Genomic DNA, 144,179 nt, shown 5'->3' with positions numbered 1-144,179 from the left:
GACTGAAGAGAATTGTTCAGAGTGACAGAAATGCAACCCTTCCGCAAATTGCTGCAGATTTCAATGCTGGACCATCAAAAGTGTTAGCATGTGAATCATTCAGTGAAATATGATTCGTGGTCGTGCGGTAGCGTTCTCGCTTCCCACGCCCGGGTTCCCGGGTTCGATTCCTGGCGGGGTCAGGGATTTTCTCTACCTCGTGATGACTGGCTGCTGTGTGCTGTCCTTAGGTTAGTTAGGTTTAAGTAGTTCTAAGTTCTAGGGGACTGATGACCATAGATGTTAAGTCCCATAGTGCTCAGAGCCATTTGAAATATGATCGATATGGGCTCTTGGAGCTGAAGTCCCGCTTGTGTAGCCTTGATGACTGCGTGACACAAAGGTTTATGCCTTGCCTAGGCCCGTCAACACTGACATTGGACTGTTGATGACTGAAAACGTGTTGCCTGGTCAGTGAAGTCGTGTTTCAAATAGTATCTAGCAGATGGACTTACGCAATCTCATGAATCCATGGACCCTGCATATCAGCAGGGAAATGTTCAAGCTGGTGAAGGCGTAACAGGGTGGAGGAGGAGATGTGTGGTGTAGAAAAGTGAAGGAAGGATGGTCACTAGCTTGTGTCCATACAGCTCCGTCTTTCATAGGTGTGCAAGATGAAGGTCGAGTAGGTGACCATCCACTCTGTCTATCCAACTACATCACAAGAAGCAACTACAGGGTGTTTCACAAAGTTATATGGGCCCTCCACAGTGAATAGTGCACAGACATGTCTGGGGAGTGTTTATTTTGCACAAAATGAGTTAACACTACGTGGAATGCAGATTTGAGTTACTAATAACACTAATGCAGTAATGCATATTTACAGAATCTACATAAATCTCTGCATAATCTGTGCAAGAGGAGAAATAGATTGTCATCCTGCACAGCTGCTGAAGCATTGTTCCAGGAAAGGCAACCTTCCTCGCCATGAATGCTGCTCAATTTTCAGTTTAACACACAGGCTGTAAATCACCAGCATTTTCTATTCAAATGGTTCAGATGGCTCTAAGCACTATGGGACTTAGCATCTAAGGTCATCAGTGCCTTAAACCCAACCAAAGTACATCACACGCATCCATGTCCGAGGTAGGATTCGAACCTGAGACCATAGCAGCAGCACGGTATTGGACTGAAACACCTAGAACCACTCGGCCACAGTGGATGGCAGCATTCTCTGTCCGGTTCTGTAATGTGAGAAGCAAAATACCTTCACTGATACTGTGTTTACAAAGTGGAGTCATATATCTGTTTATAGAGTACTTATATGTGGTTATTAAGTGAGCCATTATGATAAAAGAAAGCTCAGCAGCTGATGCTGTCATTTCTCTACCACACTGAAGAGTTTTTTTCGAGTCTAACATGCTGTCAGTTTCTATTTGACAATGTTGTTTTCATTGTCTCCACCATTTCCGCCAAAATATCAAGAAGTCCAGCGGCTTAAATTATCTCAATCTGCAACATGAGTAGTAGTAGTAGTAGGAGTTTATTCGTGCAACAATGTACATACGTTGGTGCTATAGAACTTCAGGTATTTCAACATAAGCCAAGAAATACTTGGCAGCGGATTTCTGTTCTAGACCTGAATATGATCAGGCCAACTCCACCAGATATATTCTCACCTATCTTTGAAGGTACACTGTACATGTGTGGTAAGTGGCTTGACTCAGTGCAGCCCCTTCTACAATTGCCAGTGATTCCTGAATAGAAAAGATTTATGCAGTCTACCAGCAACACAATTAATGGTAAGAGAAGTGCATCAACTTCTTGTTCATTCAGTAATTCAATACCAAATGACGTAAACACAGTTCCTTGGATTTACAATAAGCTGTCAACAACAGACAGCAGCAATGTGTCATATTTACCAATTCAATCCTGTTGCCACCAACGCTACATAAGTTACTGACAAAAATCACACTACTCATTAAACACTTAGAAAATAAGTATAAACACAAGCTCAGTGGAGTTATTTTGTCCACTCGCATAAGAGTAGTGCTCAGGAAATGCTGGTGAGATATAATTAGTTTGTAGACTGCAAAGTGAGCAGAACTTATGGTATGGGAAGCTCCCGTTCCAGCAAGAACACTACAGCTGCCATACAGTATAACTAAAAATCAATTTGTCCTCTAGCAGTATAGAACAGCGTGCAGAGATTTACATAGTTTTTGCCCATGTATGTTACTTGCATTAGTATTATTAATAACGCAAATCTGCATTCCGTGTAGTGTAAAAGCCTTTTGTGCAAAATAAACATTCCCTGGTCATGTTTATGCAATGCATCACCAGTGATTTGTAAGGCATGTTGTATAGTGTCTGTATAACATTATGAAATATCCTGTAGTTGCTTCTTGTGGCATAGTGGGGGAGTTAGAGTGGGGAATCACATGCTCGACCTTCAGTTTGCAAAGCTGTGAAGGAGGGCTGTGCATGAACACAATCTGGTGACCTACCTTACCTTGCTCTTTCATCCCACATAACTTCCCCCTCCACCCTGTTACACCCCTGGAACAAAATTTATCCCTTAATATGGCTCTTCTGCATTCAGATGTCTTGCATACATTCAGTATTTGATATTTGTGTATAGGGAAATATTTTTGCTAGAAGCTGTAGTTTTAGAGTTGTTTGAGAAAAACATAAAAAAGTGACCTAGAAACCCACTCCCATCCCAATGCTCACACCTCACCAGTCAGGATTTTTAGTATGTTGTTCAGGACCCTTGTTCCTAGTACTGTGCAAAAATTTGCGACTACTCAATTTTTCCCCAATTGACGCACCCCATCACTAAGCAATTGTGTATTTGAATCCTTGTACTGACTAAGTTTTCCATGCATCCATGTTATGAAGGCTCGATGTGCTGAAAGACTATTGGTTGTGGATCCAGATATGCACCAAATGCCAGAAGTCCAATATGACACACCATGTGCTCATGTGTTATCACCACTTTGAAACTTCCTTACTCCCGACACACAGTTTGCACACCAGCATGTGGATCTCATCTGCTCTCTTACCTTGCACCACAACAAATGAGCCATTTTTGTTTTAAAAGATCTGACAACAATGAAATTCCCCCCCCTGGGGTCCATTATACAAGACTTTGCATCTCCTTTACCTAGGCCACATAGATGATAGTCAACAGGTGGCTTAACACAATTTTCCCTCCTATTTGCGTTAAGATAACAGTGTTGCAACAGAGCAGTAGCAGGAAGATTATCTATTGACATAAATAAACTAAATGTAAAATTCACATAAGAAAAATAAATAAATGGACTAGTTTTCACTGTGAGGCTAAGGTTAGGAAAGTAGAATTGTGTGAAACGAAAGTTGTGTAACTAGATATAGAAAAAAAGACCTGAACTTGCTGAACTTAAATGTGGCAGTGAACTGAGAACCTTGATTGAGCTCTTTCTTCTTCTCCAATTATTTCTACTTGAGCTTACAAAAGGTTAATTATCTTTGATGACAGTACACTTATTTGAATAGTAGTGGTGGTATGAGTGATGTGATCTTTCAGCACAGCGGCTCATTTGTTTCTGTCGTCAAATTTTATGTGATTTTTTTTTTTTCAAAAAATAGGAATGCCCCCCACAGTGTTGAGGCTGTGAGGAAAATGAAAGAGAGCCAGCTTCTGAGAGAGAAGATGAAAGGAAATGTAAATGAAAAACATAAAGTGAGATCAAGGAAAGACACAAGAATGCCACAACCAAATTTGGAAACTGTTGTTTGCTCAAGGTAAGCTGTAATTAGCTTATATTTTTTCCTTCTTTCCTCTAGGTAATGATAAATTCAGTATTTATGCATATCCTCCTGACATTTCAATATAGGTCACGAGAGCCCACTGTAATTTTCTTTTGATGTTATACTGATACTTCAAGCTGATTCCAAAAGTTTTTGTGGATTATGTTTATCACTTTACATTTTGTCAAAATAGTTCACAGGTGAACTGCTGACTCATCAGCACACCTGTTGATGCCAACTTGGTCGTTCACCAAAATACTGTCTGCGCTGGACACCGACATCCAGCAGCTCAGTCATGAACTATTCGGACATTAAGTATGCTGGGAGAAGCTGATAAATCACACTTTACATTTTAATGATGTTTACCTTCTTTCTTTGAGACAAGTGTGTGGCAGTGGCAGTGCCCCACATTTCCACACTGGGAAACCTGCAATATTGAGACAGGAATTTACCACATACTACAGAAAACTACCTGTGCTAAGAATGGGAGTCCGCAACTTGTGGGTGACTCAATCAGACAGTAATTGGAAGTGCTATTCAGTATGCAGTGACACAAATGAAACTGTATTTGAAAGTGTTTTTGTACCTCATGAAATGGTGATTCCGATACAAGAATGAAAACTTTGCAAATATACAACATGAGTATCAACAAACCAGGAGATGTGAACATTGGTGGCGCTCCATCATGAATTGCAAATTTAGGGCAGCTGAGAGCATAGTTGTAAGATATGCAATGGCAGTACCAGCTACATAATCATGAGCAACAAGAGCAGAAACAACTGCTGTATTTGCAGCCAGAATCCCTCCTGGGCCAAGTATGTCAAGAGGAGGTCACCACCATTTTCTTACATCTACATCTACATGCATATGCTGCAAAGCACCTTGAAGTGCATGGCAGAGGGTATGTCACATTATAGCCATTATTAAGGCTTCTTCCTGTTCTATTCACATATGGAGTATAGGAAGTTAGGTTGTCTGAATGTCTCTGTGTGCGCTGTAATTTTTCTGATCTTATCCTCACGACCCCTATGTAAGCAATATGTAGGGGTTTGTTGTATATTCCTAGAGTCATCATTTAAAGCCTATTCTTGAAATTTTGCTAACAGACTTTCCCAGGATCGTTTATGTCAGTTTCTTCAGTATCTCTGTAACACTCTCCCATGAATCAAAGAAACCTTAGACCATTTGTGCTGCCCTTTGCTGCATATGTTCCATATCACCTGTTAGTCCTATTTGGTACAGGTCCCACAAACGTCAGCAATATTCTACAAGGTGCGGCAGAACTGACTAAGCAGTTTTAAGGAGCAATAAAAAGTAAATCTAGATGTATAGAGAAAAAATGTTTTTATTTTCTAAATTAGTATAATATACCATTTTACATTCATTTAGTTTTGAAAATAAAGTCCTCAAGATGGCGGCCGTTAGCATCAATAAATTGTTGTAGACGATCCCTAAAGGTTTGAGCAGCTTTTGCACACATATTGCTGGGTATGCCATTCACTTCATAGATAATCCACTCTTTTAACACTGGTAGGGTGCGAGGACAGCTTTTGAAAACCTTTTTCTTCAGATACCCCACAGAAATTAGTCACAAATGCTCATATCTGGTGACTGCGCATGCCACCCGACATCACCCCTCAAAGAGATGAGGTGTCCCGGAAACATTTCTCTGAGAACATCAAGTGAAATTCGAGCTGTCTGAGCAGTAGCTCCATTCTGTTGGAACCACAAGTTCCCCAGTAGATGTTCTTTGACAATCTCGTCCATTCTGGGTTGCAGAAAATTTTGCAACATTGAAACGTAACATGTGGAATTCACTGTCACTCCTTCCTCAACAAAGTAAGTGCCTACCACGCCAAGTTGTGATATGGCACATCACACTGTCACTTTAGGAGAATGTTGTGGTCTTTCATGAATAATTCGTGAGTTATTTTCAGCCCAGGAGTGAAAGTTTTGCTTATTCACACACCCACTAAGATGAAAATGTGCCTTGTCACTACTCAAGAAAGCTGAACTCAGAGGGATCTGAGTCTGAGCAAGCATTTGCTCACACAGATTTTGATGGTTGGCATAGTCTGCTGGGTGTAATTATTGAGCAATCATTATTTTGTAAGGATAGAACTTCAAATCACATTGCAGAATCCTTCTCAAACTGCGGTCTGAAATCTCCAATGCAACAGCATGTCTTCTAGCAGAAAGTTATGGCGATTGTTGAACTGCTGTTCTCACCCACTGCACATTTTCTGATGTTCTGATGGATCTGTGTTAGCCATGTATGCTACCAGTTTTGGCCAATTGCCTTACCCTTCAGATATCCCCAAAGAAAGTAGTCACAAATGCTCAAATCTGGTGACCGTGCAGTCCACCTGACACCACGCCTCAAAGAGATGAGGTGTCTCGGAAACATTCTCATCTGCTACATATTTTCTGGCATTCTGATGAATCTGTGTTGGCCATGTGTATCTATTCTTATTGTGCTACCAGTTTCGTTCAACTGCCATATCCAGGACTGATTTGTGTTTGCATTAGGAATGGCATTGTTGCGTGGAATGTTGAACTATTGCCGTAAAGCTCATTGTGTAGCTATCACAGATGTGTTGTTTTCATAATAAGCATGAATGCCAAAACCATGATGTGCACTGATCCAGACCATGTTGGTTACTGAAATACAGTCAATGAAAGAACAAAGTCAGACCTTGTGCAACTGCCTACACTCACCACAGTCCCACCAGTAATAGATAGAAACTGCTTTGTCTGTTCTGCCACACTTTGTAGAACTGGTTGCACGAGTGGTTTGTTAGCAGTCTACTTTGTAGACTGATTGCACAAACCTAGTATTCTAACTTTAAACAAGAAGACTACCACCTGCTTTACTCACAAATGAGCCTTTATGATCATCCTATTTCGTATTCCCACAAGGTGTTACACCATGGTATTTGGATAAGTTGGTTGATTATAACAGGGATGGACTGATATTATAGTCATAGGATGCTACCTTTTTTTTTGCATAGTTTACATTTCTGAACATTTAAAGCAAGTCGCCACTCTTTGCACCACTTTGAAATCCTATCAAGATATCATAAGAAACACCACAAGCGGTAGCAGACATCACCAAAACAGTATGGTGATAAACTTTCTTTGGGCTAGCAAACCTGGTTGCAGCTAACCCAACAACAAAGCGGGACACTAGATGTGAGACCAGTCACAGTAACAACAGACTGCCTGCAGTGATAATGCCAGTCAGCTACAGCTGCATTGTTTAAGGCATCCAGGTGCAGAAGTGCATTGTATAACTTTCAAAGTAGATATGCTCTGGACTGACTGAGGAGCCCTACGGTTCAGTTATGCCAAGAATCATTTTGCTGGTGACAGCATAACCCAGGATACAATGAAATATAATCGCAATGTGGCATCATCTTTGAAGTGAACAAAATGATCATGAAATACCAAGCAACAGACTGATATAAGTGACGGAAGAAAGAGATTGTGTGGCAGCTATCAGCCGCACGCATGTAATGGTTGCAGCAGCTGCTGAACTAGTAGTGGCTAAGAGACAGAAAACAATCTTAGTTCCTGTCTCATCTTTGCCTGTTGGTGAGTTTAGAAGTGCCCAGCATCCCTGTACTCCACACAGATGTGCTGCACCTTATTGTGAATATGATATGAAATAGAGCAAACAAGCTCTAGGAGAATGTGAAGGATGGATAAGCCTACTGTTAGCCCACAGGGAAAGGGAGTGTCTTGCTTCTCATTGACCATCAATGTACAATCCTCACTTTCACCAGACTGGGAAAAATGTTACTGCCATAGCCAGAACATTCAATGTAGCTCACCATACTCCAGGTCCAGAAATGTGAGTAGCAGAGTCCTGTATCTTTGATCTCTTTGCAGCAAAAGATTTCTCCAGCGAAAAATGTGAATCTAAGCTTGTGGAGAGCTTTCAAATGATGGTCTATCATTGCTGATGCACTCACATAATTACATTTCAGGTTTTCTTTTCTTCTATGATCTCAAACTAGACATGCTGAATTGTTGTGTCCCAGACTGAACAACTTCAACAGGAATGACCGGCCAGCTAATTCAGTGCAGTGATGTGACCATGCTTTCACTTACAAGACTGCCTCTTAATGGGGTGTTAGTCTATTATGCATCCACTGTGTGTGTGTGTGTGTGTGTGTGTGTGTGTGTGTGTGTGTGGGCGTGTGCACGTGCATGTGTGCATGCGTGCATGCGTGCATCTGTGTGTCAGACCTCCCACATCATCCAACAGTGTACTGTCTTCTGTGTACCATGATATGTTGATCCTGACAAATTTTTGAATGACCTTGTTGGAATTTGACACGGTGGTTCAAATAAGAAAAACACAGTCATTGGAAAGCACATGAGCTTTGCTGCTTCACTTGGTTGTTGGCTATGCCATGAATATAGAGCACTGAGTGACCAGACAATTTTGAGACTTCGGTCCATTGTGACACACAGGAGGTTTCATATGGTATCTTTCCAGTTTTACTGAATGTTTCAGTGCCTACAATCAGATTTCAGTGGCCCCAAAGGATAAACACAAAATGGTTATGACAATACCATTTGGAGTGTTTGCGTTACCCTACATGTTGTACGTGTTGCACAACACTGCTCAGACATTTCAAAGATTTCATGAAATAGAGCTAAGTGGCGTAGACTACACTGATAATATGCTGGTGGTGTCATCTTTGACAGAAGAATATGAACACCACCTCTGAGAAGTTTTCTTCTGCATCATTGATTACAGAATACTACTGAATCCCACGAAGAGCATTATGGAAGTGAACTGCATTGAATTCAAAATACCTGCTGCCTGCTCATGTCAGGGACATCACCCTGGGCCCAAAGATAGTGTGAGAAGTGTGATACCTAGGCATCAGAAACTTCTATTGCTGCCTTATACTTCATGCTGTGAAGTCCAGGTTCCACTCCACATGGTCCTGAGGCAAATCTGGCATGGGTTGCATTGCTTGGCCATCCTGATTCAGAATCCCCCTTGGTGATCATTTCAAAAGGTTCATCTGATCCTGTGTGTGCAGTTGTGCAGCAGAGAAGTCTTCCGAAGTAAGAGTGATTTCAGGTGTGCCACAGGGGAGTGTTGTAGGACCATTGCTATTCACATTGTATATAAATGACCTTGTGGTTAACATCGGAAGTTCACTGAGGCTTTTTTTGGATGATGCTGTAGTATATCGAGAGGTTGTAACAATGGAAAATTGTACTGAAATACAAGAGGATCTGCAACAAATTGGCACATGGTGCAGGGAATGGCAATTGAATCTCACTGTAGACAAGTGTAATGTGCTGCGAATACACAGAAAGAAATATCCTTTACCATTTAGCTACAATATAGCAGATCAGCAACTGGAAGCTGTTAATTCCATAAATTATCTGGGAGTAGGCATTAGGGGTGAGTTAAAATGGAATGACCATATAAAATTCATTATCGGTAAAGCAGATGCCAGACTGAGATTCATTGGAAGAATCCTACAGAAATGCAGTCCGAAAACAAAGGAAGTAGATTACAGTACACTTGTTCGCCCACTGCTTGAATACTGCTCACCGGTGTGGGATCCATACCAGATACGGTTGATAGAAGAGATAGAGAAGATCCAACGGAGAGCAGCGTGTTTCATTACAGGATCATTTAGTAATCGCGAAAGCGTTACAGAGATGATAGATAAACTCCAGTGGAAGACTCTACAAGAGAGACGCTCAGTAGCTTGGTACAGGCTTTTGTTGAAGTTTCGACAACATGCCTTCACTGAGGTGTCAAGCAGTATATTGCTCCATCCTGTGTATATCCATGACAATAAAATCAGAGAGATTAGAGACCACACAGAGGCATACCAACAACCTTCCTCTCCAAGAACAGTACGAGACTGGAATACAAGGGAAAACCGATAGAGGTACTCAAGGTACCGTCCGCAACACACCCTCAGGTGCCTTGTGGAGTATGGATGTAGATATAGATGTAGAATGTCAATGAACGCAGTGGAAACTATAGATTTTCTCAAAAAATTTGCAGAATAACAATGCTCTTGGCTACCACCCTATTTTCAGAGCTCCTGGCTATCCATGAGGCTAGAACTTATTTCTGTTTTATCGTCAAACGCTACGTTTTGCACATATATGCACAACTGATATTCTTATTTTAGAAGCTCTGGAACAACTATCTGCCTATCCAGCTAAAACCATCTGAACTACATTTTGTTACTCAGTTCACAACTGATATTTTGCCTTTCATTGGTGCTGAAAATATGGTGGTGATCTGTTCAGGGATGGCACAGTATTCCAGGGAATAAATTCCAATGAACTGGCAATGATAACACATAACAGAAGTACCTAGGTTGAGGACTCTCAGCTGTACAATTGGAGCATGTGACACCGCCATACACCAATGTAGCAGTGTACTGTGACAAAACCATTAGTCCAGTCAGTGAAGGAAAATTAGGGGAAAAAAATCATGTAATCACAGTGCTAGGAGTGTTATGTACAACATATTAAAAATCCAGACTGGTGGGGTGTGAGTGTTCAAGTGGGGGTTGGTTTAAAGGTTATTTTTTTTATAATTATCTTGAGTAATCAAAAACCATAGCTAAAATGATTTCCAGCACAAGTTTAACTTACTTTAAATTTTCTACAGCAAAGGTCCTATACATTTTTTCTCTCATAGGTTCTGCATCCAGAGGAAGGAGAAATCACATATTATTAAAAATATTGCTCTAACAGTGACTAGGTTAAAAACAAATGTTAATGTCTGTACCACATCTAAATGCAGTAGAGCCCTATTAAGGGATAAATTGTGTTCTGGAGGTGTAACAGGGTGGAGGAGGAGATGTGTGGTGTAGAAAAGTGAAGGAAGGATGGTCACTAGCTTGTGTCCATACAGCTCCGTCTTTCATAGGTGTGCAAGATGAAGGTCGAGTAGGTGACCATCCACTCTGTCTATCCAACTACATCACAAGAAGCAACTACAGGGTGTTTCACAAAGTTATATGGGCCCTCCACAGGGAATAGTGCACAGACATGTCTGGGGAGTGTTTATTTTGCACAAAATGAGTTAACACTACGTGGAACGCAGATTTGAGTTACTAATAACACTAATGCAGTAATGCATATTTACAGAATCTACATAAATCTCTGCATAATCTGTGCAAGAGGAGAAATAGATTGTCATCCTGCACAGCTGCTGAAGCATTGTTCCAGGAAAGGCAACCTTCCTCGCCATGAATGCTGCTCAATTTTCAGTTTAACAAACAGGCTGTAAATCACCAGCATTTTCTGTTCAAATGGTTCAGATGGCTCTAAGCACTATGGGACTTAGCATCTGAGGTCATCAGTCCCTTAAACCCAACCAAAGTACATCACACGCATCCATGCTCGAGGTAGGATTCGAACCTGAGACCATAGCAGCAGCACGGTATTGGACTGAAACACCTAGAACCACTCGGCCACAGTGGATGGCAGCATCCTCTGTCCGGTTCTGTAATGTGAGTAGCAAAATACCTTCACTGATACTGTGTTTACAAAGTGGAGTCATTTATCTGTTTATAGAGTACTTATATGTGGTTATTAAGTGAACCATTATGTTAAAAAAAAGCTCAGCAGCTGATGCTGTCATTTCTCTACCGCACTAAAGAGTTTTTTTCGAGTCTAACATGCTGTCAGTTTCTATTTGACAATGTTGTTTTCATTGTCTCCACCATTTCTGCCAAAATATCAAGAAGTCCAGCGGCTTAAATTATCTCAATCTGCAACATGAGTAGTAGTAGTAGTAGGAGTTTATTCGTGCAACAATGTACATACGTTGGTGCTATAGAACTTCAGGTATTTCAACATAAGCCAAGAAATACTTGGCAGCGGATTTCTGTTCTAGACCTGAATATGATCAGGCCAACTCCACCAGATATATTCTCACCTATCTTTGAAGGTACACTGTACGTGTGTGGTAAGTGGCTTGACTCAGTGCAGCCCCTTCTACAATTGCCAGTGATTCCTGAATAGAAAAGATTTATGCAGTCTACCAGCAACACAATTAATGATAAGAGAAGTGCATCAACTTCTTGTTCATTCAGTAATTCAATACCAAATGACGTAAACACAGTTCCTTGGATTTACAATAAGCTGTCAACAACAGACAGCAGCAATGTGTCATATTTACCAATTCAATCCTGTTGCCACCAACGCTACATAAGTTACTGACAAAAATCACACTACTCATTAAACACTTAGAAAATAAGTATAAACACAAGCTCAGTGGAGTTATTTTGTCCACTCGCATAAGAGTAGTGCTCAGGAAATGCTGGTGAGATATAATTAGTTTGTAGACTGCAAAGTGAGCAGAACTTATGGTATGGGAAGCTCCCGTTCCAGCAAGAACACTACAGCTGCCATACAGTATAACTAAAAATCAATTTGTCCTCTAGCAGTATAGAACAGCGTGCAGAGATTTACATAGTTTTTGCCCATGTATGTTACTTGCATTAGTATTATTAATAACGCAAATCTGCATTCCGTGTAGTGTAAAAGCCTTTTGTGCAAAATAAACATTCCCTGGTCATGTTTATGCAATGCATCACCAGTGATTTGTAAGGCATGTTGTATAGTGTCTGTATAACATTATGAAATATCCTGTAGTTGCTTCTTGTGGCATAGTGGGGGAGTTAGAGTGGGGAATCACATGCTCGACCTTCAGTTTGCAAAGCTGTGAAGGAGGGCTGTGCATGAACACAATCTGGTGACCTACCTTACCTTGCTCTTTCATCCCACATAACTTCCCCCTCCACCCTGTTACACCCCTGGAACAAAATTTATCCCTTAATATGGCTCTTCTGCATTCAGATGTCTTGCATACATTCAGTATTTGATATTTGTGTATAGGGAAATATTTTTGCTAGAAGCTGTAGTTTTAGAGTTGTTTGAGAAAAACATAAAAAAGTGACCTAGAAACCCACTCCCATCCCAATGCTCACACCTCACCAGTCAGGATTTTTAGTATGTTGTTCAGGACCCTTGTTCCTAGTACTGTGCAAAAATTTGCGACTACTCAATTTTTCCCCAATTGACGCACCCCATCACTAAGCAATTGTGTATTTGAATCCTTGTACTGACTAAGTTTTCCATGCATCCATGTTATGAAGGCTCGATGTGCTGAAAGACTATTGGTTGTGGATCCAGATATGCACCAAATGCCAGAAGTCCAATATGACACACCATGTGCTCATGTGTTATCACCACTTTGAAACTTCCTTACTCCCGACACACAGTTTGCACACCAGCATGTGGATCTCATCTGCTCTCTTACCTTGCACCACAACAAATGAGCCATTTTTGTTTTAAAAGATCTGACAACAATGAAATTCCCCCCCCTGGGGTCCATTATACAAGACTTTGCATCTCCTTTACCTAGGCCACATAGATGATAGTCAACAGGTGGCTTAACACAATTTTCCCTCCTATTTGCGTTAAGATAACAGTGTTGCAACAGAGCAGTAGCAGGAAGATTATCTATTGACATAAATAAACTAAATGTAAAATTCACATAAGAAAAATAAATAAATGGACTAGTTTTCACTGTGAGGCTAAGGTTAGGAAAGTAGAATTGTGTGAAACGAAAGTTGTGTAACTAGATATAGAAAAAAAGACCTGAACTTGCTGAACTTAAATGTGGCAGTGAACTGAGAACCTTGATTGAGCTCTTTCTTCTTCTCCAATTATTTCTACTTGAGCTTACAAAAGGTTAATTATCTTTGATGACAGTACACTTATTTGAATAGTAGTGGTGGTATGAGTGATGTGATCTTTCAGCACAGCGGCTCATTTGTTTCTGTCGTCAAATTTTATGTGATTTTTTTTTTTTCAAAAAATAGGAATGCCCCCCACAGTGTTGAGGCTGTGAGGAAAATGAAAGAGAGCCAGCTTCTGAGAGAGAAGATGAAAGGAAATGTAAATGAAAAACATAAAGTGAGATCAAGGAAAGACACAAGAATGCCACAACCAAATTTGGAAACTGTTGTTTGCTCAAGGTAAGCTGTAATTAGCTTATATTTTTTCCTTCTTTCCTCTAGGTAATGATAAATTCAGTATTTATGCATATCCTCCTGACATTTCAATATAGGTCACGAGAGCCCACTGTAATTTTCTTTTGATGTTATACTGATACTTCAAGCTGATTCCAAAAGTTTTTGTGGATTATGTTTATCACTTTACATTTTGTCAAAATAGTTCACAGGTGAACTGCTGACTCATCAGCACACCTGTTGATGCCAACTTGGTCGTTCACCAAAATACTGTCTGCGCTGGACACCGACATCCAGCAGCTCAGTCATGAACTATTCGGACATTAAGTATGCTGGGAGAAGCTGATAAATCACACTTTACATTTTAATGATGTTTACCTTCTTTCTTTGAGACAAGTGTGTGGCAGTGGCAGTGCCCCACATTTCCACACTGGGAAACCTGCAATATTGAGACAGGAATTTACCACATACTACAGAAAACTACCTGTGCTAAGAATGGGAGTCCGCAACTTGTGGGTGACTCAATCAGACAGTAATTGGAAGTGCTATTCAGTATGCAGTGACACAAATGAAACTGTATTTGAAAGTGTTTTTGTACCTCATGAAATGGTGATTCCGATACAAGAATGAAAACTTTGCAAATATACAACATGAGTATCAACAAACCAGGAGATGTGAACATTGGTGGCGCTCCATCATGAATTGCAAATTTAGGGCAGCTGAGAGCATAGTTGTAAGATATGCAATGGCAGTACCAGCTACATAATCATGAGCAACAAGAGCAGAAACAACTGCTGTATTTGCAGCCAGAATCCCTCCTGGGCCAAGTATGTCAAGAGGAGGTCACCACCATTTTCTTACATCTACATCTACATGCATATGCTGCAAAGCACCTTGAAGTGCATGGCAGAGGGTATGTCACATTATAGCCATTATTAAGGCTTCTTCCTGTTCTATTCACATATGGAGTATAGGAAGTTAGGTTGTCTGAATGTCTCTGTGTGCGCTGTAATTTTTCTGATCTTATCCTCACGACCCCTATGTAAGCAATATGTAGGGGTTTGTTGTATATTCCTAGAGTCATCATTTAAAGCCTATTCTTGAAATTTTGCTAACAGACTTTCCCAGGATCGTTTATGTCAGTTTCTTCAGTATCTCTGTAACACTCTCCCATGAATCAAAGAAACCTTAGACCATTTGTGCTGCCCTTTGCTGCATATGTTCCATATCACCTGTTAGTCCTATTTGGTACAGGTCCCACAAACGTCAGCAATATTCTACAAGGTGCGGCAGAACTGACTAAGCAGTTTTAAGGAGCAATAAAAAGTAAATCTAGATGTATAGAGAAAAAATGTTTTTATTTTCTAAATTAGTATAATATACCATTTTACATTCATTTAGTTTTGAAAATAAAGTCCTCAAGATGGCGGCCGTTAGCATCAATAAATTGTTGTAGACGATCCCTAAAGGTTTGAGCAGCTTTTGCACACATATTGCTGGGTATGCCATTCACTTCATAGATAATCCACTCTTTTAACACTGGTAGGGTGCGAGGACAGCTTTTGAAAACCTTTTTCTTCAGATACCCCACAGAAATTAGTCACAAATGCTCATATCTGGTGACTGCGCATGCCACCCGACATCACCCCTCAAAGAGATGAGGTGTCCCGGAAACATTTCTCTGAGAACATCAAGTGAAATTCGAGCTGTCTGAGCAGTAGCTCCATTCTGTTGGAACCACAAGTTCCCCAGTAGATGTTCTTTGACAATCTCGTCCATTCTGGGTTGCAGAAAATTTTGCAACATTGAAACGTAACATGTGGAATTCACTGTCACTCCTTCCTCAACAAAGTAAGTGCCTACCACGCCAAGTTGTGATATGGCACATCACACTGTCACTTTAGGAGAATGTTGTGGTCTTTCATGAATAATTCGTGAGTTATTTTCAGCCCAGGAGTGAAAGTTTTGCTTATTCACACACCCACTAAGATGAAAATGTGCCTTGTCACTACTCAAGAAAGCTGAACTCAGAGGGATCTGAGTCTGAGCAAGCATTTGCTCACACAGATTTTGATGGTTGGCATAGTCTGCTGGGTGTAATTATTGAGCAATCATTATTTTGTAAGGATAGAACTTCAAATCACATTGCAGAATCCTTCTCAAACTGCGGTCTGAAATCTCCAATGCAACAGCATGTCTTCTAGCAGAAAGTTATGGCGATTGTTGAACTGCTGTTCTCACCCACTGCACATTTTCTGATGTTCTGATGGATCTGTGTTAGCCATGTATGCTACCAGTTTTGGCCAATTGCCTTACCCTTCAGATATCCCCAAAGAAAGTAGTCACAAATGCTCAAATCTGGTGACCGTGCAGTCCACCTGACACCACGCCTCAAAGAGATGAGGTGTCTCGGAAACATTCTCATCTGCTACATATTTTCTGGCATTCTGATGAATCTGTGTTGGCCATGTGTATCTATTCTTATTGTGCTACCAGTTTCGTTCAACTGCCATATCCAGGACTGATTTGTGTTTGCATTAGGAATGGCATTGTTGCGTGGAATGTTGAACTATTGCCGTAAAGCTCATTGTGTAGCTATCACAGATGTGTTGTTTTCATAATAAGCATGAATGCCAAAACCATGATGTGCACTGATCCAGACCATGTTGGTTACTGAAATACAGTCAATGAAAGAACAAAGTCAGACCTTGTGCAACTGCCTACACTCACCACAGTCCCACCAGTAATAGATAGAAACTGCTTTGTCTGTTCTGCCACACTTTGTAGAACTGGTTGCACGAGTGGTTTGTTAGCAGTCTACTTTGTAGACTGATTGCACAAACCTAGTATTCTAACTTTAAACAAGAAGACTACCACCTGCTTTACTCACAAATGAGCCTTTATGATCATCCTATTTCGTATTCCCACAAGGTGTTACACCATGGTATTTGGATAAGTTGGTTGATTATAACAGGGATGGACTGATATTATAGTCATAGGATGCTACCTTTTTTTTTGCATAGTTTACATTTCTGAACATTTAAAGCAAGTCGCCACTCTTTGCACCACTTTGAAATCCTATCAAGATATCATAAGAAACACCACAAGCGGTAGCAGACATCACCAAAACAGTATGGTGATAAACTTTCTTTGGGCTAGCAAACCTGGTTGCAGCTAACCCAACAACAAAGCGGGACACTAGATGTGAGACCAGTCACAGTAACAACAGACTGCCTGCAGTGATAATGCCAGTCAGCTACAGCTGCATTGTTTAAGGCATCCAGGTGCAGAAGTGCATTGTATAACTTTCAAAGTAGATATGCTCTGGACTGACTGAGGAGCCCTACGGTTCAGTTATGCCAAGAATCATTTTGCTGGTGACAGCATAACCCAGGATACAATGAAATATAATCGCAATGTGGCATCATCTTTGAAGTGAACAAAATGATCATGAAATACCAAGCAACAGACTGATATAAGTGACGGAAGAAAGAGATTGTGTGGCAGCTATCAGCCGCACGCATGTAATGGTTGCAGCAGCTGCTGAACTAGTAGTGGCTAAGAGACAGAAAACAATCTTAGTTCCTGTCTCATCTTTGCCTGTTGGTGAGTTTAGAAGTGCCCAGCATCCCTGTACTCCACACAGATGTGCTGCACCTTATTGTGAATATGATATGAAATAGAGCTAACAAGCTCTAGGAGAATGTGAAGGATGGATAAGCCTACTGTTAGCCCACAGGGAAAGGGAGTGTCTTGCTTCTCATTGACCATCAATGTACAATCCTCACTTTCACCAGACTGGGAAAAATGTTACTGCCATAGCCAGAACATTCAATGTAGCTCACCATACTCCAGGTCCAGAAATGTGAGTAGCAGAGTCCTGTATCTTTGATCTCTTTGCAGCAAAAGATTTCTCCAGCGAAAAATGTGAATCTAAGCTTGTGGAGAGCTTTCAAATGATGGTCTATCATTGCTGATGCACTCACATAATTACATTTCAGGTTTTCTTTTCTTCTATGATCTCAAACTAGACATGCTGAATTGTTGTGTCCCAGACTGAACAACTTCAACAGGAATGACCGGCCAGCTAATTCAGTGCAGTGATGTGACCATGCTTTCACTTACAAGACTGCCTCTTAATGGGGTGTTAGTCTATTATGCATCCACTGTGTGTGTGTGTGTGTGTGTGTGTGTGTGTGTGTGTGTGTGGGCGTGTGCACGTGCATGTGTGCATGCGTGCATGCGTGCATCTGTGTGTCAGACCTCCCACATCATCCAACAGTGTACTGTCTTCTGTGTACCATGATATGTTGATCCTGACAAATTTTTGAATGACCTTGTTGGAATTTGACACGGTGGTTCAAATAAGAAAAACACAGTCATTGGAAAGCACATGAGCTTTGCTGCTTCACTTGGTTGTTGGCTATGCCATGAATATAGAGCACTGAGTGACCAGACAATTTTGAGACTTCGGTCCATTGTGACACACAGGAGGTTTCATATGGTATCTTTCCAGTTTTACTGAATGTTTCAGTGCCTACAATCAGATTTCAGTGGCCCCAAAGGATAAACACAAAATGGTTATGACAATACCATTTGGAGTGTTTGCGTTACCCTACATGTTGTACGTGTTGCACAACACTGCTCAGACATTTCAAAGATTTCATGAAATAGAGCTAAGTGGCGTAGACTACACTGATAATATGCTGGTGGTGTCATCTTTGACAGAAGAATATGAACACCACCTCTGAGAAGTTTTCTTCTGCATCATTGATTACAGAATACTACTGAATCCCACGAAGAGCATTATGGAAGTGAACTGCATTGAATTCAAAATACCTGCTGCCTGCTCATGTCAGGGACATCACCCTGGGCCCAAAGATAGTGTGAGAAGTGTGATACCTAGGCATCAGAAACTTCTATTGCTGCCTTATACTTCATGCTGTGAAGTCCAGGTTCCACTCCACATGGTCCTGAGGCAAATCTGGCATGGGTTGCATTGCTTGGCCATCCTGATTCAGAATCCCCCTTGGTGATCATTTCAAAAGGTTCATCTGATCCTGTGTGTGCAGTTGTGCAGCAGAGAAGTCTTCCGAAGTAAGAGTGATTTCAGGTGTGCCACAGGGGAGTGTTGTAGGACCATTGCTATTCACATTGTATATAAATGACCTTGTGGTTAACATCGGAAGTTCACTGAGGCTTTTTTTGGATGATGCTGTAGTATATCGAGAGGTTGTAACAATGGAAAATTGTACTGAAATACAAGAGGATCTGCAACAAATTGGCACATGGTGCAGGGAATGGCAATTGAATCTCACTGTAGACAAGTGTAATGTGCTGCGAATACACAGAAAGAAATATCCTTTACCATTTAGCTACAATATAGCAGATCAGCAACTGGAAGCTGTTAATTCCATAAATTATCTGGGAGTAGGCATTAGGGGTGAGTTAAAATGGAATGACCATATAAAATTCATTATCGGTAAAGCAGATGCCAGACTGAGATTCATTGGAAGAATCCTACAGAAATGCAGTCCGAAAACAAAGGAAGTAGATTACAGTACACTTGTTCGCCCACTGCTTGAATACTGCTCACCGGTGTGGGATCCATACCAGATACGGTTGATAGAAGAGATAGAGAAGATCCAACGGAGAGCAGCGTGTTTCATTACAGGATCATTTAGTAATCGCGAAAGCGTTACAGAGATGATAGATAAACTCCAGTGGAAGACTCTACAAGAGAGACGCTCAGTAGCTTGGTACAGGCTTTTGTTGAAGTTTCGACAACATGCCTTCACTGAGGTGTCAAGCAGTATATTGCTCCATCCTGTGTATATCCATGACAATAAAATCAGAGAGATTAGAGACCACACAGAGGCATACCAACAACCTTCCTCTCCAAGAACAGTACGAGACTGGAATACAAGGGAAAACCGATAGAGGTACTCAAGGTACCGTCCGCAACACACCCTCAGGTGCCTTGTGGAGTATGGATGTAGATATAGATGTAGAATGTCAATGAACGCAGTGGAAACTATAGATTTTCTCAAAAAATTTGCAGAATAACAATGCTCTTGGCTACCACCCTATTTTCAGAGCTCCTGGCTATCCATGAGGCTAGAACTTATTTCTGTTTTATCGTCAAACGCTACGTTTTGCACATATATGCACAACTGATATTCTTATTTTAGAAGCTCTGGAACAACTATCTGCCTATCCAGCTAAAACCATCTGAACTACATTTTGTTACTCAGTTCACAACTGATATTTTGCCTTTCATTGGTGCTGAAAATATGGTGGTGATCTGTTCAGGGATGGCACAGTATTCCAGGGAATAAATTCCAATGAACTGGCAATGATAACACATAACAGAAGTACCTAGGTTGAGGACTCTCAGCTGTACAATTGGAGCATGTGACACCGCCATACACCAATGTAGCAGTGTACTGTGACAAAACCATTAGTCCAGTCAGTGAAGGAAAATTAGGGGAAAAAAATCATGTAATCACAGTGCTAGGAGTGTTATGTACAACATATTAAAAATCCAGACTGGTGGGGTGTGAGTGTTCAAGTGGGGGTTGGTTTAAAGGTTATTTTTTTTATAATTATCTTGAGTAATCAAAAACCATAGCTAAAATGATTTCCAGCACAAGTTTAACTTACTTTAAATTTTCTACAGCAAAGGTCCTATACATTTTTTCTCTCATAGGTTCTGCATCCAGAGGAAGGAGAAATCACATATTATTAAAAATATTGCTCTAACAGTGACTAGGTTAAAAACAAATGTTAATGTCTGTACCACATCTAAATGCAGTAGAGCCCTATTAAGGGATAAATTGTGTTCTGGAGGTGTAACAGGGTGGAGGAGGAGATGTGTGGTGTAGAAAAGTGAAGGAAGGATGGTCACTAGCTTGTGTCCATACAGCTCCGTCTTTCATAGGTGTGCAAGATGAAGGTCGAGTAGGTGACCATCCACTCTGTCTATCCAACTACATCACAAGAAGCAACTACAGGGTGTTTCACAAAGTTATATGGGCCCTCCACAGGGAATAGTGCACAGACATGTCTGGGGAGTGTTTATTTTGCACAAAATGAGTTAACACTACGTGGAACGCAGATTTGAGTTACTAATAACACTAATGCAGTAATGCATATTTACAGAATCTACATAAATCTCTGCATAATCTGTGCAAGAGGAGAAATAGATTGTCATCCTGCACAGCTGCTGAAGCATTGTTCCAGGAAAGGCAACCTTCCTCGCCATGAATGCTGCTCAATTTTCAGTTTAACAAACAGGCTGTAAATCACCAGCATTTTCTGTTCAAATGGTTCAGATGGCTCTAAGCACTATGGGACTTAGCATCTGAGGTCATCAGTCCCTTAAACCCAACCAAAGTACATCACACGCATCCATGCTCGAGGTAGGATTCGAACCTGAGACCATAGCAGCAGCACGGTATTGGACTGAAACACCTAGAACCACTCGGCCACAGTGGATGGCAGCATCCTCTGTCCGGTTCTGTAATGTGAGTAGCAAAATACCTTCACTGATACTGTGTTTACAAAGTGGAGTCATTTATCTGTTTATAGAGTACTTATATGTGGTTATTAAGTGAACCATTATGTTAAAAAAAAGCTCAGCAGCTGATGCTGTCATTTCTCTACCGCACTAAAGAGTTTTTTTCGAGTCTAACATGCTGTCAGTTTCTATTTGACAATGTTGTTTTCATTGTCTCCACCATTTCTGCCAAAATATCAAGAAGTCCAGCGGCTTAAATTATCTCAATCTGCAACATGAGTAGTAGTAGTAGTAGGAGTTTATTCGTGCAACAATGTACATACGTTGGTGCTATAGAACTTCAGGTATTTCAACATAAGCCAAGAAATACTTGGCAGCGGATTTCTGTTCTAGACCTGAATATGATCAGGCCAACTCCACCAGATATATTCTCACCTATCTTTGAAGGTACACTGTACGTGTGTGGTAAGTGGCTTGACTCAGTGCAGCCCCTTCTACAATTGCCAGTGATTCCTGAATAGAAAAGATTTATGCAGTCTACCAGCAACACAATTAATGATAAGAGAAGTGCATCAACTTCTTGTTCATTCAGTAATTCAATACCAAATGACGTAAACACAGTTCCTTGGATTTACAATAAGCTGTCAACAACAGACAGCAGCAATGTGTCATATTTACCAATTCAATCCTGTTGCCACCAACGCTACATAAGTTACTGACAAAAATCACACTACTCATTAAACACTTAGAAAATAAGTATAAACACAAGCTCAGTGGAGTTATTTTGTCCACTCGCATAAGAGTAGTGCTCAGGAAATGCTGGTGAGATATAATTAGTTTGTAGACTGCAAAGTGAGCAGAACTTATGGTATGGGAAGCTCCCGTTCCAGCAAGAACACTACAGCTGCCATACAGTATAACTAAAAATCAATTTGTCCTCTAGCAGTATAGAACAGCGTGCAGAGATTTACATAGTTTTTGCCCATGTATGTTACTTGCATTAGTATTATTAATAACGCAAATCTGCATTCCGTGTAGTGTAAAAGCCTTTTGTGCAAAATAAACATTCCCTGGTCATGTTTATGCAATGCATCACCAGTGATTTGTAAGGCATGTTGTATAGTGTCTGTATAACATTATGAAATATCCTGTAGTTGCTTCTTGTGGCATAGTGGGGGAGTTAGAGTGGGGAATCACATGCTCGACCTTCAGTTTGCAAAGCTGTGAAGGAGGGCTGTGCATGAACACAATCTGGTGACCTACCTTACCTTGCTCTTTCATCCCACATAACTTCCCCCTCCACCCTGTTACACCCCTGGAACAAAATTTATCCCTTAATATGGCTCTTCTGCATTCAGATGTCTTGCATACATTCAGTATTTGATATTTGTGTATAGGGAAATATTTTTGCTAGAAGCTGTAGTTTTAGAGTTGTTTGAGAAAAACATAAAAAAGTGACCTAGAAACCCACTCCCATCCCAATGCTCACACCTCACCAGTCAGGATTTTTAGTATGTTGTTCAGGACCCTTGTTCCTAGTACTGTGCAAAAATTTGCGACTACTCAATTTTTCCCCAATTGACGCACCCCATCACTAAGCAATTGTGTATTTGAATCCTTGTACTGACTAAGTTTTCCATGCATCCATGTTATGAAGGCTCGATGTGCTGAAAGACTATTGGTTGTGGATCCAGATATGCACCAAATGCCAGAAGTCCAATATGACACACCATGTGCTCATGTGTTATCACCACTTTGAAACTTCCTTACTCCCAACACACAGTTTGCACACCAGCATGTGGATCTCATCTGCTCTCTTACCTTGCACCACAACAAATGAGCCATTTTTGTTTTAAAAGATCTGACAACAATGAAATTCCCCCCCCTGGGGTCCATTATACAAGACTTTGCATCTCCTTTACCTAGGCCACATAGATGATAGTCAACAGGTGGCTTAACACAATTTTCCCTCCTATTTGCGTTAAGATAACAGTGTTGCAACAGAGCAGTAGCAGGAAGATTATCTATTGACATAAATAAACTAAATGTAAAATTCACATAAGAAAAATAAATAAATGGACTAGTTTTCACTGTGAGGCTAAGGTTAGGAAAGTAGAATTGTGTGAAACGAAAGTTGTGTAACTAGATATAGAAAAAAAGACCTGAACTTGCTGAACTTAAATGTGGCAGTGAACTGAGAACCTTGATTGAGCTCTTTCTTCTTCTCCAATTATTTCTACTTGAGCTTACAAAAGGTTAATTATCTTTGATGACAGTACACTTATTTGAATAGTAGTGGTGGTATGAGTGATGTGATCTTTCAGCACAGCGGCTCATTTGTTTCTGTCGTCAAATTTTATGTGATTTTTTTTTTTTCAAAAAATAGGAATGCCCCCCACAGTGTTGAGGCTGTGAGGAAAATGAAAGAGAGCCAGCTTCTGAGAGAGAAGATGAAAGGAAATGTAAATGAAAAACATAAAGTGAGATCAAGGAAAGACACAAGAATGCCACAACCAAATTTGGAAACTGTTGTTTGCTCAAGGTAAGCTGTAATTAGCTTATATTTTTTCCTTCTTTCCTCTAGGTAATGATAAATTCAGTATTTATGCATATCCTCCTGACATTTCAATATAGGTCACGAGAGCCCACTGTAATTTTCTTTTGATGTTATACTGATACTTCAAGCTGATTCCAAAAGTTTTTGTGGATTATGTTTATCACTTTACATTTTGTCAAAATAGTTCACAGGTGAACTGCTGACTCATCAGCACACCTGTTGATGCCAACTTGGTCGTTCACCAAAATACTGTCTGCGCTGGACACCGACATCCAGCAGCTCAGTCATGAACTATTCGGACATTAAGTATGCTGGGAGAAGCTGATAAATCACACTTTACATTTTAATGATGTTTACCTTCTTTCTTTGAGACAAGTGTGTGGCAGTGGCAGTGCCCCACATTTCCACACTGGGAAACCTGCAATATTGAGACAGGAATTTACCACATACTACAGAAAACTACCTGTGCTAAGAATGGGAGTCCGCAACTTGTGGGTGACTCAATCAGACAGTAATTGGAAGTGCTATTCAGTATGCAGTGACACAAATGAAACTGTATTTGAAAGTGTTTTTGTACCTCATGAAATGGTGATTCCGATACAAGAATGAAAACTTTGCAAATATACAACATGAGTATCAACAAACCAGGAGATGTGAACATTGGTGGCGCTCCATCATGAATTGCAAATTTAGGGCAGCTGAGAGCATAGTTGTAAGATACGCAATGGCAGTACCAGCTACATAATCATGAGCAACAAGAGCAGAAACAACTGCTGTATTTGCAGCCAGAATCCCTCCTGGGCCAAGTATGTCAAGAGGAGGTCACCACATTCTTACATCTACATCTACATGCATATGCTGCAAAGCACCTTGAAGTGCATGGCAGAGGGTATGTCACATTATAGCCATTATTAAGGCTTCTTCCTGTTCTATTCACATATGGAGTATAGGAAGTTAGGTTGTCTGAATGTCTCTGTGTGCGCTGTAATTTTTCTGATCTTATCCTCACGACCCCTATGTAAGCAATATGTAGGGGTTTGTTGTATATTCCTAGAGTCATCATTTAAAGCCTATTCTTGAAATTTTGCTAACAGACTTTCCCAGGATCGTTTATGTCAGTTTCTTCAGTATCTCTGTAACACTCTCCCATGAATCAAAGAAACCTTAGACCATTTGTGCTGCCCTTTGCTGCATATGTTCCATATCACCTGTTAGTCCTATTTGGTACAGGTCCCACAAACGTCAGCAATATTCTACAAGGTGCGGCAGAACTGACTAAGCAGTTTTAAGGAGCAATAAAAAGTAAATCTAGATGTATAGAGAAAAAATGTTTTTATTTTCTAAATTAGTATAATATACCATTTTACATTCATTTAGTTTTGAAAATAAAGTCCTCAAGATGGCGGCCGTTAGCATCAATAAATTGTTGTAGACGATCCCTAAAGGTTTGAGCAGCTTTTGCACACATATTGCTGGGTATGCCATTCACTTCATAGATAATCCACTCTTTTAACACTGGTAGGGTGCGAGGACAGCTTTTGAAAACCTTTTTCTTCAGATACCCCACAGAAATTAGTCACAAATGCTCATATCTGGTGACTGCGCATGCCACCCGACATCACCCCTCAAAGAGATGAGGTGTCCCGGAAACATTTCTCTGAGAACATCAAGTGAAATTCGAGCTGTCTGAGCAGTAGCTCCATTCTGTTGGAACCACAAGTTCCCCAGTAGATGTTCTTTGACAATCTCGTCCATTCTGGGTTGCAGAAAATTTTGCAACATTGAAACGTAACATGTGGAATTCACTGTCACTCCTTCCTCAACAAAGTAAGTGCCTACCACGCCAAGTTGTGATATGGCACATCACACTGTCACTTTAGGAGAATGTTGTGGTCTTTCATGAATAATTCGTGAGTTATTTTCAGCCCAGGAGTGAAAGTTTTGCTTATTCACACACCCACTAAGATGAAAATGTGCCTTGTCACTACTCAAGAAAGCTGAACTCAGAGGGATCTGAGTCTGAGCAAGCATTTGCTCACACAGATTTTGATGGTTGGCATAGTCTGCTGGGTGTAATTATTGAGCAATCATTATTTTGTAAGGATAGAACTTCAAATCACATTGCAGAATCCTTCTCAAACTGCGGTCTGAAATCTCCAATGCAACAGCATGTCTTCTAGCAGAAAGTTATGGCGATTGTTGAACTGCTGTTCTCACCCACTGCACATTTTCTGATGTTCTGATGGATCTGTGTTAGCCATGTATGCTACCAGTTTTGGCCAATTGCCTTACCCTTCAGATATCCCCAAAGAAAGTAGTCACAAATGCTCAAATCTGGTGACCGTGCAGTCCACCTGACACCACGCCTCAAAGAGATGAGGTGTCTCGGAAACATTCTCATCTGCTACATATTTTCTGGCATTCTGATGAATCTGTGTTGGCCATGTGTATCTATTCTTATTGTGCTACCAGTTTCGTTCAACTGCCATATCCAGGACTGATTTGTGTTTGCATTAGGAATGGCATTGTTGCGTGGAATGTTGAACTATTGCCGTAAAGCTCATTGTGTAGCTATCGCAGATGTGTTGTTTTCATAATAAGCATGAATGCCAAAACCATGATGTGCACTGATCCAGACCATGTTGGTTACTGAAATACAGTCAATGAATGAACAAAGTCAGACCTTGTGCAACTGCCTACACTCACCACAGTCCCACCAGTAATAGATAGAAACTGCTTTGTCTGTTCTGCCACACTTTGTAGAACTGGTTGCACGAGTGGTTTGTTAGCAGTCTACTTTGTAGACTGATTGCACAAACCTAGTATTCTAACTTTAAACAAGAAGACTACCACCTGCTTTACTCACAAATGAGCCTTTGTGATCATCCCATTTCGTATTCCCACAAGGTGTTACACCATGGTATTTGGATAAGTTGGTTGATTATAACAGGGATGGACTGATATTATAGTCATAGGATGCTACCTTTTTTTTTTGCATAGTTTACATTTCTGAACATTTAAAGCAAGTCGCCACTCTTTGCACCACTTTGAAATCTTATTAAGATATCATAAGGAACACCACAAGCGGTAGCAGACATCACCAAAACAGTGTGGTGATAAACTTTCTTTGGGCTAGCAAACCTGGTTGCAGCTAACCCAACAACAAAGCGGGACACTAGATGTGAGACCAGTCACAGTAACAACAGACTGCCTGCAGTGATAATGCCAGTCAGCTACAGCTGCATTGTTTAAGGCATCCAGGTGCAGAAGTGCATTGTGTAACTTTCAAAGTAGAGATGCTCTGGACTGACTGAGGAGCCCTACGGTTCAGTTATGCCAAGAATCATTTTGCTGGTGACAGCATAACCCAGGATACAATGAAATATAATCGCAATGTGGCATCATCTTTGAAGTGAACAAAATGATCATGAAATACCAAGCAACAGACTGATATAAGTGACGGAAGAAAGAGATTGTGTGGCAGCTATCAGCCGCACGCATGTAATGGTTGCAGCAGCTGCTGAACTAGTAGTGGCTAAGAGACAGAAAACAATCTTAGTTCCTGTCTCATCTTTGCCTGTTGGTGAGTTTAGAAGTGCCCAGCATCCCTGTACTCCACACAGATGTGCTGCACCTTATTGTGAATATGATATGAAATAGAGCTAACAAGCTCTAGGAGAATGTGAAGGATGGATAAGCCTACTGTTAGCCCACAGGGAAAGGGAGTGTCTTGCTTCTCATTGACCATCAATGTACAATCCTCACTTTCACCAGACTGGGAAAAATGTTACTGCCATAGCCAGAACATTCAATGTAGCTCACCATACTCCAGGTCCAGAAATGTGAGTAGCAGAGTCCTGTATCTTTGATCTCTTTGCAGCAAAAGATTTCTCCAGTGAAAAATCTGAATCTAAGCTTGTGGAGAGCTTTCAAATGATGGTCTATCATTGCTGATGCACTCACATAATTACATTTCAGGTTTTCTTTTCTTCTATGATCTCAAACTAGACATGCTGAATTGTTGTGTCCCAGACTGAACAACTTCAACAGGAATGACCGGCCAGCCAATTCAGTGCAGTGATCTGACCATGCATTCACTTACAAGACTGCCTCTTAATGGGGTGTTAGTCTATTATGCATCCACTGTGTGTGTGTGTGTGTGTGTGTGTGTGTGTGTGTGTGTGTGGGCGTGTGCACGTGCATGTGTGCATGCGTGCATCTGTGTGTCAGACCTCCCACATCATCCAACAGTGTACTGTCTTCTGTGTACCATGATATGTTGATCCTGACAAATTTTGAATGACCTTGTTGGAATTTGACACGGTGGTTCAAATAAGAAAAACACAGTCATTGGAAAGCACATGAGCTTTGCTGCTTCACTTGGTTGTTGGCTATGCCATGAATATAGAGCACTGAGTGACCAGACAATTTTGAGACTTCGGTCCATTGTGACACACAGGAGGTTTCATATGGTATCTTTCCAGTTTTACTGAATGTTTAAGTGCCTACAATCAGATTTCAGTGGCCCCAAAGGATAAACACAAAATGGTTATGACAATACCATTTGGAGTGTTTGCGTTACCCTACATGTTGTACGTGTTGCACAACACTGCTCAGACATTTCAAAGATTTCATGAAATAGAGCTAAGTGGCATAGACTACACTGATAATATGCTGGTGGTGTCATCTTTGACAGAAGAATATGAACACCACCTCTGAGAAGTTTTCTTCTGCATCATTGATTACAGAATACTACTGAATCCCACGAAGAGCATTATGGAAGTGAACTGCATTGAATTCAAAATACCTGCTGCCTGCTCATGTCAGGGACATCACCCTGGGCCCAAAGATAGTGTGAGAAGTGTGATACCTAGGCATCAGAAACTTCTATTGCTGCCTTATACTTTATGCTGTGAAGTCCAGGTTCCACTCCACATGGTCCTGAGGCAAATCTGGCGTGGGTTGCATTGCTTGGCCATCCTGATTCAGAATCCCCCTTGGTGATCATTTCAAAAGGTTCATCTGATCCTGTGTGTGCAGTTGTGCAGCAGAGAAGTCTTCCGAAGTAAGAGTGATTTCAGGTGTGCCACAGGGGAGTGTTGTAGGACCATTGCTATTCACATTGTATATAAATGACCTTGTGGTTAACATCGGAAGTTCACTGAGGCTTTTTTTGGATGATGCTGTAGTATATCGAGAGGTTGTAACAATGGAAAATTGTACTGAAATACAAGAGGATCTGCAACAAATTGGCACATGGTGCAGGGAATGGCAATTGAATCTCAATGTAGACAAGTGTAATGTGCTGCGAATACACAGAAAGAAATATCCTTTACCATTTAGCTACAATATAGCAGATCAGCAACTGGAAGCTGTTAATTCCATAAATTATCTGGGAGTAGGCATTAGGGGTGAGTTAAAATGGAATGACCATATAAAATTCATTATCGGTAAAGCAGATGCCAGACTGAGATTCATTGGAAGAATCCTACAGAAATGCAGTCCGAAAACAAAGGAAGTATATTACAGTACACTTGTTCGCCCACTGCTTGAATACTGCTCACCGGTGTGGGATCCATACCAGATAGGGTTGATAGAAGAGATAGAGAAGATCCAACGGAGAGCAGCGTGTTTCATTACAGGATCATTTAGTAATCGCGAAAGCGTTACAGAGATGATAGATAAACTCCAGTGGAAGACTCTACAAGAGAGACGCTCAGTAGCTTGGTACAGGCTTTTGTTGAAGTTTCGAGAACATACCTTCACTGAGGAGTCAAGCAGTATATTGCTCCATCCTGTGTATATCCACGAAAATGAAATCAGAGAGATTAGAGCCCACACAGAAACATACCAACAACCTTCCTCTCCACGAACAGTACGAGACTGGAATACAAGGGAAAACCGATAGAGGTACTCAAGGGACCGTCCGCCACACACCCTCAGGTGCCTTGTGGAGTATGGATGTAGATATAGATGTAGAATGTCAATGAACGCAGTGGAAACTATAGATTTTTCTCAAAAAATTTGACAGAAAAACAATGCTCTTGGCTACCACCCTATTTTCAGAGCTCCTGGCTATCCATGAGGCTAGAACTTATTTCTGTTTTATCGTCAAAGGCTACGTTTTGCACATATATGCACAACTGATATTCTTATTTTAGAAGCTCTGGAACAACTATCTGCCTATCCAGCTAAAACCATCTGAACTACATTTTGTTACCCAGTTCACAACTGATATTTTGCCTTTCATTGGTGCTGAAAATATGGTGGTGATCTGTCCAGGGATGGCACAGTATTCCAGGAAATAAATTCCAATGAACTGGCAATGATAACACATAACAGAAGTACCTAGGTTGAGGACTCTCAGCTGTACAATTGGAGCATGTGACACCGCCAGACACCAATGTAGCAGTGTACTGTGACAAAACCATTAGTCCAGTCAGTGAAGGAAAATTAGGGGAAAAAAATCATGTAATCACAGTGCTAGGAGTGTTATGTACAACATATTAAAAATCCAGACTGGTGGGGTGTGAGTGTTCAAGTGGGGGTTGGTTTAAAGGTTATTTTTTTTATAATTATCTTGAGTAATCAAAAACCATAGCTAAAATGATTTCCAGCACAAGTTTAACTTACTTTAAATTTTCTACAGAAAGGGTCCTATACATTTTTTCTCTCATGGGTTCTGCATCCAGAGGAAGGAGAAATCACATATTATTAAAAATATTGCTCTAACAGTGACTAGGTTAAAAACAAATGTTAATGTCTGTACCACATCTAAATGCAGTAGAGCCCTATTAAGGGATAAATTGTGTTCTGGAGGTGTAACAGGGTGGAGGAGGAGATGTGTGGTGTAGAAAAGTGAAGGAAGGATGGTCACTAGCTTGTGTCCATACAGCTCCGTCTTTCATAGGTGTGCAAGATGAAGGTCGAGTAGGTGACCATCCACTCTGTCTATCCAACTACATCACAAGAAGCAACTACAGGGTGTTTCACAAAGTTATATGGGCCCTCCACAGTGAATAGTGCACAGACATGTCTGAGGAGTGTTTATTTTGCACAAAATGAGTTAACACTACGTGGAACGCAGATTTGAGTTACTAATAACACTAATGCAGTAATGCATATTTACAGAATCTACATAAATCTCTGCATAATCTGTGCAAGAGGAGAAATAGATTGTCATCCTGCACAGCTGCTGAAGCATTGTTCCAGGAAAGGCAACCTTCCTCGCCATGAATGCTGCTCAATTTTCAGTTTAACACACAGGCTGTAAATCACCAGCATTTTCTGTTCAAACGGTTCAGATGGCTCTAAGCACTATGGGACTTAGCATCTGAGGTCATCAGTCCCTTAAACCCAACCAAAGTACATCACACGCATCCATGTCCGAGGTAGGATTCGAACCTGAGACCATAGCAGCAGCACGGTATTGGACTGAAACACCTAGAACCACTCGGCCACAGTGGATGGCAGCATTTTCTGTCCGGTTCTCTAATGTGAGTAGCAAAATACCTTCACTGATACTGTGTTTACAAAGTGGAGTCATTTATCTGTTTATAGAGTACTTATATGTGGTTATTAAGTGAGCCATTATGTTAAAAAAAAGCTCCGCAGCTGATGCTGTCATTTCTCTACCACACTGAAGAGTGTTTTTCGAGTCTAACATGCTGTCAGTTTCTATTTGACAATGTTGTTTACATTGTCTCCACCATTTCTGCCAAAATATCAAGAAGTCCAGCGGCTTAAATTATCTCAATCTGCAACATGAGTAGTAGTGGTAGTAGTAGTAGTAGTAGTAGTAGTAGTTTATTCGTGCAACAGTGTACATACGTTGGTGCTATAGAACTTCAGGTATTTCAACATAAGCCAAGAAATGCTTGGCAGCAGATTTCTGTTCTAGACCTGAATATGATCAGGCCAACTCCACCAGATATATTCTCACCTATCTTTGAAGGTACACTGTACATGTGTGGTAAGTGGCTTGACTCAGTGCAGCCCCTTCTACAATTGCCAGTGATTCCTGAATAGAAAAGATTTATGCAGTCTACCAGCAACACAATTAATGGTAAGAGAAGTGCATCAACTTCTTGTTCATTCAGTAATTCAATACCAAATGACGTAAACACAGTTCCTTGGATTTACAATAAGCTGTCAACAACAGACAGCAGAAATGTGTCATATTTACCAATTCAATCCTGTTGCCACCAACGCTACATAAGTTACTGACAAAAATCACACTACTCATTAAACACTTAGAAAATAAGTATAAACACAAGCTCAGTGGAGTTATTTTGTCCACTCGCATAAGAGTAGTGCTCAGGAAATGCTGGTGAGATATAATTAGTTTGTAGACTGCAAAGTGAGCAGAACTTATGGTATGGGAAGCTCCCGTTCCAGCAAGAACACTACAGCTGCCATACAGTATAACTAAAAATCAATTTGTCCTCTAGCAGTATAGAACAGCGTGCAGAGATTTACATAGTTTTTGCCCATGTATGTTACTTGCATTAGTATTATTAATAACGCAAATCTGCATTCCGTGTAGTGTAAAAGCCTTTTGTGCAAAATAAACATTCCCTGGTCATGTTTATGCAATGCATCACCAGTGATTTGTAAGGCATGTTGTATAGTGTCTGTATAACATTATGAAATATCCTGTAGTTGCTTCTTGTGGCATAGTGGGGGAGTTAGAGTGGGGAATCACATGCTCGACCTTCAGTTTGCAAAGCTGTGAAGGAGGGCTGTGCATGAACACAATCTGGTGACCTACCTTACCTTGCTCTTTCATCCCACATAACTTCCCCCTCCACCCTGTTACACCCCTGGAACAAAATTTATCCCTTAATATGGCTCTACTGCATTCAGATGTCTTGCATACATTCAGTATTTGATATTTGTGTATAGGGAAATATTTTTGCTAGAAGCTGTAGTTTTAGAGTTGTTTGAGAAAAACATAAAAAAGTGACCTAGAAACCCACTCCCATCCCAATGCTCACACCTCACCAGTCAGGATTTTTAGTATGTTGTTCAGGACCCTTGTTCCTAGTACTGTGCAAAAATTTGCGACTACTCAATTTTTCCCCAATTGACGCACCCCATCACTAAGCAATTGTGTATTTGAATCCTTGTACTGACTAAGTTTTCCATGCATCCATGTTATGAAGGCTCGATGTGCTAAAAGACTATTGGTTGTGGATCCAGATATGCACCAAATGCCAGAAGTCCAATATGACACACCATGTGCTCATGTGTTATCACCACTTTGAAACTTCCTTACTCCCAACACACAGTTTGCACACCAGCATGTGGATCTCATCTGCTCTCTTACCTTGCACCACAACAAATGAGCCATTTTTGTTTTAAAAGATCTGACAACAATGAAATTCCCCCCCCCTGGGGTCCATTATACAAGACTTTGCATCTCCTTTACCTAGGCCACATAGATGATAGTCAACAGGTGGCTTAACACAATTTTCCCTCCTATTTGCGTTAAGATAACAGTGTTGCAACAGAGCAGTAGCAGGAAGATTATCTATTGACATAAATAAACTAAATGTAAAATTCACATAAGAAAAATAAATAAATGGACTAGTTTTCACTGTGAGGCTAAGGTTAGGAAAGTAGAATTGTGTGAAACGAAAGTTGTGTAACTAGATATAGAAAAAAAGACCTGATCTTGCTGAACTTAAATGTGGCAGTGAACTGAGAACCTTGATTGAGCTCTTTCTTCTTCTCCAATTATTTCTACTTGAGCTTACAAAAGGTTAATTATCTTTGATGACAGTACACTTATTTGAATAGTAGTGGTGGTATGAGTGATGTGATCTTTCAGCACAGCGGCTCATTTGTTTCTGTCGTCAAATTTTATGTGAATATTTTTTTTTCAAAAAATAGGAATGCCCCCCACAGTGTTGAGGCTGTGAGGAAAATGAAAGAGAGCCAGCTTCTGAGAGAGAAGATGAAAAGAAATGTAAATGAAAAACATAAAGTGAGATCAAGGAAAGACACAAGAATGCCACAACCAAATTTGAAAACTGTTGTTTGCTCAAGGTAAGCTGTAATTAGCTTATATTTTTTCCTTCTTTCCTCTAGGTAATGATAAATTCAGTATTTATGCATATCCTCCTGACATTTCAATATAGGTCACGAGAGCCCACTGTAATTTTCTTTTGATGTTATACTGATACTTCAAGCTGATTCCAAAAGTTTTTGTGGATTATGTTTATCACTTTACATTTTGTCAAAATAGTTCACAGGTGAACTGCTGACTCATCAGCACACCTGTTGATGCCAACTTGGTCGTTCACCAAAATACTGTCTGCGCTGGACACCGACATCCAGCAGCTCAGTCATGAACTATTCGGACATTAAGTATGCTGGGAGAAGCTGATAAATCACACTTTACATTTTAATGATGTTTACCTTCTTTCTTTGAGACAAGTGTGTGGCAGTGGCAGTGCCCCACATTTCCACACTGGGAAACCTGCAATATTGAGACAGGAATTTACCACATACTACAGAAAACTACCTGTGCTAAGAATGGGAGTCCGCAACTTGTGGGTGACTCAATCAGACAGTAATTGGAAGTGCTATTCAGTATGCAGTGACACAAATGAAACTGTATTTGAAAGTGTTTTTGTACCTCATGAAATGGTGATTCCGATACAAGAATGAAAACTTTGCAAATATACAACATGAGTAGCAACAAACCAGGAGATGTGAACATTGGTGGCGCTCCATCATGAATTGCAAATTTAGGGCAGCTGAGAGCATAGTTGTAAGATATGCAATGGCAGTACCAGCTACATAATCATGAGCAACAAGAGCAGAAACAACTGCTGTATTTGCAGCCAGAATCCCTCCTGGGCCAAGTATGTCAAGAGGAGGTCACCACATTCTTACATCTACATCTACATGCATATGCTGCAAAGCACCTTGAAGTGCATGGCAGAGGGTATGTCACATTATAGCCATTATTAAGGCTTCTTCCTGTTCTATTCACATATGGAGTATAGGAAGTTAGGTTGTCTGAATGTCTCTGTGTGCGCTGTAATTTTTCTGATCTTATCCTCACGACCCCTATGTAAGCAATATGTAGGGGTTTGTTGTATATTCCTAGAGTCATCATTTAAAGCCTATTCTTGAAATTTTGCTAACAGACTTTCCCAGGATCGTTTATGTCAGTTTCGTCAGTATCTCTGTAACACTCTCCCATGGATCAAAGAAACCTTAGACCATTTGTGCTGCCCTTTGCTGCATATGTTCCATATCACCTGTTAGTCCTATTTGGTACAGGTCCCACAAACGTCAGCAATATTCTACAAGGTGCGGCAGAACTGACTAAGCAGTTTTAAGGAGCAATAAAAAGTAAATCTAGATGTATAGAGAAAAAATGTTTTTATTTTCTAAATTAGTATAATATACCATTTTACATTCATTTAGTTTTGAAAATAAAGTCCTCAAGATGGCGGCCGTTAGCATCAATAAATTGTTGTAGACGATCCCTAAAGGTTTGAGCAGCTTTTGCACACATATTGCTGGGTATGCCATTCACTTCATAGATAATCCACTCTTTTAACACTGGTAGGGTGCGAGGACAGCTTTTGAAAACCTTTTTCTTCAGATACCCCACAGAAATTAGTCACAAATGCTCATATCTGGTGACTGCGCATGCCACCCGACATCACCCCTCAAAGAGATGAGGTGTCCCGGAAACATTTCTCTGAGAACATCAAGTGAAATTCGAGCTGTCTGAGCAGTAGCTCCATTCTGTTGGAACCACAAGTTCCCCAGTAGATGTTCTTTGACAATCTCGTCCATTCTGGGTTGCAGAAAATTTTGCAACATTGAAACGTAACATGTGGAATTCACTGTCACTCCTTCCTCAAAAAAGTAAGTGCCTACCACGCCAAGTTGTGATATGGCACATCACACTGTCACTTTAGGAGAATGTTGTGGTCTTTCATGAATAATTCGTGAGTTATTTTCAGCCCAGGAGTGAAAGTTTTGCTTATTCACACACCCACTAAGATGAAAATGTGCCTTGTCACTACACAAGAAAGCTGAACTCAGAGGGATCTGAGTCTGAGCAAGCATTTGCTCACGCAGATTTTGATGGTTGGCATAGTCTGCTGGGTGTAATTATTGAGCAATCATTATTTTGTAAGGATAGAACTTCAAATCACATTGCAGAATCCTTCTCAAACTGCGGTCTGAAATCTCCAATGCAACAGCATGTCTTCTAGCAGAAAGTTATGGCGATTGTTGAACTGCTGTTCTCACCCACTGCACATTTTCTGATGTTCTGATGGATCTGTGTTAGCCATGTATGCTACCAGTTTTGGCCAATTGCCTTACCCTTCAGATATCCCCAAAGAAAGTAGTCACAAATGCTCAAATCTGGTGACCGTGCAGTCCACCGGACACCACGCCTCAAAGAGATGAGGTGTCTCGGAAACATTCTCATCTGCTACATATTTTCTGGCATTCTGATGAATCTGTGTTGGCCATGTGTATCTATTCTTATTGTGCTACCAGTTTCGTTCAACTGCCATATCCAGGACTGATTTGTGTTTGCATTAGGAATGGCATTGTTGTGTGGAATGTTGAACTATTGCCGTAAAGCTCATTGTGTAGCTATCAAAGATGTGTTGTTTTCATAATAAGCATGAATGCCAAAACCATGATGTGCACTTGTCCAGACCATGTTGGTTACTGAAATACAGTCAATGAATGAACAAAGTCAGACCTTGTGCAACTGCCTACACTCACCACAGTCCCACCAGTAATAGATAGAAACTGCTTTGTCTGTTCTGCCACACTTTGTAGAACTGGTTGCACGAGTGGTTTGTTAGCAGTCTACTTTGTAGACTGATTGCACAAACCTAGTATTCTAACTTTAAACAAGAAGACTACCACCTGCTTTACTCACAAATGAGCCTTTGTGATCATCCCATTTCGTATTCCCACAAGGTGTTACACCATGGTATTTGGATAAGTTGGTTGATTATAACAGGGATGGACTGATATTATAGTCATAGGATGCTACCTTTTTTTTTTGCATAGTTTACATTTCTGAACATTTAAAGCAAGTCGCCACTCTTTGCACCACTTTGAAATCCTATAAAGATATCATAAGAAACACCACAAGCGGTAGCAGACATCACCAAAACAGTATGGTGATAAACTTTCTTTGGGCTAGCAAACCTGGTTGCAGCTAACCCAACAACAAAGCGGGACACTAGATGTGAGACCAGTCACAGTAACAACAGACTGCCTGCAGTGATAATTCCAGTCAGCTACAGCTGCATTGTTTAAGACATCCAGGTGCAGAAGTGCATTGTATAACTTTCAAAGTAGATATGCTCTGGACTGACTGAGGAGCCCTACGGTTCAGTTATGCCAAGAATCATTTTGCTGGTGACAGCATAACCCAGAATACAATGAAATATAATCGCAATGTGGCATCATCTTTGAAGTGAACAAAATGATCATGAAATACCAAGCAACAGACTGATATAAGTGACGGAAGAAAGAGATTGTGTGGCAGCTATCAGCCGCACGCATGTAATGGTTGCAGCAGCTGCTGAACTAGTAGTGGCTAAGAGACAGAAAACAATCTTAGTTCCTGTCTCATCTTTGCCTGTTGGTGAGTTTAGAAGTGCCCAGCATCCCTGTACTCCACACAGATGTGCTGCACCTTATTGTGAATATGATATGAAATAGAGCTAACAAGCTCTAGGAGAATGTGAAGGATGGATAAGCCTACTGTTAGCCCACAGGGAAAGGGAGTGTCTTGCTTCTCATTGACCATCAATGTACAATCCTCACTTTCACCAGACTGGGAAAAATGTTACTGCCATAGCCAGAACATTCAATGTAGCTCACCATACTCCAGGTCCAGAAATGTGAGTAGCAGAGTCCTGTATCTTTGATCTCTTTGCAGCAAAAGATTTCTCCAGTGAAAAATCTGAATCTAAGCTTGTGGAGAGCTTTCAAATGATGGTCTATCATTGCTGATGCACTCACATAATTACATTTCAGGTTTTCTTTTCTTCTATGATCTCAAACTAGACATGCTGAATTGTTGTGTCCCAGACTGAACAACTTCAACAGGAATGACCGGCCAGCTAATTCAGTGTAGTGATCTGACCATGCATTCACTTACAAGACTGCCTCTTAATGGGGTGTTAGTCTATTATGCATCCACTGTGTGTGTGTGTGTGTGTGTGTGTGTGTGTGTGGGCGTGTGCACGTGCATGTGTGCATGTGTGCATCTGTGTGTCAGACCTCCCACATCATCCAACAGTGTACTGTCTTCTGTGTACCATGATATGTTGATCCTGACAAATTTTGAATGACCTTGTTGGAATTTGACACGGTGGTTCAAATAAGAAAAACACAGTCATTGGAAAGCACATGAGCTTTGCTGCTTCACTTGGTTGTTGGCTATGCCATGAATATAGAGCTCTGAGTGACCAGACAATTTTGAGACTTCGGTCCATTGTGACACACAGGAGGTTTCATATGGTATCTTTCCAGTTTTACTGAATGTTTCAGTGCCTACAATCAGATTTCAGTGGCCCCAAAGGATTAACACAAAATGGTTATGACAATACCATTTGGAGTGTTTGCATTACCCTACATGTTGTACGTGTTGCACAACACTGCTCAGACATTTCAAAGATTTCATGAAATAGAGCTAAGTGGCGTAGACTACACTGATAATATGCTGGTGGTGTCATCTTTGACAGAAGAATATGAACACCACCTCCGAGAAGTTTTCTTCTGCATCATTGATTACAGAATACTACTGAATCCCACGAAGAGCATTATGGAAGTGAACTGCATTGAATTCAAAATACCTGCTGCCTGCTCATGTCAGGGACATCACCCTGGGCCCAAAGATAGTGTGAGAAGTGTGATACCTAGGCATCAGAAATTTCTATTGCTGCCTTATACTTTATGCTGTGAAGTCCAGGTTCCACTCCACATGGTCCTGAGGCAAATCTGGCGTGGGTTGCATTGCTTGGCCAACCTGATTCAGAATCCCCCTTGGTGATCATTTCAAAAGGTTCATCCGATTCTGTGTGTGCAGTTGTGCAGCAGAGAAGTCTTCCGAAGTAAGAGTGATTTCAGGTGTGCCACAGGGGAGTGTTGTAGGACCATTGCTATTCACATTGTATATAAATGACCTTGTGGCTAACATCGGAAGTTCACTGAGGCTTTTTTTGGATGATGCTGTAGTATATCGAGAGGTTGTAACAATGGAAAATTGTACTGAAATACAAGAGGATCTGCAACAAATTGGCACATGGTGCAGGGAATGGCAATTGAATCTCAATGTAGACAAGTGTAATGTGCTGCGAATACACAGAAAGAAATATCCTTTACCATTTAGCTACAATATAGCAGATCAGCAACTGGAAGCTGTTAATTCCATAAATTATCTGGGAGTAGGCATTAGGGGTGAGTTAAAATGGAATGACCATATAAAATTCATTATCGGTAAAGCAGATGCCAGACTGAGATTCATTGGAAGAATCCTAAAGAAATGCAGTCCGAAAACAAAGGAAGTAGATTACAGTACACTTGTTCGCCCACTGCTTGAATACTGCTCACCGGTGTGGGATCCATACCAGATAGGGTTGATAGAAGAGATAGAGAAGATCCAACGGAGAGCAGCGTGTTTCATTACAGGATCATTTAGTAATCGCGAAAGCGTTACAGAGATGATAGATAAACTCCAGTGGAAGACTCTACAAGAGAGACGCTCAGTAGCTTGGTACAGGCTTTTGTTGAAGTTTCGAGAACATACCTTCACTGAGGAGTCATGCAGTATATTGCTCCATCCTGTGTACATCCATGACAATGAAATCAGAGAGATTAGAGCCCACACAGAGACATATCAACAACCTTCCTCTCCACGAACAGTACGAGACTGGAATACAAGGGAAAACCGATAGAGGTACTCAAGGTACCGTCCGCCACACACCCTCAGGTGCCTTGTGGAGTATGGATGTAGATATAGATGTAGAATGTCAATGAACGCAGTGGAAACTATAGATTTTTCTCAAAAAATTTGACAGAAAAACAATGCTCTTGGCTACCACCCTATTTTCAGAGCTCCTGGCTATCCATGAGGCTAGAACTTATTTCTGTTTTATCGTCAAAGGCTACGTTTTGCACATATATGCACAACTGATATTATTATATTAGAAGCTCTGGAACAACTATCTGCCTATCCAGCTAAAACCATCTGAACTACATTTTGTTACCCAGTTCACAACTGATATTTTGCCTTTCATTGGTGCTGAAAATATGGTGGTGATCTGTCCAGGGATGGCACAGTATTCCAGGGAATAAATTCCAATGAACTGGCAATGATAACACATAACAGAAGTACCTAGGTTGAGGACTCTCAGCTGTACTATTGGAGCATGTGACACCGCCAGACACCAATGTAGCAGTGTACTGTGACAAAACCATTAGTCCAGTCATTGAAGGAAAATTAGGGGAAAAAAATCATGTAATCACAGTGCTAGGAGTGTTATGTACAACATATTAAAAATCCAGACTGGTGGGGTGTGAGTGTTCAAGTGGGGGTTGGTTTAAAGGTTATTTTTTTTTATAATTATCTTGAGTAATCAAAAACCATAGCTAAAATGATTTCCAGCACAAGTTCAACTTACTTTAAATTTTCTACAGAAAAGGTCCTATACATTTTTTCTCTCATAGGTTCTGCATCCAGAGGAAGGAGAAATCACATATTATTAAAAATATTGCTCTAACAGTGACTAGGTTAAAAACAAATGTTAATGTCTGTACCACATCTAAATGCAGTAGAGCCCTATTAAGGGATAAATTGTGTTCTGGAGGTGTAACAGGGTGGAGGAGGAGATGTGTGGTGTAGAAAAGTGAAGGAAGGATGGTCACTAGCTTGTGTCCATACAGCTCCGTCTTTCATAGGTGTGCAAGATGAAGGTCGAGTAGGTGACCATCCACTCTGTCTATCCAACTACATCACAAGAAGCAACTACAGGGTGTTTCACAAAGTTATATGGGCCCTCCACAGTGAATAGTGCACAGACATGTCTGGGGAGTGTTTATTTTGCACAAAATGAGTTAACACTACGTGGAACGCAGATTTGAGTTACTAATAACACTAATGCAGTAATGCATATTTACAGAATCTACATAAATCTCTGCATAATCTATGCAAGAGGAGAAATAGATTGTCATCCTGCACAGCTGCTGAAGCATTGTTCCAGGAAAGGCAACCTTCCTCGCCATGAATGCTGCTCAATTTTCAGTTTAACACACAGGCTGTAAATCACCAGCATTTTCTGTTCAAATGGTTCAGATGGCTCTAAGCACTATGGGACTTAGCATCTGAGGTCATCAGTCCCTTAAACCCAACCAAAGTACATTACACGCATCCATGTCCGAGGTAGGATTCGAACCTGAGACCATAGCAGCAGCACGGTATTGGACTGAAACACCTAGAACCACTCGGCCACAGTGGATGGCAGCATTTTCTGTCCGGTTCTCTAATGTGAGTAGCAAAATACCTTCACTGATACTGTGTTTACAAAGTGGAGTCATTTATCTGTTTATAGAGTACTTATATGTGGTTATTAAGTGAGCCATTATGTTAAAAAAAAGCTCCGCAGCTGATGCTGTCATTTCTCTACCACACTGAAGAGTGTTTTTCGAGTCTAACATGCTGTCAGTTTCTATTTGACAATGTTGTTTTCATTGTCTCCACCATTTCTGCCAAAATATCAAGAAGTCCAGCGGCTTAAATTATCTCAATCTGCAACATGAGTAGTAGTGGTAGTAGTAGTAGTAGTAGTAGTAGTAGTAGTAGCAGTAGTTTATTCGTGCAACAATGTACATACGTTGGTGCTATAGAACTTCAGGTATTTCAACATAAGCCAAGAAATGCTTGGCAGCGGATTTCTGTTCTAGACCTGAATATGATCAGGCCAACTCCACCAGATATATTCTCACCTATCTTTGAAGGTACACGGTACATGTGTGGTAAGTGGCTTGACTCAGTGCAGCCCCTTCTACAATTGCCAGTGATTCCTGAATAGAAAAGGTTTATGCAGTCTACCAGCAACACAATTAATGGTAAGAGAAGTGCAGCAACTTCTTGTTCATTCAGTAATTCAATACCAAATGACGTAAACACAGTTCCTTGGATTTACAATAAGCTGTCAACAACAGACAGCAGCAATGTGTCATATTTACCAATTCAATCCTGTTGCCACCAACGCTACATAAGTTACTGACAAAAATCACACTACTCATTAAACACTTAGAAAATAAGTATAAACACAAGCTCAGTGGAGTTATTTTGTCCACTCGCATAAGAGTAGTGCTCAGGAAATGCTGGTGAGATATAATTAGTTTGTAGACTGCAAAGTGAGCAGAACTTATGGTATGGGAAGCTCCCGTTCCAGCAAGAACACTACAGCTGCCATACAGTATAACTAAAAATCAATTTGTCCTCTAGCAGTATAGAACAGCGTGCAGAGATTTACATAGTTTTTGCCCATGTATGTTACTTGCATTAGTATTATTAATAACGCAAATCTGCATTCCGTGTAGTGTAAAAGCCTTTTGTGCAAAATAAACATTCCCTGGTCATGTTTATGCAATGCATCACCAGTGATTTGTAAGGCATGTTGTATAGTGTCTGTATAACATTATGAAATATCCTGTAGTTGCTTCTTGTGGCATAGTGGGGGAGTTAGAGTGGGGAATCACATGCTCGACCTTCAGTTTGCAAAGCTGTGAAGGAGGGCTGTGCATGAACACAATCTGGTGACCTACCTTACCTTGCTCTTTCATCCCACATAACTTCCCCCTCCACCCTGTTACACCCCTGGAACAAAATTTATCCCTTAATATGGCTCTACTGCATTCAGATGTCTTGCATACATTCAGTATTTGATATTTGTGTATAGGGAAATATTTTTGCTAGAAGCTGTAGTTTTAGAGTTGTTTGAGAAAAACATAAAAAAGTGACCTAGAAACCCACTCCCATCCCAATGCTCACACCTCACCAGTCAGGATTTTTAGTATGTTGTTCAGGACCCTTGTTCCTAGTACTGTGCAAAAATTTGCGACTACTCAATTTTTCCCCAATTGACGCACCCCATCACTAAGCAATTGTGTATTTGAATCCTTGTACTGACTAAGTTTTCCATGCATCCATGTTATGAAGGCTCGATGTGCTAAAAGACTATTGGTTGTGGATCCAGATATGCACCAAATGCCAGAAGTCCAATATGACACACCATGTGCTCATGTGTTATCACCACTTTGAAACTTCCTTACTCCCAACACACAGTTTGCACACCAGCATGTGGATCTCATCTGCTCTCTTACCTTGCACCACAACAAATGAGCCATTTTTGTTTTAAAAGATCTGACAACAATGAAATTCCCCCCCCTGGGGTCCATTATACAAGACTTTGCATCTCCTTTACCTAGGCCACATAGATGATAGTCAACAGGTGGCTTAACACAATTTTCCCTCCTATTTGCGTTAAGATAACAGTGTTGCAACAGAGCAGTAGCAGGAAGATTATCTATTGACATAAATAAACTAAATGTAAAATTCACATAAGAAAAATAAATAAATGGACTAGTTTTCACTGTGAGGCTAAGGTTAGGAAAGTAGAATTGTGTGAAACGAAAGTTGTGTAACTAAATATAGAAAAAAAGACCTGAACTTGCTGAACTTAAATGTGGCAGTGAACTGAGAACCTTGATTGAGCTCTTTCTTCTTCTCCAATTATTTCTACTTGAGCTTACAAAAGGTTAATTATCTTTGATGACAGTACAGTTATTTGAATAGTAGTGGTGGTATGAGTGATGTGATCTTTCAGCACAGCGGCTCATTTGTTTCTGTCGTCAAATTTTATGTGAATATTTTTTTTTCAAAAAATAGGAATGCCCCCCACAGTGTTGAGGCTGTGAGGAAAATGAAAGAGAGCCAGCTTCTGAGAGAGAAGATGAAAGGAAATGTAAGTGAAAAAGATAAAGTGAGATCAAGGAAAGACACAAGAATGCCACAACCAAATTTGGAAACTGTTGTTTGCTCAAGGTAAGCTGTAATTAGCTTATATTTTTTCCTTCTTTCCTCTAGGTAATGATAAATTCAGTATTTATGCATATCCTCCTGACATTTCAATATAGGTCACGAGAGCCCACTGTAATTTTCTTTTGATGTTATACTGATACTTCAAGCTGATTCCAAAAGTTTTTGTGGATTATGTTTATCACTTTACATTTTGTCAAAATAGTTCACAGGTGAACTGCTGACTCATCAGCACACCTGTTGATGCCAACCTGGTCGTTCACCAAAATACTGTCTGCGCTGGACACCGACATCCAGCAGCTCAGTCATGAACTATTCGGACATTAAGTATGCTGGGAGAAGCTGATAAATCACACTTTACATTTTAATGATGTTTGCCTTCTTTCTTTGAGACAAGTGTGTGGCAGTGGCAGTGCCCCACATTTCCACACTGGGAAACCTGCAATATTGAGACAGGAATTTACCACATACTACAGAAAACTACCTGTGCTAAGAATGGGAGTCCGCAACTTGTGGGTGACTCAATCAGACAGTAATTGGAAGTGCTATTCAGTATGCAGTGACACAAATGAAACTGTATTTGAAAGTGTTTTTGTACCTCATGAAATGGTGTTTCCGATACAAGAATGAAAACTTTGCAAATATACAACATGAGTATCAACAAACCAGGAGATGTGAACATTGGTGGCGCTCCATCATGAATTGCAAATTTAGGGCAGCTGAGAGCATAGTTGTAAGATATGCAATGGCAGTACCAGCTACATAATCATGAGCAACAAGAGCAGAAACAACTGCTGTATTTGCAGCCAGAATCCCTCCTGGGCCAAGTATGTCAAGAGGAGGTCACCACATTCTTACATCTACATCTACATGCATATGCTGCAAAGCACCTTGAAGTGCATGGCAGAGGGTATGTCACATTATAGCCATTATTAAGGCTTCTTCCTGTTCTATTCACATATGGAGTATAGGAAGTTAGGTTGTCTAAATGTCTCTGTGTGCGCTGTAATTTTTCTGATCTTATCCTCACGACCCCTATGTAAGCAATATGTAGGGGTTTGTTGTATATTCCTAGAGTCATCATTTAAAGCCTATTCTTGAAATTTTGCTAACAGACTTTCCCAGGATCGTTTATGTCAGTTTCGTCAGTATCTCTGTAACACTCTCCCATGGATCAAAGAAACCTTAGACCATTTGTGCTGTCCTTTGCTGCATATGTTTCATATCACCTGTTAGTCCTATTTGGTACAGGTCCCACAAACGTCAGCAATATTCTACAAGGTGCGGCAGAACTGACTAAGCAGTTTTAAGGAGCAATAAAAAGTAAATCTAGATGTATAGAGAAAAAATGTTTTTATTTTCTAAATTAGTATAATATACCATTTTACATTCATTTAGTTTTGAAAATAAAGTCCTCAAGATGGCGGCCGTTAGCATCAATAAAATGTTGTAGACGATCCCTAAAGGTTTGAGCAGCTTTTGCACACATATTGCTGGGTATGCCATTCACTTCATAGATAATCCACTCTTTTAACACTGGTAGGGTGCGAGGACAGCTTTTGAAAACCTTTTTCTTCAGATACCCCACAGAAATTAGTCACAAATGCTCATATCTGGTGACTGCGCATGCCACCCGACATCACCCCTCAAAGAGATGAGGTGTCCCGGAAACATTTCTCTGAGAACATCAAGTGAAATTCGAGCTGTCTGAGCAGTAGCTCCATTCTGTTGGAACCACAAGTTCGCCAGTAGATGTTCTTTGACAATCTTGTCCATTCTGGGTTGCAGAAAATTTTGCAACATTGAAACGTAACATGTGGAATTCACTGTCACTCCTTCCTCAAAAAAGTAAGTGCCTACCACGCCAAGTTGTGATATGGCACATCACACTGTCACTTTAGGAGAATGTTGTGGTCTTTCATGAATAATTCGTGAGTTATTTTCAGCCCAGGAGTGAAAGTTTTGCTTATTCACACACCCACTAAGATGAAAATGTGCCTTGTCACTACTCAAGAAAGCTGAACTCAGAGGGATCTGAGATTGAGCAAGCATTTGCTCACACAGATTTTGATGGTTGGCATAGTCTGCTGGGTGTAATTATTGAGCAATCATTATTTTGTAAGGATAGAACTTCAAATCACATTGCAGAATCCTTCTCAAACTGCGGTCTGAAATCTCCAATGCAACAGCATGTCTTCTAGCAGAAAGTTATGGCGATTGTTGGACTACTGTTTTCACCCACTGCACATTTTCTGATGTTCTGATGGATCTGTGTTAGCCATGTATGCTACCAGTTTTGGCCAATTGCCTTACCCTTCAGATATCCCCAAAGAAAGTAGTCACAAATGCTCAAATCTGGTGACCGTGCAGTCCACCTGACACCACGCCTCAAAGAGATGAGGTGTCTCGGAAACATTCTCATCTGCTACATATTTTCTGGCATTCTGATGAATCTGTGTTGGCCATGTGTATCTATTCTTATTGTGCTACCAGTTTCGTTCAACTGCCATATCCAGGACTGATTTGTGTTTGCATTAGGAATGGCATTGTTGCGTGGAATGTTGAACTATTGCCGTAAAGCTCATTGTGTAGCTATCACAGATGTGTTGTTTTCATAATAAGCATGAATGCCAAAACCATGATGTGCACTGATCCAGACCATGTTGGTTACTGAAATACAGTCAATGAAAGAACAAAGTCAGACCTTGTGCAACTGCCTACACTCACCACAGTCCCACCAGTAATAGATAGAAACTGCTTTGTCTGTTCTGCCACACTTTGTAGAACTGGTTGCACGAGTGGTTTGTTAGCAGTCTACTTTGTAGACTGATTGCACAAACCTAGTATTCTAACTTTAAACAAGAAGACTACCACCTGCTTTACTCACAAATGAGTCTTTGTGATCATCCCATTTCGTATTCCCACAAGGTGTTACACCATGGTATTTGGATAAGTTGGTTGATTATAACAGGGATGGACTGATATTATAGTCATAGGATGCTACCTTTTTTTTTTTGCATAGTTTACATTTCTGAACATTTAAAGCAAGTCGCCACTCTTTGCACCACTTTGAAATCTTATCAAGATATCATAAGAAACACCACAAGCGGTAGCAGACATCACCAAAACAGTATGGTGATAAACTTTCTTTGGGCTAGCAAACCTGGTTGCAGCTAACCCAACAACAAAGCGGGACACTAGATGTGAGACCAGTCACAGTAACAACAGACTGCCTGCAGTGATAATGCCAGTCAGCTACAGCTGCATTGTTTAAGGCATCCAGGTGCAGAAGTGCATTGTGTAACTTTCAAAGTAGAGATGCTCTGGACTGACTGAGGAGCCCTACGGTTCAGTTATGCCAAGAATCATTTTGCTGGTGACAGCATAACCCAGGATACAATGAAATATAATCGCAATGTGGCATCATCTTTGAAGTGAACAAAATGATCATGAAATACCAAGCAACAGACTGATATAAGTGACGGAAGAAAGAGATTGTGTGGCAGCTATCAGCCGCACGCATGTAATGGTTGCAGCAGTTGCTGAACTAGTAGTGGCTAAGAGACAGAAAACAATCTTAGTTCCTGTCTCATCTTTGCCTGTTGGTGAGTTTAGAAGTGCCCAGCATCCCTGTACTCCACACAGATGTGCTGCACCTTATTGTGAATATGATATGAAATAGAGCTAACAAGCTCTAGGAGAATGTGAAGGATGGATAAGCGTACTGTTAGCCCACAGGGAAAGGGAGTGTCTTGCTTCTCATTGACCATCAATGTACAATCCTCACTTTCACCAGACTGGGAAAAATGTTACTGCCATAGCCAGAACATTCAATGTAGCTCACCATACTCCAGGTCCAGAAATGTGAGTAGCAGAGTCCTGTATCTTTGATCTCTTTGCAGCAAAAGATTTCTCCAGTGAAAAATCTGAATCTAAGCTTGTGGAGAGCTTTCAAATGATGGTCTATCATTGCTGATGCACTCACATAATTACATTTCAGGTTTTCTTTTCTTCTATGATCTCAAACTAGACATGCTGAATTGTTGTGTCCCAGACTGAACAACTTCAACAGGAATGACCGGCCAGCTAATTCAGTGCAGTGATCTGACCATGCATTCACTTACAAGACTGCCTCTTAATGGGGTGTTAGTCTATTATGCATCCACTGTGTGTGTGTGTGTGTGTATGTGTGTGTGTTTGTGTGTGTGTGTGTGTATGTGTGTGTGTGTGGGCATGTGCACGTGCATGTGTGCATGCGTGCATCTGTGTGCCAGACCTCCCACATCATCCAACAGTGTACTGTCTTCTGTGTACCATGATATGTTGATCCTGACAAATTTTGAATGACCTTGTTGGAATTTGACACGGTGGTTCAAATAAGAAAAACACAGTCATTGGAAAGCACATAAGCTTTGCTGCTTCACTTGGTTGTTGGCTATGCCATGAATATAGAGCACTGAGTGACCAGACAATTTTGAGACTTCGGTCCATTGTGACACACAGGAGGTTTCATATGGTATCTTTCCAGTTTTACTGAATGTTTAAGTGCCTACAATCAGATTTCAGTGGCCCCAAAGGATAAACACAAAATGGTTATGACAATACCATTTGGAGTGTTTGCGTTACCCTACATGTTGTACGTATTGCACAACACTGCTCAGACATTTCAAAGATTTCATGAAATAGAGCTAAGTGGCGTAGACTACACTGATAATATGCTGGTGGTGTCATCTTTGACAGAAGAATATGAACACCACCTCTGAGAAGTTTTCTTCTGCATCATTGATTACAGAATACTACTGAATCCCACGAAGAGCATTATGGAAGTGAACTGCATTGAATTCAAAATACCTGCTGCCTGCTCATGACAGGGACATCACCCTGGGCCCAAAGATAGTGTGAGAAGTGTGATACCTAGGCATCAGAAACTTCTATTGCTGCCTTATACTTCATGCTGTGAAGTCCAGGTTCCACTCCACATTGTCCTGAGGCAAATCTGGCGTGGGTTGCATTGCTTGGCCATCCTGATTCAGAATCCCCCTTGGTGATCATTTCAAAAGGTTCATCCGATCCTGTGTGTGCAGTTGTGCAGCAGAGAAGTCTTCCGAAGTAAGAGTGATTTCAGGTGTGCCACAGGGGAGTGTTGTAGGACCATTGCTATTCACATTGTATATAAATGACCTTGTGGTTAACATCGGAAGTTCACTGAGGCTTTTTTTGGATGATGCTGTAGTATATCGAGAGGTTGTAACAATGGAAAATTGTACTGAAATACAAGAGGATCTGCAACAAATTGGCACATGGTGCAGGGAATGGCAATTGAATCTCAATGTAGACAAGTGTAATGTGCTGCGAATACACAGAAAGAAATATCCTTTACCATTTAGCTACAATATAGCAGATCAGCAACTGGAAGCTGTTAATTCCATAAATTATCTGGGAGTAGTAAAGCAGATGCCAGACTGAGATTCATTGGAAGAATCCTAAGGAAATGCAGTCCGAAAACAAAGGAAGTAGATTACAGTACACTTGTTCGCCCACTGCTTGAATACTGCTCACCGGTGTGGGATCCATACCAGATACGGTTGATAGAAGAGATAGAGAAGATCCAACTGAGAGCAGCGTGTTTCATTACAGGATCATTTAGTAATCGCGAAAGCGTTACAGAGATGATAGATAAACTCCAGTGGAAGACTCTACAAGAGAGACGCTCAGTAGCTTGGTACAGGCTTTTGTTGAAGTTTCGAGAACATACCTTCACTGAGGAGTCATGCAGTATATTGCTCCATCCTGTGTATATCCATGACAATAAAATCAGAGAGATTAGAGCCCACACAGAGACATACCAACAACCTTCCTCTCCACGAACAGTACGAGACTGGAATACAAGGGAAAACCGATAGAGGTACTGAAGGTACCGTCCGCCACACACCCTCAGGTGCCTTTGAGGAGTATGGATGTAGATATAGATGTAGAATGTCAACGAACGCAGTGGAAACTATAGATTTTTCTCAAAAAATTTGACAGAAAAACAATGCTCTTGGCTACCACCCTATTTTCAGAGCTCCTGGCTATCCATGAGGCTAGAACTTATTTCTGTTTTATCGTCAAAGGCTACGTTTTGCACATATATGCACAACTGATATTCTTATTTTAGAAGCTCTGGAACAACTATCTGCCTATCCAGCTAAAACCATCTGAACTACATTTTGTTACCCAGTTCACAACTGATATTTTGCCTTTCATTGGTGCTGAAAATATGGTGGTGATCTGTCCAGGGATGGCACAGTATTCCAGGGAATAAATTCCAATGAACTGGCAATGATAACACATAAAAGAAGTACCTAGGTTGAGGACTCTCAGCTGTACAATTGGAGCATGTGACACCGCCAGACACCAATGTAGCAGTGTACTGTGACAAAACCATTAGTCCAGTCATTGAAGGAAAATTAGGGGAAAAAATCATGTAATCACAGTGCTAGGAGTGTTATGTACAACATATTAAAAATCCAGACTGGTAGGGTGTGAGTGTTCAAGTGGGGGTTGGTTTAAAGGTTATTTTTTTTATAATTATCTTGAGTAATCAAAAACCATAGCTAAAATGATTTCCAGCACAAGTTTAACTTACTTTAAATTTTCTACAGAAAAGGTCCTATACATTTTTTCTCTCATAAGTTCTGCATCCAGAGGATGGAGAAATCACATATTATTAAAAATATTGTTCTAACAGTGACTAGGTTAAAAACAAATGTTAATGTCTGTACCACATCTAAATGCAGTAGAGCCCTATTAAGGGATAAATTGTATTCTGGAGGAGTAACAGGGTGGAGGAGGAGATGTGTGGTGTAGAAAAGTGAAGGAAGGATGGTCACTAGCTTGTGTCCATACAGCTCCATCTTTCATAGGTGTGCAAGATGAAGGTCGAGTAGGTGACCATCCACTCTGTCTATCCAACTACATCACAAGAAGCAACTACAGGGTGTTTCACAAAGTTATATGGGCCCTCCACAGTGAATAGTGCACAGACATGTCTGGGGAGTGTTTATTTTGCACAAAATGAGTTAACACTACGTGGAACGCAGATTTGAGTTACTAATAACACTAATGCAGTAATGCATATTTACAGAATCTACATAAATCTCTGCATAATCTGTGCAAGAGGAGAAATAGATTGTCATCCTGCACAGCTGCTGAAGCATTGTTCCAGGAAAGGCAACCTTCCTCGCCATGAATGCTGCTCAATTTTCAGTTTAACACACAGGCTGTAAATCACCAGCATTTTCTGTTCAAATGGCTCAGATGGCTCTAAGCACTATGGGACTTAGCATCTGAGGTCATCAGTCCCTTAAACCCAACCAAAGTACATCACACGCATGCATGTCCGAGGTAGGATTCGAACCTGAGACCATAGCAGCAGCACGGTATTGGACTGAAACACCTAGAACCACTCGGCCACAGTGGATGGCAGCATTTTCTGTCCGGTTCTCTAATGTGAGTAGCAAAATACCTTCACTGATACTGTGTTTACAAAGTGGAGTCATTTATCTGTTTATAGAGTACTTATATGTGGTTATTAAGTGAGCCATTATGTTAAAAAAAAGCTCAGCAGCTGATGCTGTCATTTCTCTACCACACTGAAGAGTTCTTTTCGAGTCTAACATGCTGTCAGTTTCTATTTGACAATGTTGTTTTCATTTTCTCCACCATTTCTGCCAAAATATCAAGAAGTCCAGCGGCTTAAATTATCTCAATCTGCAACATGAGTAGTAGTGGTAGTAGTAGTAGTAGTAGTAGTAGTAGTAGCAGTAGTTTATTCGTGCAACAATGTACATACGTTGGTGCTATAGAACTTCAGGTATTTCAACATAAGCCAAGAAATGCTTGGCAGCGGATTTCTGTTCTAGACCTGAATATGATCAGGCCAACTCCACCAGATATATTCTCACCTATCTTTGAAGGTACACGGTACATGTGTGGTAAGTGGCTTGACTCAGTGCAGCCCCTTCTACAATTGCCAGTGATTCCTGAATAGAAAAGGTTTATGCAGTCTACCAGCAACACAATTAATGGTAAGAGAAGTGCATCAACTTCTTGTTCATTCAGTAATTCAATACCAAATGACGTAAACACAGTTCCTTGGATTTACAATAAGCTGTCAACAACAGACAGCAGCAATGTGTCATATTTACCAATTCAATCCTGTTGCCACCAACGCTACATAAGTTACTGACAAAAATCACACTACTCATTAAACACTTAGAAAATAAGTATAAACACAAGCTCAGTGGAGTTATTTTGTCCACTCGCATAAGAGTAGTGCTCAGGAAATGCTGGTGAGATATAATTAGTTTGTAGACTGCAAAGTGAGCAGAACTTATGGTATGGGAAGCTCCCGTTCCAGCAAGAACACTACAGCTGCCATACAGTATAACTAAAAATCAATTTGTCCTCTAGCAGTATAGAACAGCGTGCAGAGATTTACATAGTTTTTGCCCATGTATGTTACTTGCATTAGTATTATTAATAACGCAAATCTGCATTCCGTGTAGTGTAAAAGCCTTTTGTGCAAAATAAACATTCCCTGGTCATGTTTATGCAATGCATCACCAGTGATTTGTAAGGCATGTTGTATAGCGTCTGTATAACATTATGAAATATCCTGTAGTTGCTTCTTGTGGCATAGTGGGGGAGTTAGAGTGGGGAATCACATGCTCAACCTTCAGTTTGCAAAGCTGTGAAGGAGGGCTGTGCATGAACACAATCTGGTGACCTACCTTACCTTGCTCTTTCATCCCACATAACTTCCCCCTCCACCCTGTTACACCCCTGGAACAAAATTTATCCCTTAATATGGCTCTACTGCATTCAGATGTCTTGCATACATTCAGTATTTGATATTTGTGTATAGGGAAATATTTTTGCTAGAAGCTGTAGTTTTAGAGTTGTTTGAGAAAAACATAAAAAAGTGACCTAGAAACCCACTCCCATCCCAATGCTCACACCTCACCAGTCAGGATTTTTAGTATGTTGTTCAGGACCCTTGTTCCTAGTACTGTGCAAAAATTTGCGACTACTCAATTTTTCCCCAATTGACGCACCCCATCACTAAGCAATTGTGTATTTGAATCCTTGTACTGACTAAGTTTTCCATGCATCCATGTTATGAAGGCTCGATGTGCTAAAAGACTATTGGTTGTGGATCCAGATATGCACCAAATGCCAGAAGTCCAATATGACACACCATGTGCTCATGTGTTATCACCACTTTGAAACTTCCTTACTCCCAACACACAGTTTGCACACCAGCATGTGGATCTCATCTGCTCTCTTACCTTGCACCACAACAAATGAGCCATTTTTGTTTTAAAAGATCTGACAACAATGAAATTCCCCCCCCTGGGGTCCATTATACAAGACTTTGCATCTCCTTTACCTAGGCCACATAGATGATAGTCAACAGGTGGCTTAACACAATTTTCCCTCCTATTTGCGTTAAGATAACAGTGTTGCAACAGAGCAGTAGCAGGAAGATTATCTATTGACATAAATAAACTAAATGTAAAATTCACATAAGAAAAATAAATAAATGGACTAGTTTTCACTGTGAGGCTAAGGTTAGGAAAGTAGAATTGTGTGAAACGAAAGTTGTGTAACTAGATATAGAAAGAAAGACCTGAACTTGCTGAACTTAAATGTGGCAGTGAACTGAGAACCTTGATTGAGCTCTTTCTTCTTCTCCAATTATTTCTACTTGAGCTTACAAAAGGTTAATTATCTTTGATGACAGTACAGTTATTTGAATAGTAGTGGTGGTATGAGTGATGTGATCTTTCAGCACAGTGGCTCATTTGTTTCTGTCGTCAAATTTTATGTGAATTTTTTTTTTTCAAAAAATAGGAATGCCCCCCACAGTGTTGAGGCTGTGAGGAAAATGAAAGAGAGCCAGCTTCTGAGAGATAAGATGAAAGGAAATGTAAGTGAAAAAGATAAAGTGAGATCAAGGAAAGACACAAGAATGCCACAACCAAATTTGGAAACTGTTGTTTGCTCAAGGTAAGCTGTAATTAGCTTATATTTTTTCCTTCTTTCCTCCAGGTAATGATAAATTCAGTATTTATGCATATCCTCCTGACATTTCAATATAGGTCATGAGAGCCCACTGTAATTTTCTTTTGATGTTATACTGATAATTCAAGCTGATTCCAAAAGTTTTTGTGGATTATGTTTATCACTTTACATTTTGTCAAAATAGTTCACAGGTGAACTGCTGACTCATCAGCACACCTGTTGATGCCAACCTGGTCGTTCACCAAAATACTGTCTGCGCTGGACACCGACATCCAGCAGCTCAGTCATGAACTATTCGGACATTAAGTATGCTGGGAGAAGCTGATAAATCACACTTTACATTTTAATGATGTTTGCCTTCTTTCTTTGAGACAAGTGTGTGGCAGTGGCAGTGCCCCACATTTCCACACTGGGAAACCTGCAATATTGAGACAGGAATTTACCACATACTACAGAAAACTACCTGTGCTAAGAATGGGAGTCCGCAACTTGTGGGTGACTCAATCAGACAGTAATTGGAAGTGCTATTCAGTATGCAGTGACACAAATGAAACTGTATTTGAAAGTGTTTTTGTACCTCATGAAATGGTGTTTCCGATACAAGAATGAAAACTTTGCAAATATACAACATGAGTATCAACAAACCAGGAGATGTGAACATTGGTGGCGCTCCATCATGAATTGCAAATTTAGGGCAGCTGAGAGCATAGTTGTAAGATATGCAATGGCAGTACCAGCTACATAATCATGAGCAACAAGAGCAGAAACAACTGCTGTATTTGCAGCCAGAATCCCTCCTGGGCCAAGTATGTCAAGAGGAGGTCACCACATTCTTACATCTACATCTACATGCATATGCTGCAAACCACCTTGAAGTGCATGGCAGAGGGTATGTCGCATTATAGCCATTATTAAGGCTTCTTCCTGTTCTATTCACATATGGAGTATAGGAAGTTAGGTTGTCTGAATGTCTCTGTGTGCGCTGTAATTTTTCTGATCTTATCCTCACGACCCCTATGTAAGCAATATGTAGGGGTTTGTTGTATATTCCTAGAGTCATCATTTAAAGCCTATTCTTGAAATTTTGCTAACAGACTTTCCCAGGATCGTTTATGTCAGTTTCGTCAGTATCTCTGTAACACTCTCCCATGGATCAAAGAAACCTTAGACCATTTGTGCTGTCCTTTGCTGCATATGTTTCATATCACCTGTTAGTCCTATTTGGTACAGGTCCCACAAACGTCAGCAATATTCTACAAGGTGCGGCAGAACTGACTAAGCAGTTTTAAGGAGCAATAAAAAGTAAATCTAGATGTATAGAGAAAAAATGTTTTTATTTTCTAAATTAGTATAATATACCATTTTACATTCATTTAGTTTTGAAAATAAAGTCCTCAAGATGGCGGCCGTTAGCATCAATAAATTGTTGTAGACGATCCCTAAAGGTTTGAGCAGCTTTTGCACACATATTGCTGGGTATGCCATTCACTTCATAGATAATCCACTCTTTTAACACTGGTAGGGTGCGAGGACAGCTTTTGAAAACCTTTTTCTTCAGATACCCCACAGAAATTAGTCACAAATGCTCATATCTGGTGACTGCGCATGCCACCCGACATCACCCCTCAAAGAGATGAGGTGTCCCGGAAACATTTCTCTGAGAACATCAAGTGAAATTCGAGCTGTCTGAGCAGTAGCTCCATTCTGTTGGAACCACAAGTTCCCCAGTAGATGTTCTTTGACAATCTCGTCCATTCTGGGTTGCAGAAAATTTTGCAACATTGAAACGTAACATGTGGAATTCACTGTCACTCCTTCCTCAAAAAAGTAAGTGCCTACCACGCCAAGTTGTGATATGGCACATCACACTGTCACTTTAGGAGAATGTTGTGGTCTTTCATGAATAATTCGTGAGTTATTTTCAGCCCAGGAGTGAAAGTTTTGCTTATTCACACACCCACTAAGATGAAAATGTGCCTTGTCACTACTCAAGAAAGCTGAACTCAGAGGGATCTAAGTCTGAGCAAGCATTTGCTCACACAGATTTTGATGGTTGGCATAGTCTGCTGGGTGTAATTATTGAGCAATCATTATTTTGTAAGGATAGAACTTCAAATCACATTGCAGAATCCTTCTCAAACTGCGGTCTGAAATCTCCAATGCAACAGCATGTCTTCTAGCAGAAAGTTATGGCGATTGTTGGACTACTGTTTTCACCCACTGCACATTTTCTGATGTTCTGATGGATCTGTGTTAGCCATGTATGCTACCAGTTTTGGCCAATTGCCTTACCCTTCAGATATCCCCAAAGAAAGTAGTCACAAATGCTCAAATCTGGTGACCGTGCAGTCCACCTGACACCACGCCTCAAAGAGATGAGGTGTCTCGGAAACATTCTCATCTGCTACATATTTTCTGGCATTCTGATGAATCTGTGTTGGCCATGTGTATCTATTCTTATTGTGCTACCAGTTTCGTTCAACTGCCATATCCAGGACTGATTTGTGTTTGCATTAGGAATGGCATTGTTGCGTGGAATGTTGAACTATTGCCGTAAAGCTCATTGTGTAGCTATCACAGATGTGTTGTTTTCATAATAAGCATGAATGCCAAAACCATGATGTGCACTGATCCAGACCATGTTGGTTACTGAAATACAGTCAATGAAAGAACAAAGTCAGACCTTGTGCAACTGCCTACACTCACCACAGTCCCACCAGTAATAGATAGAAACTGCTTTGTCTGTTCTGCCACACTTTGTAGAACTGGTTGCACGAGTGGTTTGTTAGCAGTCTACTTTGTAGACTGATTGCACAAACCTAGTATTCTAACTTTAAACAAGAAGACTACCACCTGCTTTACTCACAAATGAGTCTTTGTGATCATCCCATTTCGTATTCCCACCGTGGTATTTGGATAAGTTGGTTGATTATAACAGGGATGGACTGATATTATAGTCATAGGATGCTACCTTTTTTTTTTGCATAGTTTACATTTCTGAACATTTAAAGCAAGTCGCCACTCTTTGCACCACTTTGAAATCTTATCAAGATATCATAAGAAACACCACAAGCGGTAGCAGACATCACCAAAACAGTATGGTGATAAACTTTCTTTGGGCTAGCAAACCTGGTTGCAGCTAACCCAACAACAAAGCGGGACACTAGATGTGAGACCAGTCACAGTAACAACAGACTGCCTGCAGTGATAATGCCAGTCAGCTACAGCTGCATTGTTTAAGGCATCCAGGTGCAGAAGTGCATTGTGTAACTTTCAAAGTAGAGATGCTCTGGACTGACTGAGGAGCCCTACGGTTCAGTTATGCCAAGAATCATTTTGCTGGTGACAGCATAACCCAGGATACAATGAAATATAATCGCAATGTGGCATCATCTTTGAAGTGAACAAAATGATCATGAAATACCAAGCAACAGACTGATATAAGTGACGGAAGAAAGAGATTGTGTGGCAGCTATCAGCCGCACGCATGTAATGGTTGCAGCAGTTGCTGAACTAGTAGTAGCTAAGAGATAGAAAACAATCTTAGTTCCTGTCTCATCTTTGCCTGTTGGTGAGTTTAGAAGTGCCCAGCATCCCTGTACTCCACACAGATGTGCTGCACCTTATTGTGAATATGATATGAAATAGAGCTAACAAGCTCTAGGAGAATGTGAAGGATGGATAAGCGTACTGTTAGCCCACAGGGAAAGGGAGTGTCTTGCTTCTCATTGACCATCAATGTACAATCCTCACTTTCACCAGACTGGGAAAAATGTTACTGCCATAGCCAGAACATTCAATGTAGCTCACCATACTCCAGGTCCAGAAATGTGAGTAGCAGAGTCCTGTATCTTTGATCTCTTTGCAGCAAAAGATTTCTCCAGTGAAAAATCTGAATCTAAGCTTGTGGAGAGCTTTCAAATGATGGTCTATCATTGCTGATGCACTCACATAATTACATTTCAGGTTTTCTTTTCTTCTATGATCTCAAACTAGACATGCTGAATTGTTGTGTCCCAGACTGAACAACTTCAACAGGAATGACCGGCCAGCTAATTCAGTGCAGTGATCTGACCATGCATTCACTTACAAGACTGCCTCTTAATGGGGTGTTAGTCTATTATGTATCCACTGTGTGTGTGTGTGTGTGTGTGTGTGTGTGTGTGTGTGTGTGTGTGTGTGTGTGTGTTTGTGTGTGTGTGTGTGTGTGTGTGTGTGTGGGCGTGTGCACGTGCATGTGTGCATGCGTGCATCTGTGTGTCAGACCTCCCACATCATCCAACAGTGTACTGTCTTCTGTGTACCATGATATGTTGATCCTGACAAATTTTGAATGACCTTGTTGGAATTTGACACGGTGGTTCAAATAAGAAAAACACAGTCATTGGAAAGCACATAAGCTTTGCTGCTTCACTTGGTTGTTGGCTATGCCATGAATATAGAGCACTGAGTGACCAGACAATTTTGAGACTTCGGTCCATTGTGACACACAGGAGGTTTCATATGGTATCTTTCCAGTTTTACTGAATGTTTAAGTGCCTACAATCAGATTTCAGTGGCCCCAAAGGATAAACACAAAATGGTTATGACAATACCATTTGGAGTGTTTGCGTTACCCTACATGTTGTACGTATTGCACAACACTGCTCAGACATTTCAAAGATTTCATGAAATAGAGCTAAGTGGCGTAGACTACACTGATAATATGCTGGTGGTGTCATCTTTGACAGAAGAATATGAACACCACCTCTGAGAAGTTTTCTTCTGCATCATTGATTACAGAATACTACTGAATCCCACGAAGAGCATTATGGAAGTGAACTGCATTGAATTCAAAATACCTGCTGCCTGCTCATGTCAGGGACATCACCCTGGGCCCAAAGATAGTGTGAGAAGTGTGATACCTAGGCATCAGAAACTTCTATTGCTGCCTTATACTTCATGCTGTGAAGTCCAGGTTCCACTCCACATTGTCCTGAGGCAAATCTGGCGTGGGTTGCATTGCTTGGCCATCCTGATTCAGAATCCCCCTTGGTGATCATTTCAAAAGGTTCATCCGATCCTGTGTGTGCAGTTGTGCAGCAGAGAAGTCTTCCGAAGTAAGAGTGATTTCAGGTGTGCCACAGGGGAGTGTTGTAGGACCATTGCTATTCACATTGTATATAAATGACCTTGTGGTTAACATCGGAAGTTCACTGAGGCTTTTTTTGGATGATGCTGTAGTATATCGAGAGGTTGTAACAATGGAAAATTGTACTGAAATACAAGAGGATCTGCAACAAATTGGCACATGGTGCAGGGAATGGCAATTGAATCTCACTGTAGACAAGTGTAATGTGCTGCGAATACACAGAAAGAAATATCCTTTACCATTTAGCTACAATATAGCAGATCAGCAACTGGAAGCTGTTAATTCCATAAATTATCTGGGAGTAGGCATTAGGGGTGAGTTAAAATGGAATGACCATATAAAATTCATTATCGGTAAAGCAGATGCCAGACTGAGATTCATTGGAAGAATCCTAAGGAAATGCAGTCCGAAAACAAAGGAAGTAGATTACAGTACACTTGTTCGCCCACTGCTTGAATACTGCTCACCGGTGTGGGATCCATACCAGATACGGTTGATAGAAGAGATAGAGAAGATCCAACGGAGAGCAGCGTGTTTCATTACAGGATCATTTAGTAATCGCGAAAGCGTTATAGAGATGATAGATAAACTCCAGTGGAAGACTCTACAAGAGAGACGCTCAGTAGCTTGGTACAGGCTTTTGTTGAAGTTTCGAGAACATACCTTCACTGAGGAGTCAAGCAGTATATTGCTCCATCCTGTGTATATCCATGACAATAAAATCAGAGAGATTAGAGCCCACACAGAGACATACCAACAACCTTCCTCTCCACGAACAGTACGAGATTGGAATACAAGGGAAAACCGATAGAGGTACTGAAGGTACCGTCCGCCACACACCCTCAGGTGCCTTGTGGAGTATGGATGTAGATATAGATGTAGAATGTCAATGAACGCAGTGGAAACTATAGATTTTTCTCAAAAAATTTGACAGAAAAACAATGCTCTTGGCTACCACCCTATTTTCAGAGCTCCTGGCTATCCATGAGGCTAGAACTTATTTCTGTTTTATCGTCAAAGGCTACGTTTTGCACATATATGCACAACTGATATTCTTATTTTAGAAGCTCTGGAACAACTATCTGCCTATCCAGCTAAAACCATCTGAACTACATTTTGTTACCCAGTTCACAACTGATATTTTGCCTTTCATTGGTGCTGAAAATATGGTGGTGATCTGTCCAGGGATGGCACAGTATTCCAGGGAATAAATTCCAATGAACTGGCAATGATAACACATAACAGAAATACCTAGGTTGAGGACTCTCAGCTGTACAATTGGAGCATGTGACACCGCCAGACACCAATGTAGCAGTGTACTGTGACAAAACCATTAGTCCAGTCATTGAAGGAAAATTAGGGGAAAAAAATCATGTAATCACAGTGCTAGGAGTGTTATGTACAACATATTAAAAATCCAGACTGGTAGGGTGTGAGTGTTCAAGTGGGGGTTGGTTTAAAGGTTATTTTTTTTATAATTATCTTGAGTAATCAAAAACCATAGCTAAAATGATTTCCAGCACAAGTTTAACTTACTTTAAATTTTCTACAGAAAAGGTCCTATACATTTTTTCTCTCATAAGTTCTGCATCCAGAGGATGGAGAAATCACATATTATTAAAAATATTGTTCTAACAGTGACTAGGTTAAAAACAAATGTTAATATCTGTACCACATCTAAATGCAGTAGAGCCCTATTAAGGGATAAATTGTATTCTGGAGGAGTAACAGGGTGGAGGAGGAGATGTGTGGTGTAGAAAAGTGAAGGAAGGATGGTCACTAGCTTGTGTCCATACAGCTCCATCTTTCATAGGTGTGCAAGATGAAGGTCGAGTAGGTGACCATCCACTCTGTCTATCCAACTACATCACAAGAAGCAACTACAGGGTGTTTCACAAAGTTATATGGGCCCTCCACAGTGAATAGTGCACAGACATGTCTGGGGAGTGTTTATTTTGCACAAAATGAGTTAACACTACGTGGAACGCAGATTTGAGTTACTAATAACACTAATGCAGTAATGCATATTTACAGAATCTACATAAATCTCTGCATAATCTGTGCAAGAGGAGAAATAGATTGTCATCCTGCACAGCTGCTGAAGCATTGTTCCAGGAAAGGCAACCTTCCTCGCCATGAATGCTGCTCAATTTTCAGTTTAACACACAGGCTGTAAATCACCAGCATTTTCTGTTCAAATGGCTCAGATGGCTCTAAGCACTATGGGACTTAGCATCTGAGGTCATCAGTCCCTTAAACCCAACCAAAGTACATCACACGCATGCATGTCCGAGGTAGGATTCGAACCTGAGACCATAGCAGCAGCACGGTATTGGACTGAAACACCTAGAACCACTCGGCCACAGTGGATGGCAGCATTTTCTGTCCGGTTCTCTAATGTGAGTAGCAAAATACCTTCACTGATACTGTGTTTACAAAGTGGAGTCATTTATCTGTTTATAGAGTACTTATATGTGGTTATTAAGTGAGCCATTATGTTAAAAAAAAGCTCAGCAGCTGATGCTGTCATTTCTCTACCACACTGAAGAGTTCTTTTCGAACCTAACATGCTGTCATTTTCTATTTGACAATGTTGTTTTCATTGTCTCCACCATTTCTGCCAAAATATCAAGAAGTCCAGCGGCTTAAATTATCTCAATCTGCAACATGAGTAGTAGTGGTAGTAGTAGTAGTAGTAGTAGTAGTAGTAGTAGTAGTAGTAGCAGTAGTTTATTCGTGCAACAATGTACATACGTTGGTGCTATAGAACTTCAGGTATTTCAACATAAGCCAAGAAATGCTTGGCAGCGGATTTCTGTTCTAGACCTGAATATGATCAGGCCAACTCCACCAGATATATTCTCACCTATCTTTGAAGGTACACGGTACATGTGTGGTAAGTGGCTTGACTCAGTGCAGCCCCTTCTACAATTGCCAGTGATTCCTGAATAGAAAAGGTTTATGCAGTCTACCAGCAACACAATTAATGGTAAGAGAAGTGCATCAACTTCTTGTTCATTCAGTAATTCAATACCAAATGACGTAAACACAGTTCCTTGGATTTACAATAAGCTGTCAACAACAGACAGCAGCAATGTGTCATATTTACCAATTCAATCCTGTTGCCACCAACGCTACATAAGTTACTGACAAAAATCACACTACTCATTAAACACTTAGAAAATAAGTATAAACACAAGCTCAGTGGAGTTATTTTGTCCACTCGCATAAGAGTAGTGCTCAGGAAATGCTGGTGAGATATAATTAGTTTGTAGACTGCAAAGTGAGCAGAACTTATGGTATGGGAAGCTCCCGTTCCAGCAAGAACACTACAGCTGCCATACAGTATAACTAAAAATCAGTATAGAACAGCGTGCAGAGATTTACATAGTTTTTGCCCATGTATGTTACTTGCATTAGTATTATTAATAATGCAAATCTGCATTCCGTGTAGTGTAAAAGCCTTTTGTGCAAAATAAACATTCCCTGGTCATGTTTATGCAATGCATCACCAGTGATTTGTAAGGCATGTTGTATAGCGTCTATATAACATTATGAAATATCCTGTAGTTGCTTCTTGTGGTATAGTGGGGGAGTTAGAGTGGGGAATCACATGCTCGACCTTCAGTTTGCAAAGCTGTGAAGAAGGGCTGTGCATGAACACAATCTGGTGACCTACCTTACCTTGCTCTTTCATCCCACATAACTTCCCCCTCCACCCTGTTACACCCCTGGAACAAAATTTATCCCTTAATATGGCTCTACTGCATTCAGATGTCTTGCATACATTCAGTATTTGATATTTGTGTATAGGGAAATATTTTTGCTAGAAGCTGTAGTTTTAGAGTTGTTTGAGAAAAACATAAAAAAGTGACCTAGAAACCCACTCCCATCCCAATGCTCACACCTCACCAGTCAGGATTTTTAGTATGTTGTTCAGGACCCTTGTTCCTAGTACTGTGCAAAAATTTGCGACTACTCAATTTTTCCCCAATTGACGTACCCCATCACTAAGCAATTGTGTATTTGAATCCTTGTACTGACTAAGTTTTCCATGCATCCATGTTATGAAGGCTCGATGTGCTAAAAGACTATTGGTTGTGGATCCAGATATGCACCAAATGCCAGAAGTCCAATATGACACACCATGTGCTCATGTGTTATCACCACTTTGAAACTTCCTTACTCCCAACACACAGTTTGCACACCAGCATGTGGATCTCATCTGCTCTCTTACCTTGCACCACAACAAATGAGCCATTTTTGTTTTAAAAGATCTGACAACAATGAAATTCCCCCCCCCCCCCCTGGGGTCCATTATACAAGACTTTGCATCTCCTTTACCTAGGCCACATAGATGATAGTCAACAGGTGGCTTAACACAATTTTCCCTCCTATTTGCGTTAAGATAACAGTGTTGCAACAGAGCAGTGGCAGGAAGATTATCTATTGACATAAATAAACTAAATGTAAAATTCACATAAGAAAAATAAATAAATGGACTAGTTTTCACTGTGAGGCTAAGGTTAGGAAAGTAGAATTGTGTGAAACGAAAGTTGTGTAACTAGATATAGAAAAAAAGACCTGAACTTGCTGAACTTAAATGTGGCAGTGAACTGAGAACCTTGATTGAGCTCTTTCTTCTTCTCCAATTATTTCTACTTGAGCTTACAAAAGGTTAATTATCTTTGATGACAGTACAGTTATTTGAATAGTAGTGGTGGTATGAGTGATGTGATCTTTCAGCACAGCGGCTCATTTGTTTCTGTCGTCAAATTTTATGTGAATTTTTTTTTTTCAAAAAATAGGAATGCCCCCCACAGTGTTGAGGCTGTGAGGAAAATGAAAGAGAGCCAGCTTCTGAGAGAGAAGATGAAAGGAAATGTAAATGAAAAACATAAAGTGAGATCAAGGAAAGACACAAGAATGCCACAACCAAATTTGGAAACTGTTGTTTGCTCAAGGTAAGCTGTAATTAGCTTATATTTTTTCCTTCTTTCCTCTAGGTAATGATAAATTCAGTATTTATGCATATCCTCCTGACATTTCAATATAGGTCACGAGAGCCCACTGTAATTTCCTTTTGATGTTATACTGATACTTCAAGCTGATTCCAAAAGTTTTTGTGGATTATGTTTATCACTTTACATTTTGTCAAAATAGTTCACAGGTGAACTGCTGACTCATCAGCACACCTGTTGATGCCAACCTGGTTGTTCACTGCTGGACACCGACATCCAGCAGCTCAGTCATGAACTATTCGGACATTAAGTATGCTGGGAGAAGCTGATAAATCACACTTTACATTTTAATGATGTTTGCCTTCTTTCTTTGAGACAAGTGTGTGGCAGTGGCAGTGCCCCACATTTCCACACTGGGAAACCTGCAATATTGAGACAGGAATTTACCACATACTACAGAAAACTACCTGTGCTAAGAATGGGAGTCCGCAACTTGTGGGTGACTCAATCAGACAGTAATTGGAAGTGCTATTCAGTATGCAGTGACACAAATGAAACTGTATTTGAAAGTGTTTTTGTACCTCATGAAATGGTGTTTCCGATACAAGAATGAAAACTTTGCAAATATACAACATGAGTATCAACAAACCAGGAGATGTGAACATTGGTGGCGCTCCATCATGAATTGCAAATTTAGGGCAGCTGAGAGCATAGTTGTAAGATATGCAATGGCAGTACCAGCTACATAATCATGAGCAACAAGAGCAGAAACAACTGCTGTATTTGCAGCCAGAATCCCTCCTGGGCCAAGTATGTCAAGAGGAGGTCACCACATTCTTACATCTACATCTACATGCATATGCTGCAAACCACCTTGAAGTGCATGGCAGAGGGTATGTCGCATTATAGCCATTATTAAGGCTTCTTCCTGTTCTATTCACATATGGAGTATAGGAAGTTAGGTTGTCTGAATGTCTCTGTGTGCGCTGTAGTTTTTCTGATCTTATCCTCACGACCCCTATGTAAGCAATATGTAGGGGTTTGTTGTATATTCCTAGAGTCATCATTTAAAGCCTATTCTTGAAATTTTGCTAACAGACTTTCCCAGGATCGTTTATGTCAGTTTCTTCAGTATCTCTGTAACACTCTCCCATGGATCAAAGAAACCTTAGACCATTTGTGCTGCCCTTTGCTGCATATGTTCCATATCACCTGTTAGTCCTATTTGGTACAGGTCCCACAAACGTCAGCAATATTCTACAAGGTGCGGAAGAACTGACTAAGCAGTTTTAAGGAGCAATAAAAAGTAAATCTAGATGTATAGAGAAAAAATGTTTTTATTTTCTAAATTAGTATAATATACCATTTTACATTCATTTAGTTTTGAAAATAAAGTCCTCAAGATGGCGGCCGTTAGCATCAATAAATTGTTGTAGACGATCCCTAAAGGTTTGAGCAGCTTTTGCACACATATTGCTGGGTATGCCATTCACTTCATAGATAATCCACTCTTTTAACACTGGTAGGGTGCGAGGACAGCTTTTGAAAACCTTTTCCTTCAGATACCCCACAGAAATTAGTCACAAATGCTCATATCTGGTAACTGCCCATGCCACCCGACATCACCCCTCAAAGAGATGAGGTGTCCCGGAAACATTTCTCTGAGAACATGAAGTGAAATTCGAGCTGTCTGAGCAGTAGCTCCATTCTGTTGGAACCACAAGTTCCCCAGTAGATGTTCTTTGACAATCTCGTCCATTCTGGGTTGCAGAAAATTTTGCAACATTGAAACGTAACATGTGGAATTCATTGTCACTCCTTCCTCAAAAAAGTAAGTCCTACCACGCCAAGTTGTGATATGGCACATCACACTGTCACTTTAGGAGAATGTTGTGGTCTTTCATGAATAATTTGTGAGTTATTTTCAGCCCAGGAGTGAAAGTTTTGCTTATTCACACACCCACTAAGATGAAAATGTGCCTTGTCACTACTCAAGAAAGCTGAACTCAGAGGGATCTGAGTCTGAGCAAGCATTTGCTCACACAGATTTTGATGGTTGGCATAGTCTGCTGGGTGTAATTATTGAGCAGTCATTATTTTGTAAGGATAGAACTTCAAATCACATTGCAGAATCCTTCTCAAACTGCGGTCTGAAATCTCCAATGCAACAGCATGTCTTCTAGCAGAAAGTTATGGCGATTGTTGAACTGCTGTTCTCACCCACTGCACATTTTCTGATGTTCTGATGGATCTGTGTTAGCCATGTATGCTACCAGTTTTGGCCAATTGCCTTACCCTTCAGATATCCCCAAAGAAAGTAGTCACAAATGCTCAAATCTGGTGACCGTGCAGTCCACCTGACACCACGCCTCAAAGAGATGAGGTGTCTCGGAAACATTCTCATCTGCTACATATTTTCTGGCATTCTGATGAATCTGTGTTGGCCATGTGTATCTATTCTTATTGTGCTACCAGTTTCGTTCAACTGCCATATCCAGGACTGATTTGTGTTTGCATTAGGAATGGCATTGTTGCGTGGAATGTTGAACTATTGCCATAAAGCTCATTGTGTAGCTATCACAGATGTGTTGTTTTCATAATAAGCATGAATGCCAAAACCATGATGTGCACTGGTCCAGACCATGTTGGTTACTGAAATACAGTCAATGAAAGAACAAAGTCAGACCTTGTGCAACTGCCTACACTCACCACAGTCCCACCAGTAATAGATAGAAACTGCTTTGTCTGTTCTGCCACACTTTGTAGAACTGGTTGCACGAGTGGTTTGTTAGCAGTCTACTTTGTAGACTGATTGCACAAACCTAGTATTCTAACTTTAAACAAGAAGACTACCACCTGCTTTACTCACAAATGAGTCTTTGTGATCATCCCATTTCGTATTCCCACCGTGGTATTTGGATAAGTTGGTTGATTATAACAGGGATGGACTGATATTATAGTCATAGGATGCTACCTTTTTTTTTTGCATAGTTTACATTTCTGAACATTTAAAGCAAGTCGCCACTCTTTGCACCACTTTGAAATCTTATTAAGATATCATAAGGAACACCACAAGCGGTAGCAGACATCACCAAAACAGTGTGGTGATAAACTTTCTTTGGGCTAGCAAACCTGGTTGCAGCTAACCCAACAACAAAGCGGGACACTAGATGTGAGACCAGTCACAGTAACAACAGACTGCCTGCAGTGATAATGCCAGTCAGCTACAGCTGCATTGTTTAAGGCATCCAGGTGCAGAAGTGCATTGTGTAACTTTCAAAGTAGAGATGCTCTGGACTGACTGAGGAGCCCTACGGTTCAGTTATGCCAAGAATCATTTTGCTGGTGACAGCATAACCCAGGATACAATGAAATATAATCGCAATGTGGCATCATCTTTGAAGTGAACAAAATGATCATGAAATACCAAGCAACAGACTGATATAAGTGACGGAAGAAAGAGATTGTGTGGCAGCTATCAGCCGCACGCATGTAATGGTTGCAGCAGCTGCTGAACTAGTAGTGGCTAAGAGACAGAAAACAATCTTAGTTCCTGTCTCATCTTTGCCTGTTGGTGAGTTTAGAAGTGCCCAGCATCCCTGTACTCCACACAGATGTGCTGCACCTTATTGTGAATATGATATGAAATAGAGCTAACAAGCTCTAGGAGAATGTGAAGGATGGATAAGCGTACTGTTAGCCCACAGGGAAAGGGAGTGTCTTGCTTCTCATTGACCATCAATGTACAATCCTCACTTTCACCAGACTGGGAAAAATGTTACTGCCATAGCCAGAACATTCAATGTAGCTCACCATACTCCAGGTCCAGAAATGTGAGTAGCAGAGTCCTGTATCTTTGATCTCTTTGCAGCAAAAGATTTCTCCAGTGAAAAATCTGAATCTAAGCTTGTGGAGAGCTTTCAAATGATGGTCTATCATTGCTGATGCACTCACATAATTACATTTCAGGTTTTCTTTTCTTCTATGATCTCAAACTAGACATGCTGAATTGTTGTGTCCCAGACTGAACAACTTCAACAGGAATGACCGGCCAGCTAATTCAGTGCAGTGATCTGACCATGCATTCACTTACAAGACTGCCTCTTAATGGGGTGTTAGTCTATTATGCATCCACTGTGTGTGTGTGTGTGTGTGTGTGTGTGTGTGTGTGTGTGTGTGTGTGTGTGTGTGGGCGATTGCACGTGCATGTGTGCATGCGTGCATCTGTGTGTCAGACCTCCCACATCATCCAACAGTGTACTGTCTTCTGTGTACCATGATATGTTGATCCTGACAAATTTTGAATGACCTTGTTGGAATTTGACACGGTGGTTCAAATAAGAAAAACACAGTCATTGGAAAGCACATGAGCTTTGCTGCTTCACTTGGTTGTTGGCTATGCCATGAATATAGAGCACTGAGTGACCAGACAATTTTGAGACTTCGGTCCATTGTGACACACAGGAGGTTTCATATGGTATCTTTCCAGTTTTACTGAATGTTTCAGTGCCTACAATCAGATTTCAGTGGCCTCAAAGGATAAACACAAAATGGTTATGACAATACCATTTGGAGTGTTTGCGTTATCCTACATGTTTGTACGTGTTGCACAACACTGCTCAGACATTTCAAAGATTTCATGAAATAAAGCTAAGTGGCGTAGACTACACTGATAATATGCTGGTGGTGTCATCTTTGACAGAAGAATATGAACACCACCTCTGAGAAGTTTTCTTCTGCATCATTGATTACAGAATACTACTGAATCCCACGAAGAGCATTATGTACTGAAATACAAGAGGATCTGCAACAAATTGGCACATGATGCAGGGAATGGCAATTGAATCTCAATGTAGACAAGTGTAATGTGCTGCGAATACACAGAAAGAAATATCCTTTACCATTTAGCTACAATATAGCAGATCAGCAACTGGAGGCTGTTAATTCCATAAATTATCTGGGAGTAGGCATTAGGGGTGAGTTAAAATGGAATGACCATATAAAATTCATTATCGGTAAAGCAGATGCCAGACTGAGATTCATTGGAAGAATCCTAAGGAAATGCAGTCCGAAAACAAAGGAAGTAGATTACAGTACACTTGTTCGCCCACTGCTTGAATACTGCTCACCGGTGTGGGATCCATACCCGATAGGGTTGATAGAAGAGATAGAGAAGATCCAACGGAGAGCAGCGTGTTTCATTACAGGATCATTTAGTAATCGCGAAAGCGTTACAGAGATGATAGATAAACTCCAGTGGAAGACTCTACAAGAGAGACGCTCAGTAGCTTGGTACAGGCTTTTGTTGAAGTTTCGAGAACATACCTTCACTGAGGAGTCAAGCAGTATATTGCTCCATCCTGTGTATATCCATGACAATGAAATCAGAGAGATTAGAGCCCACACAGAAACATACCAACAACCTTCCTCTCCACGAACAGTACGAGACTGGAATACAAGGGAAAACCGATAGAGGTACTCAAGGGACCGTCCGCCACACACCCTCAGGTGCCTTGTGGAGTATGGATGTAGATATAGATGTAGAATGTCAATGAACGCAGTGGAAACTATAGATTTTTCTCAAAAAATTTGACAGAAAAACAATGCTCTTGGCTACCACCCTATTTTCAGAGCTCCTGGCTATCCATGAGGCTAGAACTTATTTCTGTTTTATCGTCAAAGGCTACGTTTTGCACATATATGCACAACTGATATTCTTATTTTAGAAGCTCTGGAACAACTATCTGCCTATCCAGCTAAAACCATCTGAACTACATTTTGTTACCCAGTTCACAACTGATATTTTGCCTTTCATTGGTGCTGAAAATATGGTGGTGATCTGTCCAGGGATGGCACAGTATTCCAGGAAATAAATTCCAATGAACTGGCAATGATAACACATAACAGAAGTACCTAGGTTGAGGACTCTCAGCTGTACAATTGGAGCATGTGACACCGCCAGACACCAATGTAGCAGTGTACTGTGACAAAACCATTAGTCCAGTCATTGAAGGAAAATTAGGGGAAAAAAATCATGTAATCACAGTGCTAGGAGTGTTATGTACAACATATTAAAAATCCAGACTGGTAGGGTGTGAGTGTTCAAGTGGGGGTTGGTTTAAAGGTTATTTTTTTTATAATTATCTTGAGTAATCAAAAACCATAGCTAAAATGATTTCCAGCACAAGTTTAACTTACTTTAAATTTTCTACAGAAAAGGTCCTATACATTTTTTCTCTCATAAGTTCTGCATCCAGAGGATGGAGAAATCACATATTATTAAAAATATTGTTCTAACAGTGACTAGGTTAAAAACAAATGTTAATGTCTGTACCACATCTAAATGCAGTAGAGCCCTATTAAGGGATAAATTGTGTTCTGGAGGAGTAACAGGGTGGAGGAGGAGATGTGTGGTGTAGAAAAGTGAAGGAAGGATGGTCACTAGCTTGTGTCCATACAGCTCCATCTTTCATAGGTGTGCAAGATGAAGGTCGAGTAGGTGACCATCCACTCTGTCTATCCAACTACATCACAAGAAGCAACTACAGGGTGTTTCACAAAGTTATATGGGCCCTCCACAGTGAATAGTGCACAGACATGTCTGGGGAGTGTTTATTTTGCACAAAATGAGTTAACACTGCGTGGAACGCAGATTTGAGTTACTAATAACACTAATGCAGTAATGCATATTTACAGAATCTACATAAATCTCTGCATAATCTGTGCAAGAGGAGAAATAGATTGTCATCCTGCACAGCTGCTGAAGCATTGTTCCAGGAAAGGCAACCTTCCTCGCCATGAATGCTGCTCAATTTTCAGTTTAACAAACAGGCTGTAAATCACCAGCATTTTCTGTTCAAATGGTTCAGATTGCTCTAAGCACTATGGGACTTAGCATCTGAGGTCATCAGTCCCTTAAACCCAACCAAAGTACATCACACGCATGCATGTCCGAGGTAGGATTCGAACCTGAGACCATAGCAGCAGCACGGTATTGGACTGAAACACCTAGAACCACTCGGCCACAGTGGATGGCAGCATTTTCTGTCCGGTTCTCTAATGTGAGTAGCAAAATACCTTCACTGATACTGTGTTTACAAAGTGGAGTCATTTATCTGTTTATAGAGTACTTATATGTGGTTATTAAGTGAACCATTATGTTAAAAAAAAGCTCAGCAGCTGATGCTGTCATTTCTCTACCACACTGAAGAGTTCTTTTCGAGTCTAACATGCTGTCAGTTTCTATTTGACAATGTTGTTTTCATTGTCTCCACCATTTCTGCCAAAATATCAAGAAGTCCAGCGGCTTAAATTATCTCAATCTGCAACATGAGTAGTAGTGGTAGTAGTAGTAGTAGTAGTAGTAGTAGCAGTAGTTTATTCGTGCAACAATGTACATACGTTGGTGCTATAGAACTTCAGGTATTTCAACATATGCCAAGAAATGCTTGGCAGCGGATTTCTGTTCTAGACCTGAATATGATCAGGCCAACTCCACCAGATATTTTCTCACCTATCTTTGAAGGTACACTGTACATGTGTGGTAAGTGGCTTGACTCAGTGCAGCCCCTTCTACAATTGCCAGTGATTCCTGAATAGAAAAGATTTATGCAGTCTACCAGCAACACAATTAATGGTAAGAGAAGTGCATCAACTTCTTGTTCATTCAGTAATTCAATACCAAATGACGTAAACACAGTTCCTTGGATTTACAATAAGCTGTCAACAACAGACAGCAGCAATGTGTCATATTTACCAATTCAATCCTGTTGCCACCAACGCTACATAAGTTACTGACAAAAATCACACTACTCATTAAACACTTAGAAAATAAGTATAAACACAAGCTCAGTGGAGTTATTTTGTCCACTCGCATAAGAGTAGTGCTCAGGAAATGCTGGTGAGATATAATTAGTTTGTAGACTGCAAAGTGAGCAGAACTTATGGTATGGGAAGCTCCCGTTCCAGCAAGAACACTACAGCTGCCATACAGTATAACTAAAAATCAATTTGTCCTCTAGCAGTATAGAACAGCGTGCAGAGATTTACATAGTTTTTGCCCATGTATGTTACTTGCATTAGTGTTATTAATAACGCAAATCTGCATTCCGTGTAGTGTAAAAGCCTTTTGTGCAAAATAAACATTCACTGGTCATGTTTATGCAATGCATCACCAGTGATTTGTAAGGCATGTTGTATAGTGTCTGTATAACATTATGAAATATCCTGTAGTTGCTTCTTGTGGCATAGTGGGGGAGTTAGAGTGGGGAATCACATGCTCGACCTTCAGTTTGCAAAGCTGTGAAGGAGGGCTGTGCATGAACACAATCTGGTGACCTACCTTACCTTGCTCTTTCATCCCACATAACTTCCCCCTCCACCCTGTTACACCCCTGGAACAAAATTTATCCCTTAATATGGCTCTACTGCATTCAGATGTCTTGCATACATTCAGTATTTGATATTTGTTTTGACTCACTTCATTTAAAGATAAATATTAAATTTTCACTGCTAGAACATTTCCTGAATACAGAAACTATTAGGCCTAGAGAAAAAATGTATAGGAAATTTAATGTAGTTTAATTGTGTATAGGGAAATATTTTTGCTAGAAGCTGTAGTTTTAGAGTTGTTTGAGAAAAACATAAAAAAGTGACCTAGAAACCCACTCCCATCCCAATGCTCACACCTCACCAGTCAGGATTTTTAGTATGTTGTTCAGGACCCTTGTTCCTAGTACTGTGCAAAAATTTGCGACTACTCAATTTTTCCCCAATTGACGTACCCCATCACTAAGCAATTGTGTATTTGAATCCTTGTACTGACTAAGTTTTCCATGCATCCATGTTATGAAGGCTCGATGTGCTAAAAGACTATTGGTTGTGGATCCAGATATGCACCAAATGCCAGAAGTCCAATATGACACACCATGTGCTCATGTGTTATCACCACTTTGAAACTTCCTTACTCCCAACACACAGTTTGCACACCAGCATGTGGATCTCATCTGCTCTCTTACCTTGCACCACAACAAATGAGCCATTTTTGTTTTAAAAGATCTGACAACAATGAAATTCCCCCCCCCCCCCCCCCTGGGGTCCATTATACAAGACTTTGCATCTCCTTTACCTAGGCCACATAGAATGGAGTGTCATTACATTGATTCCTCAGGTTAAAGGTTAAAAAGGAAATCATGTCCATCAGTTGATGTAAATCAACATACCTGAGTGCTGAATTGCCAGCCACTATTGCTTGGGCTTGCATGCAACCATTACCGCCCACCCAGCATCTCATCGGGCAGCTGCCACACTTCCAGACTGATGGCACTCCCTGCCATATGGCAAGAGAAGAGGGTACAATTCTGTTGACGCAATACACATGATGAGGTTTATTCCATCTGGATCCACAATCGATTTCATAAAATGAAATTACCTTTTGTTTCTCCCTACATGGTGATTGTGTGGTAATTTCAGAACATCACACTTCTTTCACATTGCAAGGAACTGGCAACAAAGGTGCAGTGACGTATCAGGTACTATGATAGACTAAGAACACCATTCTGCACCTAATTGCTCAGTCTGTAGCCGTAAGCACTAATCTGTAAGCAGTTACGCAATTAAAACCATGTGCTACCATATACAGTGAAAGCATTTTTATACCGCGAATCCATCCCACATCTGCTTTGTGTGGTTGTATATAGATACATTTACACTTTTGTTGGTGAATCTAATGACAAACAAATCCTTAACATTGCTATATGTTTCGCTTTTCAGTTTCCTCTTTCTTTCTTTCTTTGTATGTGTCTTCCTGTCCTATACTCTGTTTCCTCTTTAACATTCTTATGTTGAGATTTTACTTGTTCTGAACCATAGTTACCATTTCTGTTGTCTTTAATACTCTGCGGGAAAAAATGCAACATCATCCAAAATGCCCTCAAGGGCAGGGTCACTTTATTGACAAGTGATGTGAAAGGTAGTATATCATTGTAGACATGTCTGATAGCAAATTCAGACCAAAAGTAACACATATGTCACAGTAAAGGATGCCCAAACTGTCACATCAATACACAGAGTAGACCCTCTGGTGGCAATGCAGACATGTATTCTCACATGAAAACCATCACAAGGGTACTAAGTGGCATCCTGTGATAGATTCTTCCGAGCATGTGGCACTTTTTGCTGTAATTGGGCAGTGGTAGTTGCTTGCTCTGGAGAATCAGTTACGTGTCACTTCACCATGTCCCACACTTGTTCAGATAGTGAGAGATCTGGGATTTTGCTTGCCAGGGCAGTTGCTGTATAGTGCAAAGAGTGTGTTGTGTAATAGCAGCCGTATATGAACATGTGTTTTCCTGCTGACAACCCACATCCCTTTTGTGTCAAAGAAATGGCAATAGCATGGTAATAACAACCTGTGCGGTATAGTGTGCACCAGTTTCTTTAGCCTTCAGAAACACCAAATGTGACTGCAAGTTGTAAGTGATGACCTCCACACCACACCATGATACTTGGGGTGGGACTGTGTGAAGGGGGTGAATGCTCTCGTGAATAGGCTGCTCAACTGGTCTCAGCCATATTCTCATACAGACAGAACCTGGGATAGTCACTGAAGACAACAAAGCACCATACCATTCTCTAGTCAACACTTTCTGCAAGCAAATGTCTCCCAGTGGTCCTTGATGACACGACAGGTGCAACATGTGGCCAAATTTCATCCTTGGATGATGTGTGGTCACCCAGCCTCACACAATACCTCGATCTTGACATGTATCTGCACTATGCACACATCCAGAACCTGGTCTACAGAGCACTGCTGAAAGCAGACTCACCAGTGATACATTGCACCCAACAAGTGTAGCAATCCATCAATATGTTTGTTCATCTTCCCCAGTCTGAAGTGGGAACCCATTCAAATGGCTGGAGTAGTTCAACAGGAGTGTGTATTCATCAGTGGGGTATGATCATACCCTCGAATGACTGTTGCTAACACTGTTCACCTCTACACTCAACGTAGTTACTGCCCGCAGAGTCAAATCTGAAAATGCATGAACAGATTTGTGATTATATCTTTTCCTTCCATGCCAGTTTAATCTGACATTAAAACAGCCCAGAATAATTGGTTTCTGAAATAACCAATTTTCGCTTTTTTGTTTCTGTTATTTCCTGTAATAAATGTAGAAGTCAAACAATGAATGAAATATTTTGACTATCCAAGTTTCATCATACATAGGATCAAAATATTAATTTAAATAGGCAAATAAAAGAATTCACCATTCACTGTTTTTCTTGAAAAGAGGTAAGTGATTGAATATTACAAAAAGAAGATCACCAGTATTCTCGTATCGATACTAATTTTTTGAAACTGCTCAAAAATCATGTTGTAATTGGAGATCATACCACTGTTTGGGCATTTCAAATAGTCAGTGCTGAAGGGTGATAATTGAGATTGAAGAGCAGATATAGGCATATTATGTAGATAGAGGCAGTGGATCATATACTTTCTGTATTTATTGTATACTATGATTGAGTTGTGTTAAGTCTGTAATATAATACTGTTACCATAATTTACTTCCTCTTTTATTACTTCATAGAAATGACAGACAAATCTTCAATCTTGTAAAGCATAAGAAGCACTGTACCTCATTGCTACATCAATTAGAAAAGATATATCTAGATTGGAGTTGGTGTCATTCTGAAATTCAGTGGATGCCTGATGACAACAGTGACCATGTGGGGACAAATCTTGCACACTGCACATACAAGCATATCTTAAGCCACGTCACAAAACAACAGGAAGTTATTGTATCAGAAATGCTGTACTGGTTCATGTGCCACATGGTTCATACTCATTTCTGTTAGCATTGTTATTAAAATAGCATTTTTCCCATTTTTATAACAAGACAATATTTCAAAACAATACAATTTCTATGAATAAAAATTACTCCATTTTTAAAAAAATATTTTATTTAAAAACGAAAAATTTTAGTGCTGCTGCTATGGATAATTGATATTTTGATTTTGTAAAAAATAAAAAAAAGACACTTGATATATCTGAGACCAAGCAAATACCAAAAAATATTTGTTGTTCAGAATGTCAGTTTTAACTGGTTGGTTTTTCCCATTCCGGCACTGAACAGCATTCTTGAGTCAGTTGTATTATTCTAGACAGTGTATTTTTCTCTATTCTTGCCTTTGGTAATGCAACATAAGACTTATAACTGCATTCCTTCTTCTAGGGTGTTGAGATAAGGAGTCATGTTTCCTGTCTTCCTAGCCTCTACTTCATTTTGCTGCATGTTGTGTTTAGTAAGGTTCAGTGGGCATCATGTTAACACTCCATTTGGGCTATAAATATATTCAAGACATTGAACTCCATGTATAACATGTAAGTATTTGGACAGTATAATATGGACATGGCAAGAAAAAAGGGTGTTTAGTTGGAAAAGGGATGCACATTATGAGATGGATTAGGAAAGATTGTGTTAGAGTGGTGCACATACGTGTGTACCAGAAAGTGGCAGGTACTGAAAGACGAGCAGAAACATTGAGGAAAAAAGTACAGTGAAAAGGGATAAAGTGCTACTAAAGAGGCAGTACAAAACTAATAGTTAAAATGTGAGCCTGGAGTGGTTGCAAGATGATGGATTGGGGTGATAACAGGAGAGAGCCTGGAGGCAGGTTGAGAACAGGTACTAATGCAAATTTAGTCTGTGAGGATCAGTCATGTCTCATTAGTATACATTTTGGGCATTCACAAATTACTAGTCTGAGATCAACTTGAAAGTGTGAAACAGTATGTCCTGTGTAACAGTTATGCTTATGAACAAATTTATGCAACTGCAGCCACAGTCAATAACAATAATAACAGTAACATGCATAATTTGTCTGCTAAAAGAAAGCATTGTTTTTGTGAATGTTTGTTGTTTTGTACATAACTAAGTAGTGTCTAGAGTAAGAATGAAGTAATGTGTAAGCTTTTGCTACTCTCCATTCTGTCAGCCAAATATTAATATTTCTAAAGTATTATCACTCACCAAGTCCCATTTTCTGAAGCATGAAAAATGGTATAATTTCTTCTTATGAAATGCCTTGTTCTTCCACATAGTCCACACAAAAGTTAATATTCGTATACATTACACTGCAGTGAAGGTACATGTTAAATAGAAAAAACTCTACTGCAGCATGACTGATTCTGCCTATTTGTAAAGAAAATCCATGTACCTGTTTTTCAGTTGCTCAGATATCTTCATCACTCTATGGTTGATGTCTTTATTATCATTCACAACCTTTTTCTCAATTGCAGGCATTGCCAATACTGAAAGCCAATTCTCTGTCATTGTGTTTTGAAGGAAGGCTTTTATCCTTCCCATTGTTGAGAAACAATGTCCAGGTCTAACTGTTGTTAAAGGAGTTTTTATAATTATTTTCATTAGTTCACTTAACTCTGGAAATGTGTGTAGAACCAAGTTGTTGTCTAGTAGAAGCTGCAACATTTCAACAACACCACCTGCTTGTTGCAAGTCTTGTCTGCTGTAGAGTTAATCTAGTTCTGTTCTCAGTTGTGCCTTCAATAACTATGAGTAAATTTTAACAGTAACATCAAGTTCTCTCTGGAATGCTGGAGAACTTAGAAAAAAATATCTAACAGATTTGTTTATAGATTCAGCTCTTTGCAGGATAAGATTAAATTGATAAGGATAGCAGTGGATATAATAAGCCACAGGATATACCTGCTTAATCCTTGCCTGAACACTGTTAATGCCTCCGCTCATAACAGCAGCACTGTCACAGCATTGTGAGATCACCTTTTCATTCTATGAATCCATATGCCTTTGCAATTCATAATGTATAATCCTAAATAACATCTCAGCATTCTGTGCATCAGGGTTAAAAAAACCTCAAAATCTCTCCACAACAGAACGACAAAATTCATATCTATACACAGTCACCAGTTGTTGCCTGGTAGACACATTCATTGTTTTGTCCACAATTATAGCCAAATAATGCATACTTAAAATTTCTTACATTATTACACTACTGGCCATTAAAATTGCTACACCAAGAAGAACTGCAGATGATAAACGAGTATTCATTGGACAAATATATTATACTAGAACTGACATGTGATTACATTTTCACACAATTTGCGTGCATAGATCCTTAGATATCAGTACCCAGAACAACCACCTCTGGCCATAATAACGGCCTTGATACACCTGGGCATTGAGGCAAACAGAGCTTGGATGGCATGTACAGGTACAGCTGCCCATGCAGCTTCAACACGATACCACAGATCATCAAGAGTCGTGACTGGTGTATTGTGATGAGCCAGTTGCTCGGCCACCATTGACCAGACATTTTCAGTTGGTGAGAGATCTGGATAATGAGTTGGCCAGGGCAGCAGTCGAACATTTTCTGTATCCAGAAAGGCCCGTACAGGACATGCAACATGCGGTTGTGCATCATCCTGCTGAAATGTAGGGTTTCGCAGGGATCGAATGAAGGGTAGAGCCACGGATCGTAACACATCTGAAATGTAACGTCCACTATTCAAAGTGCCGTCAATGCGAACGGGAGGTGACCGAGACATGTAACCAATGGAACCCCATACCATCATGCCGGGTGATACGCCAGTATTGCAATGACGAATCCATGCTTGCAATGTGCGTTTACTGCAATGTCGCCTAACACGGATGTGACCATCATGATGTTGTAAACAGAACCTGGATTCATCCGAAAAAATGACGTTTTGCCATTCATGCACCCAGGTTCGTCATTGAAAACACCATCGCAGGCGCTCCTGTCTGTGATACAGTGTCAAGGGTAACCGAAGCCATGGTCTCCGAGCTGATAGTCCAGGCTACATCTACATCTACATCTACATTTATACTCCGCAAGCCACCCAATGGTGTGTGGCGGAGGGCACTTTATGTGCTACTGTCATTACCTCCCTTTCCTGATCCAGTCGTGTATGGTTCGTGGGAAGAACGACTGTCTGAAAGCCTCCGTGTGCGCTCTAATCTCTCTAATTTTACATTCTTGATCTTCTCGGGAGGTATAAGTAGGGGGAAGCAATATATTCGATACCTCATCTAGAAACGCACCCTCTCGAAACCTGGCGAGCAAGCTACACCGCGATGCAGAGCGCCTCTCTTGCAGAGTCTGCCACTTGAGTTTGTTAAACATCTCCGTAACGCTATCATGGTTACCAAATAGCCCTGTGGTGAAACGCGCCGCTCTTCTTTGGATCTTCTCTATCTCCTCCGTCAACCCGATCTGGTACGGATCCCACACTGATGAGCAATACTCAAGTATAGATCGAACGAGTGTTTTGTAAGCCACCTCCTTTGTTGATGGACTACATTTTCTAAGGACTCTCCCAATGAATCTCAACCTGGTACCCGCCTTACCAACAATTAATTTTATATGATCATTCCACTTCAAATCATTCCGCACGCATACTCCCAGATATTTTACAGAAGTAACTGCTACCAGTGTTTGATCCGCTATCATATAATCATACAATAAAGGCTCCTTCTTTCTATGTATTCGCAATACATTACATTTGTCTATGTTAAGGATCAGTTGCCACTCCCTGCACCAAGTGCCTATCTGCTGCAGATCTTCCTGCATTTCGCTACAATTTTCTAATGCTGCAACTTCTCTGTATACTACAGCATCATCCGCGAAAAGCCGCATGGAGCTTCTGACACTATCTACTAGGTCATTTATATATATTGTGAAAAGCAATGGTCCCAAAACACTCCCCTGTGGCACGTCAGAGGCTACTTTAACGTCTGTAGACGTCTCTCCATTGATAACAACATGCTGTGTTCTGTTTGCTAAAAACTCTGCAATCCAGCCACACAACTGGTCTGATATTCCGTAGGCTCTTACTTTGTTTATCAGGTGACAGTGCGGAACTGTATCGAATGCCTTCCGGAAGTCAAGAAAAATAGCATCTACCTGGGAGCCTGTATCTAATATTTTCTGGGTCTCATGAACAAATAAAGTGAGTTGGGTCTCACACGACCGCTGTTTCCAGAATCCATGTTGATTCTTACATAGTAGATTCTGGGTTTCCAAAAACGACATGATACTCGAGCAAAAAACATGTTCTAAAATTCTACAACAGATCAACGTCAGAGATATAGGTCTATAGTTTTGCGCATCTGCTCGACGACCCTTCTTGAAGACTGGGACTACCTGTGCTCTTTTCCAATCATTTGGAACCTTCCGTTCCTCTAGAGACTTGGGGTACATGGCTGTTAGAAGGGGGGGCAAGTTCTTTCGCGTACTCTGTGTAGAATCGAATTGGTATCCCCTCAGGTCCAGTGGACTTTCCTCTGTTGAGTGATTCCAGTTGCCTTTCTATTCCTTGGACACTTATTTTGATGTCAGCCATTTTTTTGTTTGTGTGAGGATTTAGAGAAGGAACTGCAGTGCGGTCTTCCTCTGTGAAACAGCTTTGGAAAAAGGTGTTTAGTATTTCAGCTTTATGGGTGTCATCCTCTGTTTCGATGCCATCATCATCCCGGAGTGTCTGGATATGCTGTTTTGAGCCACTTACTGATTTAACGTAAGACCAGAACTTCCTAGGATTTTCTGTCAAGTCGGTACATAGAATTTTACTTTCAAATTCACTGAACGCTTCACGCGTAGCCCTCCTTATGCCAACTTTGACATCATTTAGCTTCTGTTTGTCTGGGAGGTTTTGACTGCGTTTAAACTTCGAGTGGAGCTCTCTTTGCTTTCGCAGTAGTTTCCTAACTTTGTTGTTCTACCACGGTGGGTTTTTCCCATCCCTCACAGTTTTACTCGGCACGAACCTGTCTAAAACGCATTTTACGATTGCCTTGAACTTTTTCCATAAACACTCAACATTGTCAGTGTCGGAACAGAAATTTTCGTTTTGATCTGTTAGGTAGTCTGAAATTTGCCTTCTATTACTGTTGCTAAACAGATAAACCTTCCTCCCTTTTTTTATATTCCTATTAACTTCCATATTCAGGGATGCTGCAACGGCCTTATGATCACTGATTCCCTGTTCTGCACATACAGAGTCGAAAAGTTCGGGTCTGTTTGTTATCAGTAGGTCCAAGATGTTATCTCCACGAGTCAGTTCTCTGTTTAATTGCTCGAGGTAATTTTCGGATAGTGCACTCAGTATAATGTCACTCGATGCTCTTCCCCTACCACCCGTCCTAAACATCTGAGTGTCCCAGTCTATATCTGGTAAATTGAAATCTCCATCTAAGACTACAACATGCTGAGAAAATTTATGTGAAATGTATTCCAAATTTTCTCTCAGTTGTTCTGCCACTAATGCTGCTGAGTCGGGAGGTCGGTAAAAGGAGCCAGTTATTAACCTAGCTCGGTTGTTGAGTGTAACCTCCACCCATAATAATTCGCAGGAACTAACCATTTCTACTTCACTACAGGATAAACTACTACTAACAGCGACGAACACTCCACCACCGGTTGCATGCAATCTATCCTTTCTAAACACCGTCTGTACCTTTGTAAAAATTTCGGCAGAATTTATCTCTGGCTTCAGCCAGCTTTCTGTACCTATAACAATTTCAGCTTCGGTGCTTTCTATCAGCGCTTGAAGATCCGGTAGCTTCAACAGTTTACAATTACAATGCCGATTGCTGCTTGGTCCCCGCATGTCCTGACTTTCCCCCGCACCCGTTGAGGCAGTTGCCGTTTCTGTATTTGACGAAGGCCATCTAACCTAAAAAACCGCCCAGCCCATGCCACACAACCCCTGCTACCCGTGTAGCTGCTTGTTGCGTGTAGTGGACTCCTGACCTATCCAGCGGAACCCGAAACCCCACCACCCTATGGCGCAAGTGGAGGAATCTGCAGCCCACACGGTCGCAGAACTGTCTCAGCCTCTGATTCAGACCCTCCACTCGGCTCTGTACCAAAAGTCTGCAGTCAGTCTTGTCGACGATGCTGCAGATGGTGAGCTCTGCTTTCATCCCACTAGCGAGACTGGCAGTCTTCACCAAATCAGATAGCCGCCGCTGCTGCAAACATCGTCGAACTGTTCATGCAGGTGGTTGTTGTCTTGCAAATGTCCCCATCTGTTGACTCAGGGATCGAGACATGGCTGCACGATCCATTACACCCATGCGGATAAGATGCCTGTCATCTCGACTGCTAGTGATACGGGGCCGTTGGGATCCAGCACGGTGTTCCGTATTACCGTCCTGAACCCACCGATTCCATATTCTGCTAACAGTCATTGGACCTCAACCAACGCGAGCAGCAACACAATAAACCGCAATTGTGATAGGCTACAATCTGACCTTTATCAAAGTCGGAAACATGATCGTACGCATTTCTCCTCCTTACATGAGGCATCACAACAACGTTTCACCAGGAAACACCGGACAACTGCTGTTTGTGTATGAGAAACTTTCCTCATGTCAGCATGTTGTCGGTGTCGCCACCGGCACCAACCTTGTGTGAATGCTCTGAAAAGCTAATCATTTGCATATCACAGCATCTTCTTCCGTCGGTTAAATTTCGCATCTGTAACACGTCATCTTCATGGTGTAGCAATTTTAAAGGCCAGTAGTGTATTTCTTTGCATACAGTTAGCACATAGTGCAGAAGTTCATTTCGAACTGTTTTGGATGTACTGTTAAACACAGAGCAGTTTTTTAATTTTACAAGCCCATGAAACACTCACAGATTTTCTGAATCTTATCTTTCATCGTAATCACATTAAGCTAATTCAAATGCCTTGCAAAATTTTTTGCAGTCTATTAACATGGAGAGGATACTGATATGTCTGTTCCTATCCACTTGCTCATTACGTTCTCTCACAGGCTCTTTGCATGGTATAAACTGTCAAGCAGAGTACTGATGTTCACTTTACCAAGCATGTTCAATGTTTGCATTTTTGTGTATGTGCGAAACACAAATTGTTTAGAGCAATTATTTCATGAGGCCACTCGAATAGTAAACAGTCATGAAAACACACTTGACCTCTTAACAACAAATAATCCTGAGCTAATTACGAACATCGAAGTGGGTACAGGGATTAGGGAATCTAGGTTTGTCATAGCGAGACTGAATACCATAACTCCCAAAGCCACAAAATACAAATGAAAAATATATCTATTCAAAAACTCAGATAAAAATACAGTTGATGCCTGCCTGAGAACAGTCTCCACTTTTTCCAGATTAACAATGTGAGTGTATATCAGATGTGACTTGAATTCAAAGAAATAGTATTGACTGCAATTGAGAGATTTATACCAAATAAATTAACAAACCACAGTGCTGATCCCATATAGTACACAAAAAAGCTCAGAACATTGTTGCACAAACAATGAAAAAAGCATGTCAAATTTAAAGAAATGCAAAATCCCCAAGATTGACAATCTTTTACAGAAACTTGAAATTTTGGGCATACTTCAGTCTGAGATGCTTATAATAGTTTCCACAACAAAGGTTTGTCTCAAAAACCTAAGAGAAAATCCAAAGAGATCCTGGTGGCATGCAAGGTATACTAGTGGCAAGACACAATCAATGCCTTCTCTGTGCAATAGCAATGGCAATACTGTCAATGACAGTGCTGCTTGAGCAATGTTTCTAAACACAATCTTCTGAGATTCCTTCATGTAACAAGATAAAGTGAGTAATACAGAAGTAGATATCCTCAGAGTAGTGAAGCAAGTTAAATAACTTAATAAAAGCTTGTGTTCTGGTCCAGAGTGTGTATCTGTTGCATCCCTTTCAGAGAATGCTGATACAATAGCTCCATATTTAACAATCAAAGTGCTTGCTCAACAAAAGATCTGTATCCAAAGACTAGAAAGTTGCACAGGTCACACTAATATTCAAGAAAGGCAATACAGTCCCATATCACTAATGACGATATGCAGCAGGATTTTTGAACATATATTGTGTTCGAACATTATGAATTACCTCAAAGAAAACTGTTTATTGACACATAGTCAACATGGATTCAGTAAACATCATTTTTAGGAAACACTACAACCTCTTTACTTACACAAGGCGTTGAATGCTGTCAACAAGCGATTTAAAATTGATACCATATTTCTAGATTTCCAGAATGCTTTTGACACCATACCTCACAAGTAGCTTGTAATCATGTTGCATGCTTATGGAATATCTTCTCAGTTGTGTCCTGTCAGTAAGGTCAGAGTTTTTAATAATTGATGGAAATGATTTCTGGCATTCCCCAGGGTAGTGTCGTAGGCCTTCTGAAATTCCCTGTCTATATAAATCATTTAGGAGACAATCTGAGCAGCTAGCTTAGGTTGTTTGCAGATGATGCTGTCATTTATTGTCTAGTAAAATCATCAAAAGATCAAAACAGATTGCAAAATCATTTGGAAAAGCCATATGTACAGCGTGAAAATTGTCAATTGACCCACAATAATGGAAAGTGCATGTTGGGCCACATGACTGCTTGAAGGAATCTATTAAACTTTAATTACATGATAAATCAATCGAATTTAAAGGCAATAAATTCAGCAAAATACCTAGGAATTTCAATTATGTACAACTTAAATTGGAAAGAACACATAGAAAATGTTGTGGGGAAGGTGAACCAAAGATGGTGTTTTATTGGCAGAACACTTAGAACATGCAATAGATCTTCTAAAGAGACTGCCTAAACGATGCTTGTCCATTCTCTTTTGGAGTACTGCTATGTGTCGTGGGACCCTTATGACACAGGATTAAATAGTAATAATGTCATGTGACTAGGGCCTCCCGATGGGTAGACTGTTCGCCGGATGCATGGCTTTCGATTTGACGCCACTTCGGCGACTTGCGCTTCAATGGGGATGAAATGATGATGATTATGACAACACAATATCCAGTCCCTGAACAGAGAAAATCTCCAACCCAGCCGGGAATCGAACCCGGGCCCTTAGGATTGACAGTTTGTCACGCTGACCACTGAGCTACCGGGAGGATTAACAGAGTACATTAAGAAGGTTCAAAGAAAGTCAGCATGTTTTGTATTATGCAAAAATAGGGAAGAGAGTGTCACAGACATGATACAGGATTTGGGGTGGACATCATTAAAACAGAGGCTTTTCTCGTTGTGGCAGAATTGTCTCAACAAATTTCAGTCACCAACTTTCTCCTTGGAATACAAAAATATTTTGCTGATGCTGCCCTACATAGGAAGAAACAATCATCATAACACAGTAATGGGAATCAGAACTCACACAGAATGATATAGGTGTTTTTTTTTGCTGCATGCTGTTCTAGAGTGGAATGATAGAGAATTGGTGTGAAAGTGGTTTGATGAACACTCTGCCATGCACTGAAGTATGATTTGCAGAGTAGCCATGTAGATGTAGATGAAGTGGGACTTTTTGTACTTTTTTTATTTTTTCAGACAAACGTGCAAGATTCCTATCAGCCCACAAATTAACTTCCAAGCTGAAAATCAGACATGGAAAACGATACATTCCATTTCTTACATTGCACCCACACAATGTCTTAAACTTATTGTACACTTCTTTGTTAAGTGTTTGCTTGTAGTCACACTTATTTGATTTTGTCACTTTCTCAATCAACAGTGGACTGGTAGGTTCCAGTTCCTTTGCAGCTAACTTTTTCTGGTAATTTAATTTTCTGCTAGCATGTAAAATAGAATCAACAAATTTCATCTTGACACTGCACACAGAATCTGATTCACTGTTTTGTGTTTTTACTGTCACCCACCCATTAAACAATCAACTTGAGAAACAAACTGCCTTTTTGTGGAAATGATTAAATTAATGTAGTAATGTCTACCAAGATGGTCACCTGACTACAGATAAAAGAAATCCACTAAATTGGCGCACTCTCCTGTTAGGAATATGAAAGGATTACTGTATTATAAAATCCAAAACTTAGTGTAATATAACTCATTCAGCACCCCACAAACTAGGTTTTTCTGTCAGTATAACTATAACATATACTAATATCAGATCTAATTTTACTGTATAGTGAGTGAATTGTCATATCTAAGGAGTGTGCTACCACCTAACAGGATTTATGTCAATTGCCAAATGAATTATGATAAACACCAGCCACAGTGTGGTACCACGTAATGGCATTGACATAAATTTGTAGTTGAGGGGTAAGGCCTCACTGCACACACCATGAACAGTGCATGTTGTTTACCAAATCTGTCTATATTTGATCCATAAGGCAATTACGTCATGCCAGTTGAGCATGCGTTAAATTTCCTTAAATTGTGCACAACTGAAATTGTGTTTGTGACCCTGATGCCAAGTTTCACAGAGTGTAGTTGAGTAGCAATGTAGCATAGAATGGTAGATTTAAGTGCAGTATATTTCAGATTACTGCATATATGTTATGTTTAACAGCATTCAGAGGAAAATAACCAATAAATCCACAAGGTATCAAAAGCGAGGGTGTTCACGTGCTCTTGTGCTCCTACACAGCAGCTGCCACTGATGATGATTATGGGAATGGAAGTTATGTTTATGAGGAGAGTTCCCATTTGATTAATTAAGAAAAGTGGGTGGTAACAGGGGATAATGGGAGTGGATATTCTCCATTTCAGGGTACAATAAGATGTAGTCAAAACCGCGGTAGAAAATGTTATTCAGTTTTTCCAGTGGCAATCTGTATTCAGTGGTTCAGTTTGTGTCCTGTAAAGTGGTAGGACTGCTAAATATGGATTTGGGGGGGGGGGGGGGGGAGGGGAATTAAAGATTCATTTGAGTGGAAGAGAAGTTTCACTCTGCAAAGGTCTTACCAAGACTTTCAGTGTGTTAGGAGAGGGACTACTTATAATTGCAAACGTGGCGTCCATGGATGGCCATGCTATATGTGAGTAATTTTTCTGATGTCAGTTCGCTGGCAAATGTTGCAGTGGATATATTCTGATGTTAGGCACGTCAGATGTGAATGGATGAACTTGTGGAGCCATCATAGAGGTGTTTTCCAAGATTACAAGTGAAACACAAGGGCAAGAAGACGTCAAGGATCTGAACGAATGAGAGCAGTGTGTCCTTGCCTTGGGTCCAGATTACGGAGACCGAATCAGTATTATTCATCCACATGACAGGTGTAATGTACTGGGTAACTAGAAAGGGTACTCAAATTATCCATTGGATAGGCTGGCATATGATCATTTTATGAATTGAATGATAAGTGATATCATGAATAAAGTACTTGCAATTGACAATGTAGCCAGTCACGGTTATTTGGGAGGAGATTGTGGGTTTGGCGTAAGTCAAACAGTGGGAGAGGTAATATTTGATGGTAGAGAGACCAAAAGAATTGGGGTTATTATAGAGGCCATGGCACTGACAGTTGCTTCATTTTCTATCCTGCTCCCACTCATTCCACTTTCCTGCCCCTAGGCCCACCTCAGACTCTGACAGTTACTTTTTTAACCCAACTTAACTCACACATTTTAACCTTTCCTTCATTCTTACTGTTATTCCATGTCCTCCATCTTTCTTCTACACTTTTCTGCTCTGCCTTCCTTCTATCATTACTGTATCCTGTCCTGCTATTGTCTTTGAATACATACACATTCCACACCACCCCTCACTCCCTCCATTCTGTTTTTCAGTGTGTGTGTGTGTGTGTGTGTGTGTGTGTGTGTGTGTGTGTGTGTGTGTGTGTGTGTGTGTGTGTGTGAGAGTTTGTCAGTCAGTCAGTCATACTGCCAAACAAATTGGCCAGACCGTCAGGAAACATGGAATGACTCTGAGGATTTTCCTCAGACTGTGAGTCAGTGCATGGATGTATGTGTTTATATTCAGTCATGTTTCTCTTCTGTAAATGAAAGTAAAACAGACTTTGATTTTCATTTTCAGATTTCGTTATTTTTGTCTATATTTGAAATTTTCTTCTATTCACTGCCTGACAAAAAAGTGAACCACCCAGAAGAGGAGGAAGAAAGAAATGAAACTTCATGGGTTGAGAGTGTATGTGATGTTACTTCAGCATTACACAATCGGTCCAGATTATTCAGAACTTGGCAGTACAAGCCCACATACCAATATGATGTTGCACCATCTCTAACATGGATGTAAGCACTGATTTGGGTTTGGAGGGTATCATAAAGCCATTGTATCCTCTCCTGAGGCAAGCTAACCACAACGGTTGTAACTAATCATTGATATCCAGGATACTGGCACTGATACTGAGTTGATGTCTGAGCTGGTCTAACTCAAGTTCTATCAGGAGCAGATCTGGGGACCTTGCTGACCATGAGAATACCTCAGCATCAGCAGACAGCCCATAGAGATATATGCCATGTGTCAAGAAGCATTGTCCTGTTGTTGAAAAATGGCAGTACAATACTGTCACGTAAGAGGTTAGATATGAGAACACAGGATGTCTGTCACATACAGTTGTGCCATCAGAGTCCCCTAAATCACTACCCACACTAACCTGAAGTTACATCCCAAAGACTCCCCACATCATGACTCCAGAATTAACATTGCTGTGCCTGTCCAAAACATAGGAACAATGGGACTTCTCTCCAAGCTGCTGCCATGCATGCCATCCATTCAGGGTAGCACAGAACTGCAATTCATTGCTGAACACAATGCAGTGCTATTCATCAGTAGTTCATGCTTCCTGGCCACAACACCACTCCAGAGGCAGCAGTTTGTGTTGAAGTGTTAATGGGAGTCTATGCACAGGATATTAATTTCATAGTTTGGCTGCTGTAGTTTCTGAACAGTGGTGGAGGATGACAGGGAATGGTTTAGGGAGTCCATTACTGGTTTTCAGATGGCAGTTGCAGGTGTGAAGGATATCTTGGTACAAGATATGGTGATCCCCCTTTTTAGTGCTCATACATACTCGGCCAGAACCTTGACAATGAGAATGTCTCCCCTCACATTCTCATGCAGTCCACCGTCAGGTCACTGTAACAACCAAATGCTCCACAAATCTGGATATTGCACAATTTGACCAGTCAGCTATAATGAGGCACCTTAAACATTCAAGTCTCACACAAGTACACAGCATCACCACGTCTTTTGCAATGATCGCTCAGCCAACATCTGACACTGTCAATGCCCTTTGTATACACCACCAAACTTGGTAATGATACTAAACACAAATAACAGTAATGCACTCTGGTGGCCATTCCATCTGTCACAGAGACCTGCAACTCTAATATTGTCTTCTGGTAGCTTCACCTTTTTTGTCACACTATATATATAAATTTGCTTTCTGCAAAATGCAAATGTTTTTCTTCTACCCACGTGTTTTGTCAGTTGTGTGTCTCACTTTATTTGATGTTTGTCATTTTTATCACAAATTTGGATGTTCTCATTCTTTATTAAATTATGAGTGAAACAATGGAAAATCCAGGATGGAATAATGAATAATGAGATCATTATAAAAAGGATAGATTGTTACATATTATAAATAGGAGACACTGAGTCAAAGAAAGGCACAACAAAAAGACTGCTATACATTTGAACTTTTGGCTTTAAGGCTTTCTCATGAAGTAGAAAACACACACACATTCACACAACAACTCACACATACTTGAACACTGTCTCTGGCTTCTGAGGTCTGTATTAAGATCATTCTATTACTAATGATATTATGGAAGACTTAGGCATGTAAAGAAATGGAAGCAGGAGATCTAAGTGTGTGCCTCAAATGCAGTATAATACTGTAGTGAAATCCGAACCTTATATTACCTTGTTGCTGACTGAATAGTGAAACCACAAAGTCCCTCCATTTTCATTATGTGTTCTTTTCTTATTCCTTTCACCTTTGTCATTTTCCTTCTCCTTACCTTAGAAAATTATCATGGACTTATACTGTCATTTTTTTATCCATTCCAAGTTGGCGCTTATATTGAGTCATTACCGGTTTTTGAAAAATTTTAGAAAATTTGAAAATGATTTCATGAAATATGGTATTTTGTTGATCTTTAACTCTGAAAGCAAATCAAGTCATTTGCAATTTCTGATTACCTATTTAAGATAACATGCCATTGCAGGTCACCAGGAAGGCATAACTGTAGAGAGCACTCATCCACTCCAAAACCCACAACACTGCAAATAGGGCAGCTGTCAAGGAATGTGACAAGGGAGCATATCTTTGAAATATTTGAGGCATTTGGAAATGTAAAAAATGTAGAATTTCCAATGGATAAACTGCATCCAGGCTGTGGTACGGGGTCTGCATATGTTGAATATGCAACGCTGGCTGAAGCTCAAAGTGCAATGAAGCATATGGTTGGTGGTAAGTAAAAACTCTCTCTCTCTCTCTCTCTCTCTCTCTCACACACACACACACACACACACACACACACACACACACACACACACACACACACACACACAGAGAGAGAGAGAGAGAGAGAGAGAGAGAGAGAGAGAGAGAGAGATGTTCTTAATAATACTATATTAAAACTCTAATACTGTGTACATGCATGCATGAGAGTCTGTCACACATTGGTATGAAGGTGTGCTTATGTGTGAATGATATTTAAATGTGTAACTTAATATTTCATCTTTACACCTCACATCTTCAGTTCAACACTAGACTGATCCATAAGTTATTGAATGGAATGTTTCAGTCCATTCAGTTATGTTATGTAGAAGCAGAACTTCTTAGTCTTTTCATATAGATCTTTCATCAGGATCTGACTGTGGAAGTTATGGGATTCACGCTTAGCTTCCCTTGCAGTTGCATGAATTGCCATTAGCTTTCCTCTATCAGTATCACTACATTCTCATTTGTAGGTGTCTTTATCTTTGCTACATTCTCAGAATGTACGGGGTGGCACAGGAAATGTGTTACTATTTTGTTTTTGAATATGAACTTTATTGTCAATACAATCTGAAAGGAACATATACTACAATGAAGAGCCATCCATGAAGATTTGTTCTAACTCATCACATGCTCAATATGTCCACCATTTCGTTTCCTAACTTCCTTCAAACGAACACTGAAGTTAATGATTACCCTACAGCACATGTCTTCCGTAATTTCACTGCAAGCTTGAAGAATAAGTCTTCTGAGATCCATTAAATCATGTGGATGTTTTGGGACAATTTTTTCCTTTAGGTACCCTCAAAGAAAAAAGTCACATGGATTGAGGTCTGGACTATTGGGGCGCCAATTTTGTCTGTCATTGAAGCGACCTGGAAACCTGAGTGAAATGATCCTCATGTTGAAATGTTGGTGTAAAAACTCCAACACAGTGTTTGCAGTATGTTGCCTTGCTCCATCTTGCATGAACCACTGTGTGTTGAAGGCCAAGGCAGTAGCAAGAAGCTGTGGAATGAAGCTATTGTGAAGCATTCTCAAATAACGCTCACTGTTCACAGTTTCTTCAAAGAAAAAGGGTCCAATAAGTCCGTGACTGGAAATTGCTGCCCACACTGTAATCCTCGGAGCATAATGTTGTCATTCATGAGGCACTCGTGGGTTTTCAGTGGCCCAAAAGCATACATTTTGTTTGTTAACCACACTGTCTAAATCAAAATGCGCCTTGTCTGAAAACCAAACGTTGTTGAGAGTTTCTTCCCTATCCTCCGCCCACTGAGCAAACAGTAGTCTCTGCTGCTTGTGTTCTTCAGTGAGCTTCTGTGCACAGGTCATCTTGTATGGGTACATATGGAGGTCACTTTTAAGAATGCATTGAACGGAGCGTCTGGATATTCCCAGTTGCACTGCTGCCTTTCTACACGATTTCTCGGGATTTTTCTGTACAGCAACTCGAACTGCTTCAATATTCTCCGGCGAACAAACAGGCTTAGGCCGAGGTCACTTCACTTCCAATACTGTTCCTTCCTGCACAGATTTATTGTACAACCTGTGGATGGTCTTCTTGCAAGGGACCCTTCGTGTGTTAAACTGTTGTTGAAAACGCCTCTGAGTCACAACAAGGCTTTTCATTTCAGGAAAAAGTAACACAATTGCCTATCGTTGCTGTGTCGTCAGTCTTCCATTGTCAGCCATTGCTGCTTACTAGTCTCCTAGCGGCAGTATCATGAATTACACGTCATTTCATAACTCATTTGTTTTTCCAAGCTCTGCTGGTACTGCTGTAGATATTCCAGCGGGATATCTAATGTGCGTCGTAAATTGTGAAAGAAACAATTTGTAACACATTTCGTGCGCCTTCCTGTAGCTTTAAGGCAAGGAGACTCTTTAGCACCTTTTATTACTTTGCTTGTTACATATATTTTTAGGCCACAGTTTATGAATCTTTGAGCTTTAACTATAGTTGAAGTCCTCTGGGTCATTATTCTACATCATGTTCCTTTTAGAACTTCTTCAGTATCTGACATTTTGACCCCCCTGCTGGGGTCTTTTCAGGAATCTTCAGGTGTTCAACATCTGGTTGACCACTGACAAAAACCAGCATTGTGTTCACTTATAAAAGGGTGTTTTTCTACACTTGTCTCAGAGAGCTACTATTAGTAAGCCATTATCATTGGATAGGTTGTGATAACATGTAGTAAAGGAGAACAGGTATAGGTACCAAAATATTTTTGTCATGCTACCAAGATGGCTTTCTGGCAACTGTTTGTTATTTGTTGCACACTATGGCTGTGCAACTCCTTCCCTGATGACAGGAATCCATGAAGCTTAAGCCAACATCTCCATTCATATTGCTTTCATTCTTGCTGATCTCAGCTGTATCTCTGAGTCTGCTGACATAAATGTTATATTCTTTGGCAAGCAGTCATACATTATTAAAATCTAGACACCGGTTGCAGCTCTCATTGGTATTTTGCAAAAGTAGAACCACAATTTGTTTTAAATGTGTATAGAATTCATTCTCTTTAATTTGTTTCTTATTGCTCTGCCAGTTTTGCCTATACACAGTTGCTTCAGCAACATGTCAATTCTCTTTCAGAGGGGAGGTGATCAGGTGCCTCCATTGTAGGTAAGAAAAAGTCTTATTTTGTACTGACTAAAAATGTTGTATTTATAAATTTTTTTCAAAAGAATTATCCTTACGTAGTCAGTAACTCTTGTAACAAATGGTAACCTAACAGATTGATTAGAAAGTTCTTGTTCTGCTTGTTTACATAAGCAATACTACTTTATTTGAAGATCCTCTAAATGGAAAAACTATCATAGTTGTTGACCATCAGTGCATTTGCATTGGTAAGCTATCTATATGTCATGTGCCTCAGAGTATTTTTGAGTTTTGTATAGACAGACACATCAAGGAATCGGATACCGACCTCACTCTTATCTCAAAGGTGAAGTTGATTTTGGGATGAGTGTCATTTAAAAAAATGTGGGATCTTTGTAGCTCTTTTTTACTGTGCAGCCGTATCATAAATGTGTCATCCACAATAAGGCATAGATGCTACATTACTTAAGGCCCATTGTTTGAGATGGCTCAAACATTTGTGTAGAACAGCAAAGCTGTGTAAGTCACAAGCTGAAGTGGTGAAGACTAGCACAAGATGCCAGAGTGAGGTAGCCCATTTAGCAAGTAGAGTGATGACATAAATTGATGGAAGAACTATAAACCAGAAACAAGCAAAAGTTGTCATGAACCAAATCCATAGTACCAAGAGAGAATTCTGAAGGTGTAATCTAAGATAATAATGCTGGGTCATTATACTTTTTCTGTTATTATGCATGATCAGTAGCTTCATAGACAGCAAGTGGTAGGTTAGTGGGCTGCATGATACTTAAAAGCCACTTGCCAGAGGTTGACATTGGTTGTGATGGCTCACTCTATCTAGTAAGCCCAGTTTACCTACCACTGGTGCATCACATGGAACTAAGCTGAAGGTACTAACTCAGATACAACTAAAGACTCTGCCTGGTAGTCTGCACCAGCAGTATGTGGCCGAAAATTGTAGACACTAAAACCAGTAGACTCAATAATTTTACCAAGTAACTACGCTTCTGTGGAACAAATGGAGAAAAGACTTCCTTTTATAAGTGAACACACACTAGTTTTCATCAGTTTTCAGCCAACTATTGGACACATGAAGATTCATAAAGAAGATCCCAGCAGTGTGACTGAAATGCTGAATATCAAAGAAGAAGAGTTGAAGAGGAACATAGTGTAGCCTTATAACTTGGAAGACTCTAGTTTCAATGGCAAAGGCCGCAAAAGCATGCAGACTTATATTTAACCACAGTTGTCCCTCATTTTTCATATTTGTACTAAATGTTCTTAGTTGGTCTGCTAAGAATTTTTTTTCAAGCACAAATACTCCCTTTACTACCTTGATGTCCTTTTTATGTTTGGCTACCATCATCTCTCCAATAAAATCATGATCGATAATACTCATAGTTTTCTCATTGGTCAACACTGTCTTAAATATGTCTGTCTTTAGCCAGGAGGCATAAAATGCTTCTTAAGTAGCTCCCACTTGCTCAGTATTATTGACACAATAATATTGTTTGAGGACTACTTTTTTTTCAACTTCTGATAGTTTATGAAATGGAAACCACAATGAAAATCAAAAATGTTTCATTTGCAAAATGTAGTTACACCTTCTAGCTACTTCTCTACATAGTCACCACTCCCACTTAGACATTTGTTGTAGCATGATACCAACTTTTCAGTACCCTTGTCATAGAAGCCAGCCACCTGTGATTTCTATGTATTCTTTACACTGGTCTGTGCCAAAATGCTGTCCTCATAGCCAGCGATTCACATGAGTGAAGAGAGGAAAACCACAGGGATCCAAGTCTGGGCTGTGTGCTGGGTGATCAAACACTTCCAGTTGAAAACACTATAGGAGCAGCTCAGTTGCACCAGCAGTATGTGGCCGAAAATTGTCATGAAGAAGGAAACACATAACAATTATATTATATGGGCTGCCTAAAATCAGGTGAAACTCCCCAGCAAGACTTCATACTTGACAGGAGACACTATTATCTAGGTATCTTTACAAGTTCACTGAGCACTCATAACTGAAAAGTGGGGTGTGATGTGATTGATGGGCATACCACTGATACTGCAACATGTCTCATAAGACTTCACGGGATTTTCACTGTGGTTTTAATTTCATTTATTTTTTTATTTTTTTATTTATTCATCTGTGGAACAATATATATTGTGAGGATGTCATCAGTTTATAATACAAGAGCACACATTTACATTTACAGTGAAACAGCTTTCTCATATTTGGTGTGGTTTTTATAACTAGTCATGCACACATTTATAATTACATCATATTTTGGTGATAATGTCATATGTTGCTAATAATCTACATCTATGTTAAATATTCTTTTACAGTATAACAACTTTTACTTACTAAGAAGGTTTTAAGCTTTTGTCTGAAAGTGAGGTGCTCATTTATTTCTTTAATTTCCTGTGGTGATTTGTTATACAGTTTTATCCCATTATAAAATATACCTTTTTGTGTCTTTGCCTTGTTCTTTCTACCTAGATGGAGGTGGTGACAAGATCTTGTTTCATGGTCATGTATTAGGCTGTTTGTGTTATACATGTTGAGATTTTTCTTAATGAACATTATGTTCTGAAAGATATACTCACAAGAAACAGTTAGAATGCCTAGCTTTCTAAATAATTCTAGACAGTGGGCTCTGTTGTTGCTGTTTGTTATTGTCCTTATGGCTCTTTTTTGTACTTTGAACACAGTTTGTTTGTATATTCCCCAAATCATGATCCCATAGCTGAGGACTGAGTGTAGATATCCATAATATGTTATTTTAAGACAGGTATTATTGCATACTGGTGCAAGGATTCTAAGAGCATAGCATGCTGTGGATAATTTCTTTGCCAAAATATTGACATGGTTTATCCATTTCAGTTGGCTCTCAACATCCATCCCTAAGAATTTGGTACTTGTTACACATTCTAATTCATTATTATTAACTTTTATTCTAGTAGTATTGTGTTTTTTGTTCAATTGGAAGTTAATATAGTTAGTTTTGTTTACATTCAGGGTTATTTTATTTTTTAATGACCAGTTGTGGACATCGTTGAGAGCCTCCTTTGCTCTTTCTGACAGTTGTTTTGGATTTTCACCTGTTATTCTGTCATCAGCAAAAAGTACTTTTTTCTCCATGTCTGACACTTTGTGGGAAGTTGTTAATGTATATAAGAAACAATATTGGGCCTAATACACTTCCCTGTGGAACGCCTATATTCACATGTTCTGGGTCAGACAGGTGTTTTATAAGGGAATCCTTTGAAACTTGTGATATCTCAACTTGTTGAGCTCTGTTTTCCAAGTATGATTTGAACCACTTCTTTGTCACACCTCTTACTCCTATTTGCCTTAATTTATGAAGTAAGATTTTGTGGTCAACTGTATCAAAGGCCTTTGACAAGTCTAAAAAGATACCACTTACATTTTCACCTGTGTCCAGTGCATCTAAAATTACTTTAGTGAACTGTGCTATAGCAGATTGTGTGCCTTTTCCGGGCCTAAAACCAAACTGGTATTGGAAAGAAGGTTATATTTATTCAGGTAATTTAGCAGTCTCTTTTTGACTAGTATTTCTATTATTTTAGAAATGATAGACAGTATAGAAATCTAACTGTAGTTCTCTACATTTTCCACATCTCCGTTTTTAAGGATAGGTATAACTTTTGCTTGTTTTAGGTACTCCAGAAAGTATCCAGATTCAAAAGATTCATTAATAATGTCTGTTAATGGGCCCTTTATGGAGTCTATACATTCTTTAATTACACAGACTGAGATTTCATCAAGTCCTACTGAAGTTTTATTTTTTAGTTGGTGTACTACTAGTGCCACTTCCCTTTCTGTAGTTGGCAAGAGCACCATTGAGTTTGTTGGCTGGTTCTGAGTAGGTAAATGATACGTATCTGGAAATTTCTGCTGTAATTTTTTTGCAATACTACTGAAATATGAGTTTACAAAATCAGCTAATTTTTTAGGGTTACCTACTGGTACATCTTTCTTTTTAATATGTGAACTGAGGTCCTTTTTAGCAGAGTTAGATGTTTCCTGTTTGACAATGTTCCAGGCTGCTTTGCTCTTGTTTTCAGCTTGAAGTAATATTTTGTTGTTTGAAAGTTTTTTTGCGGCTAGCAGCACCTTTCTGTATATTTTCCTGTACTTTTTGTAGAATTGCAGAACTTCTTGGTTAGATTGATTATTTTTTATGGAGTTGAGATATCTAATACTTTCTGAGGATTTTTTGATACCTGTAGTCACCCATTGATTTCTCTTTGTAGTTTTAATTTGATAAAGAGTTTTGGGAAACATCTCTTCAAATCTGAGTTTAAAAATTGACATGAACTTGATAAATTTCTGATTTGCATTAGTTTCTGCATAGACTTCCCCCCAATCTTCATATTCTAGCTGGGATTTAAACTCATACAGGCCTGATTTGGAAAACATTCTTTTGTATGTACACAGTTTAGGAGGAGTTTCTACATGAATGTTAGTTTTTAAGATCTAAATGATTAATGGAAAATCTCATACAAAGATGTGAAACAAACACTAACAAAGAGATAGAGGGGCTGGCCAGTACTTACCTCAGCTCAGTACAGCCGATAGATACACAAACAACAGAACCGAAAATTTACGTTCCTAGCTTTCAGAACAAATGTTCCTTCATCAGGGAGGAGAGAGGGGAAAGAAAGGGAAGAAGGGAAAGTGGATTCAGTTACTCACAACCCAGGTTATGAAGCAACAGGGAAAGGAAAACAGGGAGGGTAACAACGATGGAGGCATGGTTGTCAGATGGCAGACAAAGATATTCTACTGTAAGTACTGTGCCAGCTTCAAACCAAAGAGGATGCATACAGAAGTAAAGAGGTATACAGTATAAAGATAAACACAACTATGTAGGATGAAAAGATGCATTAATGGCTAAAGAGGAAAGGGAAAGAGGAGAAGACTGAAGAGTAAATGGGAGTGAGGTTGTTTAACGTATGTTCAGTCCAGGGGGATGGCGGGATGAAAGGATGTGTTGGAGTGCAAGTTCCCATCTCCGCAGTTCAGAGGGACTGGTGTTGGGTGGGAGAAGCCAAATGGCACATACAGTGTAGCAGGTTCCTAGGTCCCTAGAATTAAGCTGGAGGGCATGCTCTGCTACTGGGTATTGGACATCTCCTAGGCGGACAGTTCGTCTGTGTCCGTTCATGCGCTCAGCCAGTTTAGTTGTTGTTATACCAATGTAAAAGGCTGTGCAGTGCAGGCATGTCAGCTGATAAATGACATGTGTAGTTTCACACATGGCCCTGCCTTGAATTGTATATGTTTTACCAGTAGTGGGGCTGGAGTAGGTGGTTGTGGGGGGATGCATGGGCCAGGTTTCGCAGCGGGTCGGTTACAGGGGTAGGAACCGCTGGGTAGAGAAGGTAGTCTGGGAATATTGTAGGGTTTAACAAGGATGTTACGGAGGTTAGGGGGGCGACGGAAGGCAACTCTGGGTGGTGTGGGGAGAATTTTGTCAAGGGATGATCTCATTTCAGGGGTTGACCTGAGAAAGTCATATCCCTGGTCGGGTAATTTGTTGATGCATTCGAGGCCAGGATAATATTGGGTGACAAGGGGGATGCTTCTGTGTGGTCTGGGGGTAGGAACATTGTTGTTGGACGGGGAGGAATGTATTGCTCAGGAGATCTGTTTGTGGACAAGGTCTGCAGGATAGTTGCGGGACAGGAAAGCACTGGTCAGGTTTGTCCTCACCTAGATCTATTTTAACTTTAATTATTTAATTTCCCTACCCACCAGTTACCCACTATGTACCCTAATCCTATACCACATTATTTACATTCATTCCAGAAACATGCATTCACCGTAGCCAAACTGCAATCCCACATACTTTTCCTCCTACCCTGCTTAACCTTTGGAATTACCCCTAAAGGACTTACCTTAAAAGTTACCATCTCTGGGTGCAATTCCTCCTTTCACCAGTCTCTCCTGGACTTCCAGAACCTTCAATCCTTAGCCCTCACCCAACTTGTCCTGAATCTCTACACTACTTCATGTACCCACCACTCCCAACAGCTCCTATCTCTCTTCAAAGTCCTCCACCTCTCAAACCCTTGAACCCTTGCTTGGAGAACACACTCAGGAACATCATCCTAGAAGCCAGCTGCAAACTTGAGTTCCATGCTGCACACCACCTGAAAAAACTATCCACAGTGCTAGTGCAACACCTAAGAAGTGGGATCCCTCTCCCTATCCCTCACAAACACCATCCACAACAGATCCTTCAACTAATCCCCCTCATAGCCAACAAACCTAGCCTAGCCACCCTGCTCAATCTCCCCATCCCAGCACATACCCCACACAGACCAAATCTCAACTATAGCCACAGTCAAATGCCACATATCACCAGTCCCAATTCAGTTCTAAACCTCTCATCCAGATCCCTCTCTCCTCTATCAAAAGGCTTAACCTTTAGCCCCACGCCTAAATTCAACCACACTGCCCTGGTTAAAGATCTCCTCTCATTCACCTGGAACCTCAACTAGAAATATCACTTCACTACCCAAACACAGGCCCCAAATACTAGACCCAGTGTTGAACCCTGTCTAGAACAGTTCCGACCGCCTTCTCAAAGGGATCCTCCTCCCCTCCCCCAAAACCATCGCTTGCAGACATTTCAGGAATTCCTCACATCCAGTGTTGCCTCCCAGTCCTTCTTGAAAAACATCCCGACAACCCCCAACATCACCCCAGCTGAATCCCGTGCCATTAAGGAGCTGAAAACAGACCGCTCTATTGTCATCCTCCCGGCGGATAAAGGCTCCACAATTGTGGTACTTGACTGTGTGGAGTATGTGGCAGAAGGACCTACAAAGCTGTTACCCAGGATCACATTCCCTCCATCCAGACTGAGCTGCAGAAAATCCTAAAAATCCAAGGTCCCTCTCAAGGCCTCACAACGGCTTCCATAGACTTACTCACTCCAACTGAGCCACGTTCCCCTACCTTCTACCTATTACCCAAAATCCACAAAGAGAGCCATCCTGGCCGTCCCATTGTAGCAGGCTTCAAAGCCCCAACAGAACGTATCTCAGCTCTGGTAGACCAACACCTCCAACCTATCACCCACAGACTCCCATCCTACATCAAAGACACAAACCACTTCCTAGAATGCCTCAAATCCATTCCCACTCCTCTCCCACCTGAAACCTTTCTTGTCACCATAGATGCTACATCCCTTTACGCAAACATCCCACATACCCATGGTCTCTCTGCCCTTGAGCACAACCTCTCCCAACGCCCACCCGAAGATCTTCCAAAAACCTCATTCCTTATCACACTTACCAACTTTATCCTCACCCATAATTACTTCACTTTTGAAGGCCAGACCTACAAACAAATCAGGGGAATGGCCATGGGAACCAGGATGGCTCCGTCCTATGCCAACCTCTTCATGGGCCGCATGGAGGAGGCTTTGCTGAAGACCCAACAGCTGCTTCCCCTGGCCTGCTATAGGTTTATAGATGACATCTTTGTGGTCTGGACTCATGGTGAAGAAACACTCCTTAATTTCCTCCATAACCTCAACTCCTTTTCAAATCTGAATTTCACCTGGTCCTTCTCCAAAACCCAAGCCACCTTCCTGGATGTTGACCTTCATCTTGTTGAAGCTCACATCCACACCTCTGTCCATATCAAACCCACAAACAAACAACAGTACCTTCACTTTGATAGCTGCCATCCATTCCACATCAAAAGCTCCCTTCCCTACAGCCTAGGTATTCGTGGCAAACGTATCTGCTCCAGTGACGAATCCCTCAACAATTACACCAATAACCTGACCAGTGCTTTCCTCTCCCGCAACTATCCTGCAGACCTTGTCCACAAACAGATCTCCTGAGCAATACATTCCTCCCCATCCAACAACAATGTTCCTACCCCCAGACCACACAGAAGCATCCCCCTTTGTCACCCAATATTATCCTGGCCTCGAATACATCAACAAATTACCCCGCCAGGGATATGACTTTCTCAAGTCAACCCCTGAAATGAGATCATCCCTTGACAAAATTCTCCCCACACCACCCAGAGTTGCCTTTCGTCGCCCCCCTAACCTCCGTAACATCCTTGTTAAACCCTACAATATTCCCAGACTACCTTCTCTACCCAGCGGTTCCTACCCCTGTAACCGACCCGCTGCAAAACCTGCCCCATGCATCCCCCCACAACCACCTACTCCAGCCCCACTACCGGTAAAACATACACAATTCAAGGCAGGGCCATGTGTGAAACTACACATGTCATTTATCAGCTGACATGCTTGCACTGCACAGCCTTTTACATCGGTATGACAACAACTAAACTGGCTGAGCGCATGAACGGACACAGACGAACTGTCCGCCTAGGAGATGTCCAATACCCAGTAGCAGAGCATGCCCTCCAGCATAATTCTAGGGACCTAGGAACCTGCTACACTGTATGTGCCATTTGGCTTCTCCTACCCAACACAAGTCCCTCTGATCTGAGGAGATGGGAACTTGCACTCCAACACATCCTTTCATCCCACCATCCCCCTGGACTGAACCTACATTAAACAACCTCACTCCCATTTACTCTTCAGTCTTCTCCTCTTTCCCTTTCCTCTTTAGCCATTAATACACCTTTTCATCCTACATAGTTGTGTTTATCTTTATACTGTATACCTCTTTACTTCTGTATGCATCCTCTTTGGTTTGAAGCTGGCACAGTACTTACAGTAGAATATGCTACATCCCTTTACACAAACATCCCACATACCCATGGTCTCTCTGCCCTTGAGCACTACCTCTCCCAACGCCCACCTGAAGATCTTCCAAAAACCTCGTTCCTTATCACACTTACCAACTTCATCCTCACCCATAATTACTTCACTTTTGAAGGCCAGACCTACAAACAAATCAGGGGAACAGCCATGGGAACCAGGATGGCTCCATCCTATGCCAACCTCTTCATGGGCCGCATGGAGGAGGCATTCCTGAAGAGGCTTTCCCTGTTGCTTCATAACCTGGGTTGTCAGTAACTGAATCCACTTTCCCTTCTTCCCTTTCTTTCCCCTCTCTCCTCCATGATGAAGGAACATTTGTTCCGAAAGCTAGGAACGTAAATTTTCGGTTCTGTTTTTTGTGTATCTATTGGCTGTACTGAGCTGAGGTAAGTACTGGCCAGCCCCTCTATCTCTTTGTTAGTATTTTTAAGATCTGGTAGAGGGGTCTGATGGGCCCAGGTTTTGGACAACAATGACATTTTTTACTATCAGTATCTGTAGCTACATGATCTATAGATGAGGAAGATCCTTTCGTTATTCTAGTTGGAAAATTAACAAGGGCAAATATTCCATAACAGCTTAGAATATTCACATATATGTTGCTAGCCTTATCAGGCTTCATCATATTAATGTTTAAGTCACCACAGATAATTACATTTGCTTTTGGTCCAGAAACCTTGTCTAAGCTTTGATTCAGTTTTGAGAAGAATATATCAATGTCTCCACTGGGAGAGCGGTACACACAAAATATGACTAATTTTTTTGCTGTGCCAGGTCCTATTATTTCAACAGCGGAAAGTTCAAAATGTTTGTCTTCACCTAGATCTAAAATATCATATCTAACTTTAAATGACATACCTTTTTTTACATAGATACATGAACCTCCACAATTCATTGAGATTCTGCTATAGTAACATGCAAGGTCGTGTGAGGCTAATCCAATGTGTTCAATTTCCTTCCCTTTGCACAAGTGTTCGGTGATACACAAAATTTGGCTATCAAAAGTTTCCAATTCTGTTTCTAGCTGTTGAGCTTTGTTCTTTATGGCTTGAATGTTTTGGTGAAACACTGTTAGGCATTTGTTTTCACTTATCTTGGTGGCGTCCTTCCCTTTAGACCTGATGCTAAAAAATCCTTTAGATGAGCTGGTGGCACGGTTATTCTTCAGTTGATGACAGTGGAGGTGAGTCGGTTGCACGTTAGACTTGGAAGTTGGCGTATCTGAAGGTATCTGTCTTATGTTAGTCTTGTAACTGAGGCCGGGTTCCAAAAATCCTGCAGAGTTGTAAGTTCCTGGTTCTTGTGCTTCTTCTGTTTGCTTATGTTACTGCTAATGATGGTGAAGCTGGTGAAAAGTCTTTCACTGTTGAAGACTGATGAAAGGTCGTTGGCTGCTGGCACATCAGGCGTTTTTTTCTTGTTAATGATGCAGTTGCGTAGTATGTAGCTGCTTCTGCTGAAGCTGCTTTGGAAACTTCTGTCCTAGTTGAATCATTTATTTCAGCTGCTTTTGAGGAAAGTGGAGATTCTGGTGCTGGACCTGTTGTCAGTGATTCAGTTTCATTTTCTTGTTGGAAATTTTCAGTTGCTGTGTTTGGTGGTGGAAGGGGTATGGTCATGCTATTCTTGTCCTTAACTGCCTTCACTGAATTAAGGATTTCTCGACTAATGAATGATTTTCCGATTTTATTTCTGTGAAGCCCATGCCTGGTAAAATGACTTCTCTCTGTAGATGGTACGTCCACATATGTGGAATTTGGGAGGCTTTGGCAGATTTTCTCAAATTTCCTATTAGTAACTGTCATTTCTTTGTTGACACAGGATTGTTCTATAAGATCATGTCTTTGTGGGATACTGGCAATGTTGAAGTTAACATCTGTAATTTTCTGTAATGTACTTCTTAGAGCTCTTGTGGCGAGTTTGCCCTCATTCCTATAAACATCATTAGCACCTCCTATTATGAACCGGCAGTATACCAGTGGACTGTTTGAGCAGAAATAAAGATGTACACTCACTGGGTAGCTAACCTGATCTTACCTGTCAGTTCTGAGAAGTTACAAGTAAAATAAACATGTCTGCTTACTGCCATGATACCATGGTCTTCAGTTTCCTCTGCTATTGTGGACAACAATGTATCTGGTGTTCCCTGATCACTCAGGAATTTTATTTTTCAAAGTACCATATGTTTTTTTATATCAATATCTTTAAAGCTTTGTAGTCATCTTCAGTATATTGCGCAAACTGTTAACAATGATCTCACACAGTCAATATTATTGTGCAGTACTCAGTATTGCACAATAAATATTGAGCGTGTGAAGCTCCTTCACATATGTGGGGTGCAGATGTATTCATGCAGGTAACTGTATAACAATGTGTTCAGTATTATTTTGTGAGAATGTTTGTCAATACCATCAATAGCAAGCACAGTTTTCTCAATTGATACTAGGCAAATGAAAGTCATCATTACTGTATGATCAGGGTGTTTCATGTTATTGGGATTAGGTTATTTTTAAATGACTCTACAACAATTGTATTAGAATCTAGTGGATGGTTGAAACATCTGATTATTAATCTATACCAACAAATGCTATTTAGTCTTATCCATACGATACTGCAGTCAGATTTATTTTCGGATTGGTAGACCTAATGTTTGCACTTCACCACTAGAGTAACTTTTTTTAGCATGTAGTGCATGCTTAACTTATTCAGTATAACTTGGCTAGTCTGTACTCTGTGGCACAGGTTTAGGATTCTACAGCTGAGCTTTGTAGAGAACCAACCATCTTTGGCTTAGATGCTCCCAAATGAGTCCCCCGAACTATGGTGAAAGTCTATAGCTGTGCTGACACTGCGTGATTTATGCTAGCTATCATCACAACTTATGGCAGTCTCCAGAAAGTGCCAAGAATGGTCACATGCCCTAGGATGTCATTAGTATTAATGTGGCAATGATTCATAGCTGACTGTAACATGTTCTCTCAGCTGCTTCTGGGAAGGCCCATTCCCTCTGGTGGACTATTAAGCCTGAGGTACTCACCAAGAACACATTTGATTCATTCCCCTCCTGTGTTATTACTCTAAGATGGGCCATTATGTGCCTAACAATTGAACTACCAACAAATAACAGCCCCGTCTGTCTCTTCTGTGACTGTCCACATCTTGACAGAAGAAAGACTGTTGTCTGACTGTCAGAGGCAAGTCTTGCTGGATCTGTCTCGTATCAAATGAAGGTTGTCCCTAGAACTTATCCATTACAAATATGGAGCTGTCCTTATGGGCATTTGCAGCTTACAATATTCTCCATGAAATGGTCATGAATGCTTGCTAAACTGGGTTTCTCTACATACTAAGCTGGCAACAAGAATAAATGGTAAACTCATTGGTCAATTTGTGCCAACAAGGGACCAGTCCTACAACTCCATCACTGGTACAGTTGCTTATTAAGCTAGTGTGTGATTGCCAACACAGCTCCCAGATTACAGCTAACTCCTCCAGCAAGACACCACAATGGGTAATAAGCTATAGCCATATCTACTATTGAAAGCTATATGTGAATCTACCTAACTGCACCGTACAAAATTGCAGCTGTGGCTAATGCAAGTTATGTTGCTAACTAGGGCTGATGCCTAAGGAGCTGGCATTGCTGTGTCATAGATATACTTGCTGTCCAAAAGTTGACAATTCTCTATGCAGCAATAGCAGCAACTGATGGTGATGGTGGTGATGAAGATGAATGATTGTTGTCATTATCAATTATCATCATCATCTCTTTTTCTGGTTTCCTTTTATCTCTATTTCTTTTTTTCCTTTGGTGATTGATTTCTTTCTTCTAATGTCTTTCTTCATCCCATCACACTATATATACCCTTCTTTTCCTCCCCCTTCATTGTTGTTGTTATTACAGTAATCATCTCTAGTAATTGTTGCTGTTTATAATGCTTCAATTCCTGTTTTTTTCATCTTTTTCATTCTGAATTCCATTTAGATCATAAATTGTTATTAGATCAGTACTACTTATGTGATTATGAATGAAACACATGTAACACTGGGGAATTATTCTATACTATTTATTATTTGTAATACAGACTGATGATGGATAAAAACTGGCTCGTGTAACAAATAATAAATATTATAGAATATTACACCAGTGTTGTGTGCATTTATTCATACTGCATAATATATTCTATCACGAACTGCCAGAACAGTCAATCAATGTATTTATGTGATTGATTGTAAATTGTGTAATTCATTTGTGAATTGTATTTTAAAATTTGCAGGGCAGATAGATGGCCAGGAGATAACAGCTGCTCTGGTGCTGATGCCACCCAAACCAAGACCATCTCTACCTCGCCCCAGTCCTCCCCGCAGACCTGTGCATTGTTGGTCTCGATCACCGCCCAGGTGAACAGTGAATAGTGAAATAATATATATATATATATATATATATATATATAAAGTACTGAAATATTGTAATTCTTCTCTGAAAGTGTTCTTGTTTGCAGACATTTACTATTTATAATTACTGTACAAGTGCCAGAAATCACAGCTGTAGGTTTTAATCTGATGGAATATTTCCATGAAAAACATGTCTTCCCTTTCTGTTTATTTTCTTTTCTTCCTCTTCCTCCTATGCATATTGATTTTTTTCTTCATCCCCTCTCACTATGCTGGGTCTCTTTCCTAAGAGCCATAAGGTGCATTTTCTCTGGTGTTTCAGCAATATTTGCAGTTTTGTTTTTGGACTGCATAACTGAAGTCAGCCCATACAATTACTGCCTGTCACGTCTTTCATGCAGTGATCAGTAACAACACAAAGTGTCAGTTTGTTTCCTGTTACAAATGAAATTATTTTTAAATTGCAATTTTATGAGCCTCTTCAATATATCACTCCCAAATACTTGTTATATCAGTATCTATTAACAGGTATAAGTTCATTGTCATATGGAATAATTTTCTGGGGCAATGTCATACTTAGAAACAAAGTATTCATTGCACAGAAATGTGTCGCAAGGATATCATCTGGTTTCCATCTTGAACTTCATGTAGGCAACTATTAAAAAATTAGACGTACAAATGAAGATTTCGTAATGCATTTACTTTCTTCTGTTTTTTGTGAAGACTTAGGCACAGTTCAAAATTAATAGTAGCACTCATAAATATAACACTGAGAATGAAAATTGTTATATAGCTAGGGAAGGCCGAAATGCACGCTATAAGCTCACGCAGGATGGCGTGAAGTCTGAAACAGGATACGTAATGAATGCTATAAAGAAAAGTACGTAGCTGCTGGAATACTTAACTTTAATCCATCATTTGTATACATCGTTCTTGATGAGACATGCTTCATACGATAACTATCAGTTGCTATGGCGCCTTGCTAGGTCGTAGCCATTGACTTAGCTGAAGGCTATTCTAACTATCTTCTCTGCAAATAAACGAGGCTTCGTCAGTGTTGCATCGCTAGCTAAGTCGTCCGTACAACTCGGGCGAGTGCTAGTACGTCTCTCGAGACCTGCCGTGTGGTGGCGCTCGGTCTGCGATCACTGACAGTGGCGACACGTGGGTCCGACATGTACTAATGGACCGCGGCCAATTTAAAGCTACCACCTAGGAAGTGTGGTGTCTGGCGGTGACACCACAAAAATAGTCTACGCTATCCACAACTCTTGCACAGAAAGTGTCAAAGTATGCAACTATTAATAGATTGGATCATTTCTCTTGTGATTTAAAATTGCTGGCAGATAGTATAAGTTTCAGAAACAAACTGAAATCATTTCCCCTTGACAACTGATTCTATTCCATAGATAAATTTCTGAGAAGCTAGTATGTATGTAATGACAAATTTATTGTAGACTAGCTGAATACTTGGCACTAACCGGTTATGTGTTTATTCCAGTCTTCAGTTAGTCCATCTCCCTCTTCCTCTTCTCTCTGTCCACCTCAACCCCCCCCCCCCCCCCCACACACACACACCCTGCACTCCCTGTCCATCTCCTCCTGCCCATTTCTGTCCATCTGCTTCTCCCTCACCTGTCTAATTCCTTCTCTCCCTTCTAATTCTAATTCCATCACCTCCTTCCCCCTCTCTCTGTCTGTCTCCTCCTTTCCTCTCTCTCTGTCTATCCTGTTCTTCCCCCTCTCTCTGCCCATCTCCTCCTCTCTCATTATTTCCCCATTTTATCACCCTCAGCACAATAGGAGGTTGGTGATTCTTACCCCCATAGTACTGGTGATTCTTACCACCATAGTATTTCTTTCCAGATCGGAACTAGTATGTGTACTGTATTGGACTGAAATCGTTCAAGGGATTTAGGATCAGCTTTTTAACCATGGTTTTGCCCACTTACACATATACTTCATATATACTTAACATATTTTAGACATATTTCACATGTATCTCTAACAAATTTCACCCTGTATTTTGAACATCTTAATGTTTATAAAGTCATATCTCATGAACTATGTGCTGTACAATTACATCATTTTGCAGGTACATCCAGCAGCATATGTGCCTACTATATTTAAAATTAATTGTGAATAGAGTTTCATAGGACACAAGTAATAAATTTAAATGTAATGCATGATGCAGCAGGTTATCACACATATCAGTGTTTATGACCTCATATCACGTGAACTGTGTGTCGTACAATTTTTTTTTTTTTTCTAGCTACATTCAGCAGCAAATGTGGATACTGTTTGCAAAATGTGTTGTCAATAGAATTAGTAGTAAGTCAGAAATAAATTAAAATGTCATGCATGATGCTGCAATTTTACAGCATGAACACCAAAAACATAGCAAGTAAGAAACTTTTTTTGTTTTATTATTATGTGGAGATTGTCAGTGAGAAAAGGTTTCATAAAGATTTGAAATTATGCATAAAGTTTGCTGGAAGTCACTAAGTGCTCTTATTCTCAAATACTGGATGAATAAAGTAAGGGCATTTGCCCATGGTAGGCTACACTGCTTTTACATTCCACTCTCATCCTTTTGACAGGTAGGTCATTCTTATCCCCACAGCAATTCTTTACAGACAATAAGTGATATGTGTACCAATTGAAATTGGTCCAGTGGTTTAGGAGAAGATGTGGAACATACACTGATAAGCTAAAACATTATGACCACTGCCCACCGCAGTGTTTGGATGTTGCCTGGTGGTATTGCAGGCATGTGACACGGTAACAAAAGTATGTAAGCAGAGCAGATGCAAATGGGGGCTCACCCTAGCAAAGATGTGGGCTGCAAATGGAGAAACACATTGAGATGAGTGACTTTGACAAAGGGCAGATTATTATTACACAGAGCCTGTGAATGAGTATCTTAAAAACAGTGATGCTGGTCGAATATTCAAATGCTACTTTTGTGAGCATCTACGGAAAGAGATAGAAGGAGAGTGATATTATCACTAGGCACTAAATGGTTGGGCATCCATGACTCTTCACAGAACGTGGAGTTTGGAGGCTTGTCTGCTCTGTAAAGTATGATAGATGGTGACCTGAGGCATCTTCGCTGAAAGAGCACAATGCTGGTGCTGGTGCAAGTGTTTTAGAGCACATCATTCATCGTACGTTGTTGAACATGGAGCTCCACAGCTGAGCACCCCTACATGTCCACATGTTGACCCAATGACATTGTAAATTACATTTGGAGTGAGCACGGGAATATCAGGATTTGACCATTGATCAGTGGAAGCATGGTAGGTAATCGAAGACATGTTGACAGCGGTGAACCACCTGCATCCCTTCATGTTTGATATCTACCCTGATGGCTATGTCATTTTACAGCAGTATAATTGTCCATGTCTTGGAGCCAGAACCATGCTACAGCAGTTTAAGGTGCATTATAGTGCACTCACGTTGATATCTTGGCGATCAAATTCACCCTATGTAAATCCTATGGAACCCACTGTGCTACTATTGAGTGCCTTCACCATGTATTCAAATCAGTGGCCCATTATTTATGTGAAATACATGACCTTCATGTAGACAGCCAATGTCATATACGTCATAAACATATCAACAAGCTGTCTGACCCGTGATTTGCAGAATCGGTGATGTTTTTCATTCCAAAGCAGGACAGACGGTCTGTTAAGCAGGTGCTCATAATATTTTGGCTCATCAATGTATGCAGAAACATAAATACACATACATATACATCCATTTTTATAATACGTATGGATTAAGTTTAAAAAATCTAGTCATGTGAATGGCTATCATTTCGCAATGTTTTGGCAGAGAAAACAAGTATTAATTTTTCAGCTACTGGCACTTTCTTTATCATTGTGAACTATCATGAGTATAATCCATGGAACATACAAAAGTTAAACTAAACTCTTGATGGGATTGAAGATAGCAGCCAACCGATTGCAGAGTTTGATTTTTATTAACCTTTTAGCATACTTTAAACAACTATAAATTTGTCTTCTTCACAAGGAAAGTTGACCTATTGAACATATTATAATAAAATGCTTACAGATATCAACCAGAAAAGGAACCAAACCAGATAAACAATAATTGCAAAAAGTTTTAGATGAGCATACTCACTTGTAAATTCTCATACTAACATAAATGGATGTTGAAGCCATGAGGATCTTATCTAGTACAATGTGCACATTACCAACAAATATTAGTAGTTAAAATGCATAAATGAAGGTAGTAGCCCAATGCTGTAGGGCTTTGTTGTAAAACTTTAACCATATGACTTTTCAAATGACTCCCTCCATTGTGAGAGAACAGATGCCCCTGCTCAGCTTCTTGATCCTTGTTCCTGGTCTGTGCAGCTATGCATTCTCTACTCTCCACCAACCAAACCTATGCCACTAACAGCTACACGACACCATCAGTAGTCATGACATAACATTAACACATATGACACTGCCTTCAGAAAACATTTTATGGCACAAACAAGGCTCGTACCAAGAGCTGAATAACTAAGATTGCAGGCAGAGGCAGTGGTAGGTGGTGCTTACTGCGTGAACGAATGTGCGCATAGCTGCACTGAGCGGCTAATGCCTGGTTCAGCAGACAAAAATGGTGAATAACTAAAATTAAAACAGAATGAAATTAATGAAAATAGGAAAAAGGAGGGATGGTGTGCTAGGGAAAGGGCAGGGAGGTCCAATTTTCCTTCTGAAGAAAACAAATTTGTGTTTGTCAGACCCATGGTAAAGGGTTAATAAATCTTAAATTCTTCTACCGGTTGGCTGTTATTTTCCAGCGCTATCAACTTTTTATGTGAACTCTTGCTGAAGGGCAGCCATGATTAAAAATTTTAAACTAAACTGTCATGTCCTGTGTGCAAAATTGTCCCTCCCTCCATTGTGAGAGATTAGATCCCCCTGCTCTGATCTTGATCCTTGTTTCTGGTCTGTGCAACTATGCATTGTTTACTCTCCACCAGCCATCCCTATACCACTGACATTGGCTACCTGACGCCATCAGTAGTATCTGTGCATTTCTAAACCCTTGTGCTATGAAGAAGTTAATTTTAGAAGCCTAAGCAGCCGAAACTGCTCTTCACATGACTTGGCCACATAGCGCTTCCTGTACCCCTATAATTGATTTGATTGTTTAGTATGTATAATTTTTTAACCAAACTGAAGATGTTAATGAAGGCATTTGAAAAGCTATTACCTGCTTTAGTGTAACAGTATGCACATGTGATGTAGCTAATTTTTGCAAGGTCGAAGAGTACGACATGGAGTCTCAGCTGGGTAATATACAAAGCAAGCACTGACATTCACACACTTGTCTTTTAACCATGAATAGGAAGAACTGATTGCACTCAACTACTAGTGCTGCCAACAAGGGAAGGAGATCTGTGTTTTTTATATTGCTTTTGACAGTGTGCAATTCGTTCTTCATATGGAATATACAAGACAAAACAGAAAAATTAAAGTATAGTAACAATCTAATCTCTGTAATAAAACTGCTGTACCTTATTTGTGCATATAATAATGTGAAACTAAAAAGTACTAGGAGCTGAAGATTGCTGAATCCAGCCAATTTGATGTCAAAGTGGTGGAAATCAACAGCTTTGGAAAATTTTTTGGCAATTGAGTGCTCGCTGGACCTGTTTGGGCACATTTATTTCAAGGGGTTGCAGTGAGTGAAATTCGGAGAAATTGTACAGAAAGTATGTTTATGTTAACCCCTCAAGCTTGGAACCCGAGTGTGTACCTTCAGTAGCCACCAGAAAGATCGCGGGAGGTGCACATCGGCACGGCACGTCACGGATGGTAGTTGCCGCAAGTAGAGTCCCGTCCACCAGAGGGCACGCGAGAATTCGGACGCGACCTCTGCCGGCGTAACAACAACAACAACTCAGGCAGCATGGGCCGTGCCCAGTCAGTTAACATCGGGAAAGCCTAGGACACAGTCCCGGTCTACGCTAAGTGAAGTGCGACGTAAACGTGAACAGTGTTACTACACAATTGGTGACTAGTAGGAGCGTTCTTACACATTTTGCGTCGTTGTTCCAGTTTCGCAGCTTCTCCACGGCATGGAGATTTAGTGCGGGTTTTGGTTGAGCAGCAGATGGAGCTCATGGCCACCATGAAACAAGTGCTTCCAGCGTTGCTCTCCACGCAGTCTGCTCCAGCGCCATTCCCTCCTCCCTTTCCCCCATATGACGAGACGGCCGAGGATTGGGACGCATATGAACATCGCCTTCGGCAGCATTTCCAGGCGTTTAATGTTGCCAATGCGGAGGTATGTCATGCTCTCTTCTTGTCTTGGATATCTCCCTCACTGTATCAAGTTTTGCGGCAGCTAGCGCCATTGCAGGAGCCCTCGTCCTTGTCTTTTGACGCATTGTGTTCATTGCTGCCTTCATATTATCGCCGCCACACGCATGTTGTGGCGGCTAGGGTTGAGTTCTATCAAAGCAAGAAACGGCCCCATCAGTCTTACCGGGCGTGGGCCGCTACCCTGCATGGTCTTAGTCGCAAGTGTCATTTTGTCACGGAGCAGTCGCAAGAGACGTATGCCCACGTTATGGTACACGACGTCATTGTTCGTTTGGCCCCTGACAGGGAGGTCCGGCAACAGGTCCTGCAGTTAGAAGACCCTTCCCTCGAGGAAGTCCTGTCCATTGCTCAATTGTATGAAGTCTCTCACGCTGCAGGTCAACAGCTGGGTGGACGACGTGCGAGCGGTACAATCCCGCCGTTACGGCCGCTCCCGCACGGCGCGTAAACAGAATTCCGGCCGCCGGCCCCTGTTGCTGTCCTGTGCGTCATGCTATATACATCATGATCGGTCAGAGTGCCCCCAGCTTTGGGCCGTTTGTCGCAAATGTAATAAAAAAGGTCACATTGCTAAAGTTTGCTGCTCAGCCTCAAAAGAATCAAAGGAAGCAGGTACAGAGGACATGGACGTTGACATTCAGGAAGTTTCATTGGGCCAGGCTCCCGACGCATCGGCACGCAAACTCTTTATCGAGGTGTTGGTTCGGTTGCGCCGGTTACAACTGCAAGTAGATACGGGCGCGGCAGTTTTGTTGTTGAATGCACAAACTTATTCCGACCTTGGATCACCCCCGTTGGCGCCAGTTTACCGGCGTCTACGCGGTTATGGTAAACAGTTCATTCCCCTACTGGGTCAGTTCACTACCGACGTGACTTACAAATCAGTCACTTGGTCTGTTACTTTTATTGTTGTCAGTGATGTGAGCTCCGCTAACCTTTTTGGCCTGGATGCCTTTCAAGCTTTCAGTTTTTCTATCGCTGACACCATACAGTTGGTCTCTGAAGACGTTCCCAATCAATCATTGGAATCTTTGATCTCCGACTTTCCAGATATTTTTGAGGAGGGCCTGGGGCATGTTTCAGATTTTGAAGCTCACTTAACGTTGAAGGCGTCGGCTCGCCTGCGTTTTCTACGCGTGAGGCAGATCCCCTTGGCTCTCCGCCCTCAGGTAAAGGAAGAGCTAGACCGGCTGACAGCCCTAGGGGTCGTTCTTCCCATAGCCCGCCCCCTGTACTGCCTTCTGAGCAAGGGTGTTCCTTTTGATTGGTCGCCTGCATGCGAGCGAGCGTTCACCTCGTTCAAGGGCCTCCTCACGTCAGCGCCTTGTTTGGCTACTTTTGACCCCCATAAGCTGTTGGTCCTGGCTACAGATGCTTCGCAGTATGGGGTGGGGGTGGTCCTGGCCCATCGCAACGCAGATGGTTCCGAGCAACCACTGGCGTTTGCGTCTAAAACTCTTAGTCCCGCGCAGGCCCGTTACTCCCAGGTGGAAAAAGAGGCTTTGACCATTGTCTACACTGTTACCAAATTTCACCTTTTCTTATATGGCACGAAGTTTCAGTTAATCACTGACCATAAGCCGTTAATATCGTTATTTGGCCCCGCATCTCATATTTCGGATAGGGCGGCCCACAGACTACAGTGCTGGGCCTTGTTCCTCTCTAAGTACCATTATGACATTCATTTTCGCCGTACCGGGCAGCATGCCAACGCCGATGCTCTTTCCCGTCTTCTGGTGGGCCTGGATCCTACGTTCGATCGAGAGGAGATTATGTGTTTTCATTTGGATGTGGCATCCCGCCAAGCAGTTGATGGCTTCCCGATCACTAGTTCTCGAGTCTCCAGGGAAACGGCAGCCGACCCGCTTCTCCGGCAAGTAGTTCACCTCATTCAGCAGGAGTGGTCATCCCGCCCTCCAGGCCGGGCCTCGGACCCACTTCGTAATTATTTTGTTTTACGAGAGCGCCTCTCGGTCTTGGAAGGAGTTCTCCTTCTGACTACCAATGATACAGGTCCTCGCGTGGTTGTTCCTGCAAGTTTACGAAGGGAGGTCATGTTATTACATGCGGGGAGCTGGGGTGTTTTCCATACTAAAACCTTGGCTCGCAGACATGTGTACTGGCTTGGTATTGACAGAGAAATTGAGCACTTGGTGGCCGCCTGTTCCCAGTGTGCAAGCCAACAGGCATCTCCCAGGGCATCTCTTCATGGCTGCCGGCAACCCAAGCATGGGAACGTGTTCACATCGATTTTGCGGGCCCATTTCTCAATGGCTTTTGGCTCATTGTCATTGATGCTTATTCCTGATTCGCATATGTGGTTCGCTGCTCCTCAACCACTTCAGAAGTTGCAATCCAGGCACTCACAAAAATCTTTTCTGTGGAAGGTCTGCCAATCACCCTGGTCTCGGACAATGGACCGCAGTTTATTTCTCAGACCTTCCAGGATTTTTGTAGGCGCTTCGGTATTCGGCATGTTTGATCTCCCCCCTTCCATCCACAATCGAATGGGGAAGCCGAGTGCATGGTGCGCACATTTAAGATGCAGATGAAAAAGTATGTGCACGAATTTCCTGCGGAAGAGGCATTGACGTTTTTCCTGACAGCATACCGGACCACACCGATGGGAGAACGCAGCCCCGCAGAGCTCCTCCACGGGCGCCAACCTAGGACTCTGCTGCACCTCCTCCGGCCTGGTCCTCGCCAGTCTTCGCAAAACGGAGTACCTGGCTTTCCACTGGGTATGTCGGTCTGGGCACGTGGGTTTGGTCGCAGTCCACGTTGGATACCAGCGGTGTTCTTGCGCCGGAATGGCCGCTGGCTCTATACCTTGCAGGCGGGAGACCGGGTGGTACGTCATCACCAAAATCAGCTACGTCCACATTTGGGCACCCACCCTCCGACCTCTCGGACACCGGCTTCCCCATTGCCGGCACCTGTGTTGGTTTCTCAGGGGACGTTACCGCCTCTCCCCGCTGTGCCACACTGTGATGGTTCTCAGCCTTGGCAGCCCCAGCACCGGCATCACCATCATTCGAGATGCCTCAGCGAGAGCCGGCCCTCCTCGCAGGCCCGGTTTCTCAGGAGGCTGGTTCACCTGTGGTTGTCCCTTCCCCATCGTCCCCGCCACTGGCTCTTGCCCCTCCCGAGGTGGAACAGGATCCGGAGTTCGACAGCTTGTCGCCCGTTCTGTCCTGGGCCCCGGTGGTGGGATGATGGGGGCCTCTTCATGTGGGTCACTTCCAGCCGTATTCGAAGGTTCCGGCTCGAGGTTTGGCAGATCCCCTCGACTCCGGCCTTCCAATGGATGTGGAGGTCATCGCTCCTGCCCGACGCTCCACCTTCCGACGCAGTGGATCACAGTGGCTTCACCCCCCAAAGGAGGAGGAGTGCAGTAGACACCAGAAAGATCGCGGGAGGCGCACATCGGCACGGCACGTCACGGACGGTAGTTGCCGCAAGTAGAGTCCCGTCCACCAGAGGGCACGCGAGAATTTGGACGCGACCTCTGCCAGTGTAACAACAACAACAACAACTCAGGCAGCATGGGCCATGCCCAGTCAGTTAACATCAGGCATGCCTAGGACACAGTCCCGGTATACGCTAAGTGAAGTGTGACGTAAACGTGAACAGTGTTACTACAGTACTCATGCTCTGTGAGTGTCCCCACTGGTGATATCCTGACCATGTACTTGTCAGATGCCATTTTGCAGGTAAAACTGCATTGCTCTGCCATCCGTTAACAATGAGCAATATTCTTTCACTAGCTAACTGTAGAAATATCTCTGCTGACTGACCTTTAAGATCTTTGCTTGGAACCAATGAATGAATACTAACAGTGTAAATGACAGGGGAAATGATATAGGTATTGATGATGACAATACTATTACGTTTTGCAGCAGACACTCAAAACAAATTAAGAAGATAGTGAGAAAGAGATCAAACAAGTTTTATCAATGAAAAGCATATGGTATGAAGAAGACTAGAAGTGGTAAGAAGTTGACAGGTCTCATGTGCCTTTAAAAACACCATTTGTTCACAAATGTGGTCCTGTGAAACAGGTAAATTCTGCAGCTGAAGCATTCAAGCCACATTTTGGTGAAATTATTCAGAAGCCATCCATAAAAATATTGTTTTAGCAAGCATCCACTTTTCAACATACCAGTTTTTTTACCATTTACTATGCACCATGACAGATTTGAACTACTTAGTAGATACTTTCATTTTATAACAATTTTGTTTCTTATTGTTTAGTTGGTTTATGCACAAAATGTTCCTCATGCAGAGACTCTTCATCACTATACCACCGAGTTTGTTAAATGATTTGAAAACTTCTGGGGTGCAATTGAAATGTTATGAGAGTTCATGATCTAATGAGTGCATGTGTGTCTGTGAGCAAGGGGATGATATTTTGAACATTATTTTGAACATATCAGTAATTTGGTTTTATTTTTTAGTTGCTTTATGGGGGCTACTCTGTTGACTGCACATGTTCAAGCTTAAACATGTTAATGCTGTGTTTGTAAATTAACTTTTTTTTAAAATAGAAGAATAATATAAAAAGGAGAGAGAATAAGAATAAACTTGAAGAAAGATGAAGAAAAACAAGTTTCCTGCAAATATTAATCTCTTTCATGTCAGGAGTTTGGCAGTTGGACATATTAATACAAAACTGGATGAGATGTTTAATTCTTTTGTTGTAATGAGAGTGTATACTGCAATGACTTTATGTGATAAATTAAAACTGTGTATCAACCCATAGCCTTGATTTTGTGTATGCAGTGCAGTAATAATCACATCATCCAAAGACACCTCCCAGGCTGATTCAGTTTTTCACAAGCATGTGTCTGTGCTGTGCCTCACCTTTGACTGCTTCCTTCAGCATCTGCACTTCTTGTGCTCAGCATCTTGCTGTAATTTTGCATTAATGAGAAATGTGAAATGAAGGACTCAACACTGCAGTACCTAACCTGACATTTTTCCACATTTATTGACACATGTATTATTTTGATGATCAGCTTTTCTTGGATAATTTATACAGTATGTTCATAACAGGTAAGCATAGAGCAGCAACATATTTCTAATAAACCTTTTGTACACACTCCTGACAAAAACACAACATGAAGAAAAATCCAGTTAGCTGTAACCTGCACAATGATATTACGGAAATGAATGTTCATTGTGGACTGACTTTGCACTGTTTGCATGTTGGTAACTAAACAAGGTCTGCTTGGATCATTGTCCAGTACTCCTACTAATAGAAGAGTGTATGAATAAGTATTGAAATGTGCTATTAGGTTTTATTTTATTACAGGAATGCTAGCAAAATTAGTGAACTTATTATTACAATGAACCAAGAAGTAATCTGGCTAGAAAATTGACAAAACTGTAGCTACTATTTTGTGAATGCTGTGGATAATCCTGCAGGGATTCCCAGTAGCTGCCAAAAATGGGGCACAGTATGACATTTTCTAGATTGAATAATTAGCAAACTAAAATGTTCTTCTAATGAATGTCAGAATTTTGTAATCAGAAAAATAAGGGCTACAAGACTAGGTGACTGAATTTTTGAAATAGCACCAGTTAAACGTAGAGCCTTCTGGAAAATGAAAAGTTAAATTATGAATAAATTTTTAAATGGAGATATTTGAAGAAAAAAATTTTTTTTACTGAAAACAGGCACAAAATGGCATTAAGATGTGGTAATTGCAACATTCAGAGTTACTTTCTAGCTCTCTCCACATGTTTATACTGATATTCAAATTAAGAATATTTACTTACAAAAATAATTTTTAGGCAAATTAATTAGCTTCTTAGCATCAGCAATCTAGAACTCATGTTATGACCAATTAAACTTTTTGTATTTCAGCTTCAATAAAAAAATTACTGTTTTATGTAAGTATCATGTACATGTTATTAAAAATTGAGATAAAATAAAGGAAAAAATAATATTATTATGATTGGAATAAGATGGAAATGGAAATGATTATATGGCGTCAGTGGCCGGGAGTTCCCAGGCAGGAAGTTCAACAACAAGTGTAAGTCTTATTGAGTGTGACGCCACATTGGGTGAGTTGCACGTTGACAACGGTGATGAAATGATGATGAGGACAGCATAACACCCAGTCCCTGAGGGAAGAAAATCTCCCACCCCAGCCGGGAATCGAACCCGGGCCCCCGTGTGTGGCATGGAATAAGACAAAATGGATTGTTCAAGCTTGCTCTGTTGCACTCCCCTTATCTCCTGATCTCTGTAGAAGCTCTCTCACAAAGCTCTGAGATGAAAACTTGTTAGGTAGAGGATATAATTGTAAGTTTTGCTTATCCATCAACTCAGGAGAAAGAGCTTGTGACAAGTTGAAGCTTTTGGTCACTCTTGGAGCCATGTTTGGATGTTGACATTAGTAGCTCATTACCTGTAAAAAGTGGGGATCCTGGTTGGAATCCCAATCTGGTACATATTTTAACTTATCAGTACAATCATATGGATTAGACTTGGTGTTCAGACTATGAAAAGGGTGGCTGAAATACAGCTGGCCCACAAGTACACCAAACATTAGTCTGAAGAATGCTGGTATGCTATTACTGTTCCACAGACTGATTGAGGATTTTCTGAGGCATAATGTTGGTTGTGCTCTGAGGTTGAGCCAAGTCTCTCTCATATGAAGAAATGTGAAACTGACAATCCACATGTTCTGATACCATTTCACTCAGTAACATCTGTCAAAACTGACCACACAGAGATTGGTCTGAAAGCTATGACTTGTACACAAACAGCAAAAACATGCAAGGATAAATGTACAGTTTCTGTTTCATGGTATTTTGACACAACATCCTCTTTAATACCCATGCACAGCTGATTGTTGTTGCAGTATTGTCAGACTTTTCTGCAGTGTATCTTGAATTTGAGTAATTTTTTCTGGTGTTTCTACTTGCTTCATATAGTTTTCCAATACTATTAGTGCTCTGTAGATTATGTTGTCAGAAAATGTCACTACTGTTTTCAGGTCAGTTTTATTTCAGCCAACTTGTAATTCTGGCTAAGTCAGTTTAAACATGGATACAAAAGCTACAACAAAGATTTTCTGGCCAGACACTTGAGCCTATCACAACAAAGGAGAAAAACATTATATAAGATGAGTGAATTCTTCATGAAAAACTGGACATTAAAAAGCCCTATGTTTGCCAGATGCTACATTTACTGATGACTGACATAAATTGGGATGTAGAAGAACATTTCAGAACAAAGACCGGTTATGTTGTCATTCAATCTCTAGCAATATTTTGGGTAAATTCATGACCAAGGATGGAACTTTGATCCCCTTTAGCTCTCCAGAAAGTGAGCAACAATGAAAACCATGGGAAAAGGCTTATTTGTTGAGAAGAAAGAAAGTTGCTTCCTATATTTCCCAAGGCATGATGCTGACGGATAACTTGCACAAAGGCAGAACTGTAAGTGGCCTATATCTTGATTCATTATAAGCCAGGTAATATCAAGATGGTGGCTGCAGTGTAATATGTGTTAAGTTCGGCTTGCAAATTTTAGTTGAATTCGAAGGTGCTCTTGCAAGTGTTGTTGTCTAGTACCAGTAGAAATTGTGTAAACAACAGTGTTCTGTGCAGCAGTGCTATTTTTTCTGTGCTCCACCAATATCTACACTGGAAAAATGGTAAACAGGGAAGTCAGCAGGAGCGTGTCCAGCAGTGGGGAGGCAGCAGGTGTGGCAGATCTGCTCTTGGAGGAAGGGGAGGCCATGACTCCGGGTATAGCAGAGGTGGTCCGCTCTGAAGTAAGTGCTGCACTGTGCAATAGAGACAATCTCGATCTGATAGCAGGCACAATATCAGATGCAGTAATGACAGCAGTATTGGCCAAAATGTGTGAAACTGTTGCAGCCAAAATTGCCGAAATTACACCATTAAAAAAGTCTGTGTCCTAGTACAAGAAAAAGAGACAGGAGTCGTAAGTACAACTATCTGCTGCAACGGACAAGCTAGAACAGTTCCAAAGGTGAAATAGTCTATGACTGTTTGGAGTAGCAGAAAATAAGGAGGAAGACACAGACAACCTGCTTATGCAGGTTGCATGTGAAAAATTAGGTGTTGAAGTGACTAAGGCAGACATTGATAGGACCCGTCAGGTGGGACAAAAACTACCAGGTGCTACCAAACCTCACTCAATAATAGTTAAATTTGCCTCAAACTGAAAAAGGGTAGTCTTTATCCAGAAAAAGAGATTATCAAGGACAGGGCTTGCAATAAGGGAAGATCTGACACGTGAATGGCTAAAGATTTTAAACAGTGCCATAATCCTCTTTTGGTCTTCAGAATGTGTGGCCTCAGGATGGCAGAGCAATCATCAAGACAGCAGCTGGAAAGAAGACAGTCACAAACATGACAGGACTGAATAGTATTAAGTGAAGCAATTTGAGCCAAAAGTGTTTGCCTTGTTTAAGTACTAACAAATTGTAACATCCTATATATTCAGATATACTGTCTTGTAATTGTATTAACTTTTTAATTATCCCCATATTTGTACCTTCAACTAATTGTTTTTGTAATTGTATTAACTTTGTATTATTTTTTGTACTTGTAATTGTAATGTTTACTTAATTTTAATTACTGCTGAAACTATTTTTCATTTCCTCAGTTTATTCTCTTTCATATTTTAATGGTACCAGTGCAACTATTAGTCTCTCCTTTAGTTCATTAGTCACCAATCTCTTCGGTTTAAATTGTTCATAATAAAAATCACTATCAGTGCCACTTTAGTAAATTTCAACTTAATTGAAGCTTCTTACGATAATCAATTAATTATTAGGCTTACTTCTCTCTGCTGACAGCATTGCCTTACTTCTCTCTGCTGACAGCATTGGCCTTTTAAATCATTCCTCTTTTTTTTATTTCCACCCTAAACTGTTTCAAAAGCACTAATAACATTTCACCCTTTACGACAGAGGATACACAGTCACACACAGCCATCACTGTTATCGATCATATTCCCCTCTCACCAAATATTACTACTCCATTTTCTATACCCCTGCAATCTCAGGAAATCCCTTGGGATCACCTTTCTTTCTGCACTTGCAGAGTTGCAAGCAGGGCACATAACATCTTGGATGCCCCTGTGGAATGTCACTTCACAGAAGCAGCAACCAGTGTCCCTCATGGCAGGTAGTGCCTAACAAAGGGACAAACCAGTTTACCACACTACTCCAGGCTACTCAGCAGAATGCGTTGGAGCTGTTAGTAGCGTGCTGCAACATCCAGTCTTTATCTGCACATTACAAAGAACTTAGCTTCCTCTTCAACCAACTTATTACCATGTAATCCTCTTAACCAAAATGTGGTTAAAAGCACACATATCCTCTGCAACTATTCATCTTCCAGGGTACACACTTCTTAGGGCAGACAGATCAAAAAAGCAAGGTGGGAGTGTCAGTGCATATACACGAACAGATCTCAAACCGAAAGTGTTAGATGCGTCAAACCTTGCTGAAGAAAAAGAGGCTGAATTCATGTTCACTGAAATAAATATACAAAGTCAGAAGTGCTTGATTGGTGTTGACTACAAGCCACCAAAAAAAAAAAGCTCAATGACTCCCTTTCATTTGGAATTACATTCACCTCAGTGTCAGTATGAACATGTCATCGTCATGGGAGACATGAACATAGACCTATGGAGAGAGACTCCCTCCACAATAAACCTAAGAATTTTGTTTAGCATGAACATTCTTCCATTACAACCTACACATCACATGGCGCAGTCATGCTCTTATAGACTTAATCATAAGGACCTCAGCACATGTAATATTCCTGGCCTACTCTGTGCAGCCCCCAAAAATCAAATTGCGTTACATGACTTCTAGGAACATGAAACATATTGATCTTGAAGCTCTAACAGCTGATTGCTCAGAAATCTCATGGCATCAAATAATCAGAGAAACTACAATTGATGGCAAAATCAATGAACTTGGTGATAAACTCACTGCCCTCTATAACAAACATGCATCTGTATGCACAATCCATGTAAGAAAATCTCCTGCTCCATGGCTGACAACTGAATTACGTTAAATGATGAATAATAGGGATGCTGCCCACAAGCGTTTCAAGGCAGATCTGAAGCCGGAGTGTTTTGAAGAATATAGAAAGCTACAGAACAGAGTGAAACAATGCATTCACAATGCCAAAATCAGGCACGCTCGCTCCCTTGTATGCAGCGAGCTGATGCTCATGACTCTGGAAGTATCTCCATAGCTTGGGGTTGGATAGGTTAAATTGGAAACTGCTTTCCAGGTCTGAGCTAATGAATTAAATGAATTCTTCTCTGCACCTCTGAATACCAATACAGCAGATAATTACCGTCAACAAGAATCCCATAACTGGATAACTAATCATGATACCTTCCATCTAAATAAGCGTAACAATAGATGCGGCAAGAAAAGCAATAATGAGAATCTCTTCCAATGTGATAGGCAATGACAGTATCAGTATAACCATGATTAAGAATGTTGCAGATATCTTAGTACCTGTGTTAACTGACCTATTTAATTTTTCCCTCGTGAGTGGAATATACCCCACTGCATGAAAAAGAAGCGTAATCCAACCCATCCCTAAGAATGAAAACCTGCAACTGCATGGTGATTACTGACCAATTAGCATACTGCATGCTGTTTCCAAAGCATTTGAATATATGGTTCCTGCTCAAATCACGAAACCTATATGACAAATTTCAGTCCGGTTTCTGTAAACACCACAGGACAAACACTGCTCTAATTAAAGTAACTGATGACCTAAAATATGCCATCAACATCCAAAAGGCAACAATATTGACGCTACCAGATTTCAGCAAAGCTTTTGACACTGATAACTTTGACTTACTGCCCAGAAAAATGTGACAGCTTGATTTCTCAGGTAGTGGAATAAGGTGGTTTGAAAGCTACTTGAAAAACAGACAGCATTGTGTTGTCCATGTAAATGAAAAATCTTCCTGGAAACGTGTCTTCAGAAGCGCCACAAGGTTCAGTCTTAGGCCCACTTTTATTTTCTTTATATGTCAATGACATTTCGACAGTTCTGCCCTCCTGTAAATATAATTTCTATGCTGATGACCTCAATCTTTACCCAAGCATCGGACCTGAAGATATAAACACTGCAATTGTTCAGATGAATAATGGTCTGTCTTCAGTGGTGACATGAGGGTAATCCTGGGACTTAAACTAAATGCAAAAAGACACAGGTAACCTTAATAGTTCATCAGAAATTAAGAAGTTCAGATTTACGCGAATGGCTGCCAACAGTTAAGAACTTGGGTGTAACTTTGAATGAGCATCTCAACTGGGCAGAGAATACAGCCACAGTGTGCCAGAAGATGTCCACTTGTCTGTATGCTCTCAAAAAGCTTCAGAACAGCTCGTGCAAGCACTAGTTCTACCAAATCTCCACTATTGTGATGTAATTCAACATTGCATGAGTAGTGAAAATAAAGATGGTTAGAACTAACCATGAATGCTTATGTGCGTTACACCTGCAACATTCACCGATATGATCTGTTAGTGCTTCATCCTCCCCGCTAGGGTGGTTGTGGCCGGACAAATTGCTTGACTACCACACCCTATATCTACTTCACAGGCTCCTCATTGTGGAAGCACCCCAGTACCTTGCTTCAGAGATTAAACACCTTTCATGCCATCATAATCGAAACAAAAAGTCACTTTTATTTAGTATCATAATGGTGCCCACTCACGAAACAAAAACATTTGCAAACTTCTTCTCTGTTGCTACTGTCTGCCTTTGGAACAAACTGCCCCTTACTTTGCACAAAATTCAATCCCCTGCTGCTTTTAAGAAGAAGTTGAAGCATTTCCTGCTATCATCCTCATAATGTTTTCCACAAAATTAATGTACAAGGCCAATCTTCCCCTCTGTCAAATAGCAAAGCTAGTGTCTCCTATCTTGCTCCTTTCTCTCATTCTGTCTCTATTAGCCATGCAATCTTCTTCTGCCTTATATTTCCTTAACTGTGTTTCATCATGTCCTTATTCATCCCCTCCCTTCACTATCAGTTTCCCTCATACCCACTGCTGCTAGCACTCCTATCTAAAATCTATCTTTATCATAATGTGTGATTATTGCAGTACTTATCATGTACAAATATAAATTGTATGTGTATGTATTTTTTCAAGTGTTCCTTTGTAATTGTTTATTTCACTTTTTTACTAGATGTAGTTTAACATGCCTACTGAAACATATGAAAGCAAAATATGTAGAATGCCTGATTAGATGTAAGAGATGGCCTGATGGCCCTAATCTTGCCAGGTTAAATAAATAATTAAAGTCTGGAACAGTAGTCATTTGGAAAAAAAAAAAAAAAAAAGGAAGAGAGAGAGAGAGAGAGAGAGAGGGCAGGAGTGACACACAAGAATTTGCTCTTTCACAATAGTGGAAATGCATCAGGACGTGTTCAAACCTGTTTCACATAATTTTATTCTCATTATTTAGTCCCAAATGGTTTCTTCCTGTTTCTTAACTTGAAAATTTGATATGCTGAGAAGAATATGTCACTACAGAACTCATTGCCTCCATTCAATTAGATTAAAAAATGAAATCTTGTTGAGTCAAATGTGTACTTATTGAGCAATTTTTTAAAGGAAAGCTGTTATGGACGACCTTTTTGCAGCATTTATCATACTACAGTCAAATGTGGGCTTTAATATTATACTAATTCTGTTTTTAAAAAAGCTCTAATTACATCGTATCATTGCTTCACAGGTGTCTGAGATGTTTACCTCCACCAACAACCACTGCAGCAGCAAGATCCACCTCGTCAGCGACCTCATTGCTCTAGGCGTGATTCTCAAACACCTCTACAGTTATTCAAACCTCAGTAGCTCATACTGATTTTGCTTGTAAAGAAACCCTATATGGAGAAATAATAATACTATGAAGAAGGTGCTGTTTTTTTTCTGTGATATGGTTTTCAGGGAAGGGATAGAAAAATGAGTATCAAAAGGAACTCATATGACTGAAAAGTGTGATTTAATGTGGTATTTAAATGCATGCTGCCATCCAAATAAAATAAAGTAATTGTCAGGTGCCTGCATGATTAATGTACATTGAAATGATGACTGTGGCATGATATAGTTATGTATTTGTACTAAAATTGTAGTAGTTTGCTGAGGCTAAAAAGGGAAAATAACAAATTAGCAGATTTCGTGTTATACTTGAAGTGCTGTATGCAGTTTCATACTTAATGGCACATAGACAATATAGTGCAGTTCAAATTATGTTTCAGTTTTTCCCCGTTTAATGGAATCAAGGAAATCTGTACATTACTTTAAAAAATTGGTTTTGTTTAAATGAGTAAAACTCAGTTGTATGTTTTGTGTTCAAAATGTGTTTGTTTACTGCTGAACTACTGTCAGACAGATTCAGGCTGTGCAAGTTCTAATCTTCAATGTTTAAGAATGCATTTCAGCCAGTTCTGTACAAGACAGTGATTCAATATAAGTGCCAGTCATGGAGAAGAAAACTGTGACAGAAAGTAGGTTTCATTATCTAGATGCTGTACCCAGTTCTCAAGGTGTACATATACAAAGCCACAAACTTCACTTTCCCAGTTTGTGATGTAAGTCCAATCGAGTATGGATTCAGTAGTGTTTCAAGGTATGTTCTAAATACAGATAAGTTTTTTATTACCATTAGTAATAAAATTTTTAAATTTTGATTCTACAGCAATATATAAAAATATATGCGAGTGTATTCTCACTGTGGAATGAAAATTTATTTCCATGAGACCTGTTTGACTTATTGTACTTGTTTCCAACATCCACAACATGTAGACTGTGTATGTTGAGTAAAAGTGTTTACATATTGACATGCTTTGAACTACTTGTAGCTCACATCAGGGGACAGAATGCCAAGTACAACATAACTCTTAGTGAACAGTCAACCGGTTAGTGTATTACATGCCAAGTTCCAGGAATGTCTTTTCGAAGCCTTTATTTGTTTATTACTAAATTTTTCTAAAGCATAACATTTCCTTCTCTCAACGTTGCTCATGTTAGGTTCTGTACTTGCATGACAACACTGGTGCCATCAGACAGGTCTGTTCACCGATCTGTTCATGTGAACTGATTCACACTCATGCCACAGCTGCGAGCACCCAGCTGGCTTGTGATGAGTAATGGTGGTGGGAGGGGTGGAGAATGAGGAATCAGAACAAGGCAGCACACCATGAGAAACTGTTGTTAATGAATCTATTCTACAGCTGCTAATGTTAGTTCTGTGGTGATGCATCACTTCACAGTGGCTAAATAGTATCTTCCATAGCAAATTTATTTTCTAAAACCATTAAGAATAATGAGAAATAACAATGAGATGAAACACATTTCTTTTAATTTATGAAGCAAAGAACATGGAGCTTGAAACATGATATTTCTAATGATTGATGCAGTATTATGTTGAATATGAGTCCGAAGTTTCAATAGACATAAACTTGTATTTCATGTTTATTTTATTCACACATCAAATATAAGAATACTGAATGCCTTGAATACTACTTATTTTGCTTTCTACCAAGCATCAGTGTGTGGTATCACTTTCTCAGCACTGCTAATTCGAATATAAGCTCTTAGGTTGAAGTATTTCAGCGAACTTCTGTAGGTACATTTCAGTTTCTTCATTGTGGAGAAAAGCTGCTCACACAAGTAAGCAGCTACAAACAACATCATAAACACAGATGCTAATTTGTAAGTTGATGGACATATATATTGAGGAAAGTTTTATACAAGCTATGAGACTTATTTTATTATTTTTATTTTACAGGTCTAATTCCATTAGAAATAATTGAAGAGCGAATTCCCATGGTCATGAAACTAATCACTACATGAAATTAACATCATAAAAGCCAATAATAGATTAAATAAAATTTATAGACTACTGGCCATTACAATTGCTACACCAAGAACAAATGCAGATGATAAACGGGTATTCATTGGACAAATATATTATACTACAAGTGACGTGTGATTACATTTTCATGCAATTTGGGTGCATAGATCCTGAGAAATCAGTACCCAGAACAACCACCTCTGGCCGTAATAACGGCCTTGATACGCCTGGGCATTGAGTCAAACAGAGCTTGGATGGTGTGTACAGGTACAGCTGCCCGTGCAGCTTCAACACAATACCATAGTTCATCAAGAGTAGTGACTGGCGTATTGTGACGAGCCAGTTACTTGGCCACCATTGACCAGACATTTTCAGTTGGTGAGAGATCTGGAGAATGTGCTGGCCAGGGCAGCAGTTGAACATTTTCTGCATCCAGAGAGGCCCATACAGGACCTGCAACATGCAGTCATGCATTATCCTGCTGAAATGTAGAGTTTCGCAGGGATCGAATGAAGGGTAGAGACACAGGTCATAACACATCTGAAATGTAACGTCCATTGTTCAAAGTGCCATCAATGCGAACAAGAGATGACTGAGACGTGTAACCAATGGCACCCCATACCATCATGCCAGGTGATACGCCAGTATGCCAATGACGAATACATGCTTCCAATGTGTGTTCACCATGATGTCGCCAAACATGGATGCGATCATCATGATGCTGTAAACAGAACCTGGATTCATCCGAAAAAATGACGTTTTGCCAGGTTCGTCGTTGAGTACACCATCATAGGTACTCCTGTCTGTGATGCAGCATCAAGGGTAACAGCAGCCATGGTCTCCGAGCTGATAGTCCTTGCTGCTTCAAACGTCATCGAACTGTTCCTGCAGATGGTTGTTGTCTTGCAAAAATCCCCATCTGTTGACTCAAGGATCGAGGCGTGGCTGCACGATCCGTTACAGCCATGCGGATAAGATGCCTATCATCTTGCCTGCTAGTGATATGATGCCATTTGGATCCAGCACGGCATTCCATATTACCCTCCTGAACCCACTGATTCCATATTCTGCTAACAATCATTGGATCTCGACCAATGCGAGCAGCAATGTCGTGATACGATAAACCACAATCGTGATAGGCTACAATCCAACCTTTAGCAGAGTCGGAAACGTGATGGTACGCATGTCACCTCCTTACACAAGGCATCACAACAACGTTTCAACAGGCAACGCCTGTCCACTGCTGTTTGTGTATGAGAAATCAGTCAGAAATTTTCCTCATGTCAGCACGTTGTAGTTGTCGCCACCAGCGCCAACCTTGTGTGAATGCTCTGAAAAGCTAATCATTTGCATATCACAGCATCTTCTTCCCGTCGGTTAAATTTCGTGTCTGTAGCACATCATGTTTGTGCTGTAGCAATTTTAATGGCCAGTAGTGTATGAATCATACGCAGATGACAAGCTGCTAATATATACTAGTATGAACAATATAATACCAGAAATTTTACTCTGTGATGAAACCTACCTCACAACTGCCTATCACCCTGAAGGTTTATAAGCATTATCTGTATCTATGCATTGCTAGCGGGCTTTTCTGGCACTTGGATAGGTCACCGTCTGGGATTGCCAAATTATATTGGCAAGTGGTTTGCACTCAGCCCTTGTGGGGCCCATTGAGGAGCTACTTCATTGAGAAGTAGCAGCACCAGTCACAAAAACCAATGACAGCCGGGAGAGCAATGTGCTGACCACATGCCCCTCTGTACCCACATCCGGTGACACCTATGGGCTGAGAATGACACAATGACCGGTCAGTACCATAGGGCCTACAAGGCGTGTTCAGATGGTGTTTGTTTTAGTTTGTTTTTGTCTGTTTGTCTGTACATCCTGTCCTTACGTGTTGTAAATTGATGTTGGTGTATCTGACTTTTGCTTTGAACTTCCTAACCCAGCCATAATGCTGTTTTTCATAAATATAAAATACTATTCCCTCCATTTTAAGCACTGTGTGTGGGTAAAGGACACTGTGCAGTAATTATATGTGCCTTTCAAGGCTATTGAAAATGTAACACATGGTCAGTGCTCTGCAGACAGCACACTTTCCCTGTGCTATATAGTGACATGTAACTACCCCATTTTATTGCGAGTGCTCACATCCCAGGCAGTGAGCGCTCGTGCTCACTTAGCCACTTGTTGAACAGGCCTGCCATAATGGAATATGTACTAATTAGATTTATTTTTCTATGAGAAACTCATTTTTTTCCACTTCAGACCAGTCACTATCTGATAAATCTTTTGTCTGGAATGTAGAGATTTTTGCTGAATGTCACATTTCCTAAGCTTTTTGTCAAATAACTAGTACCCCTAACAGAACCATGATTTTAATCTTTAACAAGTTTGTAGTGACATGGGAATATAAACCCTAGTTGCTAGGCATCACCATTGTAACATCATCAGATGGGTAATGATGGCTGTTGCTAGGCATAATCATTGTAGCCTCATCTTTCATGTTACAGCTAAAATAGCTTTGATCATATGCAAATAGCATGGAATAAGGTGGAGAAGGGAGCAACTGTTTGGGTCTAGACTAAGGTTCAGTGGGACTGTAGTGCCAGTCATCCTGTGTGTCTAATCTCTTATGGAAGTGGCAGAAAAGTACCGGGAACATATAAAAGTCCTTCTTGTAAATGATGTAATGGATCTCTCAGGTGTATCACCTTATAATATCTTATGGGTATGTTTATGATTAGCTTTGAATGTTGGTATGTGTACCAGACTGTGACTGAAAGTTTATCCCCAACATGGCAAAACTAGCTGTATGAGACTCTTATGTGACATTGTGTTAATCATGGAAGTGGCTCTGTGATAATGAGGGAGGTGTTTTATTTGTATGAAGCAGTCTTTTGGTTAAGGTAACAGGTAATTCAGCCTAGAGTAGCTTCATGGAGCTGCTGGACAACGGGTATTGCATTTGCTGAACCAAAAAAGGCAAAGCAAGTTATGGCAAGTATTTTATGGATGCAAAAAGAATTATTTTTATTGGTTAGCTTGCTAAGGGTTGCAAAATAACAGCTGAATATGTGACACATCTTCTAGGCTAGCTCTATGAAAAGTTCAAAAAAGCCCAAAATTTCCTAAAAGAGAGAGGGAGGGAGAGAGAGAGAGAAAATCATCTCATTTAGACTGTGCATCTGCCTAAAAAATACCTTGGGAATGGAAAAATTAAAGAAGAACTTGAATTATGAATTAGAAGATCCACTAGAATTGCCACCTATTGACTTCCCTTCGATATACATTTCTACAGAAATTTGTATCTGGGATACATTTTTAATTGAATGAAGAGGTTATGGATGCCATCAGCAGATTTGTATTTTGCAGACTTTTAGAATCACTGTACAAATATTGCATCTACTCTGCTCTTTCATAATAGTGAAAATGCATCAGTTTGTTTTCAAACTTGTTTCACATAGTTTTATTACCATCATTTAGCCCAAAATGATTTATCCCTGGCCCATAATTTGAAAATATGAGTTGGTGGGCAGAAATTGTTACTGCAGAAGCCATTGCCTCCATTCAATTGCATTAAAAGTCGAATTTTGCTGAATCAACTGTGTACTTGTTGAGCAATGCTATGCTGAAGAAATTTTTTTAAAGGAAAACTATTATGGATGATCTTTTTACAACACTTATTGATCTACCATCATATGTGGCCTTTAATTTTATACTTATTCTACTTAAAAACTAAATCTACAGCTACATTGCATCATTGTTTCACAGGTATCAGTTTCATTCACCTCCACCACCACAACATTGGAGAAGTCTGCCTCATCGGCGACCTCATTGCTCCAGATCTTGTTGTTGAACACCTGTTCATTAAAGGTGGTACAGTTATTCAAGCTCCAGTAATTCACACTGATTTTGCTTGTGAAGAACCTCTTGGTTTACATACTGATTGATTGATTGATTTTTATTGTTGTAGAGACCTCAGAGATCATCTGAGGCATTACAAAAGTCAATGTTACATAGTATAAATGTTACACAAATAATTACAAAAACAAGAAAAATATTACGCAATATAAATATTACACAAATAATTATGGTACCTTCACACAAAAACAAAAAAGAGAAACTTCTGGTACAAATTGATATTGCATAGTAAATTTAGCCAATTACAGACTTACTCATATATAAAAGCATATAAAAACTGATCACAAGGAGACACTTTTTACAGAAACTGGGAACGTCAGGAAACAGGCCAAAATATAATTGCCAAATTGATTATTACATGAAACTGAAGCAATGACAGGAAGCTTGAATGCTTGTTTTGGTGGAAACCAGTTTGTGGGTGCAAATGATTGTTAGAGCAATAGAAGTTAGTGGTGGTAGTAAAATTTGGATAGTACAAATTTCATCAGCTTTAATTTTAATTTGTGGATGAAGTGAGATGAAAGGATTGCCTATAATTGTATAAATACTATCTGAATATTTTAAATGTTATAATTGATGTTACAAAGTACTCTGAGGAAACCAAAGTGTTGTGAAGATCTATTTTAAGACACGTGTTAACTTTTTGAATGATAAGTATCTATTACAGTCTAGATTTCTATGACTGTTGGAATGAACAGTACAGTCAGGTTATTTATAGTTCTACTGATTTTAAATTACTATCACTGATTAAAAAAGTCTTATATGTCATTGTCACCATGTGCAGTGCCCTGTAGAAATAATTTGTTTCTTAGAGTAATATTTATTTTTATTGTATTTGTAATGTTTCTAATTTAAATTGGAATATGTGATGATAATCCTACAGTATATTTATTTTTCAGAACCCTAAATGGAATTCTATAAATTGAAAACTTCTGTCAACCCTCCTCTGTGTGCTGGAATTTTTCTGTGAGGTACTTTTCAGAGAAGGGACAAAAAAGTAAGGATATTTCCAATAAGGCAAGAATTGCTGTATGTGACTAATATGTGACATTGCATTAATGGTGGAAGTGGCTCTGTCATGATCAGAGAGGTGTTTTATTTGTAAGAAGCAGTCCTTTGGTTGAGATAACTGCTGCTGGATAAAAAGAAGGCAAAGTAATTTAAGAGAGAGAGAGAGAGTCTAGCCAAAAAAATACATTTGGTGTGGAATTGTGGTTTATTCATCTCATGACATACATTTGGAAGCCATTTGGTTTGCATACAGGAGACATGTCAGAAAGTTATTATACAATTACAATGATTTCTACACTAATAAATAATAGCATTAAAATAAATAATAACACTATAATTATATTTCTTGGAATATGTAACACATTGTGTGTCTATATATATGATATCAATATACAGACACAAGCAGACATATTTAAAGACAAAGAGTTGAAACTCCTTGTCTTTAAATATGTCTGCTTGTGTCTGTATATGTGTGGATGGATATGTGTGTGTGTGCGAGTGTATACCCGTCCTTTTTTCCCCCTAAGGTAAGTCTTTCCGCTCCCGGGATTGGAATGACTCCTTACCCTCTCCCTTAAAACCCACATCCTCTCGTCTTTCCCTCTCCTTCCCTCTTTCCTGACGAAGCAACCATTGGTTGCAAAAGCTTGAATTTTGTGTGTATGTATGTGTTTGTTTGTGTATCTATCGACCTGCCAGCGCTTTCCAATGGAATTTCCACCTATCGGCTTCCCTTCTATAGACATTTCCAAAGAAATTTATAAGTGGGAAATATTTTTAATCAAATGAAGAGGTTATTGACGGCATCAGTATGTTTGTATTTTGGTAACTTTCAGAATCACTTTGGAAGGATTGTATCTACTCACTGAAAAATGTTGGATGAAATGCATTTACACGAAAGGAAACTACATTGAGAAAATAGTGTGTTTTGGAAATAAGTCTCTCATTGCCTGGCTAAAAATTGTATACCTTTTCCTAGTTTACTCAATAGTTGAAAACCTGACTATTTCTATCAGTTTTAGTATATCTGTTTATTGCTAAACATAAAAATGTGACACAGTGGAAGGAAGAAAATTGGCTTGCAGCTTTCTTGTACAAATTTCTATGAATTAGGCATTGGTTAATTTCTGTGTGGTAAAGTTTCTTGAAGACCCTTACCATTTTGCAGTATTCAGCTAGTTTGTCATGTGTACCATTCTGCATGCTCATTTTAAAATGAGAAAACTTTATTGTATGTGTGCACCACACTCATTGACAGAGGAGCAAAAGACACTTTATTTAACGTGTTGTAATGAAATACTTGAATATTTTGAAATATTTTACTTTGTGGTCAACATTCCCACAGCTGATGATCATAACAGTATTACTATGAAACAAAGATGTCATGATTTGAAAAGGGAGGTGCACTCATCAATATCTTAAATCTGGGTCTTCCAAAAAGATAATGTTGATGGGTTTTTTACTGCAAAAGTAATGCTGAAACTTACATTGTCTAATTTTCAAAATAAAAATAAAAACAAAATTTTTGAGGGCTTGTATACAGAACATTTGCTGCCTGAAAATTTGGAGACACTTAAAGTGATACCCAGTGATTGGTTCCTTCATCACAACACCACTCAGTACATCAGTCAAAAATTTATTCTACTTAGCTGCAGTAGGCTTCAAAGTTCTAGTGCACTCTCTCTCTAGCTACCCTGTTTAATTTTTCTATATTTCCATTGGTGAAAATGTGGCTAAAAATACGGCATTTTTCTATAGAAAAAGTGATTTTGTAAGCACAGGGCAATTAATCTTTCCAACTGCCAGAAGAATAGTGGAAAGAATGGATTAATGAATAGTTTTTGAGGAGAAACAGTTGCATTGACTTTGATCAAGTTATTTGGATAAAAGTAATGTCAAATTGGTGCTGGAAAACTTCCTTCGAGCCTGTGATACATGTCTTTCAGTAGGTAGTGTATTGTTCTACTACATTTTCTAAAATTAAATTAATACTGTTGAGGGTAGCTGCATTCAGGTTCTTTTGTTTTGTTTTTTGGGAGGTAGGGGATTAGGTAATACCACTGTGTCCACAGAACTAAATGGTGAGCACCTCAGGGAGGCCAGTAAGTTATGGAGATTTGGCAAACAAGGGGTTCCCAAACTGGGGGCTGATCAGCACAACCACTGTTCTGTTACAGCAAGCACCAGAAACACTTCAGTAACTATTAATTGCTATGTTGTGTGTCATGGGGGACATGGTTGTAGTTTAAACACTTGGACTGTGAGGACTACGCAAACTCCTGTAAAAGACCCATACTGTGTAACAGGTCTAAAAGATGGAGGGCTGTTGAGGATAATAGCCAATATTGGGCAACTTCTGACCCACTTGCCACACTCCAGTTGTTTTAAGCTTGTGCAGAAAGGTAGTGGTCAGCCTAGGCTGTTATTCATTTCCCTTGCTACTTGTGGGAACAAAATGACTGCTGCTAATTTCCTTAAAAGCACTTTCAGCATTTTACGTTGAGTTGGTGGATATTACCAGCAGCCTATTACCCAAAGGAACATATGAGGTTAACCCTATTGATAAGACAACATGTCAGAATACATTTCTTGTAATAAAAAGGAAAGACATTTCTTTTGAGAAAGTGCCCTGATTCTACACAGAAAGATCATGAAAGAAATGCTTAGGTGTATTGTATTGTATGTTAACTGGGGACCTAGAAAGGACAGAGAGGCTTCATCCGTGCCACAGCCGCAGTGGACCACAACCCCATGACGACTACCGCAGTCCACTTCACCCCAACACCAAACCCAGGGTTATTGTGCGGTTCGGCCCCCGGTGGACCCCCCAGGGAATGTCTCACACCAGACGAGTGTAACCCCTATGTTTGCGTGCTAGAGTAATGGTGGTGTATGTATACGTGGAGAATTTGTTTGCACAGCAATCGCCGACATACTGTAACTGAGGCGGAATAAGGAGAACCAGGCCGCATTCGCTGAGGCAGATGGAAAACCGTCTAAAAATCATCCACAGACTGGCCGGTTCACCGGACCTTGACATAAATCCGCCAGGCGGATTTGTGCCGGGGACCAGGCGCTCCTTCCTGCCCGGAAAGCCATGGATTAGACCGCATGCCCAACCAGGCAGGCATGCTTAGGTGAGTGAAATATGTGTTCAGACTACTGGTTCAGGAATCACCTTCACAGGTAGCTACCAGCTGTCTAAAAGCGAACAACTTGTCAGAATCCTTCACTATATATGGGCTGTATGACACCCTTAGTTAAAGTGAAGATGTGATAATATTTGATAGTATGGGAAGTATCAGTAGAATGGGACTTAGGATAATGTGGATAAATGAAGGATCCATTAAAGTACATAACTTAGTGAAATACATAAATGGTACATTTACAAAAACTTCTGTATTCATGTTAACTTTCCTGTTTTGTTTGACCATATAAGAGCAGGATTTATCAGAGTGAAAGTGTGCTGGTGTAAGCTGTTGCCAGCAGACCAGTCGGCAAAGAGGTTGCAAGAAGATCGATAAAGGCGCTGAATCAAGTGTGCCTATCAGGAGAGAGGCCAAAGACAGACATGTAAGCAATGTACCACCAACGCGCTCTCGACCGCCAATATTTATACCGCTGCCGCAGGCTGGAGGGCCCAGTCAGTGACAGACAGTCATTCGGTCAGCTGAGTTATTCACAGTCAATTCAGTTACTATTTTAGTTGGCATCTGTCAGTTCATGTCACCAGCTATGAGAGTGTAGTGTTTATAGCGGGACTTGTACTTCACGTGCAGTCAGGCCAATTTGGACAATTACGGAAGCTCTTGTACCACAGCACATGGATTAGCTTAAGATAAGTAGCTTCTTGTTCTTGTGAAAAAGAACCCTGTTAATAGATGTGTGCAGTTATGTTGTAGGAAGAGGGTACTGGCCACCAAACAACAACCTCTCCCTTGCTTCCCTTGGTACAAGACTCAACAGTGGCAACGACAACACAAAAGTGGCAATGGGGATAATTCAACAGTGCAGATCGAAGTTCAACAGCTTGGCCGTGTATTTTGCTTGCTTCTCTTGTGATTTAGCTTGCAGGGGTGATTATTTTACTAATTTGTTGTTGTGTTCCTGCATGTATTCCTATCTATACTGGGTGGTCTATTGATCGTGACCGGGCCAAATATCTCACGAAATAAGCGTCAAACGAAAAAACTAAAAACACGAAACTTGTCTAGCTTGAAGGGGAAAACCAGATGGTGCTATGGTTGGCCCGCTAGATGGCTCTGCCATAGGTCAAACGGATATCAACTGCGGTTTTTTTTTAAATGGAACCCCCATTTTTTATTACATATTCGTGTAGTACATAAAGAAATATGAATGTTTTAGTTGGACCACTTTTTTCGCTTTGTGATAGATGGCGCTGTAATAGTCACAAACATATGGCTCACAATTTTAGACGAACAGTTGGCAAAAGGTAGGTTTTTTAAATTAAAATACAGAATGTAGGTACGTTTGAACATTTTATTTCGGTTGTTCCAATGTGATACATGTACCTTTGTGAACTTATCATTTCTGAGAACGCATGCTGTTACAGCGTGGTTACCTGTAAATACCACATTAATGCAATAAATGCTCAAAATGATGTCCGTCAACCTCAATGCATTTGCAATACGTGTAACGACATTCCTCACAACAGCGAGTAGTTCGCCTTCCGTAATGTTCGCAAATGCATTGACAATGCGCTGACAAATGTTGTCAGGCGTTGTCAGTGGATCACAACAGCAAATATCCTTCAACTTCCCCCCCAGGAAGAAATCCGAGGACGTCAGATCTGGTGAACGTGCGGGCCATCGTATGGTGCTTCGACGACCAATCCACCTGTCATGAAATATGCTGTTCAATACCGCTTCAACCGCACACGAGCTATGTGCCGGACATCCATCATGTTGGAAGTACATCTCCATTCTTTCATACAGTGAAACATCTTGTAGTAACATCTGTAGAACATTACGTAGGAAATCAGCATACATTGCACCATTGAGATTGCCATCGATAAAATGCCGCACTATACATTAACCCGCCAAGGTCGCTGATGTTCCACTTGTCGCAGCCATCGTGGATTTTCCGTTGCCTAATAGTGCATATTATGCCGGTTTACGTTACCGCTGTTGGTGAATGACGCTTTGTTGCTAAATAGAACGCGTGCAAAAAATCTGTCATCATCCCGTAATTTCTCTTGTTCCCAGTGGCAGAACTGTACACGACGTTCAAAGTCGTCGCCATGCAATTCCTGGTGCATAGAAATATGGTACGGGTGCAATCGATGTTGATGAAGCATTCTCAACACCGACGTTTTTGATATTACCGATTCTCATGTAATTTGTCTGCTACTGATGTGCGGATCCCCCCCATGAACCATGGACCTTGCCGTTGGTGGGGAGGCTTGCGTGCCTCAGCGATACAGATAGCCGTACCGTAGGTGCAACCACAATGGAGGGGTATCTGTTGAGAGGCCAGACAAACGTGTGGTTCCTGAAGAGGGGCAGCAGCCTTTACAGTGGTTGCAAGGGCAACAGTCTGAATGATTGACTGATCTGGCCTTGTAACAATAACCAAAACGGCCTTGCTGTGCTGGTACTGCGAACGGCTGAAAGCAAGGGGAAACTACAGCCGTAATTTTTCCCGAGGGTATGCAGCTTTACTGTATGATTAAATGATGATAGTGTCCTCTTGGGTAAAATATTCTGGAGGTAAAATAGTCCCCCATTCGGATCTCCGGGCGGGGACTACTCAAGAGGATGACGTTATCAGGAGAAAGAAAACTGGCGTTCTACGGATCGGAGCGTGGAATGTCAGATCCCTTAATCGGGCAGGTAGGTCAGAAAATTTAAAAAGGGAAATGGATAGGTTGAAGTTAGATATAGTGGGAATTAGTGAAGTTCGGTGGCATGAGGAACAAGACTTCTGGTCAGGTGACTGCAGGGTTATAAACACAAAATCAAATAGGGGTAATGCAGGAGTAGGTTTAATAATGAATAGGAAAATAGGAATGCGGATAAGCTACTACAAACAGCATAGTGAACACATTATTGTGGCCAAGATAGATACGAAGCCCACACCTACTACAGTAGTACAAGTTTATATGCCAACTAGCTCTGCAGATGACGAAGAAATTGAAGAAATGTATGATGAAATAAAAGAAATTATTCAGATTGTGAAGGGAGACGAAAATTTAATAGTCATGGGTGACTGGAATTCGAGTGTAGGAAAACGGAGAGAAGGAAACATAGTAGGTGAATATGGATTGGGGCTAAGAAATGAAAGAGGAAGCCGCCTGGTAGAATTTTGCACAGAGCACAACATAGTCATAACTAACACTTGGTTTAAGAATCATGAAAGAAGATTGTATACATGGAAGAACCCTGGAGATACTAAAAGGTATCAGATAGATTATATAATGGTAAGACAGAGATTTAGGAACCAGGTTTTAAATTGTAAGACATTTCCAGGGGCAGATGTGCACTCTGACCACAATCTATTGGTTATGACCTGTAGATTAAAACGGAAGAAACTGCAAAAAGGTGGGAATTTAAGGAGATGAGACCTGGATAAACTGAAAGAACCAGAGGTTGTACAGAGTTTCAGGGAGAGCATAAGGGAACAATTGACAGGAATGGGGGAAAGAAATACAGTAGAAGAAGAATGGGTAGCTTTGAGGGACGAAGTAGTGAAGGCAGCAGAGGATCAAGTAGGTAAAAAGACGAGGGCTAGTAGAAATCCTTGGGTAACAGATGAAATATTGAATTTAATTGATGAAAGGAGAAAATACAAAAACGCAGTAAATGAAGCAGGCAAAAAGTAATCCAAACGTCTCAAAAATGAGATCGACAGGAAGTGCAAAATGGCTAAGCAGGGATGGCTAGAGGACAAATGTAAGGATGTAGAGGCCTATCTCACTAGGGGTAAGATAGATACTGCCTACAGGAAAATTAAAGAGACCTTTGGAGATAAGAGAACGACTTGTATGAATATCAAGAGCTCAGGTGGAAAGCCAGTTCTAAGCAAAGAAGGGAAAGCAGAAAGGTGGAAGGAGTATATAGAGGGTCTATACAAGAGCGATGTACTTGAGGACAATATTATGGAAAAGGAAGAGGATGTAGATGAAGATGAAATGGGAGATATGATACTGCGTGAAGAGTTTGACAAAGCACTGAAAGTCCTGAGTCGAAACAAGGCCCCCGGAGTAGACAACATTCCATTGGAACTACTGACAACATTGGGAGAGCCAGTCCTGACAAAACTCTACCATCTGGTGAGCAAGATGTATGAAACAGGCGAAATACCCTCAGACTTCAAGAAGAATATAATAATTCCAATCCCAAAGAAAGCAGGTGTTGACAGATGTGAAAATTACCGAACTATCAGTTTAATAAGTCACAGCTGCAAAATACTAACACGAATTCTTTACAGACGAATGGAAAAACTAGTAGAAGCCAACCTCGTGGAAGATCAGTTTGGATTCCATAGAAACACTGGAACACGTGAGGCAATACTGACCTTACGACTTATCTTAGAAGAAAGATTAAGGAAAGGCAAACCTACCTTTCTAGCATTTGTAGACTTAGAGAAAGCTTTTGACAATGTTGACTGGAATACTCTCTCTCAAATTCTGAAGGTGGCATGGGTAAAATACAGGGAGCGAAAGGCTATTTACAATTTGTACAGAAACCAGATGGCAGTTATAAGAGTCGAGGGACATGAAAGGGAAGCAGTGGTTGGGAAGGGAGTAAGACAGGGTTTTAGCCTCTCCCCGATGTTGTTCAATCTGTATATTGAGCAAGCAGTAAAGGAAACAAAAGAAAAATTCGGAGTAGGTATTAAAATTCATGGAGAAGAAATAAAAACTTTGAGGTTCGCCGATGACATTGTAATTTTGTCAGAGACAGCAAAGGACTTAGAAGAGCAGTTGAATGAACTGGACAGTGTCTTGAAAGGAGGATATAAGATGAACATCAACAAAATCAAAACGAGGATAATGGAATGTAGTCGAATTAAGTCGGGTGATGCTCAGGGAATTAGATTAGGAAATGAGACACTGAAAGTAGTAAAGGAGTTCTGCTATTTGGGGAGCAAAATAACTGATGATGGTCGCAGTAGAGAGGATATAAAATGTAGGCTGGCAATGTCAAGGAAAGCGTTTCTGAAGAAGAGAAATTTGTTAACATCCAGTATTGATTTAAGTGTCAGGAAGTCATTTCTGAAAGTATTCGTATGGAGTGTAGCCATGTATGGAAGTGAAACATGGACGATAAATAGTTTGGACAAGAAGAGAATAGAAGCTTTCGAAATGTGGTGCTACAGAAGAATGCTGAAGATTAGATGGGTAGATCACATAACTAATGAGGAAGTATTGAATAGGATTGGGGAGAAGAGAAATTTGTGGCACAACTTGACCAGAAGAAGGGATCGGTTGGTAGGACATGTTCTGAGGCATCAAGGGATCACCAATTTAGTATTGGAGGGCAGCGTGGAGGGTAAAAATCGTAGAGGGAGATCAAGAGATGAATACACTAAACAGATTCAGAATGATGTAGGTTGCAGTAGGTACTGGGAGATGAAAAAGCTTGCACAGGATAGAGTAGCATGGAGAGCTGCATCAAACCAGTCTCAGGACTGAAGACCACAACAACAACAACAATGTGCGGATTAGCTGCGACAGCAGCTAAAACATTTACTTGGGCATCATCATTTGTTGCAGGTCGTGGTTGACGTTTCACATGTGGCTGAGCACTTCCTGTTTCCTTAAATAACGTAACTATCCTGCGAACGGTCCGGACACTTGGATGATGTCGTCCAGGATTCCGAGCAGCATACATAGCACACACCCGTTGGGCATTTTGATCACAATAGCCATACATCAACACGATATCGACCTTTTCCGCAATTGGTAAACGGTCCATTTTAACACGGGTAATGTATCACGAAGCAAATACCGTCCGCACTGGCGGAATGTTACGTGATACCATGTACTTATATGTTTGTGACTATTACAGCGCCATCTATCACAAAGCGAAAAAGGTGGTCCAACTAAAACATTCATATTTCTTTACGCACTACACGAATATGTAATAAAAATGTCGGTTCCTATTTTAAGAAACGCAGTTGATATCCGTTTGACCCATGGCTGCGCCATCTAGCGGGCCAACCATACCGCCATCTGGTTTCCCCCTTCACACTAGACAAGTTTCGTTCTTTGTAGTTTTTTCGTTTGACGATTATTTCGTGAGATATTTGGCCTGGTCGCGATCAATGGACCACCCTGTATATACTGACACTTACCTGTTACCTCGCCCTGAGGAACTCATGGACAGGCTCGGTGCAGGACGTTACTTTTCTAAGATAGATTTGCATGATTCCTACTTGGAAATGTGATGGATCTAATACAATCATTTCAGTTTCAGAACCAACAGATTGCTGCCTTGCTAATGATGCGGCCACAACGAGCGTGTACACAGCCACGTGGACATGTAAACAGGCCTGTGAATTTAGTGCAGTCTTGCCCTAGATGTTTTGCTCGCCATAAAAGACAGGATTGCCTATCACGTAACGCAACATGTTACACGTGTGGAAAGAAAAACTCTAAGCAGTTTGTTTGCAATGGCACAAAAACGTCAATTATGCCCGCTATCAGAAAAAACTGATCGTGCACATGCAGTGATCGTTGTGTCTTCCAAACCTGCAACAGATTCTAACAAAAGTATGATTGAAGTTGTACCTCCTTCTCGCCCTAGTACTGTGCAACGACGTTCTAACAAACTATTGTCTCATTACGAATTGCAGGCCGATGTGTGAACTTTCAGTTAGACACAGGTGTCTCAGTCACTTTGCTTAACTATGCCACGTACAAACGCTTACCACGCCTTTGTAAATCTAGCAAGCACCTCACTGCTTACAACGGTCAGGATGGTCCAGTGCATAGACAATGCAGTTTCCTGCCATTTACAGATCTCACACTAGGACAGTGAATTTCACTGTGTTGAACTCCAGAGACAGTGAGAATATATTCAGTTTAGATTCCTTTGATTTGTTCGGCCTTAGCATCCATATCAGCTTGTGCACCTGTTAGCGCATGTTATGTTGAAAGACAATGCACAGCCTCGGTTTTTCCGTGCCCGGCCCGTTCCATTTGCTTTAAGAGACAAATTAACCAGTGAATTGAAAGAATTGCAAGATAATTGTGTAATTGCTCCCATTCAAGCTAGTCAAAAGGCCATGGGACGGTTCATCGATCTTGTACTGTCTGTCTTTTCCCGTCCATGACAGAGAGAGGACGTGGATTTATGCTTAGTTCACTAATAATACCAAATATGTCCATTCTAATGGTACGAAGCTGGACGCCGTAACATTGTCTACAAGGAAGAAGAGATAAATAACTTCAAGACTCAAAGAACTATTATCTAATAATGCAATATTATATCTTACAGATTTTTCGCACATGCTCTTTTTCAAAGTTGCTTAACTCAAAGGATCTTCCCATTTGCAGCCCATATCTTCGCTAGGGAGATCCCCCATCTGCATCTGCTCTGCTTACATGCTTTGTTGCCTAAGCCGTCTGGTCGCATTCGTGTTGACTTCCAAGTCTACAGTCAACCAACAGACAGTAGTTGACACTTATCTGTTACCTCAACCTGAGGAACTCATGGACAGGCTTGCTGCAGGACGTTACTTTTCTAAGATAGATTTGTATGATGCCTACTTGTAAATTCCATTGGTTGAAGAACCACAGAAAGTGTTTGTTGTAAATACACATTTAGGAGTGTTCAAGTATTTGTGTTTGTGCTTCGACTCCTTCCATTTTTCAACGTTACTTGGAACAGTGTCATTTTGTTCAAACTACCTTGACGATATCTGTCGTCACAGGTCGTACACCAGATGAACACACTGCCAATTTGCGTACTCTTTTCCGAGTGCTGTCAGAAGCAGGACTCAAGTGTCGTCTCTGCCTCCCTCCCTCTCTAAAATAGGAGAAATCAGGGCTTGCACAGAAAAATTAAGTGCTCTTTTTTCCCGTGCACCGTTTGAGAGTGGATCGGTAGAGAGACAGCTTGAAGGTGGTTCATTGAACCCTCTGCCAGGCACTTTATTGTGAATAGCAGAGTAATCACGTAGGTGTAGATACTGAATAGAATATTAGTCCGACTGCAGTTGTATATAACTGCTAAATGTGGAGCTATTTTATCAGCATACTCTCAGGAGAATCTGACTGGTATACAACCAGGACCAGAGGCTTTGGCTTTATTAAGTGATTTAAGCTGCTTTGCTACACCAAGGATACTATTTCTATGTTACTCATCTTGGCAGTTATTCTTGATTGGAATTCAGCAATATTTACTTCCTCTTCTTTGGTGAAGGAGTTTCGGAAAATCGTGTTTAATAACTCTGCTTTAGAGCCACTGTCATCAGCGACTTCACCGCTGTTATCGCGCAGTGAAGGTATTGATTGCGTGTTGCCATTAGTGTGCTTTATGTATGACCAGAATCTCTTTGGGTTTTCTGCCAGATTTCGAGACAGAATTTAGTTGTGGAAATTATTAAAAACATCTCGCATTGAAGTATGCGCTATATTTCGAACTTTTGCAAAACTTTGCCAGTCTTGGGGATTTTGCGTTTTTAAAATTTAGTATGCTTTTTTTCGCTGCTTCTGCAACAGCGATCTGTACCCGTTTTGTTTACCATTGGGGATCAGTACAATCACTTATTAATTTATGTGGTACATATCTCTCAATTTCCG

At 40.5% G+C, this 144,179-nt stretch overlaps 1 protein-coding gene across 1 annotated transcript; it reads left to right on the top strand.

Moving 5' to 3' along the window:
- Positions 1-43,887: 43,887 nt before the first annotated feature.
- On the top strand, positions 43,888-131,427 carry LOC126471292 (RNA-binding protein with serine-rich domain 1-like). Its single transcript, XM_050099411.1, has 6 exons — positions 43,888-44,009; positions 53,901-54,056; positions 64,011-64,166; positions 90,160-90,404; positions 106,112-106,213; positions 131,249-131,427. The coding sequence occupies exons 1-6, from the start codon at positions 43,888-43,890 to the stop codon at positions 131,425-131,427; spliced, it is 960 nt and encodes a 319-aa protein (XP_049955368.1).
- Positions 131,428-144,179: the final 12,752 nt, after the last annotated feature.

The sequence above is a fragment of the Schistocerca serialis genome, chromosome 3, assembly GCF_023864345.2.
Source record: "Schistocerca serialis cubense isolate TAMUIC-IGC-003099 chromosome 3, iqSchSeri2.2, whole genome shotgun sequence".
NCBI lineage: Eukaryota > Metazoa > Arthropoda > Insecta > Orthoptera > Acrididae > Schistocerca > Schistocerca serialis.
This window is presented reverse-complemented; position numbering and strand designations above follow the sequence as displayed.

Coding starts and splice junctions, on each gene's coding strand:
- LOC126471292 (XM_050099411.1), top strand. CDS start 43,888: ATGAAAGAGAGCCAGCTTCTGAGAGAGAAGATGAAAGGAAATGTAAGT. Junction 90,405..106,111: donor AATGAAGCATATGGTTGGTG/GTAAGTAAAAAC, acceptor TAAAATTTGCAG/GGCAGATAGATGGCCAGGAG. Junction 106,214..131,248: donor TCCCCGCAGACCTGTGCATT/GTTGGTCTCGAT, acceptor ATTGTTTCACAG/GTATCAGTTTCATTCACCTC.